General features: G+C 38.7%; 2 protein-coding genes across 6 annotated transcripts in view; both read left to right on the plus strand.

Annotated features, from left to right (window-relative positions):
* The first annotated feature begins 25780 nt into the window (after nt 1-25780).
* cwc22 (CWC22 spliceosome associated protein homolog) lies at nt 25781-85377 on the plus strand. Of its 5 annotated transcripts, XM_049484661.1 has the most exons (21): nt 25781-25900; nt 31392-31491; nt 39544-39746; nt 40434-40489; nt 40681-40752; nt 41597-41851; nt 45402-45530; nt 46887-47055; nt 47891-47944; nt 48613-48748; nt 52246-52452; nt 53420-53482; nt 57529-57633; nt 58728-58812; nt 64450-64510; nt 77281-77358; nt 78954-79106; nt 79782-79909; nt 80460-80561; nt 80744-80934; nt 83356-85377. In XM_049484661.1, the coding sequence occupies exons 1-21, from the start codon at nt 25835-25837 to the stop codon at nt 84906-84908; spliced, it is 3966 nt and encodes a 1321-aa protein (XP_049340618.1). In that variant the 5' UTR covers nt 25781-25834; the 3' UTR covers nt 84909-85377. The 5 variants fall into 5 exon arrangements, with proteins under 5 accessions (XP_049340618.1, XP_049340621.1, XP_049340620.1 ...); XM_049484664.1 differs by lacking the exons at nt 25781-25900; nt 31392-31491; nt 39544-39746; ... (1 more) ...; nt 40681-40752; nt 41597-41851 and adding an exon at nt 41953-42000; XM_049484663.1 differs by lacking the exons at nt 25781-25900; nt 31392-31491; nt 39544-39746; ... (1 more) ...; nt 40681-40752; nt 41597-41851 and adding an exon at nt 42114-42161.
* A 16433-nt stretch (nt 85378-101810) lies between these two features.
* The window catches only part of znf385b (zinc finger protein 385B), a 264267-nt gene continuing 221898 nt past the window's right edge, over nt 101811-144179 (plus strand). Inside the window, exon 1 of the mRNA XM_022664369.2 lies at nt 101811-102010. The gene's annotated coding sequence lies outside the window, so the exon portion shown is untranslated. The remainder of the gene's footprint in view (nt 102011-144179) is intronic.

Here is a 144179-nt window from a genome sequence, read left to right on the forward strand (position 1 = left end):
AAAAAGAACGCTTACTTCCTTCCTGTACCACACGCCTGATGGTAACATTTGCAGAGCTGTGGGTTTCCTCCACTTTGATTCATGTGGTGGGTGAAGGTGTGTGTGGGTGCAGACGAAAGAGTGCAGGAGTGTTTATTTTACAATTAGGCTACATTTATAGCAGATATATAGGTTACAGGTATATATATATATATATATATATATATATATATATATATATATATATATTTATATGATTTGTGTGTAAAACAATAAACCTCTACTTTTTTGACATAGCACTTGATATGCAGTGCCAGTCAAAATTTAGGTAGAGGCTGGAATTTCTGATGAACCCTTGCTCTTCCTTTCCTGGGGGCAGCCCTGATGAGGGCCAGTTCCATCATTATAACATTTTGATGGTATTTGTTGCGACAGCACTCGAGGATTTTTATAAAGTTCTTTAAATTCTTCTTTCCAGATTGACTGACCTTCAGTTTTTTTCTTAAATTAACAGTTTTCTTCACTTCCCTGCAGCTCATAACAGTATTAGACGTTATCCTGACATAAAACGTTTGTCATCTGACGTCATGACCAACATTCAAGTTTTTGCTTCTCATAACCTGGATTCGAACATTACTCAAATATTCACTATTCACTGTATACCTGTAACTCTACCTCTTCACTACTTTACTTTAACTGATGCTCTCAAACACTTTATTAAGAGACAAGAAATTCAAGTAATTAACTCTTGATGAGTTCAGCACAGCTGTTAACTGAAAGCCTGAATTCCAGGTGCCCTGTCTACATTTTTCATTTACCTTGAACTTCTATGTCCTCTATTTTTAATGTACATCATCTAAACAAGATGATCTACTTCTAAGAATCTAAGAACTTTTTTGTTTACTAAATAATTGCATGTGTTTTTCTTATGAGTTTAGTATTAATCTACAATACAGAACATTTAAAAATATTGAAATAATGTGTTTAAATAATAAATCAGTGTTGATATATTGAAGCCTGAAGCTGAACGACTGTAATCCAGCAGCAGCAGCACAAGCATGGGAAACAGATCAGCGCTAATTAATGTATTGTCTTCTCATTGTTCTGTCTGTAGATACTGTCAGTGATTCATTCACACATTGTGTGTGTGTGTGTGTGTGTGTGTGTGTTTACTGATTAGTTGAATCAATTTGCATATTTGGAGTGAGGCCAATATCCAGCAGCAGAGATAAGCGATCATTGATTGACAGTATTACAACAGCCTGTGGCCCTCTGCCTGTGTGTGTGTGTGTGTGTGTATGCGAGAAAGTGTGTGTGTGTGTGTGTGTGTGTGTGTGTGTGTGTGTGTGTGTGTGTGTGTGTGGTGTGTGTGTGTGTGTGTGTGCACAGAAAACCAACCCAACAAACAGTAATATTTAACACTTCACACTACGAGGCTAATGTAGCTAATGAGTAATCCCACTGAAAGCTTATAGCTCACCCATTAGCATAATGCTAACTGCAGGCCTTAATCATCACACACTCTCCTCAAACTGTCTGTAGGTGTTCAGTCATCTCTAATAGATGTGGTTTGTGGCCACCTTAAATTCTGTGGCTACATTCACACAATCACACTAACCACCCAAACCATAAACACTTCCACAATCACACCAGTTCCACCTTAAACAATGCAGCTATATTCACACATTTAGACTAGTTCCCCCTTAAATCACACTAAAACTCAAGCCTTTAACACTTCCACAATCACACTAGTTCCACCTTAAATTCTGCTGCTATAGTCACACATTTAGACTAATTCTACCTTAAATACTGTGGCTACATTCAAACAAAAAAAAAACTTAAATTCTGTCACAATCACACTGGTTCCACCTTAAATTCTGATGCTATATTTACACAATCACACTAAAACACAAACCTTAAACTCTTTCACAGTCACGCAAGTTCCACCTTTAACACTGCCAAATTATTCACACATTTAGTCTAGTTCCACCTTAAATTCTGCCACAATATTCACACGTTTAGACTAGTTCCTCCTTAAATTCTGCCACAATATTAAAAAATTTAGACTAGTTCCACCTTAAATCAAACTAAAACCCAAACCTTAAACACTTCCACAATCACACTAGTTCCACCTTAAATTCTTCTGCTATAGTCACACATTTAGACTAATTCTACCTTAAATTCTGTGGCTACATTTACACAATCAAACTAAAAAAACAAACCTTAAATTCTGTTACAATCACACTAGTTCCACCTTAAATTCTGGAGCTACATTCACACAATCACACTAAAACACAAACCTTAAACTCTTTTACACTCACACAAGTTCCACCTTTAACAACTGCCAACATATATTCACACATTTGGTCTAATTCCACCTTAAATTCTGGAGCTACATTCACACAATCACACTAAAACACAAACCATACATGCTGCCACAATCACACTAGTTCTACCTTAAAAGCTGAATGAGAACGAGCAGCTCAGTTTCCTCTGCTGAGACTCACAAAGCGTAAAAGCGCAGCGCTATTAAGATACCAACGTGCCAAAGTCAGAGCTCACCCGACTCTTAAAGGGAATGGCAAGTGACACATGACACATGAATAATTAAGAGAATTAGTACATGCCTTTTTTTCACCTTTTGTTTAGAGCTGCTCAAGGTGTACTTTTCCTGTCGTTACGATAGCAAAGACACAACAACGCGGCCTCAATCAAGCCTAAATCAATCAAAATAGAGCCCAAAATACATGCAAGTTTATCCGTTCCAGTTTTTCAATTTGTAGATCCGCCTCTTCATCAGCAATCCCAGGTGTTTTCCATTCCGCTTGTGTGTATTTAAAGCCCCTGTGTTTCATCTTTTGGTTGTCTGGTCTTTTGCCTGTTCCACGTCAGTCAGGTTTCTGTTTTCTGTTTTGTAGTTTTTTCATTCTTAGTTAATTTTTGTAGTCCTGTCTGTTCATGTATCTTGTTTTCAGTTTAGTTTTTGTTTATTGTTTAATTGTAAATAAATTACCTGCATTTATGTCCACCTCACGTCCTCCCTGCTGTAAAACTCGACAGAAACAATGAAGTGTAATACCCAGTTTATGAATTATTTGTCATTTAGAATCAAAAATAGTTCTATTAGCATCATTTTTCTACAGGAACTAGACAGTAGAGTAAGCTGTGTGAACATCTGTGAGCCATCGACGGCTGCAGCTCATCTCGGTAAAGTATCTGAAGTGGATTTTAGCGCAGTAAAGTGCGCTCATCTCCTCTGCCAATAATTGGAAAAGCAGATTCTGGGTGTTTTTAGCGATTAGCCTCCTCGCGTGTGTCGGCAGCCCTCAAGGTCAGCTGAGTGTGGGCCTAAATTCCTGCTAGCGGCTAACGCTAAGTGTCCTTGCATTGTCTGGGCGGCCGGGCCTTTGTTGGGAGTGTTTTTATCTTTAGCGAGGCGCGTCGCTCTGAACAATAGCGTCTGTAAAAGAGGAAGATTATGACAGATTAGCGGTGAGGATCCTGCAGACAGGAGACGGCGAGATCAGTGGCTCGCTCAGAGCGCTGCTTTCTTCCTCACGCTCAGCGCTCTTCACTTTAGAGCAGAAGAGCGGCTGCTGCTCTACACATCATCATAATTGCAATCAATCTGGATGTTAAAGAGGGGTTGGTAGCGCAGCAGGAAGAAAGGGAAGTGGAGGAGAGGAGCGAGGGAACGAGAGAGAGAGCGAGGGAGGGAAGGACGGGTGTAGTTTCTTTTGTTGTGTTTTGCAGCGTCTGGGGATATTACTTCCAGTGTAGCGGTGGCGGCGGCGGCAGCCCTGGGCTACAGCGGAGATTACAGACAGTATGAAGCAGCTGAGTTTATGTTTCATCACTGCTGTATTTTTCCCAGTGTTGGGCATGTTACTTTAAAAAGTAATTAAAATTAAAAGTTACTAGTTACTTCTCCAAAAAAGTAACTGAGTTGCTCCACTATAAAAGTAACTAGTTACCAGTAAAAGTAACTATTGCGTTACTTTTGTGTTACTCGCCCCATAACCCCCTAAACACCCACCCACCTTCTCAGAGCGTGTTTCATAAGCCAGATGTATAGAGTGCATCAGGGACATAATGTGAACTCGACGTGCACATTTTAACCTTTGACCTCAGTGAGTTTGAAATAGTGTCGGTATTTCCATCTGGAAAAGACTGTTTTGCCGCTGGAGTCCTCCTCACTCGCATTCTCTCGCTATGCGCTCTAAACACCCACCCACCTGTTTTTTTTCTAATTGGCTGAAGACATAATATTACTATACCTTAGCCAATCATTGCTTAGGCGATTATCTGATCCTCCCCTCCCTTGTGACTCCCATCCCTGATCTTTCCTCAACCCATCCTTTACTTTCCTTTAGTCCTCCTTTATTCTTTATTCCTCCTTACACCTAACGTTTTTTGTCGCAGACGAACTTCCAGAGTCGAGATTAGATCGTGAGAGTCTTGCTGGAATCGATTTGCAGTCGAGTTGCGGTGGCATCATCTCGACTGTGTAGCCCCAATCCCATTTCACCATTTCAGATTAGGGGGAAGGGACAGGGCTTGTTATACAGAGATTTTTCAGAGACACACTTCAAACCGAGGGGTATGAGAACCACTGGTAGAATGGCAACACAAAGTGACGATTAGCACTATATTACCACAGTTTAATGTGCAGTTGTAATGTTTTATGACTGAATTCTTTATAACAAGCATAACAAAGATTGCTAGTAGTTTATCTCAGTAGCTAGCTAGCTAACTTTTCTAACTTTTCCTGCGCTGTGGATCTCTGCAGCTCCTCCAGACTGACCATGGGTCTCTTGGCTGGATCTCCTTGCTGGATCTGTCAGTTTGGGTGGATGGTTGGTTCATGTCTTGGTAGGTTTGTAGAAACAGCTGTAGAATACTGTTTCCTTCATTTGCTTGGGATGATAAAAGCTTGGAGTATGTTTTTATAACCTAACCTGTTGTCACGTCTGGTGCTGTTAGCTCCTCTGTCCCTTCCACACCAAGCTCTAACGCAGGTTCTCAGGTCAACAACTACACTACCCAGAATGCACCACCCGCTGACATCACGCACTCACCTGATCACGTGACACCTCACCTGCTTCCTCCAGGAAGTCCCGAATACTGATCACTGGCACTATAAAGGTGCACGCCAAACAGACTACCACGCCGCGTATTGTAGGTTCTCCTCATTACAAAGCGTTTCTTTGTCTCTTGTCTCAGTTTACTTTGTGTATGACCTTGCTTTTGTTTTCTCGACGCCGATTATTGCCTTTGCCTCTGATACTGGATTGTTTGTGTATGACTTGGACTGTGTTTTCCCTACTGCCTCTTGGATTACCTCTGATACTGGATTGCTCGTGTATGAACTCTGGACTGGCTACATACCATGACAGAATGGCAGACACGTGCAGATACTGATAAAATCAAAATGTGTTTATTATAAGAATAAACAGATGTAATCAGAGTCGATACAGAAAAATGGGTGATCACCAGTAAACAGAGTAATAGATAGATAGATAGATAGATAGATAGATAGATAGATAGATAGATAGATAGATAGATAGATAGATAGATAGATAGATAGATAGATAGATACTTTATTGATCCCCGGGGGGAAATTCTTGGCATCCAGCAGCAGGTTACACAATACACAAGGTTAAAAAAGATAAAATATAAAATATAAAGATACATATAAATACAATCAAATAAGAAATAGAATATACAGTGTAAATGTACAGTCTTCGTGTGTGTGTGTGTGTAATGGAGATGGAGAATGGAGGTAGTGCAGTTGAACACAATAGACAGTGAACACCAGTTGATGTGCATAATGTGAGGATAACTGATGTCAGCCAAACAGAAAGTGCAAATACACAGTTATATAATAATTTAAATTAAGCAGTGCAAAAGATACGTAAACAGTGCAAAAGATACGTAAACAGTAGATGAATTAACTAGTGAATGAACTACTAGTGCAAAATATGGTAGAACTATAAAAAGTGTTCTAGGCATCAGCAAGTCTGAGAGTGTGTCCATAGCTGGGGGTGTGTCCATGGTGTGGCCAGAGTGGCCGGAATGAAAAAGTTTCACAGAGTCTTTAGTTTGCTGTGCTGAGAGGAGTTGAACAGTCTTATGGCCTGAGGAACAAAAGACTTTCGGAGTCTGTCTGTCTAATGAAGGCAAAACCATACCAGAAACGATAACCAGTCCAGAGTTCATACACTGTTCATAGTCTGTTTGGCGTGCACCTTCTATAGTGCCAGTAATCAGTATTCGGGACTTCCTGGAGGAAGCAGGTGAGGTGTCACGTGATCAGGTGAGTGCGTGATGTCAGCGGGTGGTGCATTCTGGGTAGTGTAGTTGTTGACCTGAGAACCTCCGTTAGAGCTTGGTGTGGAAGGGACAGAGGAGCTAACAGCACCAGACATGACACCTGTTTTCTGAACGTTACAGTGGTTTTAGTTTTGGGAATGTTACTTTTAACTTTTTCATATTTTTTTTATTCGTTTATCTGGATACGTTATGTGAGAAATGTTATAATAACATTGTGATGTAAACTAGGGGTGGGCAATATTATATCGTATACAATATATCGTGAAACAGAAATATCATGATATTAAAAATCCATATCGTGATAATAGGGCTGTTCTGTCTTAAAAGTAGTCTATTATTTACTGTGAAGCTTTAGGTGTATTTATTGTATAATTGTTTTAGTTTGCAGTTTATATGCATGCACTAAATATTCTGCAATATTTTTTGCTGCATTATATTATTTTATGCTATATTATTTATTTTGCAACATTATGATTATTCTGTTATACTATTATACTATATTCCTGAAATTAATTAATTATTTTAGTTTTCCTAAATCGGTAAGTATATCGTTATCGCAAAAATACCCTGAAATATCGTGATATTATTTTAGAGCCATAATGTAAACCATTATTACATCACATGTTTTCAGAACGTTTCAGAACTGGATCCTTTTGAAAACTTTGTTAAACGTTGTTTTAACGTTGTGTGTAAGTGGCAGTGTGTAATTAGAGTGTGTGATGTTTAGAGCGTAGTGGATAACACTGCTGTTTAACACTCTGCCCTGGAGCTTCACATCCTCACTACAAATCCGTGCTCACCGCTTACAACCTACACCATCCTCATCTGTGTAAAAGTGTGTGTGTGTGCGTGTGTGCGTGTGTGCGTGTGTGTGTGTGTGTGCGTGGTATGTAAATGGAGCAGGTCCTGTATATTTATCATTCACTCTCTGAGGAGTGAGCGTGCTCAGCATTCATCACATTCACTGGCATCAGATCATGTTTATGAAATATGCACACTCATAGGTTGTGTGTGTGTGTGTGTGTGTGTGTGTCTGTCTGTGTGTGTGTGTGTGTGTGTGTGCAGTGAGTAATCTTCCAAGGTGTGAAATCCCTCTACTTTCTACTCGCTAGATTTCCAAACAAATTAGTAACTCTACACTATTCCTTGTTATAGTGATTTTTAGGCGAGTCGTGCATCGTGCACTATGCAGCTTGATTAAGGGCGTGACAGTGTGTCTTTGCTATCGTAACAACGGGAAAAGTACACTTTGAACAGCTCTAAATGAAGTGCAAAAGGCATGTACTAATTCTCTTAATTATTAATTATTCATAATTGTGGTTAATTTTGGGCGTAACGTGAAATAATAAATCAATCAGCGTGTGTCTTTAAGAGTAGAACCAGGTGAGCTCTGACTTTGGTGGATTGCTATTGTAACGGTGCAGCTACCTGGACGTGTCCAACAAACTCTTCTCAGCAGAGGAAACTGAGCTGCTGGTTGACGCTGTGAAGGAGCTCCAGCAGCTCATTTACGGGAACAGCAATGTTATTTTCAAACATTTGTTGTAAAACATTTCTCCCAAATTCCAAATAAAAATAGAGCATTTATTTGCAGAAAATGAGAAATGGCTAAAATAACCAAAAAGACGCAGAACTTTCAGACCTCAAATAATGCAAAGAAAACAAGTTCATATTCATAAAGTTTTAAGAGTTCAGAAATAATCAATATTTGGTGGAATAATCCTGGTTTTTAATTACAGTTTTTTTTTCATGCATCTTGGCATCATGTTCTCCTCCACCAGTCTTACACACTGCTTTTACTTTAATAACTTTATGCTGCTTTACTCCTGGTGCAAAGCAGTTCAGCAGTTCAGTTTGGTGGTTTGATGGTTTGTGATCATCCATCTTCCTCTTGATTATATTCCAGAGGTTTTCAATTTGGTAAAATCAAAGAAACTCATCATTTTTAAGTGCTCTCTTATTGGTAAACTGCTGTGTGTTTCTGTAGCCAGTATTGGAGGTGATTTCGGCAGGGCACCTAAATCAAGCGGCCGTGCCCCCGGGGCAGCACTGAGACTCAGGTTATAGTGTGAACTGAGTGGAGGAGGGAGAGTGGAGGAGGGAGAGGGGTGTTTTTGGGAAACAGTAATTTGGCCTGTGGCTGAAAGGAGGAGGGGAAGGAGGGATGAAGGGGGGGGGTTAAAGGAGAAGTGATGGCTGTCTCGGCGAGCTCCCACACTTACGATTGAGCCGGCGGAGCTAAACGCTCTCTAAAAATACCACAGCACAGCAAACGCCAGCTCAGTACAGCTTCTCAGATTGCGCTGAGGGGCGATCTCTCTCTCTCTCTCTCTCTTTCTCTCTCTTTCTTTTTTGAATGCGGTATTTCCCAGCACTGCTCCAGGACCCCCTCCCTCCACACTGCAGTCTTTAACCTTCGGGAGATCGCAGTGACCGGCAGCAGTAATAGCAGATATTTTTATCCTTAATTCTGATTATTTCTGAGTTGAACAAAAGTTTGTCATTCAGGAGTTCTATGAGTACCGTTATCAGCCGGTAATGGCACTGTAACTGAAGTTCTCCATGTACTGTATTACTCCACCACATACAGGTAAACTGGCAATAATGCAGCGCTTACAAACCAAATACAAATCAAATGTGATGTCATTATACACCATTAGGGGCGCTGGATGCAGAAACACAGTACAGAAGCTCTAAGCCATGTCTCCAATAGGCAGCACAGACAAATAAATAAATAAGCCCAGCGATTCTAAAATACACATTATTACACACATCATCAGCCACCAAAATCAGGTCAAGAGCTGTTATTATTAAAATAAAAGCCTAATTGTATATATTTTTCAGTTAATATGGGGTATTTTAAGCTGAATGTAAGGCGGACTCCTGTTATTACGCAGGTCTTGCCGGTGGGGGGTTGGGGGGGGGGGGGGGGGCGCTGACGTAAACAAAACTTTAATTCTTAAAATAAAACGTTTTCTTTCAAAGTCAAACAAGCGCTGGATGTTAATCTATCACAATAATAATCACAATAATACACTCAAAGTTTGTGCTGTAACATGTAATTACACCGCAGCACAGCAGTGCCAATATTACACGTTATAGCATGAATCTCGAGTGTATTATTGCTTTATAATACCACACTTAGTTCTGACCCTGCAGTGTGATTGGCTAAAAGAGGTTCTATGAGTGCCGTTACCAGCTGGTAATGCACTGTAACTGAAGCTCTACATGTATGTATTACTCTGCCACATACAGGTAACCTAGCAATGATGCAGCACTTACAAGCCAAATACAAACCAAACAGCGCAGCTACAAACAAACAGAGCAGCAATGGAACTATTTTAACTGGCAGAGTTTTTATAACCAAACAGATCCTATTTTCTCCTCTTTAACTCTTTAAAATCTTTCAATAAACAATAAGCAATAATGTTTTTCTCTGTTTTAATAATACTCTCTCTCTTTTATCTTCTTTGGTTGTTATCTTGTCATATTTATCTCTCTCTCTCTATCTGTGTGGTCATATTTCCTCTCGCTCTTTGTTTATCTTTCTCTGTCTTTATCTCTTTATCTCTCTTTTGCTCTCTCGCTCTCTCTTTGCTTGACTCTGTCTTTCTCCCTTCCTGTCTCTCTGTCTTTATCTTTCTCTTATACTGTCTTTGTTTATCTCTCTTTGTCTGTACCTCTCTCTCTCTCTCTCTCTCTCTCTCTCTCTCTCTCTCTCTCTCTCTCTCTCTCTCTCTCTCTCTGCTTGACCTAATTGTGGTGATTAAAGGTGATGAAGTTAGAGGATGCCTGGTTGCCGTGGCGACCCCCTCCCGGTTTGATTGATGTCTGACACGGCTCAGTGTTTTTGTGCTTTTGTTCTGTGGGTCGCTGAGCGCCTCACTTCCTGTTAATGCTGCCCGATGCTCTATTGACGCCGGACGTCTCAGCGGAGCTCCATTCAGCAGGAAATCTGAATGCGGGCCCTCAGTCCCGGGCCCCCGGGGGCCGGCGGGTAGTTGGAGCAGACGGCGGGCAGAGCGAGGTTCGTTCTGCCAGGCTGGACTCGGTTCTGGAGGTGATGGATGGAGCCCGGTGCTGGAGGAGAGCGGGCCGGACCCTCTGAGGACCAGAACAGACCTTCTGCTGGAGGTCCAACAACCGGTGAGCTTTATTAATCCGAGGACCAGCGCCATCCGACCTCTCATAACCAGCCTGGAGACAGCAGGAGAGGATAGAGCTGTAGGCAGTGTTAATACGTCCAAACTGCATGATAAAAAATATTTTTATTGTTATTGCAGTATTAAAAATAGAGTTTTTAACTGTTTTTATCATAACTCAAACTGCATTACCTGCGTGCAGCAACAGAGGGAGCTCTTCACACTGCAGACTGTGCTCAAATGACATAACAAAGCTGGAGGCAGAGTGAGGTAAAGTGTGTTTAGTAGAGTGTGGTAGGTCAAGGTAGAAACTAAAAAAAGCTTACATTTAGAAAAAAATAATAACTTACTATTTGTTCTGAGTATTCCTTTAATTTTATAACATAGAATAATCTACTATTCTACAGTAAACAGGTTTTACACAGTAAAGAAACTAGCATTACTGCTATTGTGAGCTGATTGGTTGGTGAGTTTTCTGAATTTTCTCCTCCTTACCTTTTAAAAATATAAAAACAGTCTTGTTACTCCTCTTTCATTTCAGCTGGTTTTCATTCCGGCTTCTCATCGTTCAATAAACCCCTATCCAGATAAATCTCTCCATCCAGATAGAGTGAATCTGATTGTGATTGGATGTAGAGAAGTATAAACATATACCATTCCCACTCCCTATTGGTTTATACTGTGACGCATGCAGATGTATGTAGTCTAGTATGAAGATGATCTGTGCAGAGACTCAAGAGACAAACTCCAGATAAACTCCAGCCCAACTAAACTTCTTTAATAGATTTACTGTATTCTACTATATTTAAAATACATTCATTTACAATCAGCATATATGCAGCTGAAACACTAGAGAACAGCCTAGTGCAAAATCCCAAATTATATTATCAACATTAACATTTTATTATTTTAATATTATAGTCATTATAGCTTTTAGTAAAATGTGTTTTGGGTAGGGAGGTTAGAAGTGCACTATAGGACTCTGTGGGCGTGGCCTAAGCTTTTGTTCTTAATGGCTTTATTTTTATTTTATTTTTTCTCCTTACATTAGTTTTACGTTTATTCTTTAAAAGTAGTTTTAAATCCAGTACTTTCTTTAAACAATTTAACTTAAAGAGTATAAAGCTGGAGTTGATTTTTCAACTTTAGACGGACAGTGTTCAGGGCTTTTTTTTTGTTACTGTTTGAGTGATTGCTTTCATGCAGTCTCTCTACAAGTCTAAGTGTGTGTGAGTGTGTGTGTGAGTGTGTGTGTGTGTGTGAGTGTGTGTGTGAGTGTGTGTGTGTGTGTGAGTGTGTGTGTGAGTGTGTGTGTGTGTGTGTGTGGTGTATTTTTAGCGCTACCTCTAAGGAAGCAAGCTTTGCATGATTGCATTTCAAATCCTTCCACTTTGCAATCGAGTACTACTGCTCTCTCTCACACACACACACACACACACACATGCGCACACACACACACACATGCGCACACACACACACACACACACACCCATGCGCACATACAAACACACACACACCTCATTTCCTCAGCTACACCACACTGTAAAAATAAATATTGACACTCTCTCTCTCGCTCACTCTCTTTCTCTTTTAGTGTGTGTGTGTGTGTGTGTGTGTGTGTGTGTGTGTGTGTGTGTGTGTGTGTGTGTGTGTGTGTGCAGGCATGCCGCTGCAGTGAGAGGGCCTGAGGGGAATAATAGATGATAAGTGAGAGGGATAAGTGCGGGCGAACAGCGTGGAGTGTGTTTCTGTACTGAGTAAAAAAAGCCTCACACACTGAACCCCCCCGCCCCCATGTTTAACAGATACAGTTACTGTGTATTACTCTATGGACGAAAGTATTAGGACACTTTTTGTGACACTGTTTCTTCTGAAATCATGGGTATTAAAACTTTATGAATATGAACTTGTTTTCTTTGCATTATTTGAGGTCTGAAAGTTCTGCATCTTTTTTGTTATTTCAGTCATTTCTCATTTTCTGTAAATAAATGCTCTAAATGAGAATATTTTTATTTGGAATTTGGGAGAAATGTTGTCTGTAGTTTATAGAATAAAACAACAATGTTCATTTTACTCAAACATAAACCTATAAATAGTAAAATCAGATAAACTGATTCAGAAACTGAGGTGTTCTCTTCATTTTTAAGTCAAGTTTTAAGATAAGTTTTAAGTATCCTCAAGTGCAGTCACAACAAATGCCATCAAAAACCTTATAATGGTGGAACTGGCACTCATCAGGTCCGCCCCAGGAAAGGATAGAAGAGCGAGAGTTTCCTCTGTTGTACAGGATAAGTTAATCAGAGTTACCAGCCTCAGAAACTGCAAGTTAACAAACAGCTCCCCAGATAAGAGTATTTTGAGTATTTTAAGTTTTTAAGTTACTACATGATTCCTTACATGTTTTCCTTCAAAGTCTGAATTACTTTACTATTCATTTACTATGTAAATTTCAGTAAAATACTGTGGTTCATTATTAAAACCTTCACTACAGTACTGTAGGTAAATACTGTACATGAGAGTTAATAGCGACACGCATTTATAACACTGTAATAACTGTGCTGTTGTTTGTGGTGATTATAACAGCACATGGTCACTCTGGTCAAAAGGCCTGGGCTGCGTCCGAAATCGCATACTTCCATACTAAACAGTATGCAAAAGCAGTATGCGAGATCGGGTAGTGTGTCCGAATGCGCAGTAGGCGAGTTTGAGGACGCGCAAAGTTCCCGGATGACGTACTGCACCGGGAGACGTTTTTAAGTATACAAGCCCAGCACACTTCACCCGCTAATATTTCCCACAATCCACCTGGAGCCGCGCTGAGCTGAGAGACCCTGCAGTGAGCGGCGGAGCGGCAGAGGAGAGGAGTGAGGAGAGAAGGACAGAGAGAGAGAGAGAGAGAAGTTTATGAGGTGAGGAGAGTCAGATATTTAAACTGTTTTGGTTGTTTGTGATATCAGGCTGTAAATGAGAGATTTATGAGGGTTAGTTTAAGTTAAAGTAGCGAGTTATAGGTGTGAGGGTTTATTATTAACCCTTTCAGACCTAAATGTATTTCTATTAATGGGAATGCTGTATTTTCCTGTGCAGGACACAGGAAACTTTAACTAAAATATTTAAATATTTGTTATTGTCCATTGCATTATTTGCCATTTTTATTTTGTGTTTGATATTCACCATTTTAATTTCACAAAAAGCCAAATAAACATTAAAAAAAAGTTCTAAACCATATAAAATTAGCAAACATTAGCTCTTACTTTGCCTCATTGGCTCTAATGCTTTTTTTTTTGTAGTGCAGTGGGTGGGGCTTAGCTACTGTTTCATTGGTTGGTAAACACTTTCATTGAGTGGTTCATGGTGTATTCTGATGGACAACAGGCCTCCATAACCCTTATGTGCCAAAAAACATAAATAAAAAAAAGGAAATGTGTGATGTCCATTATAATGGACACAGGGTCTGATGCTGTTGCAGACAGAATAACTTTAATTTGGTATCTGAACTGCTTTACTGAGCAGCGTTAGCCCTGTGCTACTGAGATCAGTTAGCTTAGCTAGAGTTATCAAACTTATCACAACTCTTTATTAATCTTCTGTTCTACAACACCAGCGTTTACTAACTCACTACAGCCCTGTATACTGCTGCAGTGCTGAAGAGCTGGGGCAGTTTTAACTTAATACTGATCAGTCTGTATAAACTCATCTGAGGAAAAAGGCTGCTGATATCAGAGAGGCTTTTCAACAGACAGACAGACTGGTTGCCAAAAATCACATTAATAAATTATAACCAAAATCTGACCATTTTATTTAGTGTTATTAAACAGCTAGCTAACCAGCCAGGATGGTTAGACTTTTATGTTGTTCAGAATTTATATTATATTTGTTTAATGACCAAGCTAAACTGTTTTAATCTGTGTGTGTTTCAGATTCAACTATCCTTCCTACTGGAGAGGATGAAGATGAAGAGAGGGAGAAAAATGAACAATAACGAATAAAAAAATAAATAAAACCACTTAAAAGACTTGTCATTCTTGTATTTTGTGAGAAATATATTTGTGTAAATATGCACGTGAGGGAAAAAATTATATTAAATAAAATAACTAAAATATATTTTTTAAATTTGCATTTTATTGCCAAATCTGATCCCCAGTTTTCCCGAAACTGACTGGTTCTAGCATATTTTATTTACATCAGTAATGCATATATTTATGTTGGCCTTTATGTTTAATGCAGTCAGTAAAAGATAACCATAAGGATCATGTGTTTAAATATTTATGCTAGAAAAGGGAATTCTGAGGTGAAATGGAAAGGCAGGAATTAATTAACATTTTGGTATTTATCTTTGAAACTTTTTTATAATTGTTTTGTTGCATAAGCAAGTATTATTAATATACTTCATGAATATTAAACAGTCCGTTCATATTTATTATTAAATATTTCATATTTGAGGAAAATATTAATTTTAAGTTTTATTTACAGTCAGTGTTTATTAAATAGAACTGGTTGGGGGTTTGTTTATTAATAAGAGCTGATTAATGAGGGGATTTTAATGAAATTAATTTGGGTAAAGCTCTGTAAACTGTGCCGGTGGTAGAGAGGGGTGAGAGGTGAAAGGGCGTCTAAGGGTGTACTCACACTAGGCCCGGTTTGGTTGAATCGTGCCGGAGCACGGTTCGGCCCCCTCCCCACTCCCCCGCAGGCCTGCACTCACACTGCGCTAAACGATCCGTGCCCGAGCACACTTTCGTCATCAACAGGTGACTTTTGTTTTGAAGAACAGTATGCGCGCGCAAAACAATGGAGTTCAGGATTGTACTGTTGTTTTTGTTTCTCTGGAGTCGTTTTGGGCGTGCAAATACGCAACTGAACCAGAGATTCATTGATTGTGCAACACAACGATTTACTGCTAATCGTGCTGCACGTGTAAGAAGGTTTTTACACAAGCAGCAGACGTCCAGGGAGAAATTTGCAGCTTTACTCGCGGACTACAATTCACGTTCATCAGTAAGGTAAGAGACGTACTTGCTATATACATAAATAGTGACCAAAGGAGCGAAACATAAAACTCAAGTAATAATAAAATGTGTTTGTTGTTTAGGACTTGTAGATAGTAGTCCTAATTTATTATGGGTAACACTAACCATTATGGTGCTCTTTAGAACCCTTTTCAAAAATATTATATGCAGAATTTTGTATAAAACGTCCTCCGTTTACAGTAGCGTCGCATCACTGACGTCATCTTGATCCGTGCCCAAGTGAACCGTGCTCGGGCCCACCTCTCCAAGCGGGCCCGGGCACGGTTCAGCGTACCGTGCCCGGGCACGGTTCGGAGCGATCACACTAGCCAAACGAACCGTGCTTTGGGAGGTAACCGTGCCCGGGCACGGTTCGGATTGCCTAGTGTGAGTACACCCTAAGGTAAGGTGGTGGATGTAGTGCGTCCGAGGCTGCGTGCGTACTGCGGTCTGGCGTACTGAAAAAGCGTACTGCTTTGCCCGGCGAGCAGTGCGTACTCACCCCAAACCAGTACGTACTGCTTAAGTACGCGATTTCGGACGCAGCCCTGGTTTTCCTCTTTAAGACCTGCAGCAGTTGCCATGGCAATTCACCAAAATACCAGGTGACCAAATCTGAGCTACCAACACAGTAATGGGCAGTAAGTGCTGCTCCAGCACACAGTTATTTATGGCAAGGGATACAAACACACTGCACATTTCTCCCTGTATTTCTGAATGTTTCTGAGTTTTGCAGTAAAAACTGAGAATATTTCAGTTGCTAGTTCTGAATAACAGTCATTCCAGCTAAATAAGCCTAATGTGGATTCATAATAATACATAAAAAATAACATTTAATGAAGAATTGAGTTCCTTCTGCCTGTCAATTTACAGACACTAGATGTTCACAAAGTCTCGAATCTTTGGGATGTAAGTAAGGGCTGCACAATATGTTGTTTCAGCATCGACATCACAATGTGGGTCTGTTTTTAATAACAGCTATTTGATTTATACAGATCTGGAAAAAAAATTAGACAACACAAATTAGAGTTTCTTTGATTTTACCAAATTAAAAACCTCTGGAATATAATCAAGAGGAAGATGGATGATCACAAACCATCAAACCACCAAACTGAACTGCTTGAATTTTTGCACCAGGAGTAAAGCAGCATAAAGTTATCCAAAAGCAGTGTGTAAGACTGGTGGAGGAGAACATGATGCCAAGATGCATGAAAAAAAACTGTGATTAAAAACCAACCAGGATTATTCCACCAAATATTGATTATTTCTGAACTCTTAAAACTTTATGAATATGAACTTGTTTTCTTTGCATTATTTGAGGTCTGAAAGCTCTGCATCCTTTTTTTGTTATTTCAGACATTTTTCATTTTCTATAAATAAATAAATGCTCTAAATGACAATATTTTAATCATTTTTATTTGAAATTTGGGAGAAATGTTGTCTATAGTTTATAGAATAAAACAACAATGTTCATTTTACTTAAACACATCCCTAGTTTTTCATGCAGTTTTCATGCATCTTGGCGTCATGTTCTCTACTCCACCAGTCTTACACACTGCTTTTGGATAACTTTATGCTGCTTTACTCCTGGTGCAACACTTTAAGCAGTTCAGTTTGGTGGTTTGATGGTTTGTGATCATCCAGCTTCCTCTTGATTATATTCCAGAGGTTTTTAATTTGGTAAAATCAAATCAAAGAAACTCATCATTCCTTCAGTGTGTAAATCTCAGAGTGTTTCAGATCTACAGGAGTTTTTTTTAAAGGCCAGAATGGAAGATAACGTTACTCATCGCTTGTTAAGGAAGCTTTAGAAGACGTTCTGCATGAAGGCCACGTTCACGTTCAGCGCAGCGGCTTTCATTACCTTGATGTCGGCGCGAGAGACGGATAAAGAAGAACATGACACAGGTTTATCGTCTGACACCGTGACAAAAGACGCGGCGTAACGAAACACCGGCGTAATCAGCTTCCCCACATCGGCCCGAACGCTCCGACACGCCGCTCGCAGACTTCAGCACCAGATGCAGAGATAATAGAGCACAATGGCCTCCCGTCTGCAGCTCCGTCAGAGAGAGAGAGAGTCTCGGTATAATCACTCGCTCTTGTGTAATTCGCCAGCTGTTCTATTACATGTCCTTGTCTTAGGTCTCTCGCTCGGCTCAGAGGGACGGTTGTTGAGGATTTACTGCTTTATTTCGCTCCCCGGGGAAAATGTAGACGGTATCTCGGCTCCTGCTGGGATTTCAGGGAGGCGTAAACTGATAGCTCACCATGAATCAAACGTACGAAGTTTCACACTTCATCACAAATGTGGTCCATCAGACGAGACGTGTTCGGAGACGGAGGTTTGTATCTCTGGATTTGCTTGGAATCAGCAATAGAACCACCTTATTTGGGTTTGCAAATGGAGGACATTGGAAATTTCCAGATTTCTATCTGTAAACTGTATAATTTTCTTTTCACTTCCTTTATTCATTACTTGCTTCTTTATGTTGGTCTATCACTTAAAATTCCAATAAAATCAATTTTAAATCGGACGTATTATGGAAAACTCCAATCTTCAATCACCAAAAAATCCATCCATTCGTTTTTCCTCTATGAGCCGTTTGGATGCTGACATCACAATAAGGAATATATAACCTGTTTAGGTTTCCTTATATAGGCGTATAGGTTTTCCCCCTGGCTCCACCCCCTTACCTGTCAACTCCCACTAGAGCCCCGCCCACTAGATCAGTTTTAAAAAAATCCATTTTGTTCTTCTAGTTGAGAACCAACCTCAGACAGTATATAGAAGGATTAGCCAGCAGACTTCTTCTGAGGGAGGGATCTGTACCTATACTGTACATGGCAAGTCAGCAGATGAGGGATATAAGGAGATAAGCAGTTACGTAAGCATGAACTACTGTAGCTTTTTAGTGTTTTGCCATTTAGCTCAAGCTAAAATTTATGTGTGGTAAACGCATTAGCGTAAACATGAGGACATGACCAAGAACAACATAAATATTTGCATAAAAAGGGAATAAAAGTGGTAAGAATAGAGCGGGTAGAGCTGGAGAGGATCTTTATCTTTATGTGAAAGTGATTTTTTTTTGTATAAAGAACTTCAATATATATATAAAGAAAATATAAAAGTTTTTTTTATATATATATTCATCTTTATATGTGTAATAATGTGTTAATTCAGAGTAAATGACCCTGGTAAGATCTGAACTGAAGGAGGCGCTATACCGTGACCCAGATCCAGTCCTGAACATCCTACGTTCACCAGTTCCTCTCTCAGCTCTGAACAGGAGAGCATTGTTGAAAGGAAAAGTCCCAGAAGCCTCATAAAGAAGAGTCTGTCAGACAGGAAGTTGTGGGATTGGTTGTGTTCTTTAGACTCGTCAAGTTGCCAAACACTGAGTAGAGTGATTTTCTGCTGCAGTGCATTATGGACTGTTTTTTGTAGCAGAGCTGTAGGAAACCAGTTTTATTAGGGCAGAACTACCTAGATAACATTGGTCAGTGTACATTCAACCTCACTCACAAGATAACACCTCACCACTTATAGTACAGGTGTGGCTGCACCCAAGCCTCAGTCCTCTGAGTTAACACATCAATCCTCATTTATTGATTAACCCTCTTGCTATCCTCCAATTTAGTAACACCCTTTATTCTCTGGGTCAATATGATCCCAGCAATTTAAACCTCCAAAAAAATATTATAATTCCAGTAGTTTTTTATGTGTATATGGTTTATTAATATTATATAAGTATTATAAGTATTGCGTTGTTAAGTCAGGACCTAAACTGAAGGTTAGTCTAGAGCAGGGGTCACCAACCTTTTTGAACCTGAGAGCTACTTCTTGGGTACCAATTAATGCGAAGGGCTATCAGTTTGATACACACTCATGAAATTACAACTTTTCTCAATTTACCTTTAATTATATGTTGTTATTAATAATTAATGACATTCATCTATGTGAAGACACAGATATCAATATGCAACACTATTTTTATAAATCTCTGCAATTGTTTACATTTTATATTATATTATATTTTAATATAATATTACATATTATATTACATTATATTGTATAATAATATATAAACTATAGGCTAAGCTAATATTAATCTAATATAATCTAAAATTACACCAATGCAACTGTGATTAAAAAAAAAAAAGAATAGCAACAAAAATGCTATTTTTAGACCAGGTCTGCGGGCTACTCATAAGGTCCTTGCGGGTTACCTGGTGCCCGCGGGCACCATGTTGGTGACCCCTGGTCTAGAGAATGATAATAAAACTGAATGTAAAAGTGAACTCGACATTATTACCACACAAATATGTGTAAAATATTGAGATTTCTTATGTTTTACGCCAATAAAACAGCCTAATAAAACAGACATTGAAGTTGATATATATTTGAAACATCTTATGTTTTACTTATTGTCTTTATCAAATTAGGAGAAGGCAATAAATATGAATCACAAAACTAATTTCACTCTTTTTTCAGAGGCTTTAAATGGGGGTCAGATTGAGAAAGGGTTAATTAATTGACTGTACATACTGCTGTCCAATGACTTTCGGCATTTTAGATATTAGAGAAAAAGGGAGACGTTATTAATTTAGATTTATTTGTCAAATTGTTTCAATACAAAGCACCGAATTAAAGCTGACAGATGTAGAAACACCGAAGCTAACCATTTTGATTACTATAAAGTTTTCTGAACGTTACAGTTAATTAATCAGTCAAGTTTTCTGAATGTTCTTTATGTACGTTTTTTTAATTTACTCATTTTATTTATAATTGTTTTCCCATTTTTTCCCAATTTACATGGCCAATTAAACCAACATCACTAGTGATGCTCCAACACCAGGAGGGTTAAGAAGACCAACACACGCCTCCTCCGATACATGTGAAGTCAGACTCCGCCTCTTTTTAAACTGCTGCTGATGCTGTAGCATTATCGAGTAGCATCACAGCGCTAACGCTCGGAGGAAAGCGCAGCAGCTCTGGTGGTTCTGATACACCAGCTCACAGACGCAGCCTTGTGCTGATCCACATCACCAACATCATCTTATTCTCTCTGTTATTGACTCTTATTCTTTTATTGGATGATTATAAATTATCGCCAGATCAGCACTCTATAAAACATTGTGTTCCGAGTCATTAGCACTATAATTCAGAACTAATAAAATCCACAGTCAGATTACAGTACAGCGCTGTCACGTCCCTCCCGGCCGGAGAATAACTGCGCCGGCCCGGCTGTACCGTTAATTAGGCTGATGGATCGCGGCCTAATGCGCTCTGAAGTGTTTAAGGGTAAGACAGGCCTTTCCTGTCACTCAGAGGACGCTCGTCTCAGAGACGGGGACGGAGACTTGGGTGATTAGCAGAGGGACGATGCGTCTGAAAATGCTTTAATCAGAGATAATTATTGGTCGGACAGTGTGATGAGTAATGATTGATGAGTGATGATTGATATGTGATGAGTGATGATTGATGAGTAATGATTGATGAGTGATGATTGATGAATGATTATTAAAGAGTGATGATTGATGAGTAATGAGTGATGAGTGATGATTGATGAGTGATGATTGATGAGTGATGATTGATGAGTGATGATTGATGAGTGAATATCGATGAGTGATGATTGATGAGTGATTATATATGAGTGATGAGTGATTATTGATGAGTGACGAGTGATGATTGATGAGTGATGATTGATGAGTGATGATTGATGAACGATGAGTGATGATTGATGAGTGATGATTGATGAGTGAATATCGATGAGTGATGATTGATGAGTGATTATATATGAGTGATGAGTGATTATTGATGAGTGACGAGTGATGATTGATGAGTAATGATTGATGAGTGATGATTGATGAATGATTATTAAAGAGTGATGATTGATGAGTAATGAGTGATGAGTGATGAGTGATGATTGATGAGTGATGATTTATGAGTAATGAGTGATGATTGATGAGTGATGATTGATGAGTGAATATCGATGAGTGATGATTGATGAGTGATTATATATGAGTGATGAGTGATTATTGATGAGTGACGAGTGATGATTGATGAGTGATGATTGATGAACGATGAGTGATGATTGATGAGTGATGATTGATGATTGATGAGTGATAAACGATAAGAGATGAACGATGAGTGATGATTGATGTGTGATGAGTGATGTGTGATGAGTGATGATTGATGAGTGATGAGTGATGATTGATGAGTGATGAACGATGAGTGATGATTGATGAGTGATTAATGATGATTGATGTGTGATAAGTGATGATTGATGAGTGAGGAGTGATGTGTGATGAGTGATAAACGATGAGTGATGAGTAATGTTTGATGCTTGATGTGTGATGAGTGATGAATGATGAGTGATGATTGATGAGTGATGAGTGATAAATGATGAGTGATGAATGATAAACGATGAGTGATGAATGATGAGTGATGATTGATGAGTGATGTGTAATGAGTGATGATGATGATTGATGAGTGATGAACCAGACTGAAGAATCTCAATCGCTTCAGGACGGATGACGAGTCGATAATAGGTGACGTCTTCAATTACGCTTAATAACGAGTTTTAGAGAAACAGAGGATATGATGAGATGAGTGATTATCTCAGAATGATAAAACACTGTTAGTTACACTTTTATTACACAACATAACAGAATAAGAGCAATTAATCACACTCACTCACTCCCACTTAAAATTAAAATACTGATAGAGGAAGTGGCTATAACTCTAAGAAAAAAACATTAAACCATTTTTTAACCCTTTCAGACCCTGCTTTCATTACAATGGGCATCATGCATTTTCTTATTTTTTTAAGTGTCAAAACACTAACCGAGAGCTGTTTTTAATCAGAATAGACTTTAAACAAGCCAAATAAAAAGTTTATGAGCCAATGAAAGGATAGCTTAGCCCTTATCACAAAAAAACAGCACTAGAACCAAAGAAGCAAATATATTGGAATATAAACAGGTTGAGAGCAGTAACGCACTGCCTCTGATCAGCACTAGGGGGCGGTATTGTGTAAGCAAAGAGTCTGTACACACTCTGCCGAGTTTAATCAGAGATAATCAGACAGACAGACAGAGAGACAGAGAGATAGATTGTTTGAGTAAAATGAACATTGTTGTTTTATTCTATAAACTACAGACAACATTTCTCCCAAATTACAAATAAAAATATTCTCATTTAGAGCATTTATTTACAGAAAATGAGAAATGACTGAAATAACAAAAAAGATGCAGAACTTTCAGACCTCAAATAATGCAAAGAAAACAAGTTCATATTCATAAAGTTTTAAGAGTTCAGAAATAATCAATATTTGGTGGAATAACCCTGTTTTTTAATCACAGTTTTTTTTTTCATGCATCTTGGCATCATGTTCTCCTCCACCAGTCTTACACACTGCTTTTGGATAACTTTATGCTGCTTTACTCCTGGTGTAATAATTCAAGCAGTTCAGTTTGGTGGTTTGATGGTTTGTGATCATCCATCTTCCTCTTGATTATATTCCAGAGGTTTTCAATTTGGTAAAATCAAAGAAACTCATCATTTTTAAGTGCTCTCTTATTATTTTACAGAGCTGTTCTTCAGATGTTCAGTAGGGGGCGTCCTCTCCCGCAGTAGGAGCAGGAGTGTTAGTATTAGTGTGGTGTGGCTGGTGAGCAGCTGCATCCCATCACACACTAAACTCCTCCAGATGGAGCTGGACCCGGCCCAGGCCGGCACCGGGCTTCAACTGGGTTACACCGGGTCCACACCGCCATCAGGGACCACACACACTGCAGCCTGAACCACACACACCACACACACGCCCAACACCGCCTCAGCATCCGGTGCCAGCTCACCAGCCCAGTAACCTGCCCTACTGTACTACTTAGAGATAAATACTAAATTTAATTCCTTTTCTAGACACATGAGATCTTAGGTCCTATTTATCCATAGGTGTGCCATCATTCGTGCACCATGAAGCTTGATTTAGGGCGTGGCAGTGTGTCTTTGCTATTGTAAAGACGGGAAAAGTATTAATCATGGGTGTGGTTAATTTTGGGCGTAACGTGAAATAAATTTAATAAACCAATCAGAGAGTCTCTTCAGCTCATCATTCTCTTTAAGAGTAGATCAGGTGAGCTCTGTCTTTGGTGGATTGCTATTGTAACGGTGCAGCTACCTGGACGTGTTCAACAAACTCTTCTCAGCAGAGGAAACTGAGCTGCTGGTTGACGCTGTGAAGGAGCTCCAGCAGCTCATTTACGGGAACAGCAATGTTATTTTATTTACTATTCTGTTTATTGTTGATGTAAAAGTTGGGTTTGTGCTGCTGTGTGTTCATGTGTGTGTAATAAGTGGGGGTGTACGCTCGGCTCGGCACGGCGCCTGTGTTACCGAGATAGCGATGAACGCACAACCCCAAATCTGAAAAATACACAATACAGGTGATTTACAGGTGATTATAATCGTGCATTGTGACCATAACCATCCTCTTTACTCATCATTTCAGCTGCTGCCATCAAGCAGGAGACTAAAGGTTCCACTAAAGTTAAAGTTTTCTCTTATCTTATCTTTAAAAATAAGCTAAAATAAATACATTAAACATGCACAAACCTTGATATAAATGAGTGTATGTTGCTGAAATGTTTGATAGTGTTAAGAACAGTTTTATGGTTTTAATGTGAACTGAACCTCTGGCTGAATATGCAGCAGTAACTGTTATTATGTAAGTAAAGCAATTTTAGCTTTGTTGTTTTTGTTGTTTTTATTTTCTATTCATTATTATTTCTCTCACACAGTGTTTACCGGCCGTCTGGTGGCTGTGTGGTGGGGCAGGGCCTGTGGCGCTGGTTCCTGTACTGAGAGAGAGAGAGTGGGCACAGCGGGCAGAGAGGGCAGTGTGTGGCATGTCCTGCCAACGGGATAGTTAAATTAGAGCTGAGACTCTCTGATTGGTGGAGGACGTCAGGGGCACAGCCTCTGTCTGGCTGCAGGACCAAGACATACAGGTGTATTACTGAGAGGAAAGTCTTATATAGCAGTATACAGGACATTCCTGCTCCAATTACACGTCTTGTTTACTTCAGGAGGTCTTAAAAAGAGTGATCCAATCCAAAAAGCACAAAACTTATTCTGAGCAAAATAGATGGTTATTTCACTGCATTCAAGCTGAGCACAAAGGGCAGAACACTATAGACCAGTGATATGGGTATCAGTTGTGGTCCGCAATGCATTTTCAAAGCAACTCAGAAAATATTTATATTAAAAAAATGTATAAGGTATTGATTTCAACCTAAAAATTTTAACCTTGATCAGGTTTGTTTGTGTACCTGGTAGAGCCTGCATATAAGCTTTATTTTCACACTTCAGATATTTAAAGTTCTATAGGTCCTACAGTTGAACCTTGTGGAACTCCACCATTCACAATATCAGTAGTTATTTACTGTATTAGTATTAATAGCTAAATAATTAGTATAGGGTTTAAGGGGGAGCCATGTAGACTCTGTGGTTCACTCCTCCCTATTCTCACACTCCTGTTATTTCCCTCTGTCTTAAACTTTCCCACATGTCTCAGTAGGCATACTGCATTTACAATAAACAATAATCAAGAAATACAGTGTGGTAAAAAAAGTATTTCATTTTAGTTTTGGGTTCTTTTTCATACTTACATTTTCAGAATAAAAAAAAATCTTTTAATATCAGACAAGGATAATCTGAGTAACTAAAAAAATATTTTTTTTGAACGATAATTTCATTTATTTGTGAAAAAAAATATATGTGAGAAAGTATTTGCCCCCTAAAAACAATACCTTGGTTGTGATGTCACTGATGATGTCAAATGTTAATAATAAACATTTAAAATAGCTAAATCATTGTAAAAAAAAAACGTGTTTAAAAAATTAACAATATAATATTTTAAAAGGACCATGGTAATGTAATCAGGCAGTGCTGCAGACAAACTCACCCCCCACAACCAATAAAACCGTATATAACATAGAAAAAGTTAGTTAAAGTGAAGATTTATATGATTTTTTTATGATAATAATAATAATAATAATAATAATAATAATAATAATAGTAATAATAATAATGTGTTTTATTGAGATAATATCAATAACGTCTTATTTTGTTATTTGTTTAAATTTAACACAGTAGTTTCTACGTTTAATCGTTTAGGAAACGTTGTAAGCTGCAAAATAATAGACTGTCTAAACGTTGTCGCAACGTTACCGTGTTCATACAGGAAGTCGCGCCTTTTTTTCTGACATCGACTTCAAGCTGCGTCTAAAACGCGTTTTCACTTTTGTTGTTTGTCCCTTTCCGGTACCCGTAGCGGCTTCCACTCGTGGTGGAAAGAGGCGAACATGGCGGCGGCGGCGGAGTCCGGAGAAAAAGAGGCGGCGGAGGGATTAACCCGCAGCCCGGAGCAGGTGAGCGGGAGCCGGGGAGCGGGCGGCGGAGATACCGCTGCGGGGGAGCGGGACCCGGAGCGGGGAGAGCGCGGGACACAGACCGGGGGGAGAGAGCGGGAGAGCGGCCTGTGTACACACACACTCCCGGAGCGCGCGTTATTAATCTCATACTACACAACTATCGATTAATCGGGTTATTGATCATTAAACAGCAGATTTAAGGTCAAATGCGGCTCACACACACTAATAAACCCCCTATACTAACTAACAAACACACTCTTAGTGTTTATTTACAGTTAATAGTAATGATGTTTACAGTAATTATGGTGTTCAAACAACTGTCCTACTTTAGCACCAAACTTAGAGCTAACACTCACTATACTACATTACTATTCACTATACTACACTAATACTCACTATAATTACTATAATGATACTCTATTCCACACTCATAATAACTGTGCTAGACTAACAAATACTATAGTACAGTAATACTCACTTTACTACACTAACACTCACTGTAATACAAGACTAACACTATTAGTTACTACAATAACACTCACTATACTACACTAACACTAACTATACTACACTAACACTCTATAATACTACACTAATACTAACTATACTGGACTAACACTGACTACTTGTAGAACACTCACTATACTACATTAAAACTCACTAATTCTACACTAATACTATACTGTATTACTACTGTAATACTACTTTAACACTCACTATACTATACTAACACTTTAATACCACACTAATATGCACTGTACTGGACTAACACTATACTATTCTGAAAACTATTATACACTAAAATTCACTGTACTACACTAATGCTCACCATACTACACTAATACTCACTATACTACACTAGCAGTCACTAGAATATTCTACATTGATACTTACTATACTACAGTAATGCTCACTGTAGTCTACTATGCTTATGCTCACTATACTAGACCAATACTCACTATACTACACTAATTCTACACCATTACACTACAACACCACCAATACTATACCTATACTAATACTCACTATAATATACTACACTAATACTCTACACTTATACTCACTGTTTTAAACTAACACACAAACTCTTGGTGTTTATTTACACTTACCAGTAGAGTGGTGTTTATAAAACTCTCGCCAAACTCTCACCTAACTCTCACTATATTAACTAATACACACTACACTATTATAGTGCCGTAAAAAATATATTTGCTCCTTATAGATTTCTTTTGTCATTGCTTTTTTTGTCATACTTATATTTTTCATATTCTCAAACAAACTTCAATATCAAACAAATATAACCTAAGTAAATATAAAAAGCAGCTGGAGATCATCAGGATGTTAGTTGGTAAATGTGAGACGGGTGGTTGTATTTCTCTGTTTTTGGTCAGCAGTGTTTTTTTTTTTATTATTTATTTCTTATTATTAAATCATTAACACTGATCTTAACTGAGGCTTTAGTGAGATCCTGCAGTTCTTTAAATGTTGTTCTGGGTTCTTTTATGGACCTCCTGGATGAGTTCTTCATGCCCTTTGCAGTAATTTGGGTCGGCCGGTCACTCCTGGGAAGGTTCACCAGTGTTCCATTTGTTTTTTCTCCATTAGTGAATAATAGTGAATCACTGTGGTTCTCTGGAGTCTCAAAGCTTTAGAAATGACTTTATAACCTTTTCCAGACTGAAAGATGATCAGTAACTTTTTCTCATCTGATGTTGAATTTCTTCAGATGGGAGAATAATAATGTGCTGATTTTTTAGATCTTTTATCTTCCTTATGTTTTCAGATATGTTCTATTTTAGTGATTTTCATTGTAGCTATGGCTAGGTTGGTTTGGATAAATGTTGTTTTCCCTTATTACAAGAAATAGTAAAAAAGGCTTTTTTTTATGTTTACCCAGGTCTTTCTGTTTTTGAAGTTTGTTTAATAATCTGAAAAATGTAAGTATGATAAAAAAAAAAGCAAAAATAAATGTCTATAGGGGTGGGGCGAAATACACTGTACACACTAACACACTAATTATACACTGTAGTATTGTATCTAGGGATATATGTAGTCTTATCATTCTATGATCTTGAGATTAAATGTGACCTAAAAGGTACTTTCAGAATCAGAACGTAAATAAAAAAATCCATAATCCATTTTTAATATTTCAGACACCTTCTGACACTGGCTTTAACATGATTTATTTAGCTTAGCCTTCTCTTCCTGTTTTATTTCGGAACGTTTTATTTGATAAAGTAGTTTATTTTGGAGTTTCAGGTTGCAGTAAGTGTTCCATCTGTTCCACTTAAGAAGTGTTTAAAAATTTAAGAGCGTAAGCTCTAAAAGAAAAGTGTATTTTAGCTCCTGTGAGTCATATCTAAGTTTTTTATTCACAGTACAAACTTAATAAATTATCTTTATATACCATTAAAAATTTAAATAGTATACATTTATGTTTGTCTTGCTTTTCAAAAAGAAAAAACAACTGCAGATATACAATTTAAAAATGTTTATTGCACACAAAACATTATCATTCAGGGCTATTCTAATCATACATTTACCTCAGAAATTAAAATGAAATCTCAATATTCTTTGAATATACACTACAGGTAAAATGTATAATTTTTCCACTTTATCTTTGTCATTTAATCTCTTTATGTATAGTCTGGAACCTGAAATAGTAAATATTCCAGTGTACAAAAAATATTTTTATTCTAATCATGAATTTACCTCAGCAAAGCTTCTTTCTTTTTAATCATACATTTACCTGAGCAGCACTATTCTAATCATGGATTTACCTCAGCAGTGCTATTCTAATCATGGATTTACCTCAGCAGTGCTCTTTTATTTATACATTTACCTCAGCATTTACCTCAGCATTTACCTTAGCATTGTGACTGTTCTAATTGTGAATTCACCTCAACAAGGTCATTATATTCATGGCGTTATCTCAGCAGTGCTGTTTAGTCTTCCTAACTTGTCAGTAAGTGGCACTGTCGCCTAATAAAACCGCTAATGTGTCTCCAGGCTCTTTAAATTCTCAGACGCACGTGAATAATTTATCTTAAATAAAACAAACAGGTTTAATTTTCCCAAACAAATGGCATGCATTAATGCATTAGTGGTGACCGCCTGCATTATTGGTTCTTTTACTTATTTGACTAGGGTTGTGACATATCGTATCGTATGCGATAATATCGCCAACTATTTTAAATATGGTGAAGTTGAACCATATTATAACCTGAAATATGATGCCCATATATCACCCACCCCTAATTATCACATCAGGGTTCTACTTTTTACTGTTTTCATTTATTTTATTTTAATCCTTTCTTTTATATGGAGATATTTGGAGGAGTGCATTATTGGTTGGCGTGATTAGAATAACACTTATTAGTATCATGACTGATTATTCAGGATCATTGACTTCTGTTACAAATCTGATAAAATTATTTATTTATTTTTTAAATATCTCAGTTAGGGATGTGCCATATAATATCGTATGCAATATTAAAAATACATTTTCATTTTTTTGCAGTTTTTTGCATGTTTTAATTGAATGTTTTGTCATATCGCCAAGAATATCGTTATCGCAAAAATACCATGGAATATTGTGATATTATTTTAGGGCCATATCGCCCACCTCTATATTTGACTGCATTTTGTGTCTAGCTTGCGTTTGAGGGTCTGTTTTTTGTTTGACAGAGATTTAAGCTTAGAGTTGAAAATTCCTCCACTATTTTAAAAGGGTGCTCGACTGATATCAGGGTGGATGGTGCCGTAAATGCGGTGGATACGGTGGATACGCTCGGATGCAGAATTGAGGCTAAATCTGTAGTTTTTCTCTGGAGCTCAGGGTAAAGTGCTTATACTGCTTTATCTCAGTCTGTTTCTTTATCCTTTTTATAGCGATGACCAGTCTGTGTTAATAATTTATCCCTTCAGCGCCCTGGATGCCGAGGGCCCGGCCGTTTCCCATTGTTCCCACTGTGTAGATAAGTTTGTGTACTGGCCGGCGTTTCTATAAGCTTGGGGGTCTCTGCTGCTGCTGCTTCTTCTCCCTGAAGGCCTTTCGTTTCTGCAGAGGAAGCAAACCCAAGGCTATTCTTCCACGAGGCAAAACCAACCCCCCTCCTTCCTCCTCTTTCGGATCGGAGCTTCATCCTCCTGTATCTCACTCAGAACCGCTCAGGACCCGGCTCACGGGCTCCTCCGGCAACAAAGGAGAAAAGCCCGTCTGCTGCCCCGGCAGGGTTCCTACACTCACAGCAAATTGAGTTTTGATTGAAAACGAACCGCCGGCAGCTGTGATTGGCGTCTCTGTAGAAACGGAGACTCTGAGGAGTGCTGTTGCAGCGCGGGGACGGGGACGCAGGCGTGTGCTGCGCTGTTCCTGCTGTTTATGCTGTTTGTGCTGGTTATGCTGTTTGTCGGTGGTTGGTGCGAGACGGCGTGTCAGACGGGTTGCTGTTACACTTCATTACAAACAGCCGAACACGTCAGCACAAACTGAATTAGCTGATTTACATTCTCGCTCTCGCGCCTAAAACCCCCTGATAAGCGCACACACCTGTGATACCTGTGCTTTTTTATAAACATCTTAGTATGCGTTTTTCTAAGCAGAGTCCATACCTTACATACATGCAGAAATGTCTCATTAAATGTATCATGAAAAAAATATTCTTATTATCTCTTTCTTATTATTGAATCATTAACACTGATCGTAACTGAGGCTTTAGTGAGATCCTGCAGTTCTTTAAATGTTGTTCTGGGTTCTTTTGGGACCTCCTGGATGAGTTCTTCATGTCCTTTTGGAGTAATTTCAGTCGGTCGGCCGGTCACTCCTGGGAAGGTTCACCAGTGTTCCATGTTTGATTTCTCCATTAGTGGATAATAGTGAATCACTGTGGTTCTCTGGAGTCCCAAAGTCTTAAAAATATGACTGTTTAACCTTTTCCAGACTGATAGATGATTAAGAACACGTTTTTTTTTTTGTGTCTATAGGGATCTATAAAGTGTTTATTGTAAGCTGGAAACCAAGCAGGACCAAGCACTACTACAATTGTAAACTCATTGGTTTTGAGCTATTTTTTTATTTATTTTTATTAGTTTTAAAGTTATAAAGTTATACCAGGGTGTCTAGTCTCTAAGTTTTTAATTATATATAATTTTTTTATTATTATTTTCTACATTGTAGATTAATATTGAAGACATCAAACTATGAAAGAATGCATATTATAATGCAAGTAAAGAAAAAAAAGTGTTAATGATCATGTCACTAATATATACACTAAATATATACACTAAATGTATTTTACAAGTATTTAAGCTGGCGTTATTAATCCGAGGTGCATTTTACATGAATTCAATTGCTTAAATAGTTTTGGCACATCTAAAAATTGAAAATTCTTTTTAATCAGGTAATTTTAGTCAGATACTCTTCCACTTTTCTTTCTCTGTTACACTCTGTATCTTTTTCATCCTTTCTTTTTCTGGTGTTTTCCAGCGTTCGAGCCCAGGTGAGATGCGTGATCCTGAGAGGAGCCGGAGTGCCGGATCGTCAGATGAGGGAGACAGTGATGGAGATGATCGGAAGAGAGCTGCAGGTAAGATCATCCACATGTCGATGTGTGTGAGTGGGGTATGGATGGAATGATATAGCGCTATGCCGTTATATTGTATCACGATGGTGGTGGTATGGAAGTGAGGTGTGTCCAGGTAAATATCTGTCATGCGTTTATCTTGGCAGCGGGAAATACAAGTGCTCCACTTACTGATTAAAACCCTGACAACAGTCAACAGTCCTATCTTATCTTATCAATGCAAACCCAACTTTTACATGAACAATAAACAGGATAGTAAATAAAATAACATTGCTGTTCCCGTAAATGAGCTGCTGGAGCTCCTTCACAGCGTCAACCAGCAGCTCAGTTTCCTCTGCTGAGATGCACAAATTGCAGTGCTGTTAAGATACGAATGCGCCAAAGTCAGAGCTCACCTGCCTCTTAAAGGTCATGGCAACTAACACACTGATTGGTTTATTTCACATTACGCCCAAAACACACCCAAGATAAATTATAAGAATTAGTTAATGCATTTTGTTGTTGTTGTGATATCAGGGTTCCTGCGGGTCCTTAAAGTCTTAAATTGTAAATTTACTGCAAATTTGCTGTAGGTATTACATTTTTAGACGGTGTGTTTAACGCAGATGGGAAAGCACATACTAACATTAGCAGCAAGTTACTGGGGAGAGAACTAAGGTTAATGTAGAGCTAGCTAAAATTAGCTGCAAGCTAGCTAACGTTAACAGGAAGAGAACTAAGGTTAATGTAGAGCTAGTTAACATTAGCGGCGGGCAAGGTAACATTACTGGGGAGAGAACTACGGTTAGCAGAGAGCTAGCTAAAATTAGTGGCGGGCAAGCTAACGTTACTGGGGAGAGAGCTAAGGTTAACGCAGAGCTCGCTAACATTAACAGGAAGAGCACTAAGGTTAGCTGAATTAACGTTAGCGGCGAGCTAGCTAACATACTAATGTTAGCGGCAAGTTAGCTACATTACAGAGGAGAAAACTAAGGTTAGCGGAGAGCTAGCTAACATGCTAACATGTTTTCCATCACATTGGAACAAAATTGAAAAAAGGAAATTGATAACAAATGGAAAACTTAAGTTTTAATTTTCAATACAATTAATTATTTACTATTTAAGAAGTTATGACTACATTTTTGGGCCTTAAATTTTATTCATTAAGGTCTTAAAAAGGTCTTAAAAAGCATTAAATTTGACTTTTAAAATGGAGCAAGTTCCCTGGATATTGAGTAAAACCGGTTTATTCTCTGCCTGGTAGTTAAATTTGCAGTTTTCTCGTGGTGCAGGTGGTGGGCGTCTCCCGTTACTTGCGTATGAAGAGTAATACTCTGAATCAGCCCGTCCTTCAGACCGGCTGCTTTAAATACTCTGTGTATCCAGCACTGAGCTCTGAGCTCCTCCTCACAGCTGAGTCCTATTTTAATGTTCCCACAGTCAGCAGCTCCTACCTTCAGAAACGGGGACAAAACCAGTCCCACTGCGCCTGAGGGAGCTCCACTTTACCCAGCCAGAGCTCTGAGTGAAGAGCTGAGGACACTGTGGGCTCAATTTATACAACTCAGCTCATAATATCACCAGTTCTGCTGCTGCTGATCTCAGAAATCTGATTTACTGATAAAATTCTGATAGAAGTGATCTATCAGATTATGAAGGTACACATAAGGTATCATGTAGTAACTTAAAAGTGTTTAAAAACAAATCAAAATACTCTAAATACTGCATTTAGCAGGGTTTGTACGGTCATGAAAAACCTAGGAAAGTCAAAATGGCCATTTCCAGGGCTGGAAAAAAGTTTCGGAAAAATAAAAATACCCAGAAAGTTTAGAAAAAGTCATGAAATTGTATTTTTTTTTATCTGTCGACAGAGAAAATTCAGTATTTCAGAGCTCTCAATGTTGTCAACTTTGCTTAAAGAATTTTTTTGTTTTTTATCAAATTAATTTTAGGCCTACTATACAGGGTTCATACAGTCATGAAAAACCTGGAAAAGTCATGGGATTTGAAAATAGTAATTTCCAGGCCTGGATAAGTTTTGGAAAAATAATAATACCCAGAAAGTTTTGGAAAAGTCGTGGAAATTTGGTCTTAAAATCTGTGTGTTTCAGTTTATCGATGGAGAAAATCTATTTTGAGCTACAAATACATCAAATATATCAGCTCAGCGTTAATTCAGTGATTAAGCTTTGCACAATGGAGCTCTCAGGGTCTGACACACACTTTATTATTAAAGATTGTGTGTCAACATTTTATGATTCATTTTAGAGCTACTATAATCAATTTTGATTATAGTTTTAGTTGTTTTTTGTTTTGTTTTATTGTGCATTTCTGCACTGTTGGTCTTGAAAAAATTGCCTTGTACTTGTATGGTCTTAAAAAAATTGCCTTGAAGTCATGGAAAAGTAATGGAATTTTATTGGTTAAAAAGTGTATGAAGCCTGGCCTATAGTTCTAGTTTATTTTTGGTTTTGTTGGATTTAAAAATGATGAATTTCTTGGTTAAAAATTGCTGCATGAACCCTGATTTAAGGTGCTCTTATCTCGCGGTTTCTCGTTATACTCTTACTTTTTCTTTACTGGGGCGGTCCTGATGAGTGCCAGTTTCATCATTATAATGTTTTGGTGTTCTTTTTTTTTTTTTTTTTTTTTTTTGCGACTCAATTTGAGGATTGAGTCTTTTTTTTCCACTTTTCTTTATTTAGTTGAGTAGTTGTTTCTTCTCATAACCTGGATTCGAACGTTACTCAAATATTCACTATTCACTGTATACCTGTAACTCTACCTCTTCACTACTTTACTTTAACTGATGCTCTCAAACACTTTATTAAGAGACAAGAAATTCAAGTAATTAACTCTTGATGAGTTCAGCACAGCTGTTAACTGAAAGCCTGAATTCCAGGAGACTCTACCTCATAAAACTGACTGAGAAAATCCAGCAGAGATGTTCAAAACTGACCTGAATGAACTGAATATAAAAAAACTAAATTCCATATGTTTTTCTTCATAGTTTGGATGAGTTTAGTATTAATCTCTGCTGGTGTGTGGTGGGTACTGGTTCTGGGAGATGCTGCTGTGTTGGGTTTATCAGTCAGGGTGTCACTGCGTGTTATTCTCCAGATAATGCTTTCAATCATCTGTTCTGCTCAGCTGTTGCAAATCCGCCTCAATCCACGGCCCGACTGACAGCAGAGTCAACCCTGCGACTCCCCAGACTCTCGCCTGAGGACGCCTGTCCCTCCCGCTACACTGAACACCCAGCCCACTGACTCCAGAACCATCAGAACCACAGCCGGGTCACTGACTCAGCTCTGCACTCAGATTAAAACCATATCTCACAGTGCTGCAGTTATTCTGAGTTTTATACTGAAGCTAATGGGCTAATGTTAGAGGTAGGAGTGGGCGATATGGTCCTAAAATAATATCACGATATTTAATGGTATTTTTGCGTTAACGATACTCTTGGCCATATGACAAAATATTGGATTTAAAAAATGATTTTAAGAATAAACTACTGCAACAAAATTAAAATTAAATGTTATTATTGCATATGATACGATATGATATATGATATGGCACACCCCTAATAACTGAGATATTAAAAAATAGAAGAATTGTATCAGATTTGTAACAGAAGTCAGTGATCCAGAATATCATGATATAATAATAAATATATATAATATAATATAAATATATATATATAATAATAATAATAATAATGCACTCTAGATATCTCCATATATGCAGGATTAAGGTAAAATAAATGATGCTGGACAGATATTATCTGTCTCTAGTAGATATATAATGGGAAATCAGAACAGTTTTATTAATTTTTTTGCTAAAAACAGTAAAAATGTAAAAAGTAAAAATGATGTGATAATTAGGAGTGGGTAATATGAAACCATATTTCAGGGTATATCATAGTTCACCATATTAAAAAATGTTAGTGAAAATATTGTGATATATCTACAATAATATTACAAGGAATATACAAGGAATTTTGGATTTATCGGTGCATTTATTGGATTTATTGGATTTATTCGTTTTAGTTTCACTTTTTTTTTTCCCCCAATTTAACAACCAATATTCTGAACTGCAGGTTTATTAGATTATAGCGCCACCATGTGGAGTAATGCAGTAAAGCAGTAACTTTAGTAAGTCTAATTGAGGGGGCGTGTCTTAGGGAGTTTAGAGAGCATATGTTTGAATAACAATATTCATATTTATTAATAAAACTGATATTTTGTCCCACCCATACTTATCAATCGCTTAAAATATAGAAAAGCATCTGAAGTCTGACATTGTAATGCTGTGTGTTCTGCCAAATTAAAGAAAGTCCAAATAATTATCATTAATACATATATTTAAATTATTTATAACACTGTTTGAGATGTTTTATTTAAAAAAAAAAAAAAAAAACAAGACAAAAGTACATTTTTAAGGATTTTATGCTCCGTTATATAGTGGCCCCACTTTTAGCGGCAATAATGACATACACTAAAACTAGACCAATTTGTATTTTTGGGGCCAATGACGGCTAAATGCTTTAGAAATTTACAACTAATAACTAATAAGTAAATGACTAAAATGTGACTAAAACTATTATACATTTTAGTTAAAAGACTAAAAATAAAACAAAGTGAAAATTAGTGATTCTTCAAAATCTAGTTATTCCCAACATAAGCAGGATACAGGATAAACTCTTTTTTAATACCCTTTATTTTTTTAGAAACAATCAATGAATCTGTGTGTGTGTGTGTGTGTGTGTGTGTGTGTTCAGTGCCCCGGTTGCTGTATATCAGAACAGACCGTAGCGTGTCCCAGTCCGAGCCGCTGGGCCGAGCAGCAGAAGCGCAGGTGTCACACTGATGGTGTTATCCACGCCGCTGAGCGCCGCTCTCCCTCAGCCGTGTCCGCGGTGTTTCCGGCGTGTCGGGCTGATTCTGCTGTCGCAGGTTTCGTCGCGGTGTGTGATCTGGAGTCGCAGCAGCTGCATCAGTGCTGCAATAATCAGATATAAACCCAGTTTATTATTCACTTCCTCCCCTGCGGATCTCAGATACCTGCTCTAATGTTCTTTACGCTCCGTCTGACGCCTCCATTACTAATAATTAGGACTGAATTCACATATCGTGTGACATATTTTATGGACTAAAAGGCGCAAATCGGTGAACGTATATTTTTTGGTCTATTTTCATACGCAAGGGGCACCGGATTATTAGGGGGATTTTAACCCTCCTATTATGTTCATTTTTCAGGTTTTAACCTAGTGCATGTTTGATCATCCAAAATGAAAAAAAGTCTGAAACCCTCAAAAAATCCCAACAAGCAGTGTAAATATTTCATTTCTAACTCCATTACTAATTATTAGTTATTATAATATTTGGTGTAATGGTGTTCCTTACCTCTAACAGGTAACGCTTCAATTAGGATTATTCACAAATTTTTCATAAACATACTTTTCACTACTTTTGAAAGACCAATATACAAAACATTAGCTCTACATAACATTAAAACATAACAATGAGATGAACCATTTTCATGTTATGTGTTGATTACACTAATTAAGGCAAGCAGAAGAACTTTCATATTTCTTCAAACTTTAAAACGGGTCAATTTGACCCAGAACAAAACAGGAGGGTTAAGCAACACTAGTAAGGAATAGAGGTGTCTCCATGTTTTACTTCTAATTCAGCAGATCTTAAAAAAAAACTTAATCTACTAAATCTACACAGATTTCCCTCCTGAAAAAATGTTTATTTGGGTGAGTAAAGCACTTCCGTTTATTTACAGTAAGCTTAGATTTCCAGTATTTTAGCATGGTTAGCCATTCTTAATGCTAATGCATTAATGCTAATACTGCTCTAGGTGCTGGAGAAACTTTACTAAAAACTCCAGTACAACTCTGTACTTCAGTGGAGTGTCTTTACTGCTCCTTAATACCTGACTGATAGAATTCATACATAAGGAGCACCGGATTATAAGGAGCTCTGATGATTTTGGGGAAAATTAAAGGACCTTATAGTCAGAACACTGTAATATTTCGTTGGACCATCTTTAGCTTTAATTATGGTTTGCATTTGCTGTTGCATCGTTTTTTTCCACAAGCTTCTGCAACAAACATTTATTTTACAATCTGAGAAATCCCCATGAATCCTGGCATTGTCCTCTTTTGGAACAAATACACAGATGGATAAACATGGTGCTTCAGTATATTTTCAGTAAATCTGTACTTTTTTCCATTGCTCCAGAGTCCAGTCTTTACTCTCTCTATTAAACTGAAGGTGTTTTTGCTGGTTATTAAGCTACACACACTATTTAGTCTATTTATTCCCTTCAGTTCACTTTTTTGCATTGTGTTTGAGTGGTAAAGCTCTTACTTTCACTATTACACAACATATCCCTTCTAGAGTTCTTGTGTTTGGTGTTTTTCTACCATTTGATTTCACTTCTGAGATTGATCATGTAACAGTATGAAGTTTATTTATTAAAGGCACATTAGGCAACATTCTTCACTTAAAGTTTCCAGATTAATCGCATGCGTTAATGCATCAATGTTGACAGCATTACTGCATTTATACACACTTACTTGGTTGCATGCTCTGAGCTCTGTCCTTTCTCTGTTTCTCTCAATGTCTTTCCAGCAGATGAACGGTGAAGGTGCTTCAGATGCCTCTGAACCTCTGTAGCACTTTCCTACAGGCCTTGACATACTGTCTCATATATCATTTTTTATATATATATATATATAAAAGTCACCTTGTGTGTGTAAGCGAGTGAGAGTTTGGGGTCCTTCAGTAACATTCTGCTCGGGGGTTTTCCTCACAGCGGGACATTAAAACAGTGTTTTGATGCCATGCATTAAATCACACACCGCCACATCAATCACTCGCTCATCAATCACTCAGCGTGTCCTTGTTGCTCGTCCTGTCAGGATGTTTCACACCTGAAAGTAGGAACTGAGGGACTAAAGCTACATGTGTGTTTTAGTTACATTTTATTCTGTACTGTATTTAGTCTGGTTAGTTTTCTTTAGTTTCACCTGAATTTGCTGCACTTTTGATTTGTGGTGGATTTTTGTTACATTACATTTTTATTTTATTTTGTCTTGTTACAGTAAGTTACTGTTAATGAAATAGACAGCGTTATTTTGTTTCTACTGAATGCACGAAATTAGTATATTTATACTAAATAAAACCTAATTAAAAACTACTAATTAAAACTATTACTAAAGTATTGTGATACTATTTTAGGGCTATATCGCCCAGCCTTACTGCAAACCAACCAGACCATGGTTTAACCATCTGTCCTGTCCACTGTCTGTCCCTCCCTGTCTTTCTCATCCACCCTCTGTCCTGTCAACCGTCTGTCCCTCCCGGTCTGTCTCGTCAACTGTCGGTCCTGTCCTCCGTCTGTCCCTCCCTGTCTGTTCTCTCCACCGTCTGTCCCTCCCTGTCTGTCCCGTCCACTGTCTGTCCCATCCACCGTTTGTCCCTCCCTGTCTGTCCCGTCCACTCTCTGTCCCATCCACTCTCTGTCCTGTCCACTGTTTGTCCCATCCACTCTCAGTCCCTCCCTGTCTGCCCTGTCCACCGTCTGTCCCGTCCACCGTCTGTCCCTCCCAGTCTGTCAGTCCCTCCCTGTCTGTCCCGTCCACTCTCTGTCCCGTCCACTGTCTGTCCTGTCCACTGTCTGTCCTATCCACCCTCTGTCCCTCCCTGTCTGTCCCTCCCTGTCTGTCCCGTCCACCGTCTGTCCCTCCCTGTCTGTCCCGTCCACTGTCTGTCCCGTCCACTGTCTGTCCCTCCCTGTCTGCCCTGTCCACCGTCTGTCCCGTCCACTGTCTGTCTTTCCCGTCCACCGTCTGTCCCTCCCTGTCTTTCCCGTCCACCGTCTGTCCCTCTCTGTCTGTCCCGTCATCCGTCTGTCCCTCCCTGTCTGTCCCTCACCCGCTGTCCCTCCCTGTCTGTCCTGTCAACCGGCTTCCTCTCACTGTCTGTCCCGTCCACAGTCTGTCCCTCACCGTCTGTCTCTCACAGTCTTTCCCTCACGCTCTTACTCTGGCTGTGTTTTTAGAGAGGGACAGTCGTCCTCCTGCAGAGAGAGGAGCAGATGAGGAAGAGGAACCTGGTGAAGCTTCTTCTAGAGAGGAGAGTCCAGAGAAAACCTCCAGACCAGCGTCCGGCGCCGAGTCCGGAGGATCCGACAGCGACAGCAGTGAGGAGGACAGTGATGACGGAGCCAAACGCAGGATGAGGAGCAGCGTCGCTCATATCCGGGTCTGTAGATCCTCCAAATACCAGAGAACGTCCTCACAGTTCCATCAGATGATGTGAGAAAAACAGCGCAAGAGAGGGAGACAGCGCAAGAGAGGGAGACAGTGGGAGAGACAGTGTGAGAAAGTGAGAGACTTTGCGAGAGACAGTGTAAGAGAGGGAGACAGAGACAGTGAGAGAGGGAAAGACATTGAGGGGGGGAGACAGCACAATAGAGGGAGAGACTGTGCAAGAGACTATGTGAGAGACAGAGACAGCACGAGAGAGAGTAGGAGACAGCATGAGAGATAGTGAGAGAGTGCGATAGACAGTACGAGACAGGGAGAGACAGCACAAGACGGAGGGAGAGGCAGTGGGAGAGACAGCGCAAGTGAGCAAGAGGGGGAAAGACAGCAGGAGACAGCGCGAGTGAGACGGAGAGAGATGGTGCGAGAGAAGAAGAGACAGAGACAGCGCAAGAATAAATAATTTTTAGAATGATTAAGAAACATTTATATTTAAAAATTAAAGAAAAAAAATTGATTGTGGAAATCTGCACAGTTATGTAAAAACTAAAAACTCTTAAGTTAAAACTGCTCTGCTTTATTTTTATACATTCTTTTATTTAGATTTTCAGTAAATGCTGTTTTTTTGTGTGGGTATTTTACGCATGTTGTTTGTGATGTTTGTTTTTTATTGTTTTTTTTTCAGCGCGGATCCCAGAACGAGAGCAGCAGACCCAGACCAAGGAGTTCCTCCACAGACAGGTAAAATCTCTAATGCAGATTATACTACAAAATTATACATAAATGAATAAATAAGTCTAAAAAAGGTCTTATCTGAAATCTGACACCTTAAAATTAAGATCTTGAAAATACTTTAAATTAGCCAGAAAAAAACTAATAAATTTACTGTAATATTAATTAATTGATTGATGTTTGTTCTCTGTGTTTTACAGGGATGGGGGTGGGAGGTCCCGCTCTCGATCCAGATCCAGATCTCCACGCAGTTACTCAGACAGAGGGCGCTGGTGAGCCACATACCAGTCTAACCATCATTTCTAGCCTTCCTTTGTGTTTTTATAGTGTTTTTTAAAGATTTATCGTGTTTATATTACAAAAAGAGAGTATAGATACTTAACAAAACATATTTATAAATATAATAATAATAATATAATGTAAAAAATAATGCTGTCACACTTGTATTATATATTTTTTGCATTATAAATATGGACAAATCAGTTATGCATCTGTGTTGGATGATGCTGTTACTATTAATACTAGATGTGTGCTGTATCTTATCATATATGCAATAATATTGGTATTTAGTTTCTATACTTATAGTTATATGCACGTTAGTCCGACCCAGCTGTTAAATAAACCCCATTTGTTTGAGCTAAACTGCTGAAAAGGCGCAGTTTAATCTGATATATTAGCGAGATGATGCTAATTACCACAGTTATAAACAAACACTGTGTTCATGCTGTTTACACAAAAAGCAAGTCTTTATGATGCATCAAGAGCCACGGTATCCAGGGTAATGTCAGCATACCACCAAGAAGAACCAACCACATCCAACAGGATTAACTGTGGACGCTGTAAGAGGAAGCTGTCTGAAAGGGATGTTCGGGTGCTAACCCGGATTGTATCCAATAAACATAAAACCACGGCTGATCAAATCACGCAGAATTCAATGTGCACCTCAACTCTCCTGTTTCCACCAGAACTGTCCGTCACCACAATCAATTACTGTGCTCTAAAACCAGGTGTTTCAGTTTCATTCTCCAACTCCTGTACATATATCCTTTAAGTGGTTAATTATGGGAAATGATGTTTTTTGGTGGATCTCTCTGATCAACTCTCTCCTCCGATCAGGTCTCGGGATCGGGACCGGGGTCGGGATCGAGGGGAGCGGCGGTACAGTCGGGAGCGGGACGAGCGGCGGTCGGATCGGGACCGACTCCGGAGGGGCAGGACGTCCCCCCCGACCCAGACGGAGCCCCCTGCGGAGGAACCGCCGCTGAAGAGGAGGAAAGAGGAGCTGGACCCCATCCTGACCCGAACCGGAGGAGCTTATATCCCCCCCGCCAAACTCCGCATGATGCAGGCCCAGATCACCGACAAGAGCAGGTTATACACTACACACACTGTACACACACTATACACACACACTATACACTCTACACACTATACACTCACACTATACACTCACACTATACACTATACATCCCCCCCGCCAAACTCCGCATGATGCAGGCCCAGATCACCGACAAGAGCAGGTTATACACTACACACACTGTACACTATACACTCACACTATACACTCTACACACTATACACTCACACTATACACTCTACACACTATACACTCACACTATACACTATACACCCCCCCTGCCAAACTCTGCATGATGCAGGCCCAGATCACCGACAAGAGCAGGTTATACACTACACACACTGTACACTATACACTCACACTATACACTCTACACACTATACACTCACACTATACACTCACACTATACACTATACATCCCCCCCGCCAAACTCCGCATGATGCAGGCCCAGATCACCGACAAGAGCAGGTTATACACTATACACACACTATACACACATTATACACACTATACACACACTATACGCTATACATACACACTATACACACACTATACACACACACACTATACACCCCCCTGCCAAACTCCGCATGATGCAGGCCCAGATCATCGACAAGAGCAGGTTATACACTATACACACTATACACACACTATACACTATACACACACTATACACACACTATACACACACAATGCACTATACACTCACTATACATACACTATACACACACTATACACTATACACTCACTATACATACACTATACACACACTATGCACTATACACTCACTATACATACACTATACACACACTATACACTATACACTCACTATACACACACTATACGCTATACATACACACTATACACACACTATACACTATACACACACTATACGCTATACATACACACTATACACTCACTATACACACACTACGCTATACATACACACTCTACACACACACTATAAACACACTATACACACACAATACACTATACATACACTATACACACACTATACACTATACACTCACTATACACACACTATACGCTATACATACACACTCTACACACACACTATAAACACACTATACACACACAATACACTATACATACACTATACACACACTATACACTATACACTCACTATACACACACTATACACTATACACACACTATACACTATACACTCACTATACACACACTATACACTATACACACACTATACACTATACACACACTATACACTATACACTCACTATACACACACTATACGCTATACATACACACTATACACACACTATACGCTATACATACACACTATACACTCACTATACACACACTATACGCTATACATACACACTATACACACACACTATAAACACACTATACACACACAATACACTATACACTCACTATACACACACACACTATACACACACTATACGCTATACATACACACTATACACACACACACTATACACACACTATACACACACTATACACACACTATACACACACAATACACTATACACTCACTATACACACACACACACTATACACACACACAATACACTATACACACACTATGCACTATACACACACACTATACACACACACTATACAAACACTATACACCCCCCCCACCAAACTCCGCATGATGCAGGCCCAGATCACCGACAAGAGCAGGTTATACACTATACACACACTATACACTATACACTCACTATACACACACTATACACACACTATACACACACTATACACACACTATACACTATACAAAAAATGCCGATATTTTGCCCAGCGGTTGAGCCGCAATATGATCATACATCAGCTGGAGAAGGAATACTAATACTATAACTCCAGTTTCTAAGAGATATACGAGCTGTACAGGACTAGAATAGTAACGTCGGCTAAGCTAACTTAGCCTTAGCATTTGTTTGTTTACTAAAAGTATGGCTGCATTTCTCTTTGTGTTTCTGTGTCTGTGTCAGTTGTTTAAATTACTGATATAAACAGTACAGAATACAGTGTAACACACAGATAAAGCTCTGTTCAGACTCCGCAGTCTGAGCTGTTGTAAAGTCTCAGGGCTGAAGTTGTGAAGATCAGTGAAGGGCAGCGGCTGAGAGAACAGAACCGGCCGTGTTCTGAGACCCGTCAGCACTTTCAGCTCGACCCGCCGGGTCTGTAAATTCTGCCCTTTAAACAGAGCCGCCGTCCGGAGTCGGTTACCCTGCAGTAAAGGAGAGAAGCAGAAATTTAAGAGCGGCCGTGTTAACGGATCTCACTCTACACTATAAACTATAAATATCATCAGTCTGAGAGAACAGAGACCCACTCCACCTCTAATCTAAAGATTTAACTGCATCACTATTCTATACACATTATACACACAAAAGAGTTGGGACACCTGCTGTTTTACTGTCTCTACTTTCTAAAGAAGAATCTCTAATATCGATGCACGATAATATCTCAAGCTGGGTATCATTTAAAATGTTTAATATCAATGCCAATACTATACTTTGAAATAGATTCTGATATGCAAACAGTACTTTTTAAATTCTAACCAATAAATGCAAAAAGTGATAATTATTCTTACACAGTGTATTTATTTATTATTTATTATTGACAGCCGTCATAAATAATCTCATTCTCGTACTGTCACCTGGAGAGACTCCATCTGTCTGAATCTTGTTTAAATGAAAAAAAGAGAGTGAGCAAGAGTGAGAGAGCGCGAGTGAGAAAGAGAGAGCAAGAGACGCCGCGAGTGAGCGAAAGACAGCAGGTAACAGAGCCAAGTGACCGACGTAAGTGAGAGAGGGAGAGACAGCGCGAGTGAGATGGGGAGACACAGTGCCAGAGAAGGAAAGACAGTGAGAAAGAGAGTGAGCGAGAGGAAAAGTCAGCGTGAGAGAAAACAAAAAAATAAGCACAAAAGGTAACAGATGGCGCGAGTGAGTGAGAGACAGCAAGTGAGACAGCGAGTGAGAGACAGCACGAGTGAGACAGAGCGAGTGAGTGAAAGACAGCAAGTGAGACAGTGAGTGAGAGACAGTGTGAGTGAGACAGTGAGTGAGAGACAGCGCGAGTGAGTGAGAGACAGCGCGAGTGAGTGAGAGACAGCGCGAGTGAGTGAGAGACAGCGCGAGTGAGTGAGAGACAGCGCGAGTGAGTGAGAGACAGCGCGAGTGAGTGAGAGACAGCGCGAGTGAGTGAGAGACAGCGCGAGTGAGTGAGACAGAGCAAGTGAGTGAAAGACAGCGAACAAGAGACAGCGCGAGTGAGACAGAGCGAGTGAGTGAAAGACAAGAGAGAGGGAGCATGAGTGAGCGAAAGAAAGAGTACAAGTAAATGAGAGAGAGAGAGAATGAGAGAAAAGTCCTTACAGCCAGAAAAAGGTTGTGAGACCTACCAGACAACCCTGTGTAATGATTTAGTATATGGAGCTCTGCGGGACACGTAGCAGAAGCACACTGATTATAATGTTATAATATTTGTCTTCTCCCCACAAAAGAAAAAAAATATTATTTAATGTTTTATATTTAATGTTTTATTAACAGTCTGGCGTATCAGAGGATGAGCTGGGAGGCTCTGAAGAAATCCATTAACGGTTTAATCAACAAGGTGAACGTCTCCAACATCGCCAACATCATCCAGGAGCTGCTGCAGGAGAACATTGTGAGGGGCAGGTAAAAAAAAACACGTACTGAATAATTCTTCTGTTTTTAATATGAAAAGATACGTCCTGAGGATATATCTAGTGTGTACAGTACGCTAGCATTGTTAACCTGTTGGAAGCATCTTCTAAAGCAGGGGTGTCCAAACTTTTTTTGTTGGGGGCCAGAAGGAGAAATATATTTGAAGTCACGGGCCACAGACTCTGTAATAAAACAAATAATGAAATATACCACTTTAAATAATACATTTTCCTGATTACTTTCATTTACACACCATTTTACTTGACTTACTTTATCTTTGACAGTATTGTGTAAACTAAGATTTTTCAAATTGATGTTTAATTTCATGATGTCTCTTAATATTAAACTCCTTAATTACGGCAACTTTTAGACTCTTTGGCCCGTTTTTCTGCGCTAGAAATGCGCACCCTCTCCACTTTTAGATTCTTTGGCCCGTTTTTCTGCACTAGAAATGCGCACTCTCTCCGTTTTTAGACTCTTTGCCCCGTTTTTCTGAGCTAGAAATGCACATCCTCTCCGCTTTTAGACTTTTTGGCCCCTTTTTTTTTTCGCTAGAAATGCGCATTCGCTCTGCTTTTAGATTCTTTGGCCCGTTTTTCTGAGCTAGAAATGCACACCCTCTCCGCTTTTAGATTCTTTGGCCCGTTTTTCTGCACTAGAAATGCGCACTCTCTCCGTTTTTAGACTCTTTGGCCCGTTTTTCTGCACTAGAAATGCGCACTCTCTCCGCTTTTAGACTCTTTTACCCCATTTTTCTGAGCTAGAAATGCACACCCTCTCCGCTTTTAGATTCTTTGGCCCGTTTTTCTGCGCTAGAAATGCGCACTCTCTCCACTTTTAGACTCTTTTACCCCATTTTTCTGAGCTAGAAATGCACACCCTCTCCGCTTTTAGACTCTTTTACCCCATTTTTCTGAGCTAGAAATGTACACCCTCTCCGCTTTTAGACTCTTTTACCCCATTTTTCTGAGCTAGAAATGCGCACCCTCTCCGCTTTTAGACTCTTTTACCCCATTTTTCTGAGCTAGAAATGTACACCCTCTCCGCTTTTAGACTCTTTGGCCCGTTTTTCTGCGCTAGAAATGCGCACTCTCTCCACTTTTAGACTCTTTGGCCCGTTTTTCTGCGCTAGAAATGCGAACCCTCTCTGCTTTTAGACTCTTTGGCCCGATTCTGACACCTAGCGTTCAAACTTTGAATCTCACATTATAAAAACCTGCTTAACAGCGGGCCAACTTTCATTCTATTTTTAAAATACCGTAGTTTGGACACCCCTGCTCTAAAAGCGCTGAAATCGGGAAATCCTGGAGGAAATGTTTCACTAAAACCCGAGTGTCTGTGTTTCAGGGGTCTGTTAGCGAGGTCTGTTCTTCAGGCTCAGAGCGCCTCCCCCATCTTCACCCACGTTTACGGCGCTGTCGTCGCCATCATCAACTCCAAGTTCCCTCAGATCGGAGAACTCATCCTGAAGAGGCTCATCCTCAACTTCCGCAAGGGCTACAGGAGAAACGACAAGGTAAACCTCCGGAAACCACAGAAACTGGATATGGAGCGGGACGTGGTTTGTGGGTGTCCGGTGGATGGGACATTTCCGTTCTTCGGAACAGTGTCTAAACCTGTTTACCATTACTTATCTGTATATAGATAAGGTACTGCAAATTAGCGGTATATAATCAGTATATAATGTAAAAAAAAAAAAAAAAAAGAAGGCTACCCTCTCTTTTTGGTCTTTCGTATTATTTGAAATGTAACTAGGGACACTATTTAAATTCTGTAATTGTGTGTTAAGCAGCTGTTTAGGTGCAGTTTAACCTGATTTATTACCCAGAGATGATAATACATTACCATAGCTATTAACTAATTCAGCTCTGCTGCTGCTGCTCCATGCTAAGCTGTTTCACACTGAAGAGATTGTCATATATTATGTCATATATTATGTCATTTTGTCACATTACAATATTAAAGAAAATTCCTAACAAATGTGGGAAAAAAAAACATCTGAACATCTGTTCTTGGTTGACGTACATGTTTTTGCTAAGCAAACAGAAATGGGAAAAGTTTTTAATTAGTTTCAATTAAAAATTGTACTAGAATCCGAATATATAAATAAATATATATTCTATTTATGAATAAATAAAAAAAACGTAAAATAAAAATGCTGTTTTTAAACAAATGTACATACTGGCTTATCGATGTTAATGCACTTTTCTTGGCCAATATTCAACTTAAAATCATCAATGGTCTTTGATCTTTAATGGGTAATAAATTTTTTTTTTATCAGATTATGCAGCTTTTTATACAGTTTAATACGCATCATCTCATGATTTTTATCTTGTTTTGTTGTTTTACAGCAACAGTGTCTCACAGCCTCCAAGTTCGTGGCTCATCTCATCAATCAGAACGTGGTGCGTACTGCAACTTTTCATCTGTGAATGTAATGTAAAAGGTTTTCACAAATATTTAATATATATTTAATGTATATTTGTGTGTTTTATTTGTTATTTAGGCTCATGAGGTTCTGTAAATGTAGTATGAGTGGTTTGCACATATATTTATAATATATTTAATGTATATTTGTTTGTTTTATTTGTTGTTATTAAGGCTCATGAGGTTCTGTAAATGTAGTATGAGTGGTTTGCACATATATTTATAATATATTTAATGTATATTTGTTTGTTTTATTTGTTGTTATTAAGGCTCATGAGGTTCTGTAAATGTAGTATGAGTGGTTTGCACATATATTTATAATATATTTAATGTATATTTGTTTGTTTTATTTGTTGTTATTAAGGCTCATGAGGTTCTGTAAATGTAGTATGAGTGGTTTGCACATATATTTATAATATATTTAATGTATATTTGTTTGTTTTATTTGTTGTTATTAAGGCTCATGAGGTTCTGTAAATGTAGTATGAGTGGTTTGCACATATATTTATAATATATTTAATGTATATTTGTGTGTTTTATTTGTTATTTAGGCTCATGAGGTTCTGTAAATGTAGTATGAGTGGTTTGCACATATATTTATAATATATTTAATGTATATTTGTTTGTTTTATTTGTTGTTATTAAGGCTCATGAGGTTCTGTGTTTGGAGATGTTGACTCTGCTGCTGGAGCGTCCCACTGACGACAGTGTGGAAGTGTCTATAAGCTTCCTGAAAGAGTGCGGCCTCAAACTCACCGAGATCTCCCCCCGCGGCATCAACGGTACACCACACCCCCCAACTTCTGTTTTATCACCTCGTTGATTCTTTTAAAGTCTGTAGTTTTAAATAAGATCAATTCACACTCAAATAACAGCATTTAAAATAAATTAAATCACGATCAGTGGATAAATGCTTAATTGCTAATATGGCCAAGGTTTGAAACCGATTCTTTATGGCTACGTTCACATTACCAGGCTAAAATGATTTAAATCAGATTTTTTGCTCAATGTGGCTCAAATCTGATTTTTTCATGGCTGTGTAACGGGGCCAAATCAGATTTAAATCACTTATACATGTGTTCCCAAATAGGATACGTATCCGATGCACCAGTGTGAACAGTCAAATCAGAATTCATGCGTCTTTTTGCTTTTACGCATTAGCATGAGCGCTACGTGCTTCTCTCTCTTACCCACACATCTCTTGGTGCAGAAAGAAAAAGCTAAATAATACGGACTAACACTTTACAGGGTTCCCGTGGGTCCTTAAAAAGTCTTAAAGGCGAGCTAGCTAACGTTACTGAGGAAAAAATAGGGTTAGCGGAGAGATAGCTAACATAAGCCTCAAGCTAGCTGACATGCTAACATGTTCTGCATCACAGTGGAACAAAATTGAAAAAGAAAGGTCTTAAAAAGATTTTAAAAAGCTTTAAATTTGACTTTTAAAATGGTGCAAGAACCCTGCTTTCATATGAATCACTGCTCTGTTGCGGAGCATGCATGCCACTTTACGTTCAGACAAATATCAGATATGGATCAAATTTAAAAAGATTGTATAAAAATGCTAAACTAAACATCAGATTTGGTCAGAAAATCAGTTTTGGACACTTTTACCTGCAGCCTAATAGACCGTGTCTGTTATAAATCATTTCTCAATAATTCTGCAATTTAAATTACCCACAGCCTTTTACACTATAGCGAGGTGCTGTGCTTTATTTCTGTATTTCACATTTTCTGGTCCATTTTTGCACTAAATCTCAGTTTAATTTGCTAATTGACATATATATGTATTGTTTAAACATTATTGTTCCTTGATAAATAATAATACGTTACGTAATAATACGTTAAAATGCAGCTCAAAGTGCTTTACATAAAGAGAGGTAATTGTAAAAACTGTAAAAATGGCAAATAACAAAACAAAACAAAAAGTAACAACAATGTAAATGCACATATACACACATCCACGCTGAAATACAGAGTTTTCAGTTTAGTTCTGCAGCACCGTGGCTGGAGATGCATCAGCATTAGCATTCTTTTGACATTCAAAGGTGAGTATTATCAGCCTGTAGCCTGCTGCTAACCCCGGCTAGCACTGCTGGAGCAGCATTAGCTTTAGCCGCTAATGCTCCAAACTTATTGCTGGGAAAATTCATGAATCTAAGCTTACTGTAAATAAACAGAAGTACTTTACTCACCCAAATAAACCTTTTTCAGAAGAAAAAAATGTGTAGATTAACATTCAGTGCTCGTTTAACTTTAAAATAAAATATAAATGCTTAATTTCTAATATGGACAATATTTAAAACCGATCTTATTAATGTTTTCAATAATGTTGGCATGCTACTTTACAAATCTTTGATTTAAACTCATTTTTATTTATTTGTAACTTACAATTTTATATCGGGGTGTCCAGTATCGGCAGATATATATATATATATATATATATATATGTCTAATTTTACCTGCATCCTGATAGACCGAGTGTGTAATAATGTGTCTCTCCTGTATAGTAGAGGTTTAGCGGGTGTTAATAAGTGTTTAACTGGAGTTTAATCAGGAGGAACTCAGTTTAATTTGCAAATATAAATATATATATATATATATATATATATATGTGTGTGTGTGTATTGTTCACACATTATTGTTCATTGATGAAAAAAAATCTATATAATAATAATAAGCTTTATATTAAAGCACCTTTCATACTTTACAATGCAGCTCGAAGTGCTTTACAGACAGAGAGGTAATCATAACATTCAGAACATCAACAAAAAGAAAAAATAACATAAAATAATAAAAAATTGTAAAACTGTAAAAATAAAATAATAACAAATATAATAATATCAGGTAAAATTACAACATTTTGTGACTATAATATATTAAAATAAATAATATCAATTAAAATATAAAACAATAACATATAAATGTAACGCAATACATTACATATATTGATGTATAATAAAATAAATGATTCAATTATTAAAACAAAGTTTATAAAAACTCTTAAGCTGTTTTTTGAAACTGTTTACTGTTGGAGAATAAAAACAAAGTGCTGCTTCTGCTTCTAAATGATACATTTTTATAATATTTGTTTACTTTTTGGCAATTTGTAGCTAATAATAATATTTGTTTCTAAATATTCATTCCAGATTTACTTTTACTTTAACATTTGATGCTACAGTTTTTGGACTTTTGCTCAGTTTATTTTACCGTATTTTTCGGACTATAAGGCGCACTTAAAAACTTTTAATTTTCACAAAAATTGACAGTGCGTCTTATAATACGGTGCGCCTTTTGTATGGATTTTACTCGTCAGGTTGTAAGGAGCAGTAAACACACACTCCGTGCAGCGTTATACAGAGTTTCAGTGCTATACAGAGTCCAGAGCCGTGCAGCTCCGAGGCTGGAGCAGCAATAGCATTAGCTAGATGCTAACCGCTAAGCTAGCTAACTTTTTCACTGTTCAGAGATCAGTATTATCTAAATTTAGTACTTTTAATACTGCTGGAGCAGTATTATTAGAGTTAGATGCTAATCGCTAAGCGTTCACCGTTCAGAGGTGAGTTATCGGCCTGTAAGTCTGTGCTGCTTTGCCTGGCTAGCATTAGCTAGATGCTAAGCGCTAACTCTCTCTGAGGTGAGTTTTATCAGCCTGTAATCTGCTTGTTTACCGTGTTAAAACAAGCTACGGGGGACGAATCGCTAGCTAATATCTCACTGTCTTACCAGAACACGCAGGATTACTCAGTGTAACGCTGTCGTTTAAGTTTGGGTTAACTTTACTAGTTTAGGGGACTAGCTAGCGTGCTAGCGGATAGCTATGCTAACGCTGGTGCAGCAAGCCTTAGTGGAAATCTGGAAATCTAAGCTTACTGTAAATAAACTGAAGCACGTTACTCACCCAAATAAACAGTTTTCAGGAGAGGAATCTGTGTAGATTAATATCCAGCACTCGTTTGACTTTGAAAGAGCTAACGTTAGATTTGTATACTGAGACGCTCCACCGGCAAAACCCCCCCACCACCCCCCCCCCCCCCCGCCATGGCGCCACCCCTGTTCACTTTGATATAGGCACCCTTTCTAGTGTCACTTAATGCGCCTTATAATGCGATGCGCCCTATGTATGGAAAAATAGCAGAAAATAGGCGTTCTTTGATGGTGCGTCTTATAATACGGTGCGCCTTATAGTCCGAAAAATACGGTACGTTTATTTTCTATTAAGATGAGTTACTGTTTTACTCTCTTTTTTCCTTTTTTTTAACGTTATCTTATTTCCTCTCAGCGATTTTCGAGCGTCTGAGGAACATCCTGCACGAGTCGGAGATAGATAAGCGAGTGCAGTACATGATCGAGGTGATGTTCGCCATCAGGAAGGACGGATTTAAAGATCACCCCATCATCCCCGACGGTCTGGATCTGGTGGAGGAGGAGGACCAGTTCACCCACATGCTCCCGTTAGAGGACGAGTACAACACGGAGGACATCCTGAGTAAGAACAGTTTATCTAACCTGTCACAATAATTATATTATCAACTTATCGAACAATAAATGGACACTACCTCAATAATATTTGATCATTGTGATATCATCTATTGTGTTCTTTTGAATGTTTGTTCACATATATAACAATGAACAGTATTTTAGCAATACTAGACCAATACTTCAACTTCAAACAGTGTGGAATGGAGTAGGTGAAAAAAATATGTATTTTCCAAACTATGATTATTTAACATTCTGTAATATTTTAAAAATATAAGTGCTTTGTATAAATGCTGTACTATTATAATTTTGTCTTTTGAATTTAAATTCAAAATTTTAAAATGACAATACTATCGTTTATCGCAATAATTTCTGGGATGATGTATCGCCCACAAAATTTTTATCGTGACAGGCCTACATACCGAAGCTGATCCGTTGTGTTTTCCACAGTGTTTTTCCACATAATCTTTCTTGAAAATCCTTTATAAAGATGAGGATTTCATTTTCCAGCAGGACTTGGCACACTGCCCACACTGCCAAAAGTCCTAATCGGTCTTATATAATATTCTAATTTTCTGAGACACTGATTTTTGGGTTTTCATTGGCTGTAAGCCATAATCAATAATCAACAATAAAAGAAATAAACTCTTAAAATAGCTCACTCTGTGTTTCATACATCTATATAATATATGAGTTTCACATTTTCAACTGAATTACTGAAATAAAGTAACTTTTCGTGCAATAGTATATCCTTTAAAGATGATGGTCTGTAACTGAACAGCTACACTGATGATCGGTCCTGATCAGCACGAGAAGAGTCATTATCACATTAAAACACTGATACCCAGCCTGCTCTTCTTTATGGGTAATTTCCTCTGATTACATCTGTCTGCTGACCGACTTAATAGCTGCAAAACTGCAAACGAATGGCTGCAGTTACAACTCCATTTATATTTATATATTTATTTATTTAACAGACGTCTTCAAGCTGGATCCGGACTTCCTGGAGAACGAGGAGAAATACAAGACCATTAAAAAGGGTGAGTTACGGAAATTAAGAGGAATAAAGGTCATTAGACCGCTGTAGCGCTTAGAGTATTATACTGTATAGTGTATATAGAAGAGTAAATATAGTATAATATAGTGTATATATGAGTGAATACAGTATAATATAGCGTGTATATATGAGTGGATATAGTATAATATAGTGTAATATATTGTGTATATATGAGTAAATATAGTATAACATAGTGTATGAGTGAATGTAGTGTAAAATAGTGTATATAGAAGAGTAAATATAGTATAATAATATAATAGTGTATATATGAGTAAATACATTATAATGTAGTGTATATATGAGTGAACATAGTATAATATATTGTATATAAGAATAAATATAGTGTAATATATTGTATATATGAGTGAATGTAGTGCAATATAGTATAGTATATAAGAGTGAGTATAGTATAATAGTGTATATATGAGTGAATATAGTATTTATTGTATATAAGAGTGAATATAGTATAATATAGTATATATAAGAGTGAGTATAGTATAATATATCATATATAAGAGTGAGTATAGTGTAATATAGTATATATGAGTGAATATAGTATTTATTGTATATAAGAGTGAATATAGTATTTATTGTATATAAGAGTGAATATAGTATAATATAGTATATATAAGAGTGAGTATAGTGTAATATAGTATATATGAGTGAATATAGTATTTATTGTATATAAGAGTGAGTATAGTATAATATATCGTATATAAGAGTGAGTATAGTGTAATATAGTATATATGAGTGAATATAGTATTTATTGTATATAAGAGTGAGTATAGTATAATATAGTATATATAAGAGTGAGTATAGTATAATATATCGTATATAAGAGTGAGTATAGTGTAATATATTGTATATATGAGAGAATGTAGTGTAATATATTGTATATATGAGTGAATGTAGTGCAATATAGTATAGTATATAAGAGTGAGTATAGTATAATATAGTATATATAAGAGTGAGTATAGTATAATATAGTATATATAAGAGTGAGTATAGTATAATATAGTATATATGAGTGAATATAGTATATATTGTATATAAGAGTGAGTATAGTATAATATATCGTATATAAGAGTGAGTATAGTGTAATATATTGTATATATGAGAGAATGTAGTGTAATATAGTGTATATGAGTGAATATAGTGTAATATAGTGTATATGAGTGAATATAGTGTAATATAGTATAGTATATAAGAGTGAGTACAGTATAATAGTGTATATATGAGTGAATATAGTGTATATAAGAGTGAGTATAGTATAATATAGTATATATAAGAGTGAGTATAGTGTAATATATTGTATATATGAGTGAATGTAGTGTAATATAGTATATATGAGTGAATATAGTGTATAAGAGTGAGTATAGAATAATATAGTATATATGAGTGAGTATAGAATAATATATCGTATATAAGAGTGAGAATAGTGTAATATATTGTATATGAGTGAATGTAGTGTAATATAGTATATATGAGTGAATATAGTGTATATAAGAGTGAGTATAGTGTAATATATTGTATATATGAGTGAATATAGTGTATATAAGAGTGAGTATAGTATAATATAGTATATATGAGTGAGTATAGAATAATATATCGTATATAAGAGTGAGAATAGTGTAATATATTGTATATGAGTGAATGTAGTGTAATATAGTATATATGAGTGAATATAGTGTATATAAGAGTGAGTATAGAATAATATATCGTATATAAGAGTGAGTATAGTGTAATATAGTGTATATAAGAGTGAGTATAGTATAATATAGTATATATGAGTGAGTATAGAATAATATATCGTATATAAGAGTGAGTATAGTGTAATATATTGTATATAAGAGTGAGTATAGAATAATATATCGTATATAAGAGTGAATATAGTGTAATATATTGTATATAAGAGTGAGTATAGAATAATATATCGTATATAAGAGTGAATGTAGTGTAATATATTGTATATAAGAGTGAATATAGTATATAAGAGTGAATATAGTATATAAGAGTGAATATAGTATAATAGTATAGTATAGATGAGTGAATATAGTATAATATAGTGTAATATATTGTGTATATATATTAGTAAATATAGTATATAGAGGTGTGCCAAAAAATCGATTCACATAAGAATCTTGATTCTCATTTACTACGATTCAGAATCGATTTAAAATGTCCCAAAATCGATTCTGAGGGGCGGGTTTTGGACTGATTTTGGGCTGGGTATTTTTGTTGGACCTGGCAACCCGCTTGTCCCTTCAAACCGAGGTCTTCCAGACCCACACAGAGCGTAGTAGGTGTTTGAGAATCACCGGTAAGATGGCAGAACAAGCACTATATTACATTAGATTAACGTGTAGTTTTAATGTTTTATGGCAGAATGCTTCATAACAAGCATAAAAAAGATCGCTAGTAGTTTCAGTAACTGTTAGCTAGCTAACTAGCTAACTTTCCAGTTCCACCTTAAATAACGCTACAGGTGGCAGCGGGCTGCAGCATTTAAGGCGGAACAGAAAAATAACAATAAGCTAATCAGAGCTCATTTCAGCTCCTCATCACAGAGGAATTAAGGAATGGACCATATGAATTAATTTCTCCACCTCCTGCCCCCTTTCTGAAGAAATACAACGGCCTAAAATTAACTAGTTAATCAGCAGCTGCTCCTGAACTTTAGCGCTTCACTGCTATCATCACATCAGCCCAGCAGCGTCACCTACACACCACCGCTAGTAGCCTGGTAATAAAGCAGTGTTATTTATTATTTATTTATTGTTCATTAACGTCATTGTGATATCCCAGTGATTCCTCTGTCACTGAGGACCCACATTCCTGCACATTTTATTGTTTTTGTAACACATTACCTGCTCCAGGACCAGTGTATATTATGGAGGGTTTTTTTTCAATAAGATTCATAAGCCAGAAGCAGAAATTTTTATAATTCAAATCGTTTTGAATCAAAAATCGATTTTGAATCGAATCGTGGCCCCCAAAATCGGAATCGAATCGAATCGTGAGATAGTAATCGATTCCCACCCCTAATAGTATAGCAGTGTATATAAGAGTGAATGTAGTGTGAAATAGTATATATAAGAGTGAATATAGTATAAATCAGTGTAATATATTGTGTATATATGAGTGAATATGCAGGGTTTTTTCACAGCTGGCTGTTTTTAATGACTGAAGCTTCGTGCCAGATCTTTAAAAAATCACCTTCGTTACCATCAAAGCTTTCTGGACCAAAAAAATGTAAAAGCAATAAAGAAATGGAGCAGCAGCCGGGAGTACACCGTTAGCGTTAGCAGCTTACCTACTAAAAGTGCATGATATTGGATTTAGGAGATTAATAGAATCAGCTGGATCTGCCGATTTGGCTGATATTTTAAATCATTATTTGCTGATGTATTTATTATATGCTGGAAAAAGACCACATGGTGGCACTACTTTAAAAATCCATAGAGTTTAAGCTCATTTTATTTAGTTGTATTAGTTATTTTTATTAGTGACATGATTCTGTATGTGTTCCTTGGTCTGGATGACTTCTGTATTCATATAAATGTATTAAGATAATAATATAAAAAAGGATTTTACGGTCATGAAAAACCTTGAAAAGTCATGGAATATGAAAAATAGCAATTTTCAGACCTGGATAAGTTTTGGAAAAATAAAAATACCCACTTTTACATGAAAAGTCATGGAAATTTGGTCTGCAAATCTCAATCAGCTCAGAGTTAATTTAGTAATTCAGGATCTTACTCACATTTTATTATTAAAGATTGTCTGTCTGGGTCATTTTACACCTACTAGAACCAATTTGAATTATAGTTTTAGTTGATTTTTAGTTTTATTGTCCACGTCTGCACTGATTTTCCCCTGAAAACAAAAAAAAGTTAAAAAGTTTTTGAACCCTGTATATAAAAAAAAAGATAATTCAATAGTTTCTCTTCTTAGTTATTCTAAATACCTTCTTAGAACTGGGTCTGGGCTCTGATTGGTTAATAATAACTTGATGGGTGTGTTGTACAGAGATTCTGGACGAGGGCAGCAGTGACTCTGGTGAGGATGATGATGATGCAGAAGGCAGTGATGAAGAGGAGAAGGAGGAAGGTGAAGGAGGAGAAGCTGGTGAAGGTACGTAGTGTTTTCTCTCTGCATGGTAAACATGGTGTCGTCTCGCTCTGAGTCAGTAAATATATGCTGATTTATTTATGTGGGAGGAGCTTCTGGACTTCTGCAGCTTTTCACAGATTTTCACAATTTTGTTTCAGATCTCTAGAGATGTTTTTGTTTTCTTTTCCACCCTGATGAGCATCAGCATCTCCTTTCCTCCTTTGTTCCTGACGTTATACACTTCCACAAACGTGTGCTGTGAAGAGCAGACTTTGATTAGAACAGGCTCCGCCCACTCACGCCTGATTCTAAATTCACCTACAAATTTTACTGCTAATCCTGGATTTTTATACTATACTTTTACCCTCACAGATATGTAATATTAAATCATTTTTTTCTCAATAAATAAATAATCAAGTATAATATTTTTGATTTTAGGATTTGCTGAAATTCTGATGACTTTTTAAGCTCATTTTAATGCAGAAATATCAAAAATTCTAAAGGATTCACAAACTTTCAGGCATCGTTTTTTTTTTTTTTTTAGGAATTTTGAGAATAAAAAATAGATTAATTCACAGGCTTCTTGTGGTGGTCAATCCTGTCGGTTTTGAATATTTAAGAACAGGATGAAAGTAGGAGCTTATTAAAGTAAATAATAAAGAAAATGAGAAATGACTGAAATAACAAAAAAGATGCAGAGCTTTCAGACCTCAAATAATGCAAAGAAAACAAACAAGTTCATATTCATAAAGTTTTAAGAGTTCAGAAATAATCAATATTTGGTGGAATAACCCTGTTTTTTTTTATCACAGTTTTTTTTCATGCATCTTGGCATCATGTTCTCTTCCTCCACCAGTCTTACACACTGCTTTTGGATAACTTTATGCTGCTTTACTCCTGGTGCAAAAATTCAAGCAGTTCAGGTGTGGTGTATCCGTGTTAATCGTCTCGTAAGGAGGATCTTCTCGTGGCTGTGAGAGATATGAGAAGAATCCAGTATCAGGAACAGTGTTATATTGATATTGACCTGCGGATAAAGCGGATCATGTGACTCGAGCTGCTCCCGGTTCCTGTGCTCGTCGTATTGATCGTGTTTCTCCTCTGTTCTTATCCAGGAGAGGAGAAGGTCACTATATTTGATCAGACCGAGGTGAACCTGGTCGCTTTCCGACGCACCATTTACCTGGCCATCCAGTCCAGGTGAGTGCACACCTTCACCAGGTGTTCAGTCTGTGTGTGTGTATAGAGGGGTATATGTACTGGAGCACCTCAAAAAATTAGAATTTCATTGAAAAGTTAATTTATGTCAGTAATTCAGTTAAAAACTTGAAACACTATATATTATATAGATGTATTAAACACAGAGTGATCTGTTTTAAGTGTTAGTTAATTGTGTTTAATTTCTTTTATTGTTGATGATTATGAAGCTTACAGCCAATAAAAACCCCAAAAATCAGCGTCTCAGAAAATTAGAATATGATATAAGACCTCTTTTTGGTAATTTTGGCAGTGTGGGCAGTGTGCCAAGTCCTGCTGGAAAATGAAATTAGCACTTACCTGTCGGTTGCACGCAGGATGTACGTGAGGCTCTGTCTCAGGGCGTCTGCACATCCGTAAAAGTCTTAAAGTTCATTTATCTTAAAAAAAAAGGACCTTAATTTGTCTTAAAATGTCTAGAATCCACATTTCAAATGATTTAAAAATACTACAGACAGTAAATACAAATTTAGATTTATTTTAACCACAAATGGCTAGTGCTGACCCTGGATATGTCAAAATATTGCGTATTATTGTTTTTTAATAAATGGTTTACATCCAAATATATGTTGATGACTTTGGTTCAGGTCCTACTACTCTGAATAGATAAACACACTGTGTTTTAGTACATCTTAATACGATAAGCTATGGGACTTTTATCATGAAGCCCAAAATGGCGGATAAGCCATTTATATATTAACAGATAACTGGCGATGCTAAATGTTATTTTCTTTTTTCCTTTTTTAAGTTTTTAAACTAAATTAGTTGCTCATTTTTGATAGAATGTTTAAAAATGAAGAGCTAATATTAACAGAATTTAGATTTTTTTAAACATATTTGATCAAACGTTTAGGAAAGTGGGGTTAGTAAGTCTAAATAAAGTAATATTCTCAATGTTTACTTGTTTATACTCGTTTTGTGATGTTAAGTATGTTTTAATATGACTTGCCATGGGAGTTGTATTCGGAACTGAATGAATTGCTAATTTTTGATAATGTTTATTAGATCAATAGGTTCTGGGCAGTGAGACCTGCAGAATTACAAGGGGTCCACCTTATATTTAGCTTAAAATACCCTATATTAACTGTTAAATATATACTCTTAAGCTTTTATTTTAGTAACAACTCTTAACCTGATACAGGTGGCGGATAATGTGTGTAATAATGAGTGTTTTTGAATCGCTGGGTTTATTTATTTGTGTATCTATGGGTGTCTATGGGATCCAGCGCCCCCCAGTGGTGCAAATTAACATCACATTTGATTTGTATTTGGCTTGTAAGCGTTGCTGCATCCTTGCAAGGTTACTTGTATATGTGGTGGGTAATACATGGAGATCTTCGGTTACAGAGTGTTATCGCCTAATTATGTCGCTCGTAAAACGCCTCTCAGCCAATCACATTGCATTACTGATTAGCTTTTTATTTATTTATTTATTTATTTATTTATTTAATTATTTATTCATTTAAAGGGCTTCTGGTTGATGTTGACACTGATCACATGTGCCAGATTAGCACATCTGTATTTAGCAGCGCTGTGTGTGTTTGTGTAGATAAGTGTATGTGTGTAGATAAGAGTGTGTGTGTAGTTGTGTGTGTGTGTATGTGTGTGTAGCTGAGTGTGTGTACAGTGTGCTGAGCTCCTGTCCTGGTTTTACTGTTCCTCTGAAGCCGGGTCGGACCCTCAGGGGGGTTGGGGGGTCGGGGGCTGAGAGTGATCACGTGACCCGTCCTCAGAAAGCCACCGCCCACAGCGGCGCTCCGGCTTCACTTAACCTGCTTTCTATTGATGCAGCGCTCGCCCTGCCGGACCCTCGGCTTTATCTGGGTCCGTTCATCCAGAAACCCACAGAACCGGCGCTGACGGCTCTGTAAATGTTTAATTGGCCGCCGGATGCTGCCTGGCTTCGTCTCTCTAAAGGGAGAGCTGCTGGCGGAGGGACGGGGAGGGACGAGAGCAGGACAGGGCTCTTTTAGCTGCAGAGACACGCACTAAAAAGCCTGCGATGGCTGTGTTCCAATCTGAATAGCAGGAGCGCAGAGGTGCCCTAAAGAGGGCACAGCGCACGAGTATGGCAGGACTTCTCTACTTCTCTTTCTCTACGGTTTCAGTCACATGATTTTATTTTGTTGGGGACCTAATTTTTGGTTTTGCCGATGATTAATAGAGAACAATTGCTAAAACTATAGATAGTTCATATAAGGGGTGGGCGATATGGCCCTAAAATAATATCACGATATTTAATGGTATTTTCACGTGGAAGGTAAAATGCTAAGGCCTGCTGGTGCATCAGATTGAGCCTGAACTGAACATATGGAAAGGTGTTCCTGAATCTCCTCCGTCTCCACAGGGGTTTAATAATAAAAGCAGCAGCTCGGCATGCTGGGACTGTTTCTACAAACATATTAGTGAAAGAACGGGTCTCAGGCTCTCAGGAGCTCAGTGAACTCCAGCACTGTGGTACTGTGTGATAGGATGCAACTCCTGTGTAACAACAACAAGAAGTCCAGTCGTGAAATTTTATCACTACTCACTACTAAATATTCCACAGCCAACTGTCAGTGATTTTATAACACAGTGGAAAAGAGACTGGAACAACAGCAACTCTCTGCTCTGTCAGTGTTAAATAACAGAGCGGGGTCAACGGATGCTGAGAAAAAAGTTTGGTAGAGGGGGGATCATTATGATTATGTCGTGCGGTTGTTTTTCAGGAGTTGGGCTCCGCCCCTTAGTTCCAGTGAAAGGAACTGTTAATGCTTCAGCAGATCAAGAGATGATTTTAAACAATTTCATGCTCCAAACTTTGCAGGATAAGTTTAGGGACGACCCCAGGTGTGGAAGAACCTGACTGGCCTTCACTGAACCTTATTTCTGACCTTAACCTGAAAGAACTGAACCTTTGGGATGAATTAGAGTAGAGACTATATACCTATAACCTATAAACATATTACTGAACCTTGTGTAAAGCCTTTCTAAAAGATTTGAAGCTGTTATATCTGTATAAGGTGGACCAGCATCATATTAAACTCTCACTATAGATGGATTTAGATTGGGATTCACTCCAGTTTATATGCTTTTAAAGGCAGATGAGTTATTATTTTCAGTAATATATCGTTTGATATATATAAAACGCAGGATTTGTGCTGGTTTTAGCTGCTGTGTGAACGGAACCGCAGACTGTAGCTGTCAGCACTCTGCGCTCTGAGCGTGAACTTCTCCCAGCTGGTGGTTCTGCAGGTCGTGTTCACTGTAAACTCTCACTGCACTGTTAGAAATATCACATCTTCAGCTCCCATACGCTCCCAGTGAACAACATCAGCTATAAATAAACCAAACAACAACTTTACAATCCACTGACAGCTCCGTCTCATCTCCGTCTCAGCTCTGAAAATACTGTGTGTGTGTGTGTGTGTGTGGACTGTGTATTTAATACTCTTAAGCTGTTAGTTTTAGGGCAAACCAGACCTTTTTTTACCTTTTTTACTTTATTCTCATACTAGTAATGAGAGGAAGGACAGATATCCCTAAAAAACGGGAGTTCTCAAGATTAGGGCTGCATGATATTATAAAACCGACATGTAATAATTGCTTTTCTAGTGTGAATTTATACAAGAAAATATAAAACGAATTGAATAGTGTTGAAACGTGTATTTTAAAAACAGTTTAATGTTCATAGGCACATTAAATTTTATGCTAATTTATATATATTGTTTTAAACTAAAAAAATCAAGAGGCTACTTAAAAAATGATGAGCTTCTCCAGTTTATATGGTTGATGTAGGTTAGGGGAAAGTGTTGGGGCTACATGGTATTTTAAACTGAGAGGACTATACGAATCACTGGAAAGATGGTGCAACACAAACAACTAAAGAAACTCACAAATTTAAGTATTTTCTTAGTTAAAAATGACGATAACCACTAGCTAAATGACCACAGTTTAATGTGTACTTTAATTGTTTTCTGGTCATTTTCTCGCTAGTAGTTAATCTCAGTAGCTAGCTAGCTAGCTAGCTATATAACTATCCCATTCCACCTTAAATGGTAAAACAGACAGCAGATGCTTATAATCATTTAAGATGGAACAGACATAAAATTAAATTAAAGCTAATTTAAGCTAAAATACACCATAAAGTGAACTAGTTAATCAGCAGCAGTTAGGTTGCTGAACTTTAGCACTTCACTGCTATAATACTGTATCCGTACTGGATGTAATACAGGTTTTACTATTTTTAGGGGGTAAATGTCACCCCTTAACACTCCAGAATAAGAGGTAATGGTACAAAAGAGAACTGGGATTGTACACATCCCGTACTCAGAGAAGTGTAGGGTGTAGTATGATGTCACTTTGTGAAATATGTAGACTGACGGGATAATGAGCCTCTCGTTCAGTTTCTCATCGTGTTTCCTGTAAGTGTTGATGTGTGGCTGCTGGTTGGTTGATGACGGGCTGTTTCAGACCTGTTGAGATGCTGCAGAGACAGAGGGGTATTGTTGGCCAGAGAAATAAAAAGCTTCTCTGGTGAGCTTTTGTTTACACCCCTCCCCTGTCTCTCTCTCTCTCTCTGTTGATCGGCGTGACTTTAGTTTCCACCCGTTTAAGTTTTTCCGCCCGTATCTCCTTATAAGTGCAATTTTTTTTTTTGGGCCGTGTCCCACTTCACTAGCCGGGGCAGCGGTAGTGTATTGGAGCGCGACCCTGGCGACACGGGTTCGATCCCGTTTGAGGAGCGGTGTGTTTATTTATTTTATTTTTGAATCCTTTCTTTTTGGGTTTACCTGCTTTGAGATGAACTGTTCTGCAATTGGGTTCAACAACCCTCACCCACATCACCTTAAGACTGATGAGGGGAAAGAGAGAGCGCCATCTACTGTACCCACCCAGAGAGAGCAAGGACAACTGTGCTCTCACGGGGCTCCGACAGCTGATGTCATCCTTACTAGTGTTTAAAATATTGGAAATCTAAGCTTACTGTAAATGTCGATGTAGCATCCTTACTACTGTCACTTAATGTGTCTTATAGTCTGGTGCTTTTAGTGTTTTTTCATTATTTTAAAATGTTCTGCATTGTAGAATTATACCAAACTCATCCAAACTATGAAGAAAAACATATGGAATTATTTACTAAACAATACAAAAATTGTTAAACGAACCAGAATATGTTTTATATTTTAGATTCCTTAAAAAAAGTATCTCCTCTTGTTTAGATGATCAGTTTTGAACATCTCTGCTGGATTTTCTCAGTCAGTTTTATGAGGTAGAGTCTCCTGGAATTCAGGCTTTCAGTTAACAGCTGTGCTGAACTCATCAAGAGTTAATTACTTGAATTTCTTGTCTCTTAATAAAGTGTTTGAGAGCATCAGTTAAAGTAAAGTAGTGAAGAGGTAGAGTTGGTAGGGAGTGAAGCAGTGTGGGTGTGAGATGTATATTTCATGTGTGTTCGGGGTGGTTTAACATGCGCATTTTAAAGCAGGTAGTTTTGCAGTTCATGAATATTTATATATATTTAATGTATATATGTATGTTAAGCGTTGGTCTGCACTCTCGCATGCTAATGATCCTCTGTCTGTTTTTTTATTTTCACAGCTTGGATTTCGAGGAATGCGCCCACAAGCTAATCAAAATGGACTTTCCTGACAGCCAGACGGTACGTTAGCCTAGCCGCCGGCAGCGCTAACCCCCCTCCCTCCCTCCCTCCCCCTGCTCCCGGCTGTTTATTGAATCCCTTTTAGTCCTGTCTAAATATTTGTTTTGTGTCTCAGAGCTGGTTTGGGTCTTTGTAGTCACTCGGGAAGCATTTGTCATCTTAATATCCTTGTTTTGCAGCTTGGCGGCGGGTGAACGTGGCGTTTAGCGTCCGCGGGTCTGGGTGTTCCCCGCGCTCTAACTGCTGTAACTGCTTTAACTGATCGGACGCTGTTCTCCGCCGCTGGCCTGCTGGTTTTGATTGCCACGGTGCTTCTCTGGGATTTCAGGCTCAGATTTAATCTTCCAGCTGCTCTTTAAGTGTAAAATGCTTAGAGCTTGGCCCCAAGTAGTGGTGGGAATCGCTGAGCATCTCACGATACCATATCACGATACGTTGCTCACAATAACGATATTATGATACAGGAATTCTGTGATTTTTGATATATCACAAGACATTTCTCTCCAATGCTCTACAGCATCTGTGTTACTGAAGAGGAAAAAAATACTCCTAAATAATCAAATACCTACAATTATTAATTTATTGGTGTTGGTTTCAGTTTTATATATATAATATTATATATATAACTAGAAAAGTACAGAATAGTTGCGTAGCTAAAATGTCTCCCACCGTTCACTATGGTCATTGCTATGATGTTGCTAGGCTCTTGCTAGTGTCTGTGGTGGTTGCTAATGTGTTGCTAGGTGGTTGCTATGGTGTCTGTGGTGGTTGCTAAGCTGTTGCTAAGGTGTTGCTAGGTTGTTGCTAAGGCGTTGCTAAGGCGTTGCTATGGTATTCGTGGTGGTTGCTAAGGTGTTGCCAGGTGGTTGCTAAGGCATTGCTATGGTATCCGTGGTGGTTGCTATGGAGTTGTTAAGCAGTTGCTAGGTAGTTGCTAAGGTGTTGCTAGGTGGTTGCTAAGGAGTTGCAATGGTATCCATTGTGGTTGCTATGGTGTTGCTAAACAGTTGTTATGTGGTTGCTAAGGTGTTGGTAGGTGGTTGCTAAGGCGTTGCAATGGTATCCATGGTGGTTGCTGTGGTGTTGCTAAGCAGTTGCTAGGTGGTTGCTAAGGCGTTGCAATGGTATCCATGGTGGTTGTAATAATAATAATAATAATAATAATAATAAGCCAACCCACTCATTAGGACCCCCCCCCCCCCCATCACAGGAGTGCGAAGACTAGCACATGCCTCCTCCGACACATGTGAAGTCAGACTCCGCCTCTTGTCGAATATTTTTGCCGAGTAGCATCACAGCGCTAACGGAGGAAAGCGCCTACAGCGACTCGCTTCTGATACATCAGCTCACAGATGCAGCCTTGTGCTGATCCACATCACCCTAGGAGGAAGTAGTAACTTTAAGTATAATTCAGGGGCGAGTCTTAGGGAGTTTAGAGTGATTATGTTTCAATAAAAAATATCCAGATTTGGCGCCATGTATCGATAATAATTTATCGCAAACAAAAAACATACAATATATCACAGTATCATTATATTGTCCCACCCCTACAGCACATGGTTGCTATTTTGACACAATGGAGGATTTTTTTGGGCTGTATTTCTGTAGAACGAAAGTATTTTTTTTTATACAGAGAAAAACAAAGTATTAATTTCTTTAACAATATATTTTATTTTCACTGGATGATTCAAACAGCAGCTTCCAATAAATAAAATTGGAAAAGAAATCCACCATATTGTTATAATTTTCGGACAGTAATTCCATACTGTTATAAAAACTGTGCGCTGACTACTCTAACTTATATCCAAGTTTTATTTCTATAGTGTTTCTTATTAAAATATTAAAATAGAATATTTCCAGAAATATGAGGGGTACACTTACTTTATATATTGTATGTTTTTTATTGCAATATTATACATTGTTTTTTAATACTGAGCAGCTCCACTGAGCTACACTACATAATAATAATAATAATAATAATAGCTGCTGTGTACAGAAATGATAAATTCTATCAGTATGTGTTTATGGGATGCTGTGTATATGTATGTTTGTGTTTGTTTATTCTGCTTTTTCCTGCTTTTTGTTTGTGCTTTAATGAGTAAATGTGACCTTTTCCTGAAGCAGGATGTATTCATGTTCTTTGCGTATCTCCCTGGGGTACGCTCCCACCGTGCTTATTTATACAAAGCCCCTATATTTGGAGTCAGTGTAAATACAAAAATACATTAGAACTGTGTCTCAGTCCTGTAAGTGTTCCCTGAACAGCAGCAGCAGCAGTGTGTAAACACACTGATAGTAAAGTAAAGAGTTGTGGAGGAGAGACGTCTGAATACATACTCATATAGTATATTTACTGTAGGGAATAATGACTGGAGTTAAAGTATAACAACTTAAGGCAAGAAGAAGAGTTCAATATATTTTCACATTTACTGTTGGTTTATTCTGATCTGAAACAGTTTGGGTTGGCTGGTTTCACTTGGGTTGGTTGGGGTTTGGTTGGTTGGTTGGTTGGTTGGCTTTACTTGGTTTGGTTGGGGATGCGTTTAGTCTAGTCTGGTTTGGGGTTTGGTTGGTTTTGGTTTGGTTTGGGTTGGTTGGCTTCACTTGATTGGCTTCACTTGGTTTGGTTGGTGTTTAGTCTAGGCTTGTTTAGATTGGTTTGGCTGGCTTTACATAGTTTGGTTGGGTCTGGTTTAGATTGAGTTGGTTTGGTTGGCTTCACTTGGTTTGTTTGGGTAAGTGGTGGGATTGGTCTGGTTTAATTTGAGTTTGGTTCCATTTGCTTTGCTTGGTTTAATTGGGTTTAGTTTAGTTAAGGTTGGGTTTTCTTTGGCTGGCTTTACTTGGGTTGGTTGAGTTGGGGTTAAGTTGTCTCTGGTCTGATTTATTTTAGGTTTTGGTTGGTTTGGCTTCTTTCACTTGGTTTGGTTTGATTTGGGTGGCTTTACTTGGTTTGGTTGGGTCTGGTTTAGATTGAGTTGGTTTGGTTGGCTCTAAGTTGGTTGGGGTTAAGTTGACTCTGGTCTGATTTATTTTACGTTTGGGTTGATTTGGATGGCTTTACTTGGTTTGGTTGAGGTTGGATTTTGTTTGGCTTTACATGGTTGGGTTGAGTTGGGGTTGGGTTTGCTGATCGGTTTTAGTTTAGGTAGTGTTTGGTTTTGGCTGGCTTCACTTTGTTGGTTGAGGTTTGGTTGGATTGTCTCTGGTTAAGTCTGGTCTGATTAAATTTATGTTTGGTTTGGTTTGGTTGGCTTCACTTCGTTTGGTTGAGTCTGGTCTGATTTTGTTTGAGTTGGGTTTGATTTTCCTGGCATTACCCCAACTCATCCCCGTCTTTCCATTTTTCAACTCCACTCAGACTTCAGCACTTGGGGGTCTTGGGTTCAAATCCCTGTCTGAGTGGCGTTTCCATGTTTTGCATTGTTTTCCTCCCACAGTGTTCGTATGTATGTAAGTGTGTAAATATCTTGGGTCATTGCCTCGGTGCTGGACGCAGTCCTGCAGATGAACGGTTGTTTCCGGTTGAGAGTATGCAGTGTGTGATTGGCTGTAACTCCTCGTCGGAGTGTGTGTGTTGGTTAAGTGCTGATTGTACACTGTGGAGTGTGAACTGAAGGGTGGTGTTCTTTGTATCTGTTCTAAAATTAGTGTTAGTAAATGTACTGTACTTTCAGATGTCCTGTTCTCATCTTCAGACTTTTTCACGGCTCTGTTACTAGTATAAAAATAACCGTCCCCTGTGTGTGTGTGTGCCTCAGTAGCAGGTCCAGCAGACGCAGCAGTGTCCTTTTTGTTTGGCGTGACTTTGGCAGCGCGAGGTCTCTGAGCAGTGTGTGAGAGAGTGTGTGTGTGTGTGTGTGTGTGGTCCTGGTCCAGGGTATGACGTCAGTGTGTGTTCTCGTACTCTGAGGAACATTAGATGTGATTTTCGGTGCTGGTTCTGTGCCGGTCGGGTCGTTTAGAGCAGAACTGGACTGTAGATGTTCCGGTTCTGGAGATACTGGGTTTCCATTAATCTTATTCTTATTTTTATTCCATTAATGAAATTCTGACCAAGACAAATACACAGCTAATTCTCCTAAATAATGCAGCTATAAATAGATATAAGTGTGTGTGTGTGTGTGTGTGTGTGTGTGTGTGTGTGTGCGCCAGCAAGTCTGTCGATGCTGGCAGAACAGGACCGGTCTCCAGCCCCACCGTGGGCTCCTGCGTCATCACACACACCTGAGCCTTCCTGTTCCCCTTACTAAACACAAACGACCTGAATTTAAAATATTAGTAGAATATTCAATGTTCAATCAATATTAACCATTTGAAATCAATACATTGGAAAATCTAAGCTTACTGTAAATACCAAATAAACAGTTTTTAGGACAGAAATCTGTGTAGATTAATTTTCAGGACTCGTTTGGCTCTTAAAACCTTAAAATAAGGCATTCTAAGTAGTGATTAACATTTAAACCGCGGAAAATTAGATTTAAATAGCTGTTGCACTGCAGACATTTGGAGAGGAATTTGCGCAGTAGGCGTAAATGGTCGGACCACTTAAAAATGATGAGTTTCTTTAATTTTGCCAAATGTAAAACCTCTGGAATAAAATCAAGAGGAAGATGGATGATCACAAACCATCAAACCACCAAACTGAACTGCTTGAATTTTTACACCAGGAGTAAAGCAGCATAAAGTTATCCAAAAGCAGTGTGTAAGACTGGTGGAGGAGAATAACATGATGCCAAGATGCATGAAAAAAAACTGTGATTAAAAACCAACCAGGATTATTCCACCAAATATTGATTTCTGAACTTAAGGTCTGAAAGCTCTGCGTCTTTTTTGTTATTTCAGCCATTTCTTCTTCAGATTTTTATTTGTAATTTGGGAGAAATGTTGTCTGTAGTTTATAGAATAAAACAACAATGTTCATTTTACTCAAACGTAAACCTATAAATAGCAAAATCAGAGAAACTGATTTAAAAAATAGTTGTATGTAAACAATTTAAAATGCGATTTTCAGACAAAATACACGATCAGCAATCAGACAATGTTTTTTTTTTATTTCTGTCATCCATACTTGTGCAGAACAAAGAATAAAGCGTTTTAAAATCACTATCCGGATAATACAGCCCTCGACAGAGCATGTTTCAGCCCATATTGTATCAGAGTAGCAGCATGTTACATCTGTATGTGTAGCTCAATAAATATTCCCCATATCAGCCTGAATTTATTATCATGTATTGATCCTGATATCTTTTATCTTTCTTCAGAATAAAATAGAATAAGATAAGATAATCCTTTATTAATCCCACAATGGGGAAATGTACAATGTTACAGCAGAACAGAGGAAAGGACAGAGAAACGGGTCAGAAAAAAATATAAACAAATAATGATAAATCTATATATACAAAAAACTATTACAGGAAATATATATAAAAGATACTTAAAAAATTATATATAGTAAGAAGAAATATATACATCTAGTGCATAGAGATATGATTATGGTAGGGTGGATTTGAGCATATTAAGCAAGTAAATTACAGTTAATATAAATAATAAACCAGTGAAATAGCTGATAATGGGTGAGGTAAATCTGTGTGAGGCTGTGTAAATGCTGAGTGTGTATCTGTCACTCTGCTGTATTGGGGTTTAGGGGGTTTAGTGGGTTTAGGGGGTTTAGCGGAGCTTCCTGAGCTGTAGATGTGGTGATGATGGATAGGAGCTGGTTGGAGATGTTGGACGGTGTTGTTTCTCTGCAGGTATAAATCTTTAACGGCCGGCGTTCCCCGCGCTCGACTCAGCACTCTTTATATTACAACACAGCAGCAGCAGCAGCTGATCATCATAATACAACATTAATACAACCTTAATACAACATACAGTGCAGTAAAATACAAAAAAAAAAAAAAATGCAAAAAAAATATATAATAATAATTAAATACTTTGTGTTCATTCAAGTATTTGGGGAAAAAAAACAGATGACTAATTTATTTGTTTCTTTTAACATTAGCAGAATTAGTACTGCTGAGGTAAATTTATGATTAGTGTGGAAATGTTTATGTATAATGTATAATTAGAGTAAAAGTACTGAAGTAAATGTATGATTAGAATAGCACTACTAAGGCAAATGTATTATAGGAGTAGAAGGGTTTAGGAAGATTTATAATTAAAGTTAAAGTGCAGAGGTTAATGTATGATTAGAATAGCATAGCTGAGGTAAATGTATAATTACAGAAAGAGTACCGAGGTAAATGCATAATTAGAATAGCGCTGCTGAGGTACATTTATGATCAGAATAGTGCTGCTGAGGTAAATGTGTGATTTAGAAAAGCACTCCTGAAGTAAATGTATGATTAGAATAGCATTGCTGAAGGTAAACTTATGATTAGAATAGCACTGCTAAGGTAAATTTATGATTAGAGTGGCTCTGCTGAGGTAAATTTATAGTTAGAGTAGAATTACTGAGATAAATATATTAGAATAGCACTGCTGAAGTAAATGTATGATTTAGAATAGCATTGCTGAAGGTAAACTTATGATTAGAACGGCTCTGCTGTGGTAAATTTATAGTTAGAGCATAATTACTAAGGTAAACATATTATTTGAATAGCACTGCTGATGTAAATTTATAATTTGAATAGCACTGCTGAGATCAATTTTTAATTAAGAGTAAAAGTGCTGAGGTAAATGTATGTGCTGAAGTAAATTTATGAGTAGAATAGCACTGCTCAGGTAAATTTATGATTAGAATAGCGCTACTGCAGTAAATGTATGATTAAAATATCACCACTGAGGTACATTTATAATTAAGAGTAAAATTACTGAGGTAAATGTTTTTTTAGACTAGCACTGCTGAGGTAAATATATAATTAGAATAGCACTCTTTCGGATTGGCCTTTTGAGTAAGAGTGTCCGCATGCCTGTAATAGTAATTTAATATGAGTGCAATAAATGAGCAGGTGTCCCAATACTTTTACATATAAACACACATATACATATTTATAAAGCAGGTATTTTATTTTGTTTGTTTTGGAGGATATAATTGAATGATTTTATTAATGAAATGATAGTGGTGATTGTTTTTGGATGAGATAAGATATATATTTACTCTCTCTCTCTATAAGAGTGATGCTCCGGGGTGATGCTCGTCAGTGTGATGATCACAGTGTTGGAGGAACTCCAGGGAGATAATGTGGTGTTAGTAGTTCACCATATGTTCAGAGCTCCTGTATAACAAGCGTTACAGACGCTCCAGCTTTAACAACACTTTATTTATCCCCATGAGGGCAATTAAATTTATAGTGAACAATAATGCTCATATACACACTGTGAGCTCACAGTATAGGAAATGAGAGAAACGGTAAATGGAGAAAGATTATAGAGTTGTTGTAGTTTACAATTAAAAAAGTAGACATATAGTGTTATTAATAAGCGCCTGAAAGTCTCCAAAGCTGCAAACACAATGGCAGATTTAATTTATATATGTTTTAATGTTTATTGAAACTCTTAAAATGTAAAAAGTTGTTTTATTTTACTTTTGTCTATTCTGCTTTTCCTAACTTTATAAATGATTAGACATCTCCAGGTATAAGATGGTGCTTAAATAATGAGTTTCTACATCAGATTCAGTATTATAATTATGATATATCCAGTAAATTAATGTTTTACTAAATCCTAAAACAGTTTCAAATTTTCACACAGTTCTTAAAAGTAGATGAAAAGAAACCAGTTTAAACAAATGGGACACAATAATATACCTGCTCTCCTATTTATTGAGGAAAATGATGCATTATTATTATTGTTATTAAAAAAAAAACAATACGCTAAGTGCTGAGGTAAATGTATGATTAGAACTGCACTGTTAAGGAAAGTTTATAATTTCATATTTGTGAAAAGCGTTATATTTAGAGAAAAGAAAATGCTGAATTCCAGCATAAGAATCTTATCGCAGCTGTGAAACATGGTGGTGGTAGTATCATAGTATCATTTTCCTCAATAAATAAACAAGCAGGTATAATATTTTTGTCTCATTTGTTTAACTGGATCCTCTTTTTCCTACTTTTAGGACTTTTGGTGAAAATCTGATTGTTTTAGATCTTATATTTTTGCAGATATATAGAAAATTATAAGGCGTTAAACTTTTTAAGAATGACTGTACACACACACACACACACAAAAACACACCTCGCTGGCCGGGTGTGTGTAAGCTCTGCATTATTGACTGCTGTTGTTTGGGAAAGGTCCTGCGCTACAGGACAGGACGCTGGTATTAATAATGCAGAAGAATTGTTGTAAACTCCCCGAGCTGTGAATATGATGCATGTTCCCCGTCTGTGTGATGATACGGTCTCTGCGCTGTGTGTGAGCTTTAGTTACACGGGGTGATTATTTTAATATATTTTTATAAATCTGAATCTCTGTTTCAGCTCTGGAAGTTGGTCTGTAAGTTGCTGCGTTTTCTAAACAGTTTATACTTAAATTTCTTATAAAGCAGACTTCTTCTGAGGGAGGAATCTGTACCTACTGTCTGTGACGAGTCAGCAGATGAGGGAGATGTTGTAAGAACTTTAAAATAATGAGTTTTAATGTACGTCTATCGCAGTTAAGCATGATCTAACTTGTTCATGTTTTGCCAATTAGCACAAGCTAACATGGGGCGTGGCTAGCTATAACTTATTTGCATAAAACTGACAGAGCTTTTCAACGGCTTATTCTGAAAAGGACTGAAACTGGTGAGGATAGAACTGTGAGATCTTTATCTTTATGTGAGAGTGATTTTGTGTAAAGGACTTAAGGAACTTGCTTTGTTTAGAATATAGACCTATTTTAACTAAAAAAAGGTATTATATTTCCCCTAAAATAAATTTGATGACAGACATCATTGTCCCATAAATAATTGCTATAAACAATATTTGTCACCTTCATCTGCTGACTTCAACGGACAGTAGGTACAGATCCCTCCCTCAGACGAAGTCTGCTGGCTGGCTGATCCTGCTGTTTTGTCTGAGGTTCAGAAGTTTAACCAGCAGAACATAAATGCTTTTTCTTCAACTGATCTAGTGAGCGGGGCTCTGGTGGGGGTTGATGGGTAAAGGGTGGAGTCAGGATGGTTCTATGCAGGTTTCCTTGTTGGAATGGACCCAAGCGGAAATACAAAATCACACAAAAAGTGACTTTTACATAATATGTCACCTTTAAAGCTGATTGCTGTAGAAATACTGAAATATGTAGGTAAGTTTTGTATGCTTTTTTTAGTAAAATATGCCATTATACTTTCCAAATTTGAAGGAATATCCTGAATAAGTGGATATTTTCTTGTTTTTATTAGAGTTTTTAGCTGTTTAGCTCTATTCACCCCCATTTCTTTTGTACTTACGAGCATAAACTTTGGCTCTGGCTCTAGTACCTGTTGGATCCTCTTGTCTGGATATAAGATGAGATTGAGACGGTTGGGTATGGAGGAGGTTCTACAGGTTCTGTATGGATCCTGCAGCACATTTGCTGTTACCCACAGGTGTTGCTACAGCTGGGCCTGTAGATCCTGTAGCTCTACACTCGTAGTCCCAGCTGCTCTATAATAAATGCTGGATTGGTGTAGCTCGGTTGTACCGCAGGTGCAGTGCTGTAGGTACTGGGGAATGTAATCCTCTGTTTCCTGGATCACCGGAGCTCCAGCTGTAGTCGGGTTAAAGCAAGACCTGCCAGAGACCCCGATCCCCCTCAGCTTAAAGAGATTCCCTGCTTCTCCTCTGGGACTTCAGTGTTCTTCACTCCTCCACCGGGATGATGATGGATGGAGGCATTAAGGTGGATAATGAGTGAATCACTGACCTGTTCAGGAGCCGCCATTTATTCTCATTCAGACTGCGACACGCTGAGTCGATGTAATTAGCCTGAGGACAACAGGCATTAGCACAGTACACAAACTTCACTGTGCTAACGTCTTCAGGTGCAGGGCTGTAGCTTACAGTTAAAGGAGAAATCCGGTGTTAAATGGACTTGAGGTGTTTGAGTGACACATGGTGACAAAGTAGCTATGAACTTTTTAGCCAATGCTCCCAACAGACCATAGTACTAGTGAAGGGGGCATATGCAAATAAATCACTATTTTAACATCATTAACAACCAGCTCGAAGTAGCTCCATACTGTATTATTGGTAGGATTCTGAGAGACCTGATATTTAAAATGTTAAAGGCGAGGCGCTGAGAACTTTAAAAATGCACAGATATGCATAGAAAATTATGTTCCCTATTTTACTGTGGACTATGTAGAATTGGTGTGCATCTCTACGCAGCTTACGGTTGGATTAGATTACAGACTGCACGAATTTAGCGAGATTTTGACCCGATTTTGTCGAAGCCAACAATTTTCCTGCGTCGGATTCAAATTTCAGTGGCCGTGTAGTACGATAAACTCTAAGAGCAGTAATTTATTATAATTTTATATTTTATCTCCTGATTTGACATGCTTCTTGACGGCTTCCTAGCGCTGACGAATAGCCACGATTGTCAGATTCTTTGCTCCTCCTGCTGATGACCTGCGAACGATTGGTTGGTGACTGTGTAGTGTTCTTCGTGACTAACGTGTAGTGTTGCTAGTTTCTTAAATAAGACATTAAATTAAACGTAGTTGACTGCTTAATCTGTAACGGTGAGCATCGTGAGACAAAAATGTTGTTGTGACTGATATTAAGTGGCCAACAGTAAAGATCTCCCAGTTACCTGAACCAAACCCATGTTTAATAGATGCAACATGCTTACCCCACCTCTATACCAAGTTACCCAACCTACACACCATAATTCACAGTAATGTAAGCAGAGAGGATCTGGTTTTATTGCAGTGAATGCTTCCAGTACAGTCCATGAGTGGCTGTTCATAAACCCCATTCATCTTCATCCACTTTACTCCACACTCATCCTCAGCCTTTATCCAGTTCAGGCCTGCACTCTCTCTGGTTTCAGCAGTGCAGTTATTCAGTGTAGGAGTTTAATCTGGAGATGGATGGGGTGCTGCTGGAATCAATAATCTGATGATCTTCTGTGTCTAGTGGAGATGAGCAGAGCAGGACTGGGAATGCAGAAGACTGCCGGTGGTCCTGATTGGTTCCTGTGGCCGAACTCAAAGGAGTAGTTGGGAGGATACTCTGAGTTACAGGATGTTTAAAGCTTGGTGCTTTAGTGATCTCCTTCCTGGAGCTTATCCAGCTGGTGAAGGGCGTCACACAAACTCCTTATACTTGGTTGTAGTAAGGACGATTAGTAGGGATAGAGTGCTCTTGCAGCAGCCAGAGTCTGAGAGAGAGAGAGAGAGAGAGAGAGAGAGAGAGAGAGAGAGAGAGTACAGGAGGTCATACTGTTTCTACATCAGCAGCCAGAGTCTGAGAGACAGAGAGAGAGAGAAAGAGAGAGAGAGAGAGAGCGAGAGAGAGAGAGAGAGTACAGTAGATCATACTGTTTCTCCATCAGCAGCCAAAGTCTGAGAGAGAGAGAGAGAGAGAGAGAGAGAGAGAGAGAGAGGGCAGTAGGTCATGCTGTTTCTCCATCAGCAGCCAGAGTCTGAGAGAGAGAGAGAGAGAGAGAGAGAGAGGGCAGTAGGTCATGCTGTTTCTCCATCAGCAGCCAGAGTCTGAGAGAGAGAGAGAGAGAGAGAGAGAGAGAGAGAGTACAGTAGGTCATACTGTTTTTCCATCAGCAGCCGGAGTCTGAGAGAGAGAGAGAGAGAGAGTACAGTATATCATACTGCTTCTCCATCAGCAGCCAGAGTCTGAGAGAGAGAGAGAGAGAGAGAGAGAGTACAGTATATCATACTGCTTCTCCATCAGCAGCCAGAGTCTGAGAGAGAGAGAGAGAGAGAGAGTACAGTAGGTCATACTGTTTTTCCATCAGCAGCCGGAGTCTCAGAGAGAGAGAGAGAGAGAGAGAGAGAGAGAGAGAGAGTACAGTAGGTCATGCTGTTTCTCCATCAGCAGTCGGATTCTGAGAGAGAGAGAGAGAGAGAGAGAGAGAGAGAGAGAGAGAGAGTACAGTATATCATACTGCTTCTCCATCAGCAGCCAGAGTCTGAGAGAGAGAGAGAGAGAGAGGGCAGTAGGTCATGCTGTTTCTCCATCAGCAGCCAAAGTCTGAGAGAGAGAGAGAGAGAGAGAGAGAGAGAGTACAGTAGGTCATGCTGCTTCTGCATCAGCAGCCGGAGTCTGAGAGAGAGGGAGAGAGAGAGAGTACAGGAAGTCATGCTGTTTCTCCATCAGCAGCCAGAGTCTGAGAGAGAGGGAGAGAGAGAGGGCAGTAGGTCATACTGTTTTTCCATCAGCAGCCGGAGTCTGAGTGAGAGTACAGTGCACTGTTAAAATAGCAATCTGCCAAATTCATAGCGCACCTGGCTCTTAAACGGAAAGGCAACAATCCCCATGCCCAAAACACACCCATGATTAATTAAGAGTATATATTTTTTTTGCATGCCTTTTGTACTTTTCCCATTGTTAGGATAGCAAAGACACTCAGACACGCCCTTAAATCAAATTGCCCAATGTCTTTGACTTATGTCTGTAACTAATTAATAAGTATGTCCAAAGTACACTATTACCAATATTTCACATTATAGTAGAAAATTCAAGTGCAATTATTTGCAATTAATTCATTTGCAGTTTAGACCATAATCAGGCAATTTATTGTAAACAGTGATTAATAGATATTTATTGTAACGTTTTGGTATTTAATGGATCATGTTTGAGTAAAATCACTGATAGATTGAGTGTCTGTGTTTTGTGTTTCTGCAGAAGGAGCTGTGCAACATGATTCTGGACTGCTGTGCTCAGCAGAGAACCTACGAGAAGTTCTTCGGTCTGCTGGCCGGGGTGAGTCCCAGCTTCTCCTCCTTACTATATCTCAGAAATTTTAACTTAATCTCTGTAACTTTTATTTATTGCATTTAATAATCTATATATTTCAATTTAAACAAAAGAAAGAATGCATGTCTGCATGTCTGTAAAATGTATGTCTGCTTCAGGCTAGATGGACCCTTTTTCTGACTGTACTACGATATCTATGTAGTGTAATATTGATCTTTTAAAATTAGATTATTGTAATGTGCTGAGTAGGAGTTTAACTAAGAGCTTTAGTAGAGGAAACGGTGTGAGTGTAAGTAAGTGTGAGAGAGAAAGTGTAAGACATTGAGAGTTAGTTATGAGACTTCTGTACATCACTACCCTAAAAGCAAACTTAATGTTTTCAGATGAATTGCATGTGTTAACTTTGTTATATACAGTATATATATACAGTACCAGCCAAACGTTTGGACACAACTTCTCATTTAATGTGTTTATTTTTTATTTTTTGAATAGTAATGTGATTGTCATGGCTGGACAGGACTCAGACACGCGCTGATGCAGATAAAACGTGACTTTATTAAATAAAGTAGCAGACAAAGGGATAGTCAGACAGAAATATATCAACAGGGGCGAACAACAGCAGAAGGATACAACATACCAGAGTAGAAACAGTCCAGAGGTCAAAGGGCAGGCAAAAATCAGAGTCGGTGAACAAAGCAAGGTCAAAAAAACAAGAGATACAAAAATAGGCAAAAGAAACGCGTTGTATGAGGAAAAATACCATCAATACTCGGCGGAGCACAGGTGCAAAATGAGCCCCTTTTATAGGCCATGAGGCCTAGTATTCTGGGGACCGACTTCCTGGTAGAAGCATGTGATGTGTCATGTGATCATGAGTCAGTGTAGTTTCAGTGTGAGGTGCATCCTGGGCAATGGAGTCCGGAGGCTGCAGATTGCAGGTAGAGCTGATTGTGGGAGAGACAGAAGCGCCTACAGCGCCAGGTGTGACAGTGATCTATCAGACCATAAAGGAACAAATAAGGAATCTTACAGTAACTTAAAAATGTTAAACGGACTAAAATACTCTAAAATAATGAAGTATTTAGACGCTCTTATCTGTGGAGCTGTTTGTTAACTTGCTGTTTCTGAGGCTGAAAACTCTGATAAACTCATTCTGTACAACAGAGGAAAACATTTTTGCTTGTCTTTTCGACTGCAATCGAGGATATAATACTATAACCTGGATTCGAACATTACTCAAATATTCACTATTATTCACTGTATACCTGTAACTCTACCTCTTCACTACTTTACTTTAACTGATGCTCTCAAACACTTTATTAAGAGACAAGAAATTCAAGTAATTAACTCTTGATGAGTTCAGCACAGCTGTTAACTGAAAGCCTGAATTCCAGGAGACTCTACCTCATAAAGCTGAGGTTGTGCAAAGAGAAGCTGCTTTAAATAATGTAAAATATAAAACACATTCTGGTTTGTTTAACACTTTTTTGTTTATTAAATAATTATATATATATTTTATTTATTTCTGCATAGTTTTTATGAGTTAAATATTAATCTACAGTGTTTTTTACTCTGAATATCCGCTGTGTTTTGTGGTACAGAGGTTCTGTCTGCTGAAGAAAGAGTACATGGAGAGTTTTGAGGCCATCTTCCAGGAGCAGTACGAGACCATCCACAGACTGGAGACCAACAAGCTGAGGAACGTCGCCCGGATGTTCGCCCACCTCCTCTACACCGACTCTGTCCCCTGGAGCGTGAGTGACCATGATCTCCTCCCTCTAAAACCCATTTACTGATTCAGCATCCGGTCCTGATACAATAACAGGGTTCCTGCTGGTCCTTAAAATGTCTTAAAATGTCTTAAATTTAAATTAAATTTAGTGGTGAGTTAGCTACATTACCAGGGAGCAAACTAGAGTTAGCAGAGAGCTAGCTAAAACGCTAATATTTTCACAATGGAACAAAATTAAAAAAGGAAATTGATAACAAATGGGAAATGTTAAGTTTTAATTTTCAATACAATAAATTGTTTTCTACTTAAGAATTTATGGCAACATTTTTGGGCATTCAATTATATTTATTGAGGTCTTAAAAAGCATTAAATTTGACTTTTAAAGTTGTACATTTGCTTTAAGTATTACATTTTATAAATACTTTAAAGCACATGCTAACATTAGCGGTGATCTACCAAGAAGAGAACTAAGGTTGGTGGAGAGCTAGCTAACATTAGCCACGAGCTAGCTAACTAATGTTACTGGGGAGAACTAATGTTAGCATAAAGCTGGCTAACATTAGCCCCAAAGTTTTCATTTTCAGTACACTAATCTATTTTCTACTTAAGACATAATGACTACATTTTTGGGCATTAAATTATATTTATTGAGGTCTTAAAAGCATTAATGTAATGGCCTTGCTGGTATTTATTTCAGGTGCTGGAGTGCATAAAAATGAGCGAGGAGACGACCACGTCCTCCAGCCGCATCTTCGTCAAGATCCTCTTCCAGGAGCTCTGCGCCTACATGGGGCTGCCGAGACTGAACGAGCGACTGAAGGACATGTGAGTACAGAGATTTATGCATTAGAGAACATAATGAGGAAAAGTCAAAAGTTTGAACAAACAATCAATTTCCTTTATTTAATGTATTTTCTACATTGTAGATTAATATCCTGCTGGAAAATGAAATCCGCATCTCTATAAAAGTTGTTTTCAGCAGAGGGAAGCTGTAAGATATGAAGTGCTGTAAGATTTTGTGGGAAAACAAAACTGCACTGACTTTAGACTTGATAATAAAACACAGTGGATCAACACCAGCAGATGACAGACATGACTCTCCAAACCATCACACAATCACATCTTACCGCACTTCATGCTTCCCTCTGCTGAAAACAACTTTTATGGAGATGCAGATTTCATTTTCCAGCAGTGTTTGGCACACTGCCCACACTGCCAATGAAAGTACCAATTGGTCTTATAATAAAATATTCTATTCTACACTGATTTTTGTGTTTTCATTGGCTTGAAGACAAAATCAATAATCAAGACTTAAAATAGATCACTCTGTGTGTAATATATTTATATAATAGGTGTTTTTTAAATGACTTTTCAGGACTCTGCAGCCTTTCTTTGAGGGTCTGTTTCCACGTGATAATCCGAGAAACACCAGATTCGCCATCAACTTCTTCACCTCCATCGGTCTCGGCGGCCTGACGTAAGAGTTTTCACAAGTCTCTGTCTTACCTTAGTGATTATTGAGTAATTTCTTGTGTAAGTCATACATTTACCTCAGAAGTGCTAATATAATCATACATTTACCTCAGCCGTGCTATTCTTATCATGGATTTACCTCAGTAGTGTTATTCTACTAATCACTTTGTTTATTTTTTTTAACAGGGATGAACTGAGAGAACACCTGAAAAACGCTCCTAAGATGATCATGACGCAGAAGCAGGATGTGGAATCGTCCGACGACTCCTCTTCCTCCTCTTCCTCGTCCTCAGACTCGTCCTCCGACAGCGACAGCTCGGACAGTGAGAGCGACTCCTCCAGCGACTCTAATGACTCCTCCAGCAGCTCCAACTCAGGTATTCCCTATAGCCTCTACATAAATTTAAATATATTCTGCGTTTAAATAGGATTCTATACATTCTACCATCTCCAGTGTTCTACCATCAGGAGTTAATTACTTGAATTTCTTGTCTCTTAATGTGTTTGAGAGTGTGTTAACTAAAGCTAAGCTTTCCACATTTAAATAACGTTTAAATCCCATGTTCAGCTGTTTCGATGTAAAGTGAAGACAGAGAAAGTTAGAAACTGGAGCCGTATCCACAGCAAGCAGAGATGGAGGACATGGCGGAAATAATCACTGACTTATCGACTAATCTGAAAAAGTGAAAAATAATCGCCAGATTATTCGACTACCTAGATAATTATTATTTGCAGCTCTAGTGATTATGAATGATGGCGTAGTCCAGGTGTCCTGGATTGAGGGAAACATCTGGCCCATGAGTTTTTTTGAACTATAGTTTACGATAACAAAAAAAATAAATAAAAAGCTTCTCTGATGAGCTTTTGTTTATATTCCTCCCCCTCTCTCTCTTTGTCACTCGGCGTGACTTTAGTTTAGTTCCCGCCCATTCTCATTTTTCCAACCGTTCTCGGACTCCGTTTCTCCTTATAAGGGCGTTTTTTCCCCGGCCGTGTCTCAATTCACTAGCCGGGACAGTGTAGCGGTAGTGCATTGGAGCGCGACCCTGATTTCTTTTTGGGTTTACCTGCTTTGAGATCAACTGTTCTGCAATTGGGTTCAACAACCCTCTGGGCTGGAGAGCTACTAGCCTGTAGCAGCACTCCATCCCATTACACTTCAGTACACTTTATTACACTTCATTTTCCAAAACAGAACAAGTAATGGCTTGAAGAATATCTGTCCTACAGCCAAACTTTATTGCCGACCCCTGCCGTAAAGACTTCCTGGAAGAGTTGAGGCTCTTAATGACATAAAAATCCTTGATTTTAGAAGAACAGCTGGACATTCTTGGTGACATCAAGCCTTTAATAGTCTCTAATTCTGTGCTTTTCTGCAGCGGGTCACGCTGACAGCACCTCAGACTGCACTAAATAATTAATATAATTAATGCAGCGCCGCCAAAACCGGGCAAAACGAATAAAACCAATGCTCACACACACACACACTCACACTCATATACACACACATACACACACACTCACACTCTCTCTCTCTCTCAGAGGCGCGGTGGTGCAGTGGTGACCTGGTTGTAGGCTGTGTTGGTCCGGACTGAATCCCGCTGGCAGGGTTCTGAAGAGAACACACAATTCTGCAGGCTCTGGTTAAACCACACATCAGCAAACATCACACACACACACACACACACTCATACTACATCAGAACTGTCATTGAATGACCTCTTTTCCCCTCAACACAGTCAAAACCACAGATCCAGTAATTATAGGATCATTTAATTGCTTAGTTTTACATTAAAGCCATAAGGGTTAATATAGTTGTCAGCAGAGGGAACTCTTCAGGGTTCATACGGTCAAAAGAAAACCTGAAAAAGTCATGAAATTTAAAAAATAGCCATTTCCAGGGCTGGATAAGTTTTGGAAAAATAAAAATACCTAGAAAGTTTAAGAAAAGTCATGGAAATTTGGTCTACAAATCTTTGTGTTTCTGTTTATAGATGGAGAAAATCTATTTTAAGCTACAAATACATCAATCAGCTTAGAATAAATTCAGCATTTTAAGCCGTACACAATGTAGCTCTCAGATTCTGACTCACATTTTATTATTAAATATTGTGTTTCAACATTTTATCAGATTTATTTTAGCCCTGCTATAATTCATTTCAATTATAGTTTTAGTTGATTTTTGGTTTTATTGTCTCCATCTCTGCACTGATGGTTTAACAATTGTATGGCCCTGACTCTTGTTCTTCCTTTCCTGGGGCGGTCCTGATGAGTGCCAGTTTCACCATTGTAATGTTTTTGATGGTTTTGTGTTGACTGCACTTGAAAATATTTTCAAAGTTCTCATAGTTGTTGCTTCTCATAATAATTACTCAAACATTACTCAAATATTCACTGTTCACTGTATGATGCTCTCAAACACATTAAGAGACAAGAAATTCAAGTATTTAACTCTTGATGAGTTCAGCACGGCTGTTAACTGAAAGCCATCGCTGTGCTTCAATCTAGTAGTGGAATAAGGTAGTGCAGCCTTCGATGGTTGAGCAACCCCAACGATAAACCACACAGAGCTGCTGTAATCCTTAAATCACAAATATAAACTGATCGGCACGCTGGATTGACAGATCGCTCATCATGTATTTTGGCTGGAAAGCAACAGATACACAGCAGATCAATCTTTCCAGAAAATAAAATTTATAGCGTTTATCCCATTTTAGTTGAACTCGTCACCTTGGTTTTACCATGTCTGATTTTAACGTTAGTTTCTAACTGATCTCTGTATCTTTGATCCTCCACAGACGCGGATCAAAAACATAAGAAGAAGACATCCCAGCGAGAGAAGAAGAAGAAAGAGAAGAGCTCTAAGCACAAACCTGCTGTGGAGGCGCGACCCAACCGGAGACGCGACAGAGACGACAGCAGCAGCAGCATCGAGGAGCGTGAAGTTCCTGAAGAACGCCACAGAGGAGCTCAGCGTCACCGGAGAGATGACAAGTCCAGAAAAGACTCTCCTAATCCAAGAGAACGGACGAGAAATGAGGCGCCTGATCCGAGACGGCGTAGAGGAAGTGCATCACCTAATCCTCGAAAGAGTAGAAGCATTTCACCCGGTCCGCAAGATCGAGAACGTGCACGGAAACATTCGCCCAACCAACGAGATCGCAGAAGTGAATCTCCAGATCTGAAAGGACGTAGGAGAGGTGGTTCACCCAAACCAAGAGAGCGTAGAAAAGGTGGTTCGCCCGATCCGAAGGAACGTAAAAGAAACGTTTCTCCTGATCTGAAGGAACGTAGAACAAACGATTCACCCAATCATAAGGGACGGAGAAGAAACGGTTCACCAGATCCGAAAGAACGTAGAAGAAACGATTCACCTGATCCAAAAGAACGTAGAAGAAGCAGTTCGTCCAGTCCAGCAGTACGTGGAAGAGGTGGGTCACCAAATCCAAGAGATCGCAGAAAAGGTGGTTCACCCAATACTAAAGAACGTAGAAAGCCCTCACCAAGTCCTGCAGGACGTAGCCGAAGTGGTTCTCCTAATCCAAACGGACGTAGAAGAAATCGTTCGCCCAGTCCAAACCCAAGAGAACGTAGAAATGCTTCACCAAGTCCTGTAGGACGTAAAAGAGTTGGTTCTCCCAACCCAAGAGATCGTAGACAAAGCAGTTCACCTAATCCTGTTGGACGTAAGAGAGGAGGTTCTCCGAACCCAAGAGAACGCAGAAATGCTTCCCCAAGTCCAGTAGTACGTAGAAGAGGTGGTTCACCCAATCCAAAGGAACGTAGAAGAAGCAGTTCACCCAGTCCCGTAGGACGTAATAAAAGAGTTGGCTCTCCGAACCCGAAAGAACGAAGAAATGCTTCACCGAGTCCTGTAGAACGTAGAAGAGGAGGTTCTCCAAACCCAAGAGAACGTAGAAGAAGCAGTTCACCCAGTCCCATAGGACGTAATAAAAGAATTGGTTCTCCGAACCCAAGAGAACGTAGAAATGCTTCCCCGAGTCCAGTAGGACGTAGAAGAAGCAGATCACCCAGCCCAAAGGAACGTGGTAGAAAAGATTCCCCGAATCCACGAGAACGGCGAGAGCCGGAACGCGGCGGTTACAAGGACCAACAGCACCAGAGGCACGAGGACGAAGACTCCCGGAGAGGCAGCAAAAACAGCTCGCAGGCGGAGCGCGAGAGGGAGCGACGGCGCCGCAGCAGAGAGAGGTCAAAGTCGCGCGAGAGGAGCCGCAAGGAGACGGACTCCAGAGACTCGTACAGGAACGGCGTGGAGAGAGAGGACAAGGAGAACCGGTACCGAGAGTCCAGAAGGAGGGAGGAGAACTCGCCCAGGAGACGTAGATAACAAGATAATCACAAGATAATGAGATAACGAGATAATGTGCGAGTTAACGACTTACAGAACCAGAACCCAACGGACAGAAATCTGAGATATCGTAGTGAATCTTCAGTGTGGCTTTCAGCAGAACCGCGCTCGCTTTCGCCGGCTGTACAGAAAAAACATGCAGGCCTGAGGAACTGATCTCTGGGGGGTTGGGGCGGTATTGAGGGTGGTTGCAGAGCAGGAGGGGGCGTGACCAATATTAGCAACGTGTTAATGTGCTATTTGCATATTCGTTAGTGGTGTCGCACGCTAATGCGCTAAACGAATTCCCTGGAAGTTTTTAATTTGCATTGAAGCGTTTGCAGGAGGAATCTGTGACTGTTTGTATCTTTAAGGGTTATTTTGTATTCGTAAGGTTTCCAAGGTTTCCTCAAGATGTGTTTTTTGGTCTTTATAAATGAAAATTAAAACAGTTGATTATTAAACAAAACCTGGTTTTATTGGTGTTTTTGTGATGCAACCAAAGGTCAATAACACAGTTTATTCAGACTTACTCAACAAATTGCTGTAAAAAACAAAAAAAACAGTAATGATATTTACTGAGCAACGGGAACTGCAAGACATCACAGCATGTAGAGGTTCCTAATTTTCCTCCTGTGATAATCCATCCCATAATAACTCCAGTATTCTCTACACACAGTAGCTGCAGATTGTGTGGTAGGGGTATAGGAGTGTTGATAGAGCGTCCAATAGAAACACATCCCACACATTTTCTATAATGAGGGATTATAGATCTGGAGATACAGCGGCTGCACATGGTCCAGTATCTGCAGCAGCGTGTGGATGAGCATTGTCCTGCTGGAATAAAGCACTGAAGTGCTCGGTGTTCACTTTAAGGTATGGCCAGTGGTTACAGGACCTCATTAATGTAACGTAACAAAATTGAACCCCCCACCATGTTACCTACTAGACTAGACTGTGTGTGAAGCAAACCAACAAATGTACGTAGGTTTTCAGAACGTAGCAGTGCTTCACCAAGTCCGGTAGAATGTAAAAGAGGTCTTTCTTCAAGCCCAAAAGAACATGGAAGAAGGAAGTTCACCCAGTTCTGTAGGACAAAAAAAAAGGTGGTTCTCCAAACTCAATATAACTTAGAAAGAGGAAGTTCATCTAATCCTGTATGATGTGAAAGAGGTGGTTCTTTAAACCTAAGAGACATAGAAGGAGGAAGTTTACATAGTCCTGAGGGACATTTAAAATGAGGTGGTTCTCCAAACCCAAGAGAACCTAGAAGGGGGAAGTTCACCCAGTCCTGTAGGACATAAAAAATCAAGGTGGTTCTCCAAATCCAAGAGACGTAGAAGTAGCAGTTTACCCAGTCCTGTAGGACTTTAAAAAGAGGTGGTTCTTTAAACCCAAGAGAGCGTAGAAGTATTAGTTCTCCCAGTCCTGTAGGACATTAAAAAAAGGGGGTTCTCCAAACTCAATATAACTTAGAAAGAGGAAGTTCATCTAATCCTGTATGATGTGAAAGAGGTGGTTCTTTAAACCTAAGAGACATAGAAGGAGGAAGTTCACCCAGTCCTGTAGGACATAAAAAATCAAGGTGGTTCTCCAAATCCAAGAGACGTAGAAGTAGCAGTTTACCCAGTCCTGTAGGACTTTAAAAAGAGGTGGTTCTTTAAACCCAAGAGATCGTAGAAGTATTAGTTCTCCCAGTCCTGTAGGACATTAAAAAAAGATGTGGTTCTTCAAACCCAAACGATAATAGAAAGAGGAAGTTCACCTATTCCTGTCGGATGTAAAAGAGGTGGTTCTCCAAACCCAAGAGAACATAGAAGGGGGAAGTTTACCCAGTCCTGTTGGACATAAAAAAAGAGGTGGTTCTCCGAAGATTGTAGAGGAAGCAGTTCACCTAGTCCTGTAGGACCAACAAAAGTAGGTTCTGGAACGTAGAAATGCCTCACCCAGTCCTGTAGGACAAAAAAGGTGGTTCTCCAAACCCAATAAAACCTAGAAAGAGGAAGTTCATCTAGTCCTGTATGACGTGAAGAGAGCATAGAAGTAGCAGTTCACCCAGTCCTGTAGGACATTAAACAAGAGGTGGTTCCCAAATCCAAGAGAACCTAGAAGATGCAGTTTACCCAGTCCTGTAGGACATTAAACAAGAGGTGGTTCTCCAAACCCAAGAGAACCTAGAAGGAGGAAGTTTACCTAGTCCTGTAGAAGGTAAAAGAGGTGGTTCTCCAAACCCAAGAGAACCTAGAAGAAGCAGTTCACCCAGTCCTTTAGGACATAAAAAAGATGTGGTTCTTCAAACCCAAATGATAATAGAAAGAGGAAGTTCACCCAGTCCTGTAGGACATTAAAAAGAGGTGGTCCTCCAAATCCAAAAGAACCTAGAAGAAGCAGTTTACCCAGTCCTGTAGGACGTAATAAAAGTGGTGGTTCTCCAAATTCAAGAAAACCAAAAAGAAGCATTTCACCCAGTCCTGTAGGACATAAAAAATCAAGGTGGTTCTCCAAACCCAAGAGAACCTAGAAAAAACAGTTTACCCAGTCCTGTAGGACTTTAAAAAAGAGGTGGTTCTCCAAACCCAAGAGAACCTAGAAGGAGGAAGTTTACCTAGTCCTGTAGAAGGTAAAAGAGGTGGTTCTCCAAACCCAAGAGAACCTAGAAGAAGCAGTTCACCCAGTCCTTTAGGACATAAAAAAGATGTGGTTCTTCAAACCCAAATGATAATAGAAAGAGGAAGTTCACCCAGTCCTGTAGGACATTAAAAAGAGGTGGTCCTCCAAATCCAAGAGAACCTATAAAAAGCAGTTTACCCAGTCCTGTAGGACGTAATAAAAGTGGGGGTTCTCCAAATTCAAGAAAACCAAAAAGAAGCATTTCACCCAGTCCTGTAGGACATAAAAAATCAAGGTGGTTCTCCAAACCCAAGAGAACCTAGAAAAAAACAGTTTACCCAGTCCTGTAGGACTTTAAAAAAGAGGTGGTTCTCCAAACCCAAACGATAATAGAAAGAGGAAGTTTACCCAGTCCTGTAGGACTTTAAAAAAGAGGTGGTTCTCCAAACCCAAACGATAATAGAAAGAGGAAGTTTACCCAGTCCTGTAGAAGGTAAAAGAGATGGTTCTCCAAACCCAAGAGAACCTATAAAAAGCAGTTCACCCAGTCCTGTAGGACATAAAAAAAGAGGTGGTTCTCTCCTCAGGGGACGCCGGAGCAGCCGGGCTGTAGAGACTGGAGAAAATAGAGTTATTTTAGAGTAGAACTGTATTTGTGTTTATTTGCAAGTATCACAATACAGGGCTAACAATTCTAGAGATTTATTTTTAAGTTGAATTTATTTAATTTGAGGAAACCGGTTGCCTAAACAAGTTAAGTAACGGGGAATAAAAACTTAAGTTAGCATAACTTAGAACATCAAGTTACTCCAACTAAAGGAGAATCTGATTTAACTTTTTTTATTTTTGTTAAACTGTAAAACCAGATAAGTTGAGTTTGCTTAACTTTTTTAAGGCAGTCGGTTTCCTCAAATTTTTTAACTAATGGGGAATGAATTTACCTTGATTTATTTGTAAGGTAGCCCAGGGGGAATCACTACACACTGATGGTGAGTGTTAGTCAGAAACTGTTGGACACACCCAGTATGCAAATAGATTGTGACAGAAGCCAATGGAAAAGAAGCTGTTAATGGAAAAAACAGACTAAAAGTTGGTTCAACTCAAAGATCTCAGTTTGAATAGTACAGTATCTGTGCTCACAAATTCAGTTCAACTGACTCAAAATAGTTGAGTATTGTTTAGAAATATCCAATTTTATGTAAATCAGACTTAAATCATTTGAGTTAAAACAACGTACGGATTTACAGTGCAGGCAGGTCTTTAACTACGGTGGCCGAGAAAGCCCAACGCAGTGCAAATTGAAAAGCGCTGCAAAAGCACAAAACACATCCATCAAAATTACAACACAGGCGCAGCAAATAGAAAAACGCGCTGCAAATACAACCACAACACAACGGAAGTGAGTCACAACACAACGGAATTTTCCCGGGGGACCTTAAAAGATGCTGTACCAGCTAAGCTGCGTCTTCAGTAACGTCTCGGACTTCACTATGTGTACAAAGGACAATAAGTGGCAAACAAGGCGTTTTGTGAAGCAGAACTTTTAATAATATGCACACAACCGTGGTAATCACAGGTAATAAACATAACTTACTTTTCAGAAGCTTGTTTGCCACTTATTGTCCTTTGTATACAGCTGGTACAGCATCTTTTAAGGTCCCCCGGGAAAATTCCGTTGTGTTGTGGTTGTATTTGCAGCGCGTTTTTCTATTTGCTGCGCCTGTGTTGTAATTTTGATGGATGTGTTTTGTGCTTTTGCAGCGCTTTTCAATTTGCACTGCGTTGGGCTTTCTCGGCCACCGTATTTAACCCCTTAATAGACCAGCATTTCTGTCAATTTTCTGTCTGATATTACACACCTAAATTTTGAGGATTTCTATTTAAACATTACATTAAAAAAAAGCTTTTATGTTTGATGATAAACAGTACTACAAATTCTAATTGTAATTGTAATAGAAATTATTTTTAAAAATGTAAGTAAATCTGCAACTTTAAAAATATAATAAATAAGATCATAAAATTGTCTCTTTTTTAAAAGCAATATTTTCCTGAATACAAATCAAACAGTTCATGTCTCCAAACCTTTAGTTTACTTATATTTGTTTAGTTTTAACATCTTTATTTTCAAACCTGCAGAATTTGGGTTGATTCCTGTTACTGATCTGGAATTATTAAGTGGAGTATAGAGAAACCAGGCAGCTTCTCCAAGTGTCAGTGTGTCTTTGCCGTCGTAACGATGGGAAAAGTACACCATGAAGTTCACTAGAAACGAAGCTCGAAAGTCATGTACTAATTATCTTAATTATTAATTAATTTTGGGCGTAATGTGAAATAAACCAATCAGAGTGTCTTAATCTTGCTCATCATTCTCTTTAAGAGTAGATCAGGTGAGCTCTGTCTTTGGTGGATTGCTATTGTAACGGTGCAGCTACCTGGACGTGTCCAACAAACTCTTCTCAGCAGAGGAAACTGAGCTGCTGGTTGATGCTGTGAAGGAGCTCCAGCAGCTCATTTACGGGAACAGCAATGTTATTTTATTTACTATTCTGTTTATTGTTGATGTAAAAGTTGGGTTTGTGCTGCTGTGTGTTCATGTGTGTGTAATAAGTGGGGGTGTACGCTCGGCTCGGCACAGCGCCTGTGTTACCGAGATAGCGATGAACGTCTGGGTTGTGTTCAGTCAGAGATGATTGTAGATTAGATTCTCTTGTTTGAGGTAAATCTAATAAATGAATAAAAAACGGGGAGGAAAAATATTCACTCAAATGGGTCAAACCCATTAATATATAATGAGCTCTGTGACCGTGTGTGTGTGTGTGTGTGTGTGTGTGTGTGTGTGTGTGTGTGTTATATCTTATTTATTGGGAGTGTTGGCTGTCAGTAGGTTCTGTTGGCTCTGTTGGAGGTGAAGCATCTCAAGCTGTTGAGCAGGTGATGAAGAGGACTGCGCGGGGCGAAGGCCTCGGGCCCAGGGTTGCCAGGTCCAAAAAAATTATCCTATGTCTGTCACACATATAAAGCAAATGGCAAAACAACTGAGTGTACAACTTAGTATTTTATTTGTAAGGGATTTATTATCAGTATTTCTATTTATATTAAAGTCATTAATAGAATTATAACATTAGTGTTTTATTAGTTCTTTTATAACAGTGTTGTATCCTAGTCAAGAACATTTAATAGTAACATAATTAGCAAAAAAACTTACTTTTACTTATTTTTCTTTTCTTTTCCCTCCCCTGAACTCTCTTCTCTCCTCTTTAACATTTTCCCTCTCTCTCTCTCTCTTTATCCCTCTCTCTCTCTTTATCCCTCTCTCTCTATCTACACTAAAACACTAACCTAGTTTTGCACTTTCTTTTTCCAAATGTTTGAAAAAAAAAATTAAATCACTTAATTTGCAATTTATTTTTTTCACTTGAGCATGGGTCATATGTGACAAAAATAACATTTTAATTATAAAAAGTATTTTTGTTATTTCGTTTTCATTACTTTAACGGTATTTCACAGTCTAATCTAAAATGAAAAAGCAAAAGAGAAAAAGAAAAATTAAAGCTTGACTTTGGCCTTGACTTTTCGTGATGAACTGCAAAATAAATGTCAAAAATAAAATTAAAATTAAATGGTAATGTTAATGTTTTTTTTTGCAATGGGTTATCTCCAATAGTTAAATCCCCCATGTTCTTATTGTAAGATTTACAATTTATTTTTTGGGGCTCATTTGCATTTTTAGCGCACCACACCACCCCTGAATTTTCACCCTCGACTGGATTTTCAAACAAGCCAAATTTGGCTGAAAAAACGCAAACCTGGCAACCCTGCTCGGGCCGGTTCTTCAGACTGGTGGACCAAAAGACAGTAGTTTGGTTTTTCTTTGAATAAAAAAATAACTTAACATTTAAATCCAATCAGTATTAGACTTTTCATTCTCTGTGAAAGATATTAAATTAACGTAAAGATATTAAAGTAAATTCTTGAAGAACCTTAAAATTGAGATGCCTTATGTTTTTGATCACTAATTTTATTGTATTCCTTGCAGTATTTTCCATTACACAGTTTTTTTTATTGTACAATTTTGATTGTAAACCGTTTTTGCCTTCATGATGTATCATTATTTTAACATTTTAATTGAATTTGTTTTAGGCTTTTATGTTTTATATTATATTCTGACTGTCCTGTAAATTATGCACACAGTTCAACAGGGTTCATACACTTTTTAACATTTTTTCATGACTTTTCCATTTCATGACCATATGATTTTTTAAATTCTAGTACAGACTTGGAAATGAAAACCAAAAATCAACTAAAACTATAATTAAAATACATTTTAGTAGGCCTGTATCTGATCAATTTAATGACACATTAAATCTGAGCTGATTAATTTGTAGCTCAAAATAAATTTTCTCCATCGATAAACTGAAACACAAAGACTTTCTCTGTATTTTTGGGTTTTTATTTTTCCAAAACTTATTTACTTATCTAACTTATCAAAACTATTGCTATTTTCAAATTCCATGACTTTTCCAGGTTTTTCTTAAAAAAACAAACCCTGAGTCCCACAGGACGTCTCCAGAACATCAGGTCAGTGTATATGAAGCTTATCATCGCTGTCCAATAAAAAATGTATTAGAAGGAAAATCGTTCATAATGTTCAATTGAGGTCAATTTGGAGAATTTCTATTGGTCCATTAATTGAGAAAATTGACAGTGTAAAAGGACAGACACTTTGACTAGGCCACTCCATTCATTGTTTTGAGCTTTGGGTCATTGTCCTGCTGCAGAGCCCAAGTACACCTGAACTCTTGGTCACAAACTCATGATCAGACATTCTTCAGGATTCCTGGTTCCATCTAGGCCTGTCACAATAATTGCAATATCGATTTATCGTACAATAAATGAACATGACCTCAATATTATTTGATAAACGGGATATTGTTCATTGTGTTTATTTGTATGTCTGTTCACACATATAACAGTGAACAGTATTTAACCAATCCTGCTTTAAAAACTGACCAATGCTTCAATAACGGTGACTCCATACACACACTGCAGGAGGTTAAGAAATAAGTTTATCATTCCTAAACTATGATTTATTAATTTAATTTTTGCAGTCTTCAAAAGTGTATACTTGCTTTTTTATGCTATTCTGTTTTCATTATGTCTGTAGCATTTTATGGTCTTAAAATTACAAAAATATCGTGTATCGTAATAATTTCTGGGACGATATATCGTCCACAAAAAATCGCATCGTGACAGACCTATTTCCATCAATTGCAGCAAGTTGTCCAAACCCTAAAAAGCCCCCCCCCCCCCCAAAAAAAAGCCTCTTTTTGGAAACTTCTATTGGTCCATTCATCGAGAAAATTTAGTTTTTCTGTTAAAATTATGTAGTAAATTTAATTAAACAATAATGTACATACTTGTTTTTCATTGGACATCGCTGATATATGCAGTATAATATATATATAATAAAATAACAGTGCAGTACTGTATTAGAGCAGTGAGCTGTGAGCGGTGAGGTGTATACAGGCTGAGGTTGTTCTGGATTTAGCACGCCTGACTCACACTTTCACACCCAGATCCTAAACTGGAAGTCTGGGGTTTTGGGTTTATTTGAGGAAATGTCTGGGTTTGGTCTGATTTCTGTCGTGTTTTTAACCTGAAATAAACTCCTCTGTGATCCTGATTTAAGGTAATGTTCACTCAGCAGGTAAAAGAGCTGCAGATCTGATCTTTCATATCATATATATATAATTTAATTATATGGTTTAAACAGCAAAAACAGCTAAAAATCCAACATTTTCTATTCTGATTTGTGGTATTAAAATAAAATACATTTCCAATTCGATCATAAACATATACTTTTATATCAAACAGAAGAAAAAAGACTGTAAGTATAGCGGAAAGTGAGCGTGAGAGGACGGGAAAATGGACAACAGCAGTGAGTGAGGGTTTCAGTGGTGGAAAAACGAGATACGATCTCAAATATTTGGACTAATGTGTCTCTTAGTCCTATTATAATATTATAATAGACGTTTATATCTTACATTTTTAATCCAATCAGTATTAGACATTTTTGTCTCTCTGAAAGATGAATTCATGTAAAGATATTTGTGAATGACCCCACTCATCCCTCACACGAACTGTTCTCCCTCCTGCCTTCGGGAAGAAGGTACCGCAGCATCCGGTCCAGCACGACCAGATTCTGCAACAGCTTCTACCCCCAAGCCATCAGACTCCTCAACTGCAGAGACTGAACTGATGGTTTTCTGTACATGCACACACACTCTTACCCCACTTACCCCAGAAAATGGAAAGCACTAAAAACCCTACTACCTCACTGGACTCTATTGCACACTGTGTAATAGAGTAATTACTACCTCACCTGGTCTTTTTTGCACACTTTTTGCACACTGCATAATTTGCACACTGTCTTGTTATTTATTATTCTTTGTCTGTATTGTGTTGTATTGTCTGTCTGCACTTTTGTACTGTTGCACTATTGTTCTGTCTACACTGTGTTTATGTGCACCATGGTCCCTGGAGGAACGTTGTTTCGTTTCACTGTGTACTCTGTATATAGCTGAAATGACAATAAAAACCACTTTGACTTTGACTTAAAGTAAATTAGTGAATTAGTTTATATTTTATATTATATTCTGACTGTCCTTTAAATTATACATACAATCCGACACAACATCTCCAGAAAATCAGCTCAGTGTATTTTATATATGCATTATACATACATATATATAGTATGGCGAAAAGTGAGCATTTATATAATTGAGTTCTGAACTCATTCGCACCTCTTGAGATTCTGGCTGAAGGATTAAAGTGAAACTTAACGTGAAGCATTTACCTGCTGTGTAAAACAAAATGAGAATTCTAAATTTTATACTTTGATTTTCTGTATGTTTTAATTAGATAAATTGTATAGTAATTATTACAGTTTTATTAAAATGTGCAGACGTGTGTCCCTGTAAAGGATCTGACTTATTTCAATAAAACATAAATGGAACAGTATTTCCTGAACTTTTGCATATGACCGTCATGTATAGAAATGAGTGTTTTAATTTTTTGTTTTTACAGATTTCTTTCGTTTTTGCTTTTTTTTTTTTTTACGTTTTACAGATTATCAAACAAACTTTAACATCAGACAAATATGATCTAAGTAAATATAAAAAGTAAGTATTTTCCCCCTAAATCTAATAACTTGGTTGTTCCATTCTTGGCGGCAAGAACTGCAATCAAGCTTTACTAATAACTGGCATTGAGTCTTTTTTTCATCTCTGTGGAGGAATTTAGTTCCACTCTTCTTTACAGAATTACAGTTTTAATTCAGACACATTGGAGGATTTTCCAGCATAAACGTCTAAAACTGCTTAAGATCATCCACAACTTCAGAAGAGGCCTGCTTACAGGACAGTTTAATGCAGACAGAGTTGATGCAGTGTGATCAGGACGTAAGGGCTGACCTCCCACTTCTTCAACCTCTGCAGCAATACTGGCAGCTCTCATAGGTCTAATTTGTTTAAAGCTAATCTCTTGATATTATGCTTTACACGTTGACTCAACTTCTTTGGTCAACCCTGGGGAGGAATGTTCAGAGTGGAACCCGTCCTGGAAAGTGCGATATGACCTTAATTTTAATGTGTGAGCAATCTTCTTATAGCCTAGGCTCCATTTATATAGAGCAACAATTCTGTTTATCACATCCTCAGAGGGTTCTTTACCATGAGGTGCCATACTGAATATCCAGTGGTCAGCACAAGAACATTTCAGTCAGAGGTGTGAAGTAATGAAGTGTAAATACTTTGTTACAGTACTTAAGTAGAAATGTAGGTTATTTATGCTTTGCTGTAATAATTATTTTACATTTTCACACAATTATCTGAACTTTCTCCTCCTTACATTTTAATAAAAACAGCCTCGTTGCTCCTATTTCATTTCAGCTCGTTTTCATTCTGTTTAAGATCATCTACAGAATCTCAATCAATCAGACGTTAACATTCAGAGGTGAACTTGTTTGTGAGCTTTGGGTCATTGTCCTGCTGCAGAACCCAAGTACGTCTGAGCTTGAGGTCACGAACAAAAAAGCAAACACAAAAGAAATCTGTTTTGGAGGCAAAGCCTTTTTAATAGTGTTTTAACTGTGTATTATTGTACATTAAGGTATTTAGAAAGTTCATGCAAAGTAAATTCAGACAGATAGACGTTTCATATGATAGAAAAACAAGAAAATGAGAAAAACAAAAACGAGGTGATATTTTATGATGTAACTGGTTTTGATATAATACCTCAGTCCTATTATAATATTATAGTAGATGTTTATATCTTACATTTTTAACCCAATCAGTATTAGACATTTTTTCTCTCTGAAAGATGAATTCATGTAAAGATATTAAAATATATTTGTGAAGAACCTCAATAATGAGATGCCTTCTGTTTTGATCACTTAAAATATTATATTATATATAAAATTTTCTGTTAGACACTTTTCACAGTAATTTACAGTTTAAATTCAGACACATTTTCCAGCATTAATGTCTAAATCTGTTTAAAATCATCTACAGCATCTTAATCAATCAGACTTTAACTAGACCACTTCTCCAAAACCTTCATTTAGAGGTGAACTTGTTTGTGAGCTTTGGGTCATTGTCCTGCTGCAGAACCCAAGTACGTCTGAGCTTGAGGCCACGAATAAAAAAGCAAATAGAAAAGAAAACTGTTTTGAAGTTCATGCAAAGTAAATTCAGACAGATAGAAGTTTCATATGATAGAAAAACAAGAATAAAAAGCAAAAACGAGGTTATATTTTATGATGTAACTGGTTTTGGTAGAATACCTCAGTCCTGCCGCTGTGCTGTGATGGTGATTTATGGTTGTGTATATTCAGACTGGTGTAAAAGCAGCTCTGCTCTGGTTTATTCTGGGACTGTAATATTTACTGGAGCTCAGAGCTAATGGGTGGCTGTACTGGCGGGGGAATAAAAGCCTGTACTGGGATTTATCTGGACCACTCTGCGGTCAGTACTGGATCCCAGCATCACTGGAGACTCTGATAATGATGCCATCCATCACCGGCGCCGCTGGCCGTGGTTCTGGATTAGCCGGGGGCGGCTGGGAGATTAGATTTACATCTCAACCTCCAACAGACTGAGGTGTTTCTCTGAAGGAGAACGAGGCTATTTTTACTTTTCCGTCCCACCAGGAGCTAAAGAGGGAAAAGACTGAACTTCTGCATTAAAAAATCCATCAATCAACCAACCAATCAGTCAATTAACCTTTATTTTCACTCAGTAATACATGGAGGGCAACCCTCATTTTCAACGCAGCCGAGCTTTTACAAAAATTAAATGGAATTTTAAATAATAAAGTTTAAATTATTAAAACAAGCAAACAATATAAGATTTTAATTAAGAAGAAAATCAAGTAAAACAAAGAGATAAATAGAATAATAATTAATAATAGAATAATAAAATATAAACACAATTAAAGAAATAGAGGACTAAAATAACACCAAAATTATAAAAAAAAAGTAATTAATGGAGCTAAAATAAAATAACAATAAAAATAATATGCTTAGAAAGTATAAAGACAAAATAAGTGAAATATAAAGCTAAACAGCCCAAAGTAAAACCAGTGATAAAACAAATAAAGATATAAAATTAATAAAAGAAATAAAATGGCTATAACATTTTTTAGAAATCTCCATGGACCTGGTGAACATTAGTCAACACCTTGTGCTCCTCCAGCTTCTAACTGAGGATGCCCCACAGGTGCTCGGCCACTTCATCACTTTTACCTTTAGCTTCCTCAGCAAAGCAGGTCGTTATCCTATTGGACGACTTTGTCCGTTTGCGGGCTTTCTTGTGTGTCAGCTTCAGAAGAGGCTTCTTTCTAGCACAGTGCCATGCAGACAGAGTTGACACAGTTTGTGCAGGGCATATGGTTTAGCACTGAAGGCTGACTTTCCACTTCTTCAACCTCTGCAGCAATGCTGGCAGCACTCCTATGTTTATTATCTAAAGCCAACCTCTGGACATTACGCTGAACATGTGTCAGGCCTGTTTTGAGAGGCCTGTAACTCAGTTTCAGGTGTTAGCATCTTCTTATACTCTAAACTTCATCATTATGTAGAGCAACAATTGTGTTTCTCACATACCATGAGAGTTCTTTGCCATGAGGTGCCATGCCGAATATCCAGTGGCCAATTTTATTAAACATTAAATGTAACAGTAACCTTGAATGGGACACATGACATCAAGAAGAAATAAAGATACAATTGGACACAATTCGGAGATGTTCATGTTTGAATATGAATATTTGCAGACAGTAAATTTATACTGATATATAATTGGTTTACTGACTATTTTAAGTTCTATCCTCTTTTGTTGGACAATGTAACTGAATGCCTTTTATAGAAGGAGTCAGAGGTGTAAAGTAATGAAGTATAAATACTTTGTTACATTACTTACATAGAAATGTAGGTTATCTATACTATACAATACTTTTTTTAATTTTCACACAATTTTAATATAATTAGTGCACTATAGTGCACTATAGGACTCTGTGGGCGTGGCCTAAGCTTTTGTTCTTAATGGCATTTTTATTTTTTCTTCTTACATTACTTTTACTTTTATACTTTAAAAGTAGTTTTGAAACCAGTACTTTTAAACACTTCTTCAGAACTTCTACAGTGATTCTTTAGTAATTATGGTGTGTGTGTGTTACAGTGATTCAGAGAGTGTGTGTGTGTGTGTGTGTGTGTGTGTGTGAGTGTTAGCTTTCTAAGAAGGTCTGAGATGAGTGTATCTGGATGGGTGTGGCCGGTTTCCACCGCAGCCACTGAGAGTGAGGAGGAGGGCGGAGTCTCGCGTGGGTGGTTTTCTCTCCAAGCCTGTGTTTAAAACGTCTAAAATAGAGTTTAGTAGATGTCCGTGAGAGAATAGTGTAGAATTAAATTCCGTTTACCTACTGAAGCGTCTCACCGCGGCCAACGCCGTCCACATTCCATCACTAACCACACACACACACACACACACACACACTCCTCCAGTCTGGACTTTTATTCTTTAGATTAGACATAAACAAAAACAATCATGCCCTTAAACAAAAGGCGTAATCACACCTCCCCCAGTACAACCATTACAACCAGTACAACCATGAGAAATGCTCTGTAATTGCAGCCCTGGGGGGACTGGAGCCCCGAGATTGGCATTGGATTCTCATTACCGGTTTATTCAGTGAGATCAGAAGAGTGATGGTGCGTCTGGTGGGAACTTCAATAGGAATGTTTGTTTCATGATCTCTTTTTGCACAGATTTGGCAGAAAATGCAATGTTTTTTTCATTTTATAAAAAAGTTATTTAAATAAATTTCAATGAAAGTATCCTCAAGTGCAGTCACTGCAAAGACCATTCAAAACATTATAATGATGAAACTGGCACTCATCAGGATATCAGGATCGCCCCAGGAAAGGAAGAGCAAGAGTTCCCCCCTTTGCACAGAATAAGTTCATCAGAGTTACCAGCCTTTGATGACTCAGACTTGACTACGAAAAGTCGTGGTCTTGATTTGACTACTTAAAGTCTTGGTCTTGACTCAGACTCCACTACTAAAAGTCTTGGACTAGACTCGGACTCAACTGGCTCTTGGTCTTGACTCGACTACTAAAAGTCTTGGTCTTGACTCAGACTCAACTACTAAAAGTCTTGGTCTTGACTCGACTACTAACAGTCGTAGTCTTGATTTAACTACTAAAAGTCTTGGTCTTGACTTAACTACTAACAGTCTTAGTCTTGACTTGAATAATAAAAGTCTTTAGTCTTTACTCCTACTTCACTACAAAAAGAGTCTTGGACTACACTCGGACTCAACTGGCTCTTGGTCTTGACTCGACTACGAAAAGTCTTGGTCTTGACTCAGACTCAACTACGAAAAGTCTTCTTGTCTCGAAATCCAGTACTAAAAGTCTTGGTCTTGACTTTGACTCAACTACAAAATGTCTTGAACTAGACTTGGACTTAACTGGCTCTTGGTCTTGACTCAGACTCAACTATGAAAAGTCTTGGTCTTGACTTTCACTCAAATACTAAAAGTCTTGGTCTTGACTCAGAGCCCATTATGAAAAGTCTTGGTCTTGACTCAGACTCAACTACTTAAAGCCTTCTTGTCTCAAAATCCACTACTAAAAGTCTTGGTCTTGACTCAACTATGAGAAGTCTTGGTCTTGATTTTGACTTGACTATAAATAGTCTTGGTGTTGAAAAGTCTTGGTTTTGACTCAAATAATAAAAGTCTTGGTCTTGTCTATGACTCTCTGAGTCTTGGATTGGCTTCTTTCTCTTTTTAGGATGCCTTTACTCTGCTACATCTTCACATAAAAATGTGTTGTTTCTTGTGATAATTAAAGTTTAAATGTCCAGTAATGTAACTGCTTTGTAATGATTCTGTTAGCCTGTTAACCTATATCTTACATATTAGCCTGATGCTATATAATAGTAAAACACCTCTCCTCAGACCATGTGGAGGTGTGTAGTGTCAGTTCTGACAGTGTTTTCTATAAATCATGGGCACTAGTTATGAAACATATGATTTTCCTCTTTTATTTATAACAGCATGTCAGTTTTCCAGTTCCTCCTCCAGTTTTCACACAATCTGACGGGACACGTTTTCAGCTCACGCTTCCAGAGATCTGAGAGATCTGAACCCCCACCAGCCTCACAGCGTCTCACTCAGGAGGATTCACTTTATTTATTTATCTGTTTTTACTGCGGTCAGCGTCCAAATTTAGAGACACGCACAGGGACGGGACGGGGGATGAGACGGGGGAGGAAAAGGGACGGGACAGGGCGGACGGGGGCGGACGCCAACGCAAGACACGACTCAGAGCTTTCACATCTAACAGGGAAACGTCCCAAATCCAATCTGAGCGGAATAGAAACCATTACAGAATTCATACAGACTCATATCAGAAATACAGCACAGAAACTGGGACATGCACTACAGTAGACCTTCAGGAACATGGGTGGGCTTTTCCTCTTTAATTAACACCTGTATTTAGGCTAGCCCCGCCTACTTTGATGGGATTGGGTAGAATTTTGCATGTCCAAACATTGTAATAGCCAATTCAAATACAAACAAAAGATGTGGGACTATTAGAACCAGTACAGTACAGGAACCTGAGTGGGATTTGAGTTTTTGCTGACTCTACCCTCAGCGTAGTTTAAAAAAATGGGAGTTGTAGTTTGGGAGAAGCACCAGGTGATGTATGGGTTTAGGGGTGGGGCTGGATGAAGAGCTGATTGGCTGAGCAGCAGCAGCAGTGTGCCTCTGATAGCAGTGAGATGCAGATAGTTACAAATTTCAGCTGCTAATAAAAAAAAGATGGTTAACGCCTCTTTTAAGACATTTTCACGATACACAATATTTATCATATTTTAACACTTAGACACGTAGAAATACAGCATCAGCAGTGTCAGATTCTGGTATTCGAATACTCTTTCTAATTATACTCTTATCTAATACTCTGTCTAATTATTTAATTTCTGCTGCACATCATCCAATTTAACAGGATTTTTAAAATAATCTCTGTAATGAAATTAATGATATCTCGATATGTTTATCATTGATAAAATAAGAAAATGTATCATCATATGATAAAATATTATTATATATTCTCCAGATGTATATGGAAATAACCAGTAAAACATCAGTACAGACTAAACATCAAAAGTTTTGAAGGGTTTTTTTAACCAAATGAGAGTAGAACTGGGCAATATTACTAAAAATTGAAATTACAATTATTCAATGTTACACAATAAGATTAAAACTGCACTGGATGATTTTGTCACATTTCTGTAAATATCTAATAATAATAATAATAATAATAATAATAATAACACAATAAAAGTGTTTTTTAAAGATTAGAAAATTATTTTTACTTTAATTATTACTTTAAAGAAACACATTTTTGCTATTAATAAAAAATAATATGGTTTAGGCAGCAACTACAAACAGTACAGTAGAGTATAAGAACCTGGGTGGGTTTTTCTTTTTTATTTCGCACCTGTATTCCGGCAAGCCTGAACAAGCCCCGCCTACCAGGCCGAGATTGGCTAGTTGTTCACACTCACGTGCAATTCTAACAGCCAATCGTCGACTTCGAAGCATCCAAGAGGCGGGACTACACACACCAATCCCAGCACGAGGCTTGCCGGAATATGGGTGGGATCTGGATAACCACCCACCCTCCCACACACAAACGCACGCACACGCGCGCGCACACACACTCACACACACACTCATAACGAGGCGCGTGCGTGCAGGTACTCTAGCCGGGCTTTGAGCTGCATGCACATCGCTGCACGCGACTCTCTCTCTCTCATTCACACACACACACACGCGCGCGCGCGCACACGCTGCTGAGGCGCGAGCACATTCCCTGCAACCTGCGGACAGGTACGGAGTTTCCTCGCGCACGCGGAGTAAAGGTCAGTGAAGGCTTTGATGTTTTTTTTTGATGGAGTCCAGTCTGTCCGTCTGCAGCCTGTTTACTGCGCGCGGGGAGGATATACACACACACACACACACACTGCGCGCGCTACACACACACATGACCAAGCGTTTCAAGGCAGGAGCTCAGGTGTGCTTTATCTTTACCTGCAGGCAGGAGGGAGGAGCCTGGAGTTCTGTAACTCACACTTCATTAAAAAAATCGCAGCTTTTACTGTAATCAGCAGGGAGTAGAGTTTAGTTTAGTTCAGCGCAGCTAGTTACCTGCACTCCTAATCTAACACACCTGTGCAGGTATGCAGGTGAGTTTAATCAGGTGTACTGTTGAAGAGTGATGCTGTTATAAACTTATTATTAACTATAACAGTAGAACCTGGTTATACTGTGTGCAGCAGGGTCTGGTGTTTAGCACAGGTAGTTACCTGCTTTTCTGTTTTAAAACATACCTGAGTTCACACCTAGACAGGTGAGTTTGATCAGGTGTGTGTTTACTTAGTGTTAAATACCGTTATAACTTGGTTATACTGTGGTCATAACAGCTTGGTCTGGAGTTTAGTTTAGTAGTCCAGTGGTGAAGCTGATTCCTTGCTCTATCACACCTGAGTTTACACCTGGGCTGTTATACAGGTGAGTTTAATCAGGTGTGAAGTGTACTGAACATTGCTGCTGTATCTGCAGTGACTGGATAGAGTGCAGTCCTGTGAAAAGCAGGGTGTAGAATTTAGCACAGTTCCCTAGTTATAACACACCTGTACTACACCTGGGCTGTTATACAGGTGAGTTTAATCAGGTGTGAAGTGTGAAAAGTACTGAAGTGTGCTGCTGTTACTCTGACCTGAGTAAAGCCCTGGTTATACTGTGGACAGCATGGTCTGAAGTTTAGCACAGTTACCCGGTTTCCTGCTCTATCACACCTGATACACCTGGCCAGTTATACAGGTGAGTTAGATCAGGTGTGCTTGAGCAGAAAACAAAACAAACAATGCAGGAATCCATTTCTCCAGCATTTGAAACAAATGTTATTAATACTAATGCTACAATTTTGTTGTGCAATACAACCACATAATACACTATGCATGCATAATGAGTTTTGGATGCTCCTCCCTTATTGTGACATCACAATAAGCAAACCTGCATAGAACCACCCTGGCTCCACCCCTCACCTGTCAACCCTGTTGAAGAATTGGCACTTTAGCCATTTGGGTCTGCTGGTTGAACCTTGGAACCTCAGACAGTACACAGCAGGATTAGACAGTAGACTTCGTCTGAGGGAGGGATCTGTATCTACTGTCTGTGGCGAATCAGCAGATGAGGGAGACGTAAGAGCTTTCAAATAATGAGCTTTAATGTGTTTCTGTTACAGTTAGGCATGAACTAGCTTCAGGTTCAGGTTTTGCCATTTAGCACAAGCTAATGCTAACGTATAGTAAACGCTCAGCGTAAACATTTGCATAAATATTTGCATAAAAGTGACAGAGCCCTTAAACATCTCATTGTGAAAGGGAATGAAACTGGGAAGAAAGAACTTAATAAACATGTCGGTACTGCTTTAAAATAAGACTACCTTTATACAGGGTTTATAAATGGTTTACAATTAGTTTATTAATGGTTACTAATTGTTACTAATCATTAATAATCAGTTATAACACATATAACACATAGAAAGAGCAACAATGACCTGTTATTTGCCAAATAGTGAACCCACAGCCATTTATATTGTTGCCCTTTCAACGTATGTGTTATAACTGATTATTAATAAATTTTAAGGCATTTACAGCCTAATTAGTAACCATTAATAAACTAATTGTAAACCATTTATAAACCCTTTATAAAGGTGGTCTTATTTTAAAGTGGTACCGACATGTCTTATAGAGAATGTAGACCTACAGAATAAAAACAAGTATTTTTCAAGCAATGTGTCAGTGTGCTGAAATTACTGTACTTTTAATACTTTTTTAAACATTTTTATCAGAGAATTTCCGTAGGTTTTGAGTTGAGTCTTTAGTGTGATTTCGTGATTTTTTTTTTGAGTGTATGTGGGATGGAGTTATATTTGGTTTATAAACTGGTGAAGATGAGCAGATCTTTCAGAAGAGAAGTGAACTCTCACAACTGCAGCCAAACTCCGCTTTCTTCTGATTTATCAGATCACTGTGTGAGAAATCCGGGCGATAACGAGCCCCAGTCACGGCATGGTGATACACACACACACACACACACACAGCCTGCTGCTCATCTCACTTTCAGATCAGTCAGAACCACAAGCCTCTCGAAATGTAGTGTATTAATAGAGAACGTTTTCACACCTGAAAACCCAAAAAACTAAGACTAAACTAAGATTTATATATGTGTTATATTATATTCTGTTCTGTATTTAATCCAGTTAGCTTAGTTTTGGTTTCACACTGCACTTAAGTGAATAAACTGAGTGACCAAACAACTTTACTACATCCTTTCATCATCACATACGTGGGCGGGGTCTCCCTTTATACTCAACACTGATTGGCCTGTAGCAGTTAGCTGCTCTTCCAGGTGTTGTACCTGATTCTGCCTCCTTTTAGCATCCAGCTCCTTTCCTTATTTAATTATATATATTTTTCTTGTATTGTTTTTAGATATTACCTATATATGCTTTATATTTACTCCATTTGTAGTGCTATATATAATTTTTATTACCTTTTGATTTTCATACCTATGATTTTGTGATTCCTACTAAATTCTTTTTTTTTTATCATATTTGTTTTATCTTGTTATCTTATTGTAAAATATCTTATATATCTTATATATTAAAATGCTGGCTCTTTTTATGCATTTATTCGTTTTCTATGTATTTCCTGTGTGTTGGCTTGGCTACATTGTAAATGAGGTCTGCCCTCAATGTACTCCGAGTCTAATTGATTAATTGATTGATTGATTGATTGAATGGTTGATTGAGTGCAGGTTTGTCCTGTAGTGTGGTGACTTTAGGGTGCTTTTGGGTGTATTATAGCTACTTTTGGTTCTGAACAGTGTACTATAACAGCCTGGTTGGGGGAGTGGCTTATTATTTCTGGTTTGTTTTCACACATAAGAACCCTATTCGAATCGTTAATTATTTGCATAATTCTGTGTATCTCTTTTCTGCCTGCAGTTTCATTACATTACATTACATTACATTACATTACATTACATTACATTTGGCAGACGCTTTTGTCCAAAGCGACTTACAATATTGAAGTGCAAATAATAGAAGAGGTTAAGTACAAAAATAATAGAAGTTAAAAATAAAGCGTCTATAGATAGGGCCTTAAGGAGGTCAGAGGGAAATAATGGGATAGATGAGTAGAGAAGAGGAAGAAGGAAATGAAGTTAGAAGTAGGTAGTGTGTTAGAGGTGTTAGGAGAGTAAGTGCTCTTTGAAGAGCTCTGTCTTCAGGAGTTTATTAAAGATAGTGAGAGATTCTCCTGATCTGGTAGTAGAAGGTAGTTAGTTAGAGGTGTTAGGAGAGTAGGTGCTCTTTGAAGAGCTCTGTCTTCAGGAGTTTATTAAAGATAGTGAGAGATTCTCCTGATCTGGTAGTAGAAGGTAGTTAGTTAGAGGTGTTAGGAGAGTAAGAGCTCTTTGAAGAGCTCTGTCTTCAGGAGTTTATTAAAGATAGTGAGAGATTCTCCTGATCTGGTAGTAGAAGGTAGTTAGTTAGAGGTGTTAGGAGAGTAAGTGCTCTTTGAAGAGCTCAGTCTTCAGGAGTTTATTAAAGATAGCGAGAGATTCTCCTGATCTGGTAGTAGAAGGTAGTTAGTTAGAGGTGTTAGGAGAGTAAGTGCTCTTTGAAGAGCTCTGTCTTCAGGAGTTTATTAAAGATAGTGAGAGATTCTCCTGATCTGGTAGTAGAAGGTAGTTAGTTAGAGGTGTTAGGAGAGTAAGTGCTCTTTGAAGAGCTCTGTCTTCAGGAGTCTCTTAAAGATAGTGAGAGATTCTCCTGATCTGGTAGTGGAAGGTAGTTTGTTCCACCATTGGGGAACTCTGTATGAGAACAGTCTGGATTGCTTTGTGTGAATGTTTGTTTGGTAAAGCGAGGCGACGTTCATTGGAGGAGCGCAGCGGCCGGGAGGTAGCGTAAGCCTTCAGGAGCGAGTGCAGGTAGGAAGGAGCCTGTACTGTCATCACCTTGTAGGCGATTGTAAGCACTTTGAATTTGATGCGAGCATCAACTGGTAGCCAGTGGAGCTCAATGAGCAACGACCAACCGTTTTGGTTGGTTGAAGACCAAACGTGCTGCTGCATTTCACTAAAGCTTCATCTGTTTGCTGCTTTTTATTAATTTTATTGGATATAAACTTTTAAGTGGGAGGAACCTGCACTCACTCCACAAAGCTGAGCTCATTTACAGTGCAGTTTATTACAGTACCCTCGCTCCAGTCCTACCGCACATGCAGCACAGGGAGAGGATAGCCTTCACGCCTGTAGCAAAAACAACCAAACCAGAGTCCAATTGAAGAAAAAAACAGACCACGATTTCCGGAGGACCAGAGATTGGAACTCTGGGGCTCGTTTTACTAACGTTGCGACGTGCGTGCACGTTATTGAGCGTTTTACAAAGAAATCGCAATTGCAGAAAATGAGCTCAAATCGCAGTGCACAGTCACGCAGAGTTTTACTCGCAATCAGACACTCTCTGATCATTTAACAATCAAATCACAATAGTGCTCTACACATTAGAGAGAATAAAATGTATTCTTTGTCACGGCACAAGCCAATTTTGTACTAAATGTCACGTGTATTTGATCACAATGAAATTTAAGGTAGAACTTATATTACTGTATGTTTAATAATATGGTTTTAAGTGCAGATTGTGATAAGCAAAAAAAAATTTGGTTAAAATAAGCTAAATTTTGTTCTGATTAAAATCATAGACAATATATAACACATTTATGGCATTTGTGAGGCAAACCCGGATTTGCGTTACCTCTTAAGTAGTCGCAGAAATTCATCTGATTTGCTGATTTGTGAACAATATTTTATTTAGCAATAAACGCACTTCCTGTAGAAATTGCGAACTGCGAGTGGAAAAGGTCGCAAATCGCTTTTGTGAAACAAGCCCCTGGTCTGCTTCCGAGCTCCGAAATAATGTTTAAACAGCAATCGCTACCAGCTCCGTTAAATAAGACTAGTGTAAAAATGACCTGAGATAAAGTAGAATGATTGGCAGGTCAGGAACCTGAGCGATGGTCTTTTCTTGGTATGCTTTTTGTAAAGAGTCAAATAAAGGGAGAACATTCCTCGAATGGTGTAAACCAACAATTACTCCATTAGAGCGATGATGGCGTAAAGGGTGTGTGTGTGTGTGTGTTTGGGTGTGTGTGTGTGTTTGGGGGGCTTTTACAGTTATTTAGATGTGAAGTGGTTTCAGACTTGTGTAAACACTACAGCATTCCAACTGCACTGCTTTAAGGAACCCACTCCAAGATCTCAGCAGGTCAGGACTAGTATTTCTATCGTCATAATAGTGTCTCATTTTCTTCTCTTCGTATGTTTGAGTAAAATGAACATTGTTGTTTTATTCTATAAACTACAGACAACATTTCTCCCAAATTACAAATAAAAATATTCTCATTTAGAGCATTTATTTACAGAAAATGAGAAATGGCTGAAATAACAAAAAAGATGCAGAGCTTTCAGACCTCAAATAATGCAAAGAAAACAAGTTCATATTCATAAAGTTTTAAGAGTTCAGAAATAATCAATATTTGGTGGAATAACCCTGGTTGGTTTTTAATCACAGTTTTTTTTATGCATCTTGGCATCATGTTCTCCTCCACCAGTCTTACACACTGCTTTTGGATAACTTTATGCTGCTTTACTCCTGGTGTAAAAAATCAAGCAGTTCAGTTTGGTGGTTTGATGGTTTGTGATCATAATCACATTGTAATTGTTCTTCCTCGGGGTCGGTGACCCGGACACTGACGGGGACTGAATGCTGGTGTTTAAAGCGTGGCCGGCGGTGATTATAACAGGAGTGCAGTGGTGAACTGAAGGCCGGTGATGGTGATGTTCTGTGCTGTTCAGGTTTTATTAATAGTGCTCAGTGTGAGCTCACTCTCCGTAACGTCAGCGTCTCCCAGGCCGAGGTGTGGAATCTCGGGGGTAAACTCCACATTTCTCAGGCGTGTGTCGGGATTGGCGAGCGCTTGTTTATTATGCAGATGTTTCAGCTGTAACCCTCAGAAATGGAGATCAGGGTATTTCATTATTTGAGTCGTTACGCAACACTTCAAACAGAGAGCCCAGACCCTTCAGTTCCTACTCAAATCTACTCAAAACCCTGAGCCAGAACACAGACTTCCTAATGAAGACAGTGACTGACAGATCATTACTTACCTAACTTACTCTTATTATTATAATAATTAATATTATTATTACAAAGAGTTCAGCACCGTCACTTCAGTTCCCAACCCACTCAATCTCTAGATCAGGGGTGTCCAAACTTTTTTTGTTGGGGGCCAGAAGAAGAAATATATTTGTTTTTCTGCACTAGAAATGCGCACTCTCTCCGCTTTTAGACTCTTTGGCCCGTTTTTCTGTGCTAGAAATGCGCACTCTCTCCGCTTTTAGACTCTTTTGCTCCGTTTTTCTGCGCTAGAAATGAGCACTCTCTCCGCTTTTAGACTCTTTGGCCCGTTTTTCTGCGCTAGAAATGCGCACCCTCTCCGCTTTTAGACTCATTGGCCCGTTTTTCTGCGCTAGAAATGCGCACTCTCTCCGCTTTTAGACTCTTTGGCCCCGTTTTTCTGCGCTAGAAATGCACACCCTCTCCGCTTTTAGACTCATTGGCCCGTTTTTCTGCGCTAGAAATGCGCACCCTCTCCGCTTTTAGACTCATTGGCCCGTTTTTCTTCGCTAGAAATGCGCACTCTCTCCGCTTTTAGACTCTTTGGCCCCGTTTTTCTGCGCTAGAAATGCACACCCTCTCCGCTTTTAGACTCATTGGCCCGTTTTTTGCACTAGAAATGCACAGTCTCTCCGCTTTTAGACTCTTTGGCCTGTTTTTCTGCGCTAGAAATGTGCACTCTCTCCGCTTTTAGACTCTTTTGCTCCGTTTTTCAGCGCTAGAAATGCGCACTCTCTCCGCTTTTAGACTCTTTTCCCCGTTTTCCTGTGCTAGAAATGCGCACTCTCTCTGCTTTTAGACTCTTTGGCCCGTTTTTTTGCACTAGAAATGCACAGTCTCTCCGCTTTTAGACTCTTTGGCCCGTTTTTTTGCACTAGAAATGTGCACCCTCTCCGCTTTTAGACTCTTTTGCCCTGTTTTTCTGAGCTAGAAATGCGCACTCTCTCTGCTTTTAGACTCTTTGGCCCGTTTTTTGCACTAGAAATGCACAGTCTCTCCGCTTTTAGACTCTTTGGCCTGTTTTTTTGCACTAGAAATGTGCACCCTCTCCGCTTTTAGACTCTTTGCCCTGTTTTTCTGTGCTAGAAATGTGCACCCTCTCCGCTTTTAGACTCTTTGGCCTGTTTTTTTGCACTAGAAATGCACAGTCTCTCCGCCTTTAGACTCTTTGGCCTGTTTTTCTGCGCTAGAAATGTGCACTCTCTCCGCTTTTAGACTCTTTTGCTCCGTTTTTCAGCGCTAGAAATGCGCACTCTCTCCGCTTTTAGACTCTTTGGCCCGTTTTTCTGCACTAGAAATGCGCACTCTCTCCGCTTTTAGACTCTTTTGCCCCGTTTTTTAGCACTAGAAATGCACACTCTCTCCGCTTTTAGACTCTTTGCCCTGTTTTTCTGTGCTAGAAATGCGCACCCTCTCCGCTTTTAGACTCTTTGGCCCGTTTTTTTGCACTAGAAATGCGCACCCTCTCTGCTTTTAGACTCTTTGGCCCATTTCTGAAACCTAGCGTTCAAACTTTGAATCTCACATTATAAAAACCTGTTTAACAGTGAGCCAACTTTCATTCTATTTCTAATATTTCTAATACCTCGCGGGCCGCTCCAAAAAAGGAAACAGGGCGCAAATGGCCCACGGGCCGTAGTTTGGACACCCCTGCTCTAGATGAGCAATGTGTTTTCTTTATTTTCATGATTATTTACATTGTAGATTCTCACTGAAGCATCAAAACAATGAATGAACACATGTGGAGTTTTATGTACTTAATAAAAAATGAGCTGAACCTCCACAGTCACCGGACCTGAACCCAATCCAGATGGTTTGGGGTGAGCTGGAGCACAGAGTGAAGAAGACAAAGGAGCAACAAGTGCTAATAAACACCTCTGGGAACTCCTTCCTTCCTTCAAGACTGTTGGAAAACTTTTCATTTCAGGTGGCCACCTCTTGAAGCTCATTCAGAGAATGATGCCAAGAGTGTATAAAGCAGTAATCAGAGCAAAGAAACTGAAGAAACTAGAATATAAAACATGTTTTTTCAGTTATTTCACCTTTTTTTTATTAAGTACATAAAACTCCACGTGTTCATTCATAGTTTTGATGCTTCAGTGAGAATCTACAATGTAAATAGTAAAGAGAAGGTGTGTCCAAACCTTTGGTCTGTACTGTATATCAAGTTTTAATGAAACAAGCAGGAACATTTTGCACACCTTAAATCCAGTGTTTTTTTCGCTATTTTAAAATGTTCTGTATTGTAGATTAATATTATAATCCCATCCAAACTATAAAGAAAAACATCTGGAATTATATTTTACATTTTACATTCTTCAATAAGTAGCTCATCTTGTTCAGATGATCAGTTTTGAACATCTCTGCTGGGTTTTCTCAGTCAGTTTTATGAGGTAGAGTCACCTGGAATTCAGGCTCTCAGTTAACAGCTGTGCTGAACTCATCAAGAGTTAATTACTTGAATTTCTTGTCTCTTAATAAAGTGTTTGAGAGCATCAGTTAAAGTAAAGTAGTGAAGAGGTAGAGTTACAGGTATACAGTGAATAGTGAATATTTGAGTAATGTTCGAATCCAGGTTATGAGAAGCAACAACTACTCAACTAAATAAAGAAAAAAATACTTTAAGAAGAAATAAAGATCAAGAAATTTGAAAGTAAACGTTATAATGATGAAACTGGCACTCATCAGGATCACCAGAGGAAAAGAAGAGCAAATGTTCCCAAGATCCACCCAAGAATGGTTAATGCTTCGTTTGTAAGGGTTTTTTGTAAGAAACCCATTTAAAATGAATTTGCTGACTGCAGTAACTACAGATCATGTATTGATTGGTCTGATAATCGTTACTGAATTATTTATATTAGTAATTGGATAATAAGATCTGTGATTAATTACTTAATCAGTCTCGTTTACGTTAATGTTCGCTAATCAGAGATTAACGAGCTGTATTCCTGATTAATTCCATTGGCCGGGTGGTGTGTGTGATGGTGCTATCGCTGGTCCGGTGTATAAACAGGCTTGGCGGCAGGTTTGGCGGCAGGCTTGGTGGCAGGATTGGCAGCAGGTTTGGCGGCAGCCCTGGAGCCGCTGGCAGGTCGAATGGGGCCACGCTGTTGTCTTGTGCTGCTGATTTACTGGAGGCCAGTGGAACAGAGCTGGGTTTATTGGGACGGACTAAAGACAGTTAAATGGTGGCCTTGTGTTGAGAGAAAGAGAGAGAAAGAGAGAGAGGGAGGCCTGAAATAAACCAGGAGTGACTCTCGCTCACTCTCTTGTCAGCTCTCCCAGAGCCTCAGGGTCTTACAGCAGACTGGGTTTAGTGGTCAGGTCGTAAAAGCAGTAATCAGCAGCACGTTGCTCACCTGTCACAGAGGGAACCTGCAGACCAGTGATTTACTGATCACTCACACTCCTATCAAATCCTTCTGTAATGCAGTGAAGATTGCCATGTGTGGACCAATCAGAAGTAGAGGGAGGTCTTAGAACAAACTATGTGGGGATTAGAACCAATCACTTGCTGGAATTATTACTTTCTCTGACGACCTTGTGTAAACCCAGTGATCAGCATCCATACTGCCAGTGCTCTAACCCATCCCAACCCTCCCAGCACCCAAACAAACCCCGCGTGACCCTCCCACCGCCATAAACCCCACGTGACCTTCCCGTCCCGTAAAAAAACCCTGCGTGACCCCACCCTGACCCCACCCTGACCCCAACCTGACCCTCCCAGCACCCAAACAAACTCCTGCATGACCCCACCCTAACCCCAACCTGACCCCACCCTGACCCTCCCAGCACCCAAACAAACTACTGCATGACCCCACCCTAACCCCAACCTGACCCCAACCTGACCCTCCCAGCACCCTAACAAACCACTGCATGACCCCAACGTGACCCTCCCTTTGCTCAAACAAACCCTGTGCGACCCAGCCGGTGCCCTAAACAAACCCTTGCATGACCCCACCCTAACCCCAACCTGACCCTTCCAGCACCCACACAAACCCCACGTGACCCTCCTGGCGCCCAAACAAACCCTTGCATGACCCCACCCTAACCCATCCTGACCCTCCCTTCCAGCACCTAGACAAACCATGTGTGACCCCACCCCTCCCGGCACCATAAACCCTGCGTGACCCCACCCTAACCCCAACCTGACCCTCCTGGTGCCCTGACAAACCCAGTGAGACCCTAACCTCACGTGACCCCACGTGACCCAGTGTATACTATCCATCTCCATTCATATTCATATTAGAATTATATCATATTGACCAGAATTAAAGAAAATATTTACACACAGTTTTGGTATTGATCGAACTGAATTTAGACCGTATCGTCCAGCAGCCGGAGTTCTGAGCGGAGTTCTTTACACTCGGAGTGTAAATCAGTAAATCAGTCTGACCTTCTCTTAGAGGAATACTGTGAAACTGACGAGGCGTCTCGAATGACGCTGAATAAACTGAAGGAGGGGAGGTGAAGCTCAGATCTGCTCCGTGTCACTTCCTGTGAGTCATGAGCTCGGAGCTGAAGGTGAGAACATCTCCTCAGTCTGTTCCAGAACTCAGCCGGCGTCTGTGCTTCACCTCTTATTCTGATCTAACGGAAAGAATCAGGGGATTTTAGGGGTATATTAGAATTATCACAATATTTCATGGTATTTTTGCGATAACAATATTGTCAATAATATTACAAAACATTTACCATTTAAAGAATTTATTTCAAGAATATGCTACTGCAATTAAAGAAATTAAATCAGGTTCGCAAATGAGAATAATTTATTTACAAACAGGAAAATAAAACAAAACTTTACGACAAAGAGAAACGGATACAATAAAACTGGAGACAAAGAAACACAGAAACCAGAAACTGACTGACATGAAAAAACGCACAAGAACCGACAAACAAATAAAAAAAAGTGCCTAAATATACACAGAAGAAAACAGGAAACGCGGGGGCGGAGCTATAAATGACCAACATAAGAACACTGAAGACAGGGGCGAAGACAAGGAAAACAAAATAAAGAAAAACATGGAGACAGAAAGGAGGAGGACATGGAACAGGATGATAATGTGAGATAAATAATAACGTTTTATGCAGTATAAATATTTAGTTTCATACATTAAGTAGAAATAAATAAGAAATAAAACTGTTTATTCATATATCGTACAATAATATTAGTGTATCAAAATAAAAAAATGACAAAAGTAAAGTTATTTAACAACTAAAATCTACCATACTTAGCATGTTCAGTGTATGTAAAAAGGTTAAGTGTTCAATAAATATATTTTTAATATATTTTAATTGTAGTTTGTTTTGACATAGAATACAATAAATGCTGTGTAATTCGTTAATTGGTGAAAAACAAGTGGCAAATTTAACGAAATCCTTTGAAAAATATCGTTTTTTTTTGTTTTCTGGCCAAAAATGTCTGTAATATTGATGTTAAATTTGTAGCGGAGGGTCTGGGTGCAGTGTTAGCGTCCTGGCTGTGCTCTGTGCCGGTGTTTGGGTGAGGGGGTTGTGGAGGTGCGGTTTGTGGAGGGGTGGTACAGCCGGTACCCTGCAGCTGGGACAGGCGGTATAGGTGAGGTAATTAGTCTCATTCTGTCGCTGGTGATTTATAGCGCTCGCAGCCGAGCGTGAAAGTGATCTATGGGTTGATGAGGTGCAGCTTCTGCATGAGTGCGCACCTGTACATTTAATAATGCAGTGTATATTTAGGGAAATATATTTTATTGTCCAGCAGCTCCAGAGGAAACACTGTTTTCTACAGTGATGCCGATTCTGTAAACTGGAGAAATGCTTAATATGATGCTGTTTTTACTGAATTTTTACTGATTCTTCTTTCTCTAGTAGATCATCTCTGCTGTTGTTCTGCTTCTGCTTGGTTTTTATTTTATATTATATTCACTGTATTATATATTTCTCTTCTTTTTCTTTTTGGGGAAAATCAGTGCTAATACTGTAGAACTAATATAAAGAGCTGAAATTGTGGAAAACTGAATAATTATGATGGGTTTTGCAGTATCATGTATAGGGGTGTCCGATATGGTCCGATAATATCACTATATTTAACAGTATTTTTTACAGTATTTTTTATTTTATTTTTATTTTAGTGTTGTCAATATTGTGATATTCTTGGAAGCATTGTTTGCATGATTTGTTTGCAGTTTATATGCTGCACTTTAGTTTTGTGGTATATTTTATATACGTTTATAACATTTTATAACATTTATATATTTTTCTACTGAATATTTAAACTTTTTGATGTCGTTTTGATGATTTTTAAAGAAACATTTACATTTATCTTGTTGCAGTTGTACATTCATATTGCCAAGAATATTGTTTTTACAAAAATACCCTTAAATATTGAGATAATATATATATATATATATATATATATATATTGAAAATGATGAGTTTCTCTGATTTTACCAAATTAAAAACCTCTGGAATAAAATCAAGAGGAAGATGGATGATCACAAACCATCAAACCACCAAACTGAACTGCTTGAATTTTTGCACCAGGAGTAAAGCAGCATAAAGTTATCCAAAAGCAGTGTGTAAGACTGGTGGAGGAGAACATGATGCCAAGATGCATGAAAAAAACTGTGATTAAAAACCAACCAGGATTATTCCACCAAATATTGATTATTTCTGAGGTCTGAAAACTTTATGAATATGAACTTTGCATTATTTGAGGTCGTTTCTCATTTTCTGTAAATAAAAGCTCTAAATGAGAATATTTTTATTTGTAATTTGGGAGAAATGTTGTCTGTAGTTTATAGAATAAAACAACAATGTTCATTTTACTCAAATATAAACCTATAAATAGCAAAATCAGAGAAACTGATTCAGAATCTGTAGTAAATTATAGGATATTGGCTCTTTAATAACCTCTAAAACAGTGGGTTTCTGTTGAAGGTCGTACTCGGTGCTGATTGACGGGTTATTTATTTGCGTGATTAAATTAACGTCAGGTCGGATGTGACGGGCGTCGGCGTGCATGCCGCCTGCTGCCAGCCAGCGCACTCCCACACCTGCCTCGCTCTGTGCCGGCTGCCGCTGGACCTCGTACCTGCGTTCCTGCCGGAGGAGCCCGAGGCGGCGGGCGGGGAGCGGAGAACCGGGCAGGAATAAATTGCCTCCACGTCTCTCCGGTCTCTGGAGTTTAGCGGATGATGAGCGTAGCCGGGGAAAGTAGGATAGAGGAAGGTCAGCTAGCTCCAGTAATTAGCGGGAGGGACAACGCCGGGAGACGGGCGAGCGAGGGGGCGGAGTCATCTTTCGGGGGAGGAGGGGGTAATGAATCACTCCGCTGGGGCTTTTATTTGACAGTACTGGGGCTTTTTTGGAGCAAGGTGAGATAAAATAACAAGAACGCAGCTTTAGAACCCAGAAATCTACAGAAAGATCTGTATCTATTGAGTACAACTGAGTTAAAATGAGTCTCTAGTTTAGATCCTGTTGGTTCTTCTATGCTGGATATAAGATTGAGATTGAAATTTGAGGTTCTACAGGTTCTGTATGGATCCTGCAGCACATTTACTGTTACCCACAGTTGCTACAGCTGGGCCTGTAGATCCTGTTGCTCTACACTCGTAGGTTGAAGCTGAAGCTGCTCCATAATAAATGCTGGATTGGAGATAAGTCTAGAAAGCGGGCAAAATGACTTTATGTGCATCATATACCGTATTATTCAGGCTATAATGTTCTCCTTATGTATGAGTTCTACCAGTCAGATTTTAAGGATCAGTAAAGCCACTAACTGAGTATAAGTGAGTTAGCACTGCTAACCACGGCTAGCGCTCACACTTATATACAAAATACTGGAAATCTAAGCTTACTGTTAATAAACGGAAGCGTTCTACTCACCCAAATAAACAGATTTTAAGAGAGAAATCTGTGTAGATTAACATCCAGCACTCGTGTAACTTTAAAAGAAGTTAAAGAAGTTAAAACTTGAATTACAGTTTTGTTTATTTAGGTTAAAATCTTCCCCAAAAAATATAGTCAAAACAATACAGTAGATATGTCTAGCATCTCTCACCAGGAGGTACATTACCTGAAGGTAGCCCCTGAGAGCCTTTTCGTTTTCACATCAAAATGATAAATGTTTCTGATTTGACTGTTTATAGGTATATGTTTAAGTTTGAGTAAATTAACATTTGTCGTTTTATTCTATACACTACCTAAAACTATTGTTGTCATTAACAGTGTTTATTCTTAGATTTAAAGTGTTTCAACCACAGCTTTCATGCATCTTGGCATGCTTTCCTCCACCAGTCTTACACACTGCTTTTGGGTGACCATATACTGCTTCTGGTGCAAACATTCAAGCAGTTTAGCTTTGTGCTGGAGCTTTTTAATGGGGTTTATACTGTATACAGTATTATAAGGCGCACTATTAATGAATATCTATTTTTTGCTCTATTTTATATACATAAGGCGCATTTTAAGCCACAATAGGAAGGAACAGGGGTGTCGCCATGTGTGTTCCGCTAAGCCAGGGTGCTATCAGCTAGCAGTTTGTCCCACATAGCTTGTTTTAACATGGAAAAAATGCAGACTTCAGTCCGATATACTCAACTCTGAACAGCTGTGATTAGCGGATAATGCTAATGCTGCTCCAGCCTTGATGCTGGAGAAACTTCACTGAAAACACTGAAAACTCACCCTTATAATTCTGTACTTAAGCAGAGTGGCTTTACTGCTCCTTAACAACTGACTGGTAGAATTAAAGGATTTTAAGTGTGCCTTATAGTCTGAAAAATATGGTATAAATGTATATATGTTTATATATACATATATACATATGAGCTGCTGTAAATATAAACACAGCAATGAGGAAACTCAGAGACGACACAGAGCTCTCTTAGACACTGGATTATACTACAGAACTGAACAAGAGAAAATAAGTAGTAAACCAGTCACATAAAGCAAGAGGAACGCTGGCGTTGGAGAGCTTTGGGGAACGCTGGTTTTGAGAAATGTGACATTAGGGAGCATTGGGGAACGCTGGCGTTGGCGAGCTTTGGGGAATGCTGGTTTTGGGGAACGCTGGTTTTGAGAAATGTGACATTAGGGAGCAATGGGGAACGCTGGCGTTGGCGAGCTTTGGGAAATGCTGGTTTTGGGGAATGCTGGTTTTGGGGAACGCTGGTTTTGGGGAACGCTGGTTTTGAGAAATGTGACATTAGGGAGCATTGGGGAACGCTGGCGATGGCGAGCTTTGGGAAATGCTGGTTTTGGGGAATGCTGGTTTTGGGGAACGCTGGTTTTGAGGAATGTGACATTAGGGAGCATTGGGGAACGCTGGCGTTGGCGAGCTTTGGGAAATGCTGGTTTTGGGGAACGCTGGTTTTGGGGAACGCTGGTTTTGAGGAATGTGACATTAGGGAGCATTGGGGAACGCTGGCGTTGGCGAGCTTTGGGGAATGCTGGTTTTGGGGAACGCTGGTTTTGGGGAACGCTGGTTTTGAGGAATGTGACAGTAGGGAACATTGGGGAACGCTGGCGTTGGCGAGCTTTGGGGAATGCTGGTTTTGGGGAATGCTGGTTTTGGGGAACGCTGGTTTTGGGGAACGCTGGTTTTGAGGAATGTGACATTAGGGAGCATTGGGGAACGCTGGCGTTGGCGAGCTTTGGGGAATGCTGGTTTTGGGGAACGCAGATTTTTTTTTATCAGTCAGTGTAAACCAATTCTGTTTTTTTTAGCTTCTCTGTTTCACCACTCAATCCCTCAGAGCCATTGTCTCCTCGTGATCGTCTCTGAAAGCAGATAAACAGGGTATTTTTGTATTTCTGTCATGACATTAATCAAGCTCGGTTTGTGTGGATATTTTTATTTAGTTTGGACGTTTCAGAGCCGCCCGGGAGCCTCCTGACCCCTCCTTCTGCTGTTAATTCAGTCAGTTTGAGGATCTGAAATCTCTGGATTTGGACGCTGTTTCAGTGAAGATCTCTAGAGAGAGAGGAGGAGCTGAAACTGTGTTCAGATGAGCTGCAGTTTTACAAATCTGTGTCAGATCTACAATCTACACTCTGTATAAACAGGGTTGTGTAAATGCATGTTGGGCAAAAGTGAGTTACTGCAGATACTGGATCCAAATCATTAGTGTTATTTGTTATTTATAAAACCTGCTGCTGGTTTTAATGTTATGGCCAGACTTTATTGCAATGTAAATAAGGACTGGGGCTTAAGAACTGTTCTTCACAGCTGTATATACAGTAATGTGCAAAGGTTTTAGGCACCAAAGCAAATTACTCTAATCCATTTATCTCAGCAATACGAGTGTTTTACCTGAAAAAAGCACCAGATATGATTTAAACAGATGTAAATAAAGATTAATACAGTAAAACGTAAGAAGGAATAGTTCTCATTTTTAACTATAATTATGTTTTATATCCTGTGAGCCGAGCTGAAGAATAAAGTGTAGAGATTCAGATTTCTCCAGGATGCTCCTCAGTCAGCATGTGTTTATTATTATGTTCAGTTCCGTCAGCAGCTCACCTGATTTACCACATTTACCAGTACTTTACCACCAAACCAGGTGTTGATTAATATGATGAGAACTAGAAATAAATAACTCTATTAAACTCAGATTAGGAGGAGGAGAGATTAGGAGATGTTTTGATGTTTTAAGGAAAACTTTTAGCTTTTTGTAAAATTTCTGTTTGTATTTATTGTAATGCTGAGTTAATGTGTTTTACTGAGATAATAAACACTTACTGCACAGATATGAAGCTTTTTCTTTACTGGAATTCACACAGGTGCCTAAAACTTTTGCACAATACTGTATAAGTTGTGAGGTGATATCTTGTGAGGGAGGTTGTGTGCTGATATGCTCGTGGTAAGGCCAGGTGAAGGTCTGATGGTGGATGCAGATGGAAGATTGATGATTTGGATGATTCTAGTTCAGGGGTGTCCAAACTACGGCCAGCACGCGAGGTTTTTTAGAAATAGAATGAAAGTTGGCCCGCTGTTAAACAGGTTTTTATAATGTGAGATTCAAAGTTTGAACGCTAGGTGTCAGAAACGGGCCAAAGAGTCTAAAAGCGGAGAGGGTGCGCATTTCTAGTGCAGAAAAACGGGCCAAAGAGTCTAAAAGCGGAGAGAGTGCGCATTTCTAGCACAAAAAAAAAAACGGCCAAAGAGTCTAAAAGCGGAGAGAGTGCGCATTTCTAGCACAAAAAAAAACGGGCCAAAGAGTCTAAAAGCGGAGAGAGTGCGCATTTCTAGCACAAAAAAAAAAACGGCCAAAGAGTCTAAAAGCGGAGAGAGTGCGCATTTCTAGCACAAAAAAAAACGGGCCAAAGAGTCTAAAAGCAGAGAGGGTGCGCATTTCTAGCGCAGAAAAACGGGCCAAAGAGTCTAAAAGTTGCTGTGATTAAGGAGTTTAATATTAAGAGACATCATGAAATTAAACATCAATTTGAAAAATCTTAGTTTACACAACACTGTCAAAGATAAAGATAGTGAGTCAAGTAAAATGGTGTGTAAATGAAATAATCAGGAAAATGTATTATTTAAAGTGGTATATTTCATTATTTGTTTTATTACAGAGTCTGTGGCCCGTGACTTCAAATATATTTCTCCTTCTGGCCCCCAACAAAAAAAGTTTGGACACCCCTGTTCTAGTTTGTTTAATGTAGTACTTCATAATGAACAATGGGCTGTTTCAAGGTATTTGGCAGCACCCTGTCCTCTTCCCCTCTCTTCTTTTTTTTCTGGCCAAAGGTTCATATTTTGCCGACTGCAGGAGTGACAAACCTGGCTGGCTTCTGCCAGCAAATAGTGGGAGGCGCCCTCTTGAAGTGGATTCCTATGTAATTGTAAACATTTTGGATTAAACTCAGCGAATTGTGTGTAAATGAGCGGCGTGAAGGATACATCAGCTGCGTCCCTAAAATCTCTCTGAATCTTTAAGTGTCTTATTGAATTGTCTTGTGATATATCGAGTATAGCAGGATGTTTCCAGTTGCTCTTCACTGTAACTCCTCCTGCAATACTCTGGTCATTATCCAGGCCTGGCAGCAGATCAGCAGCAGTGTGTGAGTGTGTGAGGAGTGTGTGAGTGTGTGAGTACGGGGGGGTGGGGAATGTGAAATGTTAGGGTCCTATGAGGGCACAGATGTGTTCACACTGATGACAGATATAGGTCATTTACACACACCAATATAAAACTCTGAGACCCAGAGAACTGAGCTCAGAACTGGAGTTCAGCAGTATGGCTTAAAAGTGGTGAAACAACACCAAAATTATGACTTTTTAATACGATACCTGCCTAAATATCTCAATACTGATACTGAAACGACAAAAACATTAAACATCGAACATGGACATAAAATGAATAGTTTATTTATTAATAATAAAAAGTAAAAACAATATGATGTTTATTATTCTTGATTTCTAGTGAAAATATAATATTTTTATGGAATTTCCTTGATAGTTAACTTTGTATGTGAGCTGGGGAAAACTGGCATTGGGGAATGCTGGATTGGGGAGCGGCGACGTTGGGGGTTGACGGCATTGGGCAATGCTGGCGTTGGTGAGCATTGATGTTGAGGAGTGCTGGCACTGGGGACCGTTGGTGTTGGGGAGTGTTGGTGTTGGGAATGGCTGTCTTGGGGAACGTTGGCGTTAGGGAACTCTGGCGCTGGGGAACACTAATGTTGGGGAATGCTAATGTTGGGAAAAAACTGATGTTGGGGAACGATGGCGTTGGAGAGTATTGGAGAATTGCTGACGTTAGGGAATGCTGACGTTGGGGAGCACTGGCGTTGGCGGAACGATGGCATTGTGAGGGCGTTGGCATTGCGAACTCTGGCATTGGGGAACGATGGTGTTTGGGAACACTGACATTGGGAAACGCTGGCATTGGGACTCAACGCTGTTGGCGTTGAGGAACTCTGGTGTTGGGGAACGCAGGTGTTGAGGAACGCTGGTGTTGGGGAACGCAGGTGTTGGGGTACATTGGTGTTTTGGTAGTGTTGGCGTTGGAGAGCGTTGGTGTTGGGAAATGCTGATGCTGGGAAACGTTGGCATTGGGGAACGCTGGCGTTGGAGAACGAAAGCGTTGTCGAGTGCTGGCATTGGGGAGCGATGATGTTGGGGAAATATGGTATTGGGGAATGCTGACATTGGGGAGCACTGGCGTTGGGGAACGATGGCATTGTGAGGGCGTTGGCATTGTGAACTCTGGCATTGGGGAACGATGGTGTTTGGGAACACTGACATTGGGGAACACTGGCATTGGGACTCAACGCTGTTGGAGTTGAGGAACGCTGGTGTTGGGGTACATTGGTGTTTTGGTAGTGTTGGCGTTGGAGAGCGTTGGTGTTGGGAAATGCTGATGCTGGGAAACATTGGCATTGGGGAATGCTGGCGTTGGAGAACGAAAGCGTTGGCGAGTGCTGGCATTGGGGAGCGCTGATGTTGGGGAAATATGGTATTGGGGAATGCTGACGTTGGGGAACGTTGATGTTGGGGAATGCTGACATTAAGGAGGAACACTTCCTCAGGTGATGCAGTGTAATCTGTACAGTATGTATGTAGGCTAATAGATGTACAGCACAGATTAAGCCCTGGCCCAGTACAGCCAGTACACTAAAACCAGGCTTTCAGAAACAGAGGATCCCCGGCCTCAGCGTAATTTAGTCCAGGAATAGAGGCGAGCCGTTTCTGGAAGGCCGTTCTGTAAAAGTCTCTGGAGGATTGTGTTGTGCTCGGCTGCTTCATTAACCTTGGGCCAGGCATACTGGGAACACAGCGCTGACGGATAACTGGTCCCACCGACACTCCAGTACAGCGAACACACTGTAAAATATATAAATAGAGCTTCTAATAGTGTGTAATAGGGTTACATGATACCTTCAGAGTGAAGTAATTCATTTACAGTATCCGGGCAAAAGTATTCAGACCCCTGCTTAGTTATTGTTTCTTCTAAAGATTGTTTGATACTCTAAAAATGGTATGCATTTTTATTTCATTTTTTGCTATTTAGGCTAATTGGCACCTGATTAGTGTAAAAATAAATAATGATCTTTTTACATGATGTAGTTTCTGAGAAAAATTATGTCCACATATGAGGACTTTAGTTTTATATTTCGATAGAAAACACAATGAAGTCACATCTAATAGAAACAACAATTGAGTTGTGCCCATTTGAGCAACAATATGGCTCATTTGAAGTGCTGCTTCAACACAAAGACATTGACTGTATTTACTGTTCTTTTAAATCTTCGGAACAAAATTGAATCTGTAACGTGTTAAACTCTTCTACCACCACTAGGTGGCAGTATAATGGCCTCATATGAGGACACCAGGCCCTCGTAGAGCAAAATTTAGTGTTACGGTCTAGACAACCCAAAAGTTGAAGTCCACACATGTGGACGCCAGGTCTTAGGAGGATAAAGTGTTAAAGTGGTTTGTATGAATCAGAATGAAGAACACGCTGTTTTCTCTGATTGTTCGCTCTCAGTATAATATAATACAGCGTTTAAATGATGTGGAGAATAAATAAATGTTTTGTTATCTGTATAAAGGCTTTGAGGCTTTGTTTGTATTGAAAGAAGCTTTATTCCAGTATTAACAGCCAGTCTGCAGCAGCAATAGATCAATTACTTCACTTCACAACAACGATAATCACCGTGAAATCGATAAATACCTGAGGAGAATGTTTTTAGCGCAGGATTGAGCTGTAGATGAGTCTCAGCAGGGTCTGGCAGATGCTTTACGCTGCTGTGAAACGATGCAGGAGTTGAATCGCAGTAATAAAGATATTTCTGTGTTGTTTCAGACTCGTCTTTCTGCTGTTTACCGCTGAGCGTCTGCAGCGGCGCCGCTCAGAGCCGAGGTGCCAGAGTCAATAACGTCAGTGTCGGGTCTGAACCGGCTGCGTGAGATTGCTTTAGCTCTGAAGTAGAGAGAGCGTGGACCGAACCGGGCCGGACCATTAATAAAAGACAGGACTGGATGCTCGGCTGCTGCATCCGGACGCTGGAGAGCCTGAACCGTAAGATTTGTACACTATTAAACCAAAAAAAGTGACAAATTTAGTTTAAAAACGTGTTTGGATTGTCTGTTTAGGTTTGTTTAGCTTTGATAAATGCCATTTTCACCCAGTCTCTTCTTTCTTTTGTGACCTCATGGATGAGTTGCCCATGCACTTTTAGAGTAATTTCAGTAGGCTGGTCACTCCTGGGAACCGTAAGATTTGTACACTATTAAACCACAGTTTAGTGCGTCGCTCTAATAGGGTTGTTTGTTCGCTTTGTTTGAGTTTATCTGCTCCAGAGAGAGTCCTATTCTATTGGCAGTACTTTGAAGAGAGCACTTCAGTTTCTGAATCAGTTTCTCTGATTTTACTATTTATAGGTTTATGTTTGAGTAAAATGAACATTGTTGTTTTATTCTATAAACTACAGACAACATTTCTCCCAAATTCCACATAAAAATATTCTCATTTAGAGCATTTATTTACAGAAAATGAGAAATGACTGAAATAACAAAAAAGATGCAGAGCTTTCAGACCTCAAATAATGCAAAGAAAACAAGTTCATATTCATAAAGTTTTAAGAGTTCAGAAATCATCAATATTTGGTGGAATAATCCTGTTTTTTAATCACAGTTTTTTTCATGCATCTTGGCATCATGTTCTCCTCCACCAGTCTTACACACTGCTTTTGGATAACTTTATGCTGCTTTACTCCTGGTGTAAAAATTCAAGCAGTTCAGTTTGGTGGTTTGATGGTTTGTGATCATCCATCTTCCTCTTGATTATATTCCAGAGGTTTTTAATTTGGTAAAATCAGAGAAACTCATCATTTTTAAGTGCTCTCTTATTTTATTTCTTTATTTAGTTGAGTAGTTGTTGCTTCTCATAATCTGGATTAGAACATTACTCAAATATTCACTATTCACTGTATACCTGTAACTCTACCTCTTCACTACTTTACTTTAACTGATGCTCTCAAACACTTTATTAAGAGACAAGAAATTCAAGTAATTAACTCTTGATGAGTTCAGCACAGCTGTTAACTGAAAGCCTGAATTCCAGGTGACTCTACCTCATAAAACTGACTGAGAAAATCCAGCAGAGATTTTCAAAACTAATCATTTAAGCAACACATTCTGGTCTTTTTTGTTTTCTAATCAATTTCATATGTTTTTCTTCATAGTTTGGATGAGTTCAGTATTAATTTACAATACAGAACATTTTAAAATAGCGACAAAATACACTGAATCCAAACTTTTGACTGGTACAGTAAGTCACTCAAAATGTCAATCCAATGTCCTACCTGTCTCAGACTCATCCCTCGTCCCTCTCCGGAGATTCTGAGAGAAATAACAGAGCTGAGACTCCCAAACCAATTCCTCTACAGCAGCAGCTACAGCTGGAGGTCAGGAGGCTGAGCGTCCCGACAGACACAGAAACGCCAAAACAGCATAAATATATCTCCACAAATTACGCCTAATGGATTTCATGATAAAAATAGACGGTGCAGTTCAGTGGAGGTGAACCCGGACATCATCTACTGTCTTTATTCTCAAATAAAAGACAAGAGAAAGAAAGTAGATCCCAAAATAAGACAAAATAAGAGTTTTTATTATGCAGACAAGTAAGATTGTCAGGATACTTGAGCTGTGATTCACGATGGCGTTTCAGGGCCACTGTTAAAAAAATAAAAACATCTGACTTCGAGAAAAAAAGTCAGAATATTATGAGAATACATTTGTAATGTTACAATATTAAAGTTAAAGTAATAGTACAAAATTTAAGTCGTAATATTATGAGAATTAAGTCATAATATTATGAGAATAAAGTTGTAATATTTTAAGACTAAAGTTGTAATATTTTGATACTTAAGTAGTAATATTACAACAATAAAGTCATAATGTTGAGAGATAATAGTACAAGTTTAAAGTCGTAATATTATGAGAATAAAGTCGTAATATATTGAGAATGAAGTTGTAATATTACAAGATTAAAGTAGTAATAGTCAAAGATTGATGTAATAATTTTACAAGATTAAAGTAGTAATAGTACAAGTTTGAAGTCATAATGTTACGAGTATAAAGTCGGAACGTTACGAGATTAAAGTCATAGTATTACGAGAATACATTTGTCATATTATGAGAATAAAGTCGTAATGTTACGAGATTAAAGTAATAAAAGTACAAGATTGAAGTCATAATATTAGGAGATTAGAGTATGAATAAAGTCATAATATTACGAGCATAAACTTGTACTATTACGAGAATAAAATCCTTAAGATTATGAGATTAAGATTAAGTTAAAAAGTCACCAAAAACAGAAATACTTTAGTCAAGATTCACAGAAAGTAATAATAGTTATATTTTATAATATATAGTAATAATAGTAGTAATATTTTGTGTTGAAAGCAGCCTTATTTTGTAGTTTTAGTTCATGGTTGTAGTTTATATGCATTCACTACACATTCTGTATTTTAATTTTGTCTCGACTTTTTTTTTTTTTACATTATGCTATTTTTATATTGCATTATTTATTTGGTTACAATATTTTTATTGTTTCATAAAATATCTGAGTCTGAGTTACTGTTTACCTGTTTTCGCTGAATGCAATCAAATCCTGACAGAAATGTGTGTCCTAACACCAGGTTTTAGTACCTCAGGGCTCGCTCATGGGCCTTGTAATGTTTCCCCTGTAAACGTACAGTAGCTTTATTAATTTTTTATTTCTATTTGCTGTTTGTTGTGTTTGTTTGTAAGAATGTAAGAATGGGTGCGGTGTGCCTCAGGGCTCTCCTCTGGGCTGTATAATGTTTCCCTTATTAAAACAGATTTATTAGTTTTGTTCTGTTGTCTTTGTTTAAAGAAATTAAATAATTTGCAGAACCTGCAAATCTTTTTTCACTACAGGAAACACTAAAACTCACTAAAGTTCACTGGTGTCACTCCAACCACCTTCAGACAGCCTGTACCTGTTTTACTTAATCTTATTTATTCTTAGCTTTTATTTCTTATTTTAGTTCTTCTCTTGCTTCATTTTATTTTTTTATTTCTTTCTTTATTTTACTTTTTAATAGTCTTGTATTATTAATTTTTTATTTGTCAGAATATTATGAGAATAAATGTGTAATGTTACAAGATTAAAGTTGTAATAGTACAAAATGTAAGTCGTGATATTACGAGAATAAAGTCGTAATATTATGAGAATAAAGTTGTAATATTTTAAGACTAAAGTTGTAATATTTTGAGACTTAAGTAGTAATATTACATGAATAAAGTCATAATGTTTAGAGATAATAGTACAAGATTAAAGTCGTAATATTATGAGAATAAAGTCGTAATATATTGAGAATAAATTAGTAATGTTACAAGATTAAAGTAGTAATAGTAAAAGATTGATATAAATTGATATAAATAAAAACGAGAATAAAGTCGGAATGTTACGAGATTAAAGTCATAATATTACGAGAATATATTTGTCATATTATGAGAATAAAGTCGTAATGTTATGAGATTAAAGTAATAAAAGTACAAGATTGAAGTCGTAATATTACAAGAATGAAGTCATAATATTCAGAGAATAAAGAAGTAATAGTACAAGATTGAAGTCGTAATATTAGGAGATATTAGGAGTATGAGTATGAGTATATATGAGTAATATTAGGAGTTAGAGTTTTACTTAATCTTATTTATTCTTAGCTTTTATTTCTTATTTTAGTTATTCTATTTCTTTCTTTATTTTATAGAAAGAAAGTTTTATAGTCTTGTATTATTACTTTTTAATTTTAATTATTTTATTTAATAATTATTTTATTATTTTATTTATTTTAATTGTACTGTGTAAATGTTAGTTTTAGCGTTTTATTAAACCTCAAGGTTTATTATTATTATTATTATTATTATTATTATTATTATTATTATTATTATTATTTAAACTATTTTTTACTTTTAACTGTTCTTTTATTTTAAAATGATTAAATGTAGTTATTAACTTTAATGTTAATCTCTGTTTTTGTGCTCAGCTACATTAAAAATGAGTATTACCCTCAATGTACTTCTGATTCAAAATAAAGATTGATTAATTGATTAATTGATTAAATGTTTGTTAAATCTAGCCGTCCGTATCTCCTCCATCAGTCAGTGTGGGTCAGCAGGTAATGTGGAGTAACTGAGATTGGGGGGTTTGGTTGCAGGTCTGGGCGGAGCTGCTGGTGGTTTATTTAATAGAGCCGGGGGTTGTTGTTGTGTGTGTGTGTGTGTGTGTGTGTGTTGTGTGTGTGTGTGTGTGTGTGTGTGTAAAAGCTGGTAAAAGCTATCCTCAGTTATTTATATTTCAGCTCTTTTCATTAATGATTAATGTGATTAAGTGGTGTTGAAGTTTTCGGACGCTCGGTGCGTTGAGATTTTGAGAGTAAAGTTAAAAAAAACACCAAAAAACAGAAATACTTTAGTAAAGATTTACAAAAACCTATTTAAGTAGAGTAATAATAGTTATATTTCCTCATATAATAATAATAATAATAATAATAATAATAATAATAATAATAATAAAAGGGTTATAAATAATAATAGGGTACCACTTTAGAATAAGGCGAAGTGAAGGCTGATGCAGGGTCTTTATGCCGGTTCAATGCGTGCCAGCTGGGCCAGACTGGGGCTGTACGTCACGGTGTGGGGCGGACCCACGGACGCATACATGTATATATATATAATATATATATATATATACACACCCCAGCCTGTCCCAGTTGGCACGCATTGAACCGGCATCCAAAATTAGGTGTGTAAACAGGAATGGAAAGTTTATTGTCTTTAAAAGGGTTAATTCATTTGTTAAAATATTATTTTATTATTTTATTAGTGCCAAATTAGTGGTCTAAAAATGCCAACAATATAGTTTATCGCAAGAATTTCTGGGAAAAAATATCGTTCGCAAAAAATTGTTATCGTGACAGGCCTAGTAGTGGTTATATTTTGTTACAAATAAATAACTGTTTACTGTTTACACTGTTTTCACTGAATGCAATCAAATCCTGACAGAAATGTGCGTCCAAACACCAGGATTTGGTACCTCCCGGATCCAGCGGGAGGGGCGGGGGCGGGGAGGGTGTAGATTATACCTGTAAGGTTAAATGAGTTTATCTGTTAGCTGAGATGGAATGTGATTGGATGTTGGGGGATATCTGCAGTGTTGGGTAAATGTGATTTTGGAGGGAACAGATAGCAGGATGGGCAGGTTGTGGTGGAGATGAGCAGAGGGACGCTTTGGCTCAGTAACAGATGGGAAACATTAGGACTCCGCTAATCCTTTCAGCACTGACACCAGAGTGTGTGAGAGGTAACTCACACCCCGCCGGGTCTGATAGCACCGCGGAAAGCAGTGCAGGGAGGATAACGTCACTCAGAGCCGATTCACCGGGACTACCGCCCCGGCAGCACCCGCACCGTACCTTCTGAACCACCAGCACTGATGTAGCTTTAAAAAAAGATAAAGAGTAGAAAAAGAGAGATAAAAAAGAAATATCAGTAAAATTCAAAATCATTATTCTTATATACTTATACTACATATTGTATGACCCTGTGCTTCTGCATCGCTGGACTCTTTTAGTACTAAGTACTTAGTCCTGGGCGGTGTACCGCTTTATTCGGTTTAGACCGCAGGGGGAATTTGAACCGGTATGTGTTTCTCTCAAACCGCCACATCACTAGAGGGCGCTGCGCAGCCCTGTGCAGAACAGAACCGTCAGAGAAGAGTCAAACGCTGGTTTAAACGCTGGTTTAACTAGCTCTTTTTTGCATTTGAAAGTACATCACAACATATATCCTACGAATGAGAGAATTGCAAAATTTAAAGCTATAGATGTTGAATGTTAATTTTGTAATTCGGATTGTGAATCAGTATCACATCTTTTCTTCTATTGTTCCATCGTTTCTAAGTTCTGGCGAGACTTTGCCTCTTTCTTTTTTAAGAAAGCCAACATGTCTGTGAAACAAAATTGTAATTTGTTCTTTTTCACATGTCGACCAAGATATAGGGTATACCATTAATATTTTCCTTTTATTAAGGGAAAACTACATTCACCGATGCAAATACTTGGCCTTAATACCAAAATTTGACATTTTTTTACTAGACTTTACCTCACTTTTGAAATCATTTAGAATGGCTAAAAACAAGAAATGTTATTTATTTTGTTTTTCTTTTCTCTTTCCTTTTCTATAGCTTGTAATTTTTTTAATGCTGTCTTCTATCGTTGTTTCTTGTATTAACCTGAAACTTTAAAGAATTAATAAAAAAAAAATAGCTCCATCCTGCTGAGAAATCAGAACAGCTCCTGCTGCTGTTTCTACTGTAGGAGTGTTTTAATCCCAGTAAAATACAGCAGTAACTACAGCGCTTTAAATATATATTAATACTGCAGCTTGAGGATGTATTTTTTGACTGGAGAAAGAAGGGAATTGTGGCTGTTTTAAATACTGTATTCCTATAATGGCTTCAGGAATAACATATAGTACATTTATATTAAACTTATGTCTTACTTGTGCAATACTTGAACTTTTGAGAAATATCCCTTTGAATACTTAAACATTGAGTATTTATGTCCGTTTATAGTGTTTATGGAACTATTACAAATATTTTTAATATTATATTTTGTAAAGGAAGTTTAAAGGGCTAAAGTTGTTAGCGTATCTCTTTTTAAGGTCTATTGTTTATATTCAACTTCAGCTGTTTTTCTGCTAATGAAGTCTTGTGTTTTAGTCTTTTATTTTGTGGGAATAAAAAATATATATGAAAACATATATAATACATATATAATATATATATAAAACCATCAGAATCTTGAACAATACTGTGGTATTCATTTTTGGCCATAACGCCCAGCACCAATAGTACTATATAATTAAATACAAATCGAATTTTATGTTTTACTTTTTCCAGTATTTTTTTATTATAAAAAAACGAGGTTGCGATGTTGCGATGTTATTGGGTACAGTACGATATGTCACATCCGTAATATAAAAAAAAGCAAATATAATAAAAATGCTTATTAAAAATGGACTGAGACACAGTGGAAAACTGTTTTGAGATCAGATTTAATCAAAATGTTAGAACAGCTGCTCTGAAGTTCATGCTCAGGTCCAGGAGGTGAAAAAAGGACAGGCGGTTTGCTTTTGCTGTTTTTTTTGCAGCTGTAGCTGCACAGCTGCACCAAGAGATGCAGTGTGGGTACGAGAGAGAAGCACATAGCGCTAATGCTAATGCTAATGTGTAAAAGAGCAAAAAGACACATGAATTCAGTCATAAATTTGACAGTTCACATATATGTTGCATGCCCGTGGATGGGATATGTATCCGATTTAGGACCACATATGAGAGTGACTTAAATTTGATTTGATAAAATCGGATTTGGCACTGAATGTTCACACAACCATGAAAAAAAAATCATCAAAAAATCAGATTTGAGTCACTTTAGCCTGGTAATGTGAACGCAGCTTTAGTGTTAAGGGGATCACTATTTATATGAACGTGAATTGGGTCCTTCAAAATAAAAGTAAAACATGCTGATGATGATGCCCGCTATATATATAGGGCAGAAACTGGGCATCGAGTGCCAGCCTGTGTCCCTGCAGTACCTCGTCCGCTCCACTCTCCAACACGGCGCCTACAGATTATCTCTGCGGAGAGAACGCAAGTCATCCAGATTAAGAATAATCTGATGCACAGAGGTACAAATTACAGTACTAAGGGCTGTACAAGTAGGTTAACAGCCGGCCCGCGGCCCCGCCCGCCTCGCAGACGATTGGTCGGTGGAGGATTACGAGCGGCTGGATAATTACGAGGTTAAGCCCGACAGCCGAACAGCTGCACGGATGAACACGGCCCTTTTTAATGCACCGTTATGATATCGGGAATAATTCCCAGCGCTGGCTTTTTCTCTTTGTGCCGTTTTTATAAATCGCTTTTGGAACTTGTAATCCTCTCGCTGTTTCTGTACACAAATATGAGCGATATTAGTCTGGCCTTTTCATCCGCTGATTGGACGTCCTGTTTCTGATATCGGGAAACAAACGCAACCGGTTTCTTTATTATCTCAACAAAGTAGATCTGTACTTTCATCCTTAAATTAGCTTCACTTATATCTACAATAATGATATATTATCACGATACTGCAATTCTGCAATACTTCGATATACTACGGTACAATTTTCTATAATACTTCACAGCATCTGTGTTACTGAAGAGGATAAAATACTCCTAAATAATCTGAAAATAATTCTGAAATAAAAAAAAAACACTGAGTTTAAGGTGTGTCCAAACTTTCTTTGGTACTGTATGTTGCTGTAGGACGGGATTAGTTTCTCAAAATATTTCACACTTCTACTCATAACAGTGATAAAACTCCTGCATCTGGACTGCAATTGAAAAAACAGGAGTATCAGTGAGTTTTTAGGCTTTTTTTCTCGGTCACATGACATCATCGCAGAGTTCAGTAGCTCCTCCATTTCCACTCGCTTTTGTGGGTTTTTTTTTTACGTGGGTCTCCGTGGAAACCGTGGCGCAGGCAAAGTGTAGTTATGGTGTGCGGCAGTGCACAAATAGCTATTTTATTAAAGGCGAGGAGACGAAACTCAGAGATGTGCGTCCGGACGGGACTAAAATTACCGGAGGAGCACAGAGTTCAGAGAAAAACAGTAGATAATTCAGCCTGTAATTTTCTCAGAGGACGTCTGAGAAATAAAACACCTACATGATCGTTCTGGACAGGAATAAAATCAAAGAGGATAAAAAAACATCCCAATAAAAGAGAAAATTACCCAGAACCCCCTGAGAAACTAATCTTATGATTTTTCTCACCTGCTGTAAGTGTGCTACTGGTGTCAGTAATGGTACAGTGATCTCAGCTCATTAACAGGAGTGTTTTCATTCTTTTCTTCTATTCAGTTTCTTTTTTATCCTCCACTTGATCTTCTCTGTGTTCCTCTGAACTCCTGAAGCGCCTCGCTCTCGTTTATCTCTCGACTCGACTCAGCTTTAATTCAATCAACCTCTCTTTACAGCCTTTAAATTATTCATCTGATCCTCTGTATTCACTGCGCTCTCCACCCAGGAGCAGCAGGTTAATTAATACGTCCCCAAACAAGGTCATTTCCCCTCTACCTTCTACCATTCATCCCTCTCTCTATCTCTCTCTCTACCTTCTACCATTCATCCCTCTCTCTCTCTCTCTCTCTCTCTACCTTCTACCATTCATCCCTCTCTCTCTCTCTCTCTCTCTCTACCTTCTACCATTCATCCCTCTCTCTCTCTCTTCCTTCTACCATACATCTCTCTCTCTCTCTCTCTCTCTCTCTCTCTCTACCTTCTACCATTCATCCCTCTCTCTATCTCTACCTTCTACCATTCATCCCTCTCTCTATCTCTCTCTTCTTCTACCGTACATCCCTCTCTCTCTCTCTACCTTCTACCATATATCCCTCTCTCTATCTCTCTCTCTCTCTACCTTCTACCATTCATCCCTCTCTCTCTCTCTCTCTCTCTCTCTCTCTCTACCTTCTACCATTCATCCCTCTCTCTATCTCTCTATCTCTCTACCTTCTACCGTACATCCCTCTCTCTCTCTCTACCTTCTACCATATATCCCTCTCTCTCTCTCTCTCTCTCTCTCTCTCTCTACCTTCTACCATTCATCCCTCTCTCTCTATCTCTCTATCTCTCTACCTTCTACCATACATCCCTCTCTCTATCTCTCTATCTCTCTACCTTCTACCATACATCCCTCTCTCTCTCTCTACCTTCTACCATTCATCCCTCTCTCTATCTCTCTCTATCTCTACCTTCTACCATTCATCCCTCTCTCTATCTCTCTCTTCCTTCTACCGTACATCCCTCTCTCTCTCTACCTTCTACCATATATCCCTCTCTCTATCTCTCTCTCTCTCTCTCTACCTTCTACCATACATCCCTCTCTCTATCTCTCTCTATCTCTCTACCTTCTACCATTCATCCCTCTCTCTCTCTGTATCTCTGTCTGTATCTCTCTCTTCCTGTATCTCTCTCTGTCTGTATTTCTCTCTGTCTGTATCTCTCTTTTCCTGAATCTCTCTCTCTCTCTCTCTCTCTCTCTCTCTCTCTCTCTCTCTCTCTCTCTCTGGGTGATGACGTTATGTTGGGCTCATGCTGAGTTGGGTTCTGGTGTCGGTTCTGTTACTGCGAGTGATGCTCAGCCCATTTCCACCCCCCACTGCTGTCAGAAATCTGTCCTGGGACACACACACACACACCACACACACACACGCTGTGTTACTGTGTGTATGTGTGAGTCATGTTCCTTATTGATATCTAGGACACCAGTATGGGTTTAATGTAAAATGAACAAATACTGAAGACGATATTCTGTCCATTGCATGAACTAAATACTTTATCAATTATATCAATAATTTTTGTGGTCATTTGTTTACGTCAGCAGTGTTGTTCCAGCCATAACGACACCTCAACCAGACTTTTGGTCTTACGGTTAACTTGATTAAATGGCTAACTAGCTACTTAGGCTAATGTTACTCTCCTAGACCTGTACAGCTTTTATGTATTTTTTCAACTCAAACTAAAGTCAAAAAGACAGTTTGTGAATTTAGTAGCTAGTTGACTGATACAAAAAAATACTTATTTACTTAATATATAATGCTATATTTTCTTTCAATTATGCATCGAAGTAGAGAGTAAAAATGAACTTAAACCTGCCGTTTGTCAGTGGTTTGATGGCTCTTCTCCGGCTCTCTATCATTACACATAAACAGCAGTGCTACAGTGATACACAGTGCCACACTTGCCATTTCCGGGCAACTCATTTAGGTGCATCCCTACTTAATATGAAAAAAAGTTCATATAGTCTTTCTTTGCTTTTTAATGACGAATCCCAGACAGTAAAGGAGTTATGGAGAAGATGCTGATTAGCCACAATTAGAGGGAGGTCTCAGAACAAAAAAGGTCTAAATCACTGCTTTAGTTTGAAGTATTTAAAGCATTTTAAGGAAAAAGTTCTCAGCTAGGATGATGACTCCAGCATCCTTAGCATGTCTGCCGGCACTGTCCCATTTCTGTCCCGTTTAATAGCTGTGAACTACCACCTATCCTCCGACTAAAAGCTAGAGAAAGCGTCTAGACTGTAGGGAAGTTTTGAGGTTAGCTGCACCAGACTACATCATGAGTCTGAGTCTGAGCTGAGGAAGGTCTTTTTTTATTCCAGTGGGAAACGAGAAGTTCTGAGAAAGTTAGAATGGGATGCTGTGTGTTTTTTTAAGCTCTCATTGACAGAAACGCCTCCATTTTCCATTTTCACACTTCATTTTCATGATTTAATTCAAGCGATTGTGAAAGCCATGGCAGGAGGTTCAAGTTGTGCATCTATTGTGCACCGTAAAAGTTAAAATCTTGATTTAATTAGTTTAAAGCACTTGTTTTAGTGGGGATATTTAAACTAAAAGCTTTAGATCTGATTATAGTTCTGTTCTGGATTCTCTGGGCTGTAGGTCTGCGTGTCCTTGCTGCGTTTATGTAGTAATATTATATATCTGGGTGAAATGATATGCGACTTCCATTTCCAGGTCCAGAAGTCACCTTGCCGGATCCTCACGGGCCGGAGAACATAAACGTCGATACAGAAGGATATTCAGGGTAAAGGAGACGGAGGAGAAACGCTGTTCCCGGCAGCCAGATTTAGATCAGAGTATAAACATAACTCCACTCTTCTCCTCTACATCTCGCTGAGACAGCTAATTTATTAATAACACCTTAATAACCAAACACAGAGAAACAGAGAGAAGCAGAGAAGAGGCAGAGAAACAGAGAGAAACAAGAGAAGCAGAGAAACAGAGAGAAGCAGAGAGAAGCAGAGAAGAGGCAGAGAAACAGAGAGAAACAGAGAGAAGCAGAGAAGAGGCAGAGAAACAGAGAGAAACAGAGAGAAGCAGAGAAGAGGCAGAGAAACAGAGAGAAACAGACAAACAGAGAGAAGCAGAGAGAAACAGAGATAAACAGAGAGAAGCAGAGAGAAATAGAGAGAAACAGAAAGAAGCAGAGAGAAACAGAAAGAAGCAGAGAGAGACAGAGAGAAACAGAGAGACACAGAGAGACAGAGAGAAACAGAGAGAAACAGAGATAAACTGAGAGAAGCAGAGAGAAACAGAGAGAAACAGAAAGAAGCAGAAAGAAACAGAAAGAAAATGAGAGAAACAGAAAGAAGCAGAGAGAAACAGAGAGAAGCAGAGAGAAGCAGAGAGAAACAGAGAGAAACAGACAAACAGAGAGAAGCAGAGAGAAACAGAGATAAACAGAGAGAAGCAGAGAGAAATAGAGAGAAACAGAAAGAAGCAGAGAGAAACAGAAAGAAGCAGAGAGAAACAGAGATAAACAGAGAGAAGCAGAGAGAAATAGAGAGAAACAGAAAGAAGCAGAGAGAAACAGAGAGAAGCAGAGAGAAGCAGAGAGAAACAGAGAGGAGCAGAGAGAAACAGAGAGAAACAGAGAGAAGCAGACAGAAACAGAAAGAAACAGAAAGAAACAGAAAGAAGATGAGAGAAACAGAGAGAAACAGAGAAACAGAGAGAAGCAGAGAGAAACAGAGATAAACAGTGAGAAACAGGGAGAAGCAGAGAAACAGAAACAGAGAGAAACAGAGAGAAGCAGAGAGAAACAGAGATAAACAGAGGGAAACAGAGAAACAGAGAGAAGCAGAGATAAACAGAAAGAAACAGAGATCAACAGAGGGAAACAGAGAGAAACTGAGAGAAGCACAGAGAAACAGAGATAAACAGAGATCAACAGAGGGAAACAGAGAGAAACTGAGAGAAGCAGAGAGAAACAGAGATAAACAGCACCAGAAAACTTTGTATAGATACTTTATTGATCCCGAAGGAAATTAAGGATATATATATATATATTTTTCTAAATATTACGACTTTTTTTCTAAAAGTCTAATGCTGTTTTTTGTACAGTGGGTACAGACAGCGCGAGAGTGAATATCTGCAGTTGCTCTCGCGTGTCGAGTGGTGGGCTGGGTCATGGCGGGTCAGGGACGAACATTTCTCAGTTGTGAAGTTCCCGGGCTCCTCGGACAGCTCCAGAACGTGACCCTGCTACTGATAAACACAGCGCTGTAAGAGTCCCGGCTCCGGGGGGACAGGAGACGCGAGAGCGCTGTGAAAGGTCCTCTCCTGACAGGTCTGCCCTGCCTGGCCTTTAGAGAGCAACATCTCCATTCAGCATTCACTCAGGAGGCAAAATAAACCCCCGGACCCTCGGGGGGGGAGGTCTGCTCTTGTCTTCTTCAGAGTCCAAAAGAAGATCAGGGAGAATTTCAGACTAAATAACGACGACGACGAGAGGGTTTATAAAGAACGAGGAAAACTGTTAACCTGGGATTGCGTTCCTCAGATTGGAGGCTTTTGGCACCACAACACGGATCTCAAACCAATCTGTCAAGGATCCCCATCAGTTGATCTACTAAGGATCCCCATTGATCTGTTTAGGATCCCTTACTGATCTATCAAGGATCTTTTTTCGATTTATTTAGGATCTTCTGTCAGTCTATAATCCCTATCAATTGATCTACAGAGGATCCCCATTGATGCATTTAGGATCCCTGCTGATCTATCAAAGTTCACTCACTGATTTATAATGGATTTTCCACCAATCTACTTAGAATCCCCAACAATTGATCAACTGAGGATCCCTCACTGATCTATCAAAGATCTTCCTCAAATCTATCTAGGATATTTTACCAATTTTGGATCCCCACCAATTTACAGTACAGAGGATCCCTATTTATCTGTTTGGAATCATTTCTGATCTATCAAGGATCATCCGTCTTCCTATTCTGGGCTTGTTTGGGGGAGGAGCTACTTTTCTGCCTTCAAATCACTGAACTCAAAAAAAACAATAATATGTGGATTTTCAAAAAGAGAATAATGATTTTTAATGGTTAGTTTAAAATTTAAAAATTGGTGTCAGAAGTGGTTAACTTGTTAAGTGTTGTGTTTAAACCTCGCCCACGTGACTGCAGTGTTGTTCTGATTGGATAAAAAGTAAACTTTTGTTTTGCTCATTTCTTTGAAATGTGATTTTAAAGTTGTTTTTTTATTTGCAGCATATCGCCTTGCTTACACTATCACAGTATATTGTGATATATTGAATCGTGGGCCCTGTATTGATATATGTTTAGGGGGTTGCCACCTTTAGAAATAAAATATTGGACTACCCACCTGTTTGTGTAAGTATCTATAGGTTTGAATAGGATCTCCAGTGGATTTGGTGTTTTACAGAGACTCTAAGACTAGGTCAGTGGCTGAACTGCACTTAGCAGGACATTATTACACATGTTGTAAAGTAACATATAACATTACAAAGACTGTTATTAGTGTTATTAGTGTAAAAATGTCTTTATTTTAAAACATTTCTAACTGTTGTTCGTCTCGCTGCCTCCTGGTGTCACAGTGCTGTCAGCCAATCAGAGGCGATATGTTTTGCATGTATGAATATTCGTAAGCAAGAGCTGAAATCCTATTATTTCTCCTCCCCGTCCACTCCTCCACCGGACTAAAACAGTGTTATACCGGATCCACGGAGCACTTTTTTTCCCCACAGGTCGGGTCGGGTTCGAAGTTCTTTCTGTTCTAAGTTGTAGATTAATAGTAAATTCATCCAAACTATTAAGAAAAACATAATCTTTACACATCTCTGCTGTTTTTTCTCAGTCAGCTTTATGAGGTAGAGTCTCCTGGAATTCAGGCTTTCAGTTAACAGCTGTGCTGAACTCATCAAGAGTTAATTACTTGAATTTCTTGTCTCTTAATAAAGTGTTTGAGAGCATCAGTTAAAGTAAAGTAGTGAAGAGGTAGAGTTACAGGTATACAGTGAATAGTGAATATTTGAGTAATGTTCGAATCCAGATTATGAGAAGCAATAACTAAAGCTCTATCCGGATGGGATTAGTTTCTCAGGGGTTCGTCTGTGTAAAATATTTCACACTTCTACTCTTTAGTGATAAAACTCCTGCATCCGGACTGCAATTGTAAAACAGGAGTACCAGTGAGTCACATGACCTCATCATGGTGTTCAGTAGCTCCTCCATTTCCACTCGCTTTAGTTTTTTTTTACATGGATCTTTGTGGAAACCGTGGTGTGCCCAAAGTGTAATTACGGTGCGCGGCAGTGGACAAATATCTATTTTATTAAAGGTGAGGAGACGAAACTCAGAGATGTGCGTCCGGACGGGACTAAAATTACCGGAGGAGCACGGAGTTCAGAGAAAAACAGTAGATAATTCAGCCTGTAATTTTCTCAGAGGACGTCTGAGAAAAACACCTACATGATCGTTCTGGACAGGAATAAAATCACAGAGGATAAAAAAACCCCAAATTTCCCAGAACCCCCTGAGAAACTAATCCCATCTGGATAGAGCTTAAGTAAAAATTAAAAAAGTGTATCCAGTCACCTGTTCTCCTGTAAACACTGCTCTAAACACTCCTGTACACACTCCTGTAAACACTCCTGTACACACTCCTGTACACACTCCTGTAAACACTCATCTAAACACTCCTATAAACACTCCTGTACACACTCCTCTAAACACTCCTGTACACACTCCTGTACACTCTCCTGTAAACACTCTTCCAAACGCTACTGCATACACTCCTGTACAGACTCCTGTACACACTCCTGTACACACTCCTGTGGTGAGTGTGTCAGTGTTTGTTCCAGGCTGCTCAGTGACTAAGCTCTCAGACAGTGCTGGTGTGTTTGTGGAGAGTGTAGATCACTCCAGCAGCAGCATGGTGAGGGTGAGGAGGGTGAGGAGGAGGAGTGTTCTGGGGGCTGGAACTGGTGAAGGGTGCAGGACGTCTCAGACTCTCCAGTGTTTGGATTCTTAGTCATGAAAGCGGGAAAAACAGCCGGTCCTGAGGGCATCCGGCTTACAGCACTGCTTCACACAGCCCTACAGAAGCTCTGCTGGATCTGGATCTGGATCTGAATCTGGATTAGTCTGATCTGAGGAGCCACACATGTGCTCTTCTATAGAAACGGTTGAATAAGTTTTACACAATATTAGCAACAATTGTATTAATCTTAATGAGAAACTGTAGCATAAAACACCTCTATTTCATTAAATTTAGATGGAATACATATTTTTGATGTGCTTCTAATGGAATTTATAGAAATGATTGAACTAGTAGTAACGAGTGGATCAGATACAGCAGTGCTGCTGGAGTTTTTAAACACCTCAGTGTCATTTTGTGTGTTGTCCTGTAGGCACAGTGTCCCATTGTCATCATCCTGTGGGCCTAGCAACCTGTGGTCATCGTCCTGTCGACAGTGTGTCCTATGAATAGCATGTCTTGTTGGTGGAGTGTTCTGTGGGCGGAGTCCCATGGTCATCGTCCTGTGAGCTCAGTATCCTGTGCCCTGTGGGCGGCGTTCTGTAGGCACGGTGGTCATCGTTGTGTGAGCTCAGCATCCTGTGGGTGGAGTCCTGTGATCATCGTCCTGTGAGCTCAGCATCCCACCACCCAAAAAATTTAAATATTGTAATAACAATAATAATAATAATAATAATAGCTGCTCTCTGGTGGTTTTCTATTCTGTGGGTCCTGAGAATGGCCTGGTTGGAGGGCTCAAGAGTTTCGGTGTGTGTAGTGGTGTGTGTGTGTGTGTGTGTGTGTGTGTGTTTGTGTGTGTGTGTGTGTGTGTGTTGTTGGCTGTGCTGTGCTGTGATTGTCTCTGATCTCTTATTAAAGGGCACATCTGGCAGCATTTGTGGGCGAGGCAGGCAAGTACCACCCCACACACAGCCTCTCTCGTGAGTGTGTGTGTGTGTGTGTGAGTGTATATGTGTGTGTGTGTGTGTGTGTGTGTGTACTGTACAGAATCTGGATAAGATGTTTTTGATTTATGCTTCACATCACATTTTATTAATCAGTTAATAAACCCATAATCATGTGAAAGTCTCAAGATTCACCACAGAAACACTCAAATTCAGAAAACACAGAAATAAATCAAATTATATTCTTTAATAAGTTGGATCAAGTCCACGGCCACACGAGGATTTAATATAGAATTGAAATATTGGCTGTAAACAAAAACTTATTTGTGAACATTGATTTTTTGTGAGCAGTATCCACCAAAGGCTTTGTTTATAGGCAAGGCAGCAGCCGTGCACCGTGCAGCTTGATTTAGGGGCGTGTCAGTGTGTCTTTGCTATCATAACGACAGGAAAAGTACACCTTGCACATCTTGAAACGAAGCAGAAAATCATGTACTTATTCTCTATTGAATTAATCATGGCTGTGTAATCATTTGGAGGTAACCTGAAATAATATAAACAAATCAGAGTGTCTCTCTCTCTTACTTATCATTATCTTTAAGAGAAGACAGATTTGGTGGATTGCTATTGTAACGGTGCAGCTACCTGGACGTGTTTAACAAACTCTTCTCAGCAGAGGAAACTGAGCTGCTGGTTGACGCTGTGAAGGAGCTCCAGCAGCTCATTTACGGGAACAGCAATGTTATTTTATTTACTATTCTGTTTATTGTTGATGTAAAAGTTGGGTTTGTGCTGCTGTGTGTTCATGTGTATGTAATAAGTGGGGGTGTACGCTCGGCTCGGCACAGCGCCTGTGTTACCGAGATAGCGATGAACGTCTGACTGTTGGCGTCTGTCTAGGTTGTATTCAGTCAGTGGAGCTCCTGTGTTTTCTGTTACCAAGATAAACAAGATAAAACTCCAGAAATGTACCTGAACACACCTCATTTCCAGAACACCACGCCCATCAGTGTAGATATATTCAGAAGCTCTGCTGCTGTTTAAACCAGGCAGGCAAAAAGCTGTAAAAATATTGTTGGTGAGGTGTAAGATAGCAATGTGCATCACAATGCAACTTTCACATGGTGTAAAATAGGGGCCTTGGTGTTTTTAAACCTTCCTACAGATTCAAAAGAAACTGGAAACTGGAGAAAAAAACTGCTACAGGAAGACGTCTGGCTGACCCACATGGAAACAGCAGCTTTAGCCTTTAGCTCTTTAGATTAACATGATTAAGAACTGAATCTCAGTTTCAGCAGAGAAGAGAATTAGAATTAGAGAATTAGAACTAGAATTAGAGTTAATCTGACAGGAGAAGAACTGCAGTGTTACGTTCTTTATTAATAAGATAAAGGTAAAATGCAGTATTTAGTAGTGTATACTGTATATGTGCTGAGTTGATAGTTTAGGAACTGGTTTTGAGATTGTAAAGGTGAGGGAGCTGGTGTTTCTCACAGTACGTAGATTTAATCTGGATTGTTTTTCCGTTGTTCAGCGTTTCTGATGGACAGTACCGGTTCTGAGTGGTTGGTTCTGGTCCTCTGATGTTATCTTGTCTCTGATCTTCGCTCTTCTGCCTCTCTGCTGGAATTTAAGCCTGACTGAACATTATTTTGACAACAGCAGAGAGCATCACGAGATCAAACCCACAGTAACAGATGTCCAATCAGCTCGGACTCGTGACCAGCACCAGAGACAGCTGCCGTCTGAGAGCAGCGTCTGAGGGAGGGGGCGGAGTCAGCAGGTCCATCTGAGGCTTAATTGATTAATTGATCCGACACTACAAAACTATAGGTCTAAATACCCCTATAAACACTCCATGTGATCCTTCTGTGAATCAGCTGAAAGAGTTTAGTGTCAGGAATCATTTGCTCCTATGAGCCGTTTGGATGCTCCACTCTTTTTTATGACATCACAATAAGGAAACCTGCATAGAACCACTCCAGCTGGCTCCACCCCTCACCAATGAAGCCCCGCCCACTAGATCAGTTGAAGAAGCACCATTTCGTTCTCCTGGTTGAACCTCCTTTGAACCTTGGAAAATACACAGCAGGATTAGCCAGCAGACTTTTTCTGAGGGAGGGATCTGTACCTACACACATATTACACTCAACAACATGTATTACATGCCATCCATGTGTTGAGACAGTGTAATATGTGTGTTTTAACTATAAAATATCGAAAAATATTTCGATTTCAGGAATTATAATATATTATGTATCATAAATTATCTGAGTAATATTGTATAAATTAAGTAATTGTAATTAGGTAATATTGTATGCAGAAATGAAATAAAGTTTACTAAAAGAAAGGATTGATTCAGTAAAAATAAATTAAGTAAAGTTTACTAAAAGAAAGGAGATCAGTTGCAGAAACACCATTTTGTTCCGCTGATTGAAGCTCTGAACCTCAGACAGTACATAGCAGAATCAGCCAGCAGACTTCTTCTGAGGGAGGGATCTGTGCTGTCCGTGGCAAGTCAGCAGATAAGGGAGATTTAAGAACTTTTGTGCTTTTATCTCAGTTAAGCATCAACTAGCTTCCATTCTTTTCAATGGAACGTTTGTAGTTACGCCGTTGTAATAATCACATTATTCAGCTACTAACTACCAGTCTCTGTAGAGGAACAGCTCATTATTACTGCACCACTTTCCCACCTACCGTCCAGATGTCACATGTGTGCCCACACACACACACACACACACACACACACACACACACAGACGGGTATATGTGGAAGTGGAAAGCGTACTGGGTGGTATTTGATGTTTCCTGGTTTCGCTCAGAGCTTCAGAGAAAAGCATTAGACTTTAGTTGGGTCACCATCTGGAGCAGAGTGTGTTCTTAGCTGTGGGATAGTCATGCACTGTGTGTGTTGTGTTTGTGTGTGTGTGTGTGTGTGTGTGTGTGTGTGTTGTGTTTGTGTGTGTGTGTGTGTGTGTGTGTAATATTGTGTATGTGTGTGTGTGTGTGTGTGTGTGTGTGTGTGTGTGGTGTGTTTGTGGAATATTGTGTATGTGTGTGTGTGTGTGTGTGTGTGTGTGTGTGTGGTGTGTTTGTGTGTGTGTGTGTGTGTGTGTGTGTGGTGTGTTTGTGTGTGTGTGTGTGTGTGGTGTGTTTGTGGAATATTGTGTATGTGTGTGTGTGTGTGTGTGTGGTGTGTGTGTGTATGTGTGTGTGTGGTGTGTTTGTGGAATATTGTGTATGTGTGTGTGTGTGTGTGTGTGTGTGTGGTGTGTTTGTGGAATATTGTGTATGTGTGTGTGTGTGTGTGTGTGTGTGTGTGTGTGGTGTGTTTGTGTGTGTGTGTGTGTGTGTGTGTGTGGTGTGTTTGTGTGTGTGTGTGTGTGTGGTGTGTTTGTGGAATATTGTGTATGTGTGTGTGTGTGTGTGTGTGGTGTGTGTGTGTATGTGTGTGTGTGGTGTGTTTGTGGAATATTGTGTATGTGTGTGTGTGTGTGTGTGTGTGTGGTGTGTTTGTGGAATATTGTGTATGTGTGTGTGTGTGAGTGTGTGTGTGTGTGTGTGTGTGTGTGTATGTGTGTGTGTCTTATATAGTACTGATGTAACATCTCCCTCTTTCTTTCCCTGTGAGATTTAGCGTGTTTGTTTGAGCTATTGTGTGAGTATATGTGTTGTGTGTGTGTGTGTGTATAGTGTGTATAGTGTGTATAGTGTGTGTATGTGTGTGTGTGTGTGTGTGTGTGTGTGTGTGTGTGTGTGTGTATGTGTGTGTGTTGATTTTTTTGTAATTGGTGTTATTTCTGTTGGTGCTCCTGGGGCAGTACTACTTAAAAATGTATGTTTGTCAGTGTGTGTGTGTGTGTGTGTGTGTGTGTGTGTGTGTGTGTGGTGTGTTTGTGGAATATTGTGTATGTGTGTGTGTGTGTGTGTGTGAGAGAGAGAGAGAGAGAGAGAGAGAGAGAGAGATAAAGAGA

The sequence above is a fragment of the Astyanax mexicanus genome, chromosome 11 (genome assembly GCF_023375975.1).
Source record: "Astyanax mexicanus isolate ESR-SI-001 chromosome 11, AstMex3_surface, whole genome shotgun sequence".
Lineage (NCBI taxonomy): Eukaryota > Metazoa > Chordata > Actinopteri > Characiformes > Acestrorhamphidae > Astyanax > Astyanax mexicanus.

Excerpts from the sequence above, each read along its gene's own strand:
- cwc22 (XM_049484661.1), top strand. The coding sequence starts at position 25,835 with ATGGCGGCGGCGGCGGAGTCCGGAGAAAAAGAGGCGGCGGAGGGATTA. Across the intron at positions 64,511-77,280 it reads ACTTTCCTGACAGCCAGACG|AAGGAGCTGTGCAACATGAT; the intron begins GTACGTTAGCCT and ends GTGTTTCTGCAG. Across the intron at positions 80,935-83,355 it reads CTCCAGCAGCTCCAACTCAG|ACGCGGATCAAAAACATAAG; the intron begins GTATTCCCTATA and ends GATCCTCCACAG.